Below are 144,179 nucleotides of genomic sequence, written 5' to 3'. Positions count from 1 at the left end.
TACACGGTTCGAGGCCGCATCTCTCCATCCTCGAATACGCCCCACGCTCGCCAAGTCGTTCTGCACCTGGTCTGCCCATCTCGCTCGCTGCGCTCCACGTCGTCTCGTACCTGCCGGATTGGAAGCGAACACCATCTTTGCAGGGTTGCTGTCCGGCATTCTTGCAACATGCCCTGCCCATCGTACCCTTCCGGCTTTAGCTACCTTCTGGATACTGGGTTCGCTGTGTTGGAAGTAGGTGCTGCGAATGGCCATATTCTTGGAGGCGGCGAAATCAATTAGTCGTAGGCCGTTTTCGTTCGTCAGCCGGTGAGCGCTGAACTTTCCAATAGTCGGTCTAAACTCCTCCTCTTGGCCAACCTGAGCGTTCAAATCTCCTATGATGATTTTGACGCCGTGGCTTGGGCAGCTGTCGTACTCACGTTCCAGCTGCGCGTAGAATGCGTCCTGTCAATGGACTGTCAATATTCGGTTGAATATCACTCATTGAATATTTATGCACATTCTACAAATTGATAAATTATCTGAAATCTGAACACGTTTCAAATGAGTAAATTAATTTATCACATAGAACTGAAACCGATTTTCATTCGCAAGGCACTTTCAACGGTAAAGATCAATATAAACAATGCTAATTATCAATGTCATAAGACGAGTTTAGCACAATTCCATTTAATTTCACCACTTCGTATTACTTTTACAAATACGTATTTCGACCTCAACTGTAAGGTCGTCTTCAGTGCCTCGTACTTGACTCGACTACGAGACAATATTTATTTATTTATTATCAGACTAAGGCCGGAGTGGTCTGTGCTGCACATAGAAGTCTTCTCCATTCAGCTCGGTCCATGGCTGCACTTCGCCAACCACGCAGTCTGCGGAGGGTCCGCAAATCGTCCTCCACCTGACCGAACCACCTTGCTCGCTGTGCACCTCGCCTTCTTGTTCCCGTCGGATCGTTGTCGAGACCCATTTTCACCGGATTACTGTCCGGCATTCTGGCTACGTGCCCGGCCCACCGCAGTCTTCCGATTTTCGCGGTGTGAACGATGGATGGTTCTCCCAACAGCTGATGCAACTCGTGGTTCATTCGCCTCCTCCACGTACCGTCCGCCATCTGCACCCCACCATAGATGGTACGCAACACTTTCCTTTCAAAAACTCCCAGTGCGCGTTGGTCCTCCACGAGCATCGTTCAGTTCTCGTGTCCGTAGAGAACTACCGGTCTTATAAGCGTTTTGTAGATAGTCAGTTTGGTACGGCGGCGAACTCTATTCGATCGGAGCGTCTTACGGAGTCCAAAGTACGTACGATTTCCAGCCACTATGCCCCTCCGAATTTCTCTGCTGGTATCGTTATCGGCGGTCACCAGTGAGCCCAAGTAGACGAATTCTTCAACCACCAAACTCGTGGTGGGTGGCTTACATTGACCTCTCTTGAGCCTCTACGACTACGAGACACTGAAGACGACATTACAGTTGAGGTCGAAATACGTATTTGTAAAAGTAATACGAAGTGGTGGAATTAAATGGAATTGTGATAAACTCGTCTTATGACAATGAAAACATTCCACTAAAAAAGCGCTAGGTAAATAATTTTCTTGAATGCTAATTCTGTTTTTTCTGCACATAGTAAGTAAGCACATTCAGTGACAGTTGAATAAACGAGTTGGTGGAGTAGTCGTCTGATATTCATGCGATGTTTGTCAAAATTCGAACCGAAGTTGCTTCATGAAGATGAATATTTTAAGCTCTGATCAAGATCAAAGAACTAATTCAAACAATGTGAACCCAGAGCGCTATAAAGGGACGATTCACCAATCAATAATAACCTTCATTTACCTGCGACAAGAAAAAAAAATACTCACATAATGCACACCTGCATCTGCATATACAATGGCTGTGCTGTGAGCCTCAAATAACCTGAGCCTCAAGTAATCAAGTAGGAAAAAAACTTAATCATTATTCTAGCAAACTGTTCAGTTTATTCGATGCGTGAAATTGGATTGGATAAATTGTAAATGTTTTGGCTTAGCTTAGCTTAGCTTAGACTGACTGTACATATCAATGGTTGCTACTCCGTGATTGATCAGAACTGGTGCAAATTGCACTACGATCCAAGTGAATAGTGGTTGGGATTTACCATCTATTCTCGAAGTGCACGTTTCAGCAGCTCGCAAATGTTGATCAATAACGGCGCCGGCCAAGTCCTTACAGTCAGTTGGGAAAGGGAGGGAATGTTAATGTGTGGTTATTGTTGCTACTAGAGACCGAGAATACCTCTGCATCTCCACAATAACCACGGGAAGGAAGTTTTGTTAGTTGGGTGGGGTAATCAGTAACATATATCGGGATTCACCATGGAAAGTGATGTGACCTATGCCACTTCTACACTACAGTATTAGCATTTCCTTAATTTGTTAAATTGTTCATCCTTCGCGAGAATAAACAATCTATCGCCCAAAGTGAGCGATTGTTCATTTGAATTCTGGATTAGGCGCTCGCGTCATCATTTCTTTAACGTAAGGAAAGTAAAAAAAAATGTATTTAAATTGAAAATTAAGTAATATTCACGGCTTTTCAACCAGATTGATAGTAATATGAAAGCTAATGTGAATCAGCAACCCTTATTTTATCTCTATTTGAGGTTAAATAAGAATGTTCAGCCAGACATATTTTGTTAATTTACGTTTATTTACATGTAGTTTATTTTGTATTACTTTCGCGCACGTGTATGTGTCGCTTGCCGTGACCAGTATACCGTAATCAGGATCTCACTGGTATTAATCCCGATGTGCCGGTTGGCACTCGTGTTGGGCTTGTGCGCTTTAAGCGGCACACGGTCACTTCCCAGTTTATATAAAATCGTACATGGTGCAATACAAGATGCCAAAGACGATATACATGCTAAGACGATATACATACGTATTGTAAGGAGAAGTACCTCTATCGCCTCCATTTCAGCATCCTATACGACACCATAAACGTTCATGTGTTGACTGGGTTTGATAGGACCTGCTTATAGACAAATGCAGCTTTTCGTAGAGGTTTAACAGAGCCCACTGTCAAACCCCACCACATCCTAGGCAGGCTCTCTAACTCACAGTGGCCATGGGGAGGGGTCGTCAAGCCCTTGGACATAGTCCCTGCTGCCCCTTAAAAGGTAAATTGTTCATCCATCAAGAGGACAAACCATCAATCGCCCAAAGTGAGTGATTGTTCATTTGAATTTGGACCAACGCTATCATTATTTCTTCAATTAACTAAAAATTCATTATTTCTTTGAGAAAAATAAAAATGGAAATGTGAAATATGTATAGGTTATTTTGAAATCAATAAACTTATTTTTAAATGCTTTAAGTGGAATGTATTTCACTTGTCATAAGACGAGCTTGTACTAATACTGTTGAGTCAAGTATGAGACACTAAAGATGGCCTTACTGTTTAGGTCGAAATACGTATCTGTCTAAGGTACAATAATATAGTGGAATTAATTGAAATAGTACAAACTCGTCATGTGACAAGTAATTTTAATGATCTTTTTAGCTCCCTCAATATCGATGCACTGCAGTAATTCTATTGTTACACAGCAATGTACAAAAAAGCATAGGACACCATACATATGTGGAAAATGAATAATTATTGGTCCAGAATCATATGACAACTCGTTTCTAGGAAAATATTGATTTAGTGTATACAATTTGAAGGAAACACTCAAGCACACTTCTCTCAATTCGAGCAAAAAAGCATGTGATCAACATTTAATTTCCTGACTTATAAATTTAAACACTATTAATTGAAATAATAAATTATATTATCTCGATTGCCAATGATGGTTTAGTTGTCCTCAGAACAGTCTGTTGAATCATCAGTTATGTGTTAGGACGACGATAGTATGTGTGAAAACTAATCTCGTCAGAGGTCTATATTCAGTTTATCATTCATTACGCTCTTCTAATTTTCTCATCACGGAAATGATGGATTTCACGAGATGTTACAAAGTGCAGATTTGTTTAAACACTAACGCAGATGTTGTCAATTTCGTTATTAGATGAAATACAAATTTACAAATTTATCTCATTTCCTTGCCGAACTAACCAAGGAAAGAACAATTGCTATAAATGTTGATCACTGGTACTTCAAGAAATAAAATAAACACAGACAAATTATTCTGAACTCACTCGTTATAAACTGAAGAAAGGAACTAACTCACCAGACAAATACTGCAAACCGGAGTTCTTCAAGAACATCCCTCAAACCTTGCCATCATTTGAAAAGAAATGGGAATGTTGATCTGTGGTTATTCTTGACAGAAGATTCGAGTTTTCAGTATCTTGACAATCTCAGCGTGAGGGATGTTGAACAGTAGCTTGATACGTTTGAAAACGTGTTACCACCTGATCACCATCGCACAATATTTCACCATCATCACTCATAAAATTCACTAAATATCAAACTACCACCCGAATCATATTATTATTCAACTATTATATGGAAACGCAGAATTTTGACATGAGAGAAATTATTGTTCGAAATTGGATTGGATAAATTGTAAATGTTTTGTGGACTAAACTACGAGATCGGGGATGTCATCGATGCCTTGCCCAGCAAAACAAAAATGTATGCAAACACAAACTTATAATCATAGTGAGAAATGAGGTGAGGGGAGGCCCACTGCATCGTCAATGACAATTCTCTAAACGAGAATGAAGTAAAAGATGAGTTCCCAAAAGAAAATCCAGATCCGCACACGGCGTAGAAATTAATCATCTTCTTGAATTCCATATATGCAGGTCTACAATGAATGAATGTTTAAACGTTCACCTTAACCATAAGCTTGAATTCAGAGAAGGTGACTCCACTCGACAATGGTACAGGCTTGAACAATATACGAAATTGTGCGAAACGACTAATTCTAATTTTAATGTTAAAAGTTATTTTGTATGCCGCAGAATGAAGGGAAAGCCTAAACATAACGGTGATGAAGTGAGTTACAAATATGTTAAAACAATATGTTTAGAAATTTTAGCTTATATTTGTATCTGACTAGTTTAACATTTAATACAAGTGATGTGTCGAAACATCCGGCTCATCCTATTTTTGGAATCATCAATTGACGTCAATTTAAGTCAATCCAAAAAACCATAAAGACTCGTCTGTTGAGGCACACATCGCCTTCGCAAGCTAAAATTTCAGACGTTGTAAATAAATCAACGCTCTGAATGCCATTTTCCATTTCTATCCCAATTTATCAGAAAATATGCATTATCATCTGGATTGACGGGTTCTAACGAATTTAAAATCAGTGCGTCTGTATCCACATGGTCATTTAAGTGAAACGTCACTTTCAGTATAAGTTTAAATATATATTCATTGAGTATGGTGAATGAAAACTCAGCTTGAAAAAACTTGCCAACCTATGATCAGTGAATGAATTCAAAGCACTCCCGATGCAATCAATTTATACACTAGGTACGTGGGATCTTCAACGTTTATAAAACAAGATCTCAAACAAAAAGCGGTAGCCATAGGTGTGAACAGTAGATAGCCCTTGATAATGTGAAACTTTGGTCCATGCTCGTTTTGTTTCAGAGGAAAAAAATAGTAGTAAAATAGATTTAAATGTTCCGTGAAAAATATGTCATTTATATTTCCTGTATTGTCAATCCGGTTGGCGGGCTTATAAAAGCTTTTAATTAATAATTGTAGAAATGCTAATAGAATACAAGTTGAAAAGCGGGCAACATTCTGAAGAAGAAGAAGAGTAAGATTTGAAAATTGGACAAAACCTTCAAAATATGTAGCAATGTAAAATTTGATCTATGGAATCCAATTATTTTACTCCAATTAAGCTAGATAAGATTATACGAATCTCGACGTTACATCAAGATTAAACAAAACCCTTTTCCGAAATTCCCACTAACCATACTGACAGGATGCCGCATGTTCCGCTGACGACAATTGTGCGGGTGTTTTGAATTTCCGTCTACTCGAATTGTGAACACGATCGGAGTGGAAAGAAAATATTGCAGTAACTCAAATCAACCTACAGCTTTGCTAAGGCGGATGACGTCGTCGAAAACGACAACGCATGCAGGGGAAAGCTGATCATTGGTTTACATCCACCCGTCGCCAATCACGTAATAAACAGGTGTAAAACATTATACTGTGTTAACCGCGGTCAGCCTTCAACGTTTCTGGTTTAACAAAACATCGTAAAATTCAATGTAAAGTAAATGCATTTCATCCACCAGACATGATACGCTCTGCACCGAACAGCAGGTTAATTACAGTATTGGGAAAATATATCGAGTGCTTTGGCACTGCATGATGCTATCACCGGATCAGTTTGAAGTGGAATACGACGTTCAAGTACCACCCATCACCGGAAGATTGCATTTCAGACCATGGTTATTGGGATCCCCATGCCTGTGAAGAGTGAAAAAGCGATTCAAACATTCCTTTCTCGACACGAGAATTTCCCTTTGTGTTATTTCGCAGACATGCTGCAATGTAATTTGGCTATTTATTTTCGCGCATCTTCGGGAAGCATCATTCTTGGCGGACGATCTGCGTAAATATTGAGAAAAGGTGATCAAGATGAAACCGTTGAAAATGAATCGCACCAGTGCGAAGATCAGTCAAGATTAACAGCCATTGTAGACGTGCGACGAGACAACCAACGGACGAGCTGTTGGATTGTTACGTATACCTACGCAAGCAGAACGTGCCAAGGAATGAGAACAGAATTATTTTTAAGCGCTCTTCAATATGCGTCGAAGTATTTTTAAGTGTGAGAATATATTTATGTTAGCGGTCTTTATCTGCGAAGCAGCAGTTGAATCTATGAATGAGTCTTTTGTAAAGGAATTTTACTGACTACTGATTTAGTTGCAAAATGCGTGCAATACATTATTTTATCGTTGCAAGAAAAAGAGAATGCAGAGGTGTCGTAAAAATCCGATTAATCGATTAGTAACTTATCGATTACTCCGATTCTTCTCTCTTATTGAATCAATTAATCGTGGGGTAGTAATCGATTCAAAATTAATCGATTATCACAGTGATAAATAACCAAGCATTCAGACTTAAAAGATTTGTTTACACTTTGTCACGAACTGCAATCATTTTTAGGATTATTTAAAGTCTATTTTTTTTCTTAATTATTACGTCTTGCGTTTTCTTTCATCCTGCCTTAAATTCAACCGGACTTTAAGTACTATGGTTCAAAATAGGAATCCTTACGATTCTACTTCTGTTCTGAAGATTGTGGTGGAGTCCCCATGCACTTTGACCCATATTATCCCAGCCTGCGTCCTAAAAATCGAGCAGAAGCTCCTGCAGTCCTGCGGGCATAAGAATAGGACAGTATTTGTATTCGAGACAAGTTTCAGTAAGTGTGGTTCCATAAACCTTCGACACGGTGAACAGATTACTTCACTCACGTACGAAAACGGAAACGCTCGTACAGAAACAAAGTCATTAGAATAGAATTTATGTATTTAGAAGCGCAAGTTAATCAGTTTAGGGCATCCAAGAGCTCATTGACTACAGACCTACGGATCAATTACGCTAATAATGAACTTTTCATGGGGTTAGGGACAAAAGGTCGGAAGGACAAAAGGTCAAAGGGACAAATGGTCGAAAAGGACAAAAAGTCGAAAGGGACATAAGGTCGAAAGAACAGAACGTCGAACGGGACAAAAGGTCGAAAGGACAAAACATAGAACGGAAAAGAAGGTCGAAAAAGACAAAAGATCGAAAGGGGCACGACCTTCTGTCTCTTTTGTCATAGATTTCTTCTCATGCACAACTACGGACAAAATTACTTCACATAGGCCTTAATTTTTTAAATTATAGCCTCGTGCTGGTGTGTGGAAGTACATTATTTTCAAGGATTGTAAGTTATCCAAAAACTCTAGAAACATGATTTCATTTCAGGAAACTTTAGATTTTGTTTTCATAGACTGAGAAAATGTTTTCACTATTTTAGGACACCCTTAACATGCGGAACTGTGGGAATGTGTAATGTAATGGTGGCACTTGGCCAAGGGTGTGAGTAAGTACATCAGAGTCAGATTATTATCAGGATATATTTATTTCTGGATCAAAGTTTAGGCACCCTTCGCTTCGCACATCCCGAAACTGTATTACGGTTCTATTTCCTGTGGGATGCAGAAATCGCCTTTTACTGCAGCGTTCTCTTTGCTAAAGCTATCTTGCTGTTTAGAGATTTTTCAAGGCAGATTCTGATAAAAATATTTATTCCACAAGTAGCTAGTTGGGGTACTGGCTCCCATTTTATTCAGTTATTCGGCACCTGCCTTACTAAATGTAACACTTCTTAATTATCTCACGACCCTTAGTATGAGTTTTTATTTTGCCGATACATTATGCAATTTTCATATCCTTACGTATTTGCATATCCTTATTGGAAAAAATCGCAAATTGATCAACTTCCGGAAAGAGGAATTCACCGCGATTTCCATTCAAACGGGACCTCGCAAAAGCTGTGTAAGTAATTTCGCCCGTGATTTGAGAATTGGCAATTAACTTCTCGCACCATTTGATTTTGTCGACGTCAGCTATCAGTTGTGTCGGCGACAGGAATTCCTAAAACATCAGTTCCAGAGCTTCCGATTGGTGACTGCTGTTGCTTTAACTGATCCCCGGTGTTTGGCCCTGAATGGCCGGAACGAAGTTATGACAGCGACTATCCGTAGATGGGTGTGCACGCCTCGGAGGTCTAACTAGAAGAGGCAAAGTCATGGCTTGCTGCTCGCCGATTGACACGCCGATGTGTGAATCGATTAACACACGCTGAAGGCATTTTACTCAAACCCCAAATTTCCCTTCTTTTCTGATTAAAAACGCAAAAAAAAATCTTCTAGCATAAGATACAATGCTTGTTTTTCTCCTGGGCTATTTGAATGAGACGAAGGTTAACACCGGTTGCATTTGAGCAACCGGTTAACTCCATTGAAAACTGCACACCAAAATAAACTTGTCTTCAACATCATGGTTTTAATACCAGAACAATGATTCAGAGTGTGGGTTCCCAAACTGTGGGTCGCGAAAGATAAAACGTGATTCATACTTTCGTTGGATGATTAGAGAACAACAAATTAACGAAGCCAATGGTCTTCTTTTGTACATACAAAGACACTTTTTTTTCCAAAAAGCAATCCAAATCTTACCCAAATGCAAAATTAAGCGGTGTTGAACTTCATTACTAATAAGATTTAAGAATAACCTAATAAAGATAAGAAAATCCATGCTAATCCAAATCAAATTCAATCCAATCCAAATCCAACCCAAATCCAATCCATATACAATACAAATCCAATCCAATCCAAATCAAATCCAATCCAAATCCAATCCAAATCCAATCCAAATCCAATCCAAATCCAATCCAAATCCAATCCAAATCCAATCCAAATCCAATCCAAATCCAATCCAAATCCAATCCAAATCCAATCCAAATCAATCCAAATCAATCCAAACCAATCCAAACCAATCCAAACCAATCCAAACCAATCCAAACCAATCCAAACCAATCCAAACCAATCCAAATCCAATCCAATCCCAATCCAAATCCAATCCAATCCAATCCCAATCCAATCCCAATCCAATCCAATCCAAATCCAATCCAAATCCAATCCAAATCCAATCCAAATCCAATCCAAATCCAATCCAAATCCAATCCAAATCCAATCCAAATCCAATCCAAATCCAAATCCAATCCAAATCCAATGATCTTGCAAACCACAAATCAACTTCGAGACGCGTCTAGCAAACCACAAACCATTTTCCGACGGTTTACGAGACGCGTCTTGTGATTTAGCAAACCACAAACCATTTTCCGACGGTCTTCGAGACGCGTCTTGTGATTTTGAAAGCCACAAACCATTTTCCGACGGACTTCGAGACGGGTCTTGTGATTTAGCCAACCACAAATTATTTTCCGACGGTCTTCGAGACGCGTCTTATGATTTTGCAAACCACAAACCATTTTGCGACGGTCTTCGAGACGCGTCTTGTGATTTTGCAAACCACAAACCATTTTTCGACGGTCTTCGAGACGCGTCTTGTGATTTTGCAAATCACAAACCATTTTTCGTCGGTCTTCGAGGCGCGTCTTGTGATTTGGCAAACCACAAATCATTTTCCGACGGTCTTCTAGACGCGTCTTGTGATTTTGCAAACCACAAATCATTTTCCGACGGTCTTCGAGAAGCGTCTTGTGATTTAGCAAACCACGAACCATTTTCTGTCAGTCTTCAAGACGCGTCTTGTGATTTAGTAAACCACAAACCATATTCCGACAGTCTTCAAGATGCGTCTTGTGATTTAACAAACCACAAATCATTTTCCGACGGTCTTCGAGAAGCGTCTTGTGATTTGGCAAACCACGAACCATTTTCTGACAGTCTTCAAGACGCGTCTTGTGATTTAGTAAACCACAAACCATTTTCCGACGGTCTTCAAGATGCGTCTTGTGATTTAGCAAACCACAAACCATTTTTCGACGGTCTTCGAGACGCGTATTGTGATTTAGCAAACTAAAATATATCACTCGTCACAATTTAACCACTTGAATTCAACTCACCTCATGACATCAGCGAAAAGATCCAAAAAATAGGCCAAAATGTGTGGCCCTAAATGGCCGGAACGAAGTTATGACAGCGACTCTCCATGGATGCGTGTGCACGCCGCGGAGGTCTAACTAGAAGAGGCAAAGTCATAGCTTGCTGCTCGCCGATAGATCTACCAACACACGCTGAAGGCATTTTACTCAAACCCCACACCCGTAAAATGCTGCTCTACCACACCCAGAGTGTTATCACGCGACAAAAAAGGCGATGACATAAAACGTAAAACATAAAGCATAAAACGATTTCAATTTTTACTTCTTCACATTTTCAACAGAGCTCATTCCGCGAGCTCCCATAGGAACTTAACTGGAAATTTCCTCAAAAACAATTCCGAAATTCCACCCGAAACCCATTCCGGAATGTACCCATAAACTTCTACGGCAACACTTCCAGGAACTACTCCGAAAATTTCAACATAAATTCTTTGGAAAAATCTCTTAGGAACCCCCCTGAAAATTTCTCCTAGGATTCCTTCGGGAACTCTTCAGAATCTCATCCAGGAATTCTTCAGAACAGTCCTTCAGGAATTTCTGGAAACCTCTCCAGGAAGTTTCATGGAAAGTCTCAGGAAATTGTTCCAGAAATTCTCAATGAAATCCTTCGCAACTTTTCCCAGGATTTCCTCCGAAAACTTCACCAGAAATTCCTCCGGAAGCTTCCTCGGGAATATCTAAGGAAATTATCGCAAGGATCACTTCCAATCCCTCTCTAAACTTCCTCCCGAAATTCCTTTCAAAAACTCCTTCGGATTTTTTTAATTTCTTCATTGCTTGTGTTTTTCTTTTCATAGCTGAGAACTGAGTATCCACTATCAGGGTGCCTCATATGATGCTTCTTGGTTACATTGATGGATAAAGTTCCATGAAAAAAAAATTAAATCAACCTAAATATTTAAAAATGACTATAATAGAAAAAAATTATAACGAATTTGAAATTCAATCGTAGTAGGCATTTAGGACAGCGTCAATGCTTTAGAGCTACAAATAATAAATTCACAACTGTTATTGATATATAAACAACTGCGCGGGTATGAAATAAAGAATACAATTAAATTCGTGTCTTCGTATCAACAGCTCCAAATAATTTGCTAACCGAAAAAAAAGAAAGAGTAGAGACAGTGAATATTGTGGGGAATAAAGTGAGTCTGGAAAAAGCATTTGCATTTGTTGGTTACATTGATGGATAAAGTGAAACGTATTTTTTATTTTATGATAAAAATAATGAAATAAACTTAAATATTTAAAAATGACAATAATAGAAAAAATGATAACGAATTTGAAATTCAATCGTAGTAGGCATTAGAAATGCCAGCATACTAAGAAGCTAATCAGAAGTAATTTGAAATTCAATCTAAGTAGGCTGACAGAGAATTCTAGATTATCCGAACGGTGAAAATCGGTGAAAAAACGATCATTCAGTGTTCTGTTTTTGAGGCGTGAACATGCGAATTATCCTTCGGTGTTCTGCGCTTATTTCGTTAGTAAAAGGCAAATCGGAAGACGGATTTGCTTGGCTACGACAGTAAGTAACCCAGAAATGTTCTGCAAATTATTCCAAGAACTCTGCGCGAGACTTCTCCATGCGCTTCTTCGGAAATTCTCTCAGGAGCCGCTCTGAAAATTCTTCCAAGAAGTCCCTCAGGAATTCCTCCGAGAATCCTCCGATGAATCTCTCTGGAATTTTTTCCAGTGATTTATCTGGAATCTCTGGGGAAACACCACAAGAATATTTTCAGAAAAGCCTCAGGAGTTTCTTGGAACATTCTCCCAGAAACTTCTCTAGGAATTCTTCCAGGGTACTTTCGATGAATTTCTCCAGGAAATTTCCTCAAAAAATACTGCTGGAAATTGTTTCTTGAATCCCTCTAGTCCAGAAACACTCTCATGTGTTCCTCCGAAAATTCCCCTCGGATTCCCTCCTACGATTTCGCTAGAAACTCTACCGAAAATTCTTTCAAGCCTCGCTTCATAATCCCTCTCTGAAACCCCTGCAGATATTCTGTCAAAAATTCAAGAAATTCGCCCGGAAATCTTTTCTTGGGAATTTCTCCGGAAACTTCCCCGAAACTTCTCCGTCAACCACCTGGATTCTCTAAAAAAACGAATCCCGCAATATTGGGAAATCACCCAGGGTTGAGTTTCAAAATATGTTGTGTGGTGGACTTCTCGAGCGAAAATTTGTTCTTTCAATTCCACTAACAACGAAGTTAAATCGCTAGTTGCAGTCAGGGTTGAAATATGTCAAAGTCAATGGAGTGAAATACATGGATCTCAGTATATTCTACGGTCAATCTCATCGCCGCCGTCGTGAGTGCGACTGTAGGGCAGCCAAAAAATTATTCCAGCACCAACCAGCACGCATTCAACCCAATAGTAGTAGCCCTGACAGGCTGCTCAGTTCGTGCGTTACTGCATGAATGTGAGTAGCCCATATAAACGCGTGGTGATTTTTTGTCATTTGCTGGGTAAATGTGTACATTTGACTGTGGTGAATTTCATATTCGTGGCGCACTGGGTGATGGGAGTTCTATTGTTTACTTCTCACCCTCTTCGTGATTGTGAGATCGATTTCAAGGAAGGGAGAAAATAAAAAAAAATGAAATTAAAAAACATCACCTTCATCCAGACCTGCCGAATATTTACAAGCCTGGTTGCAGTTATAGATAGTAGAATCTATAGATAGTAGAATCTATAGATGAGCGAAAGCATGGCTGAGTCGATTTTTTTGCCCGTGCACACGCGCATATGACGTCACAGCCCTTAACGTTTCCATTGAAATCGTGACGTCATGCTCGTTTGGAGACACGTTTGACAGTTCGTTTGGAGACAGGGGATTTATCTTCGCTCATCTCACACTTAACAGCGGTTTGCTTGTTCGGTAATTTCTTTTACTGATTTCAAACCGTAAATCATAAAAAATACCGGAAACTCAGTAACTTCTCAAAATATTACCGATGACCAGTAATAGATTTGTTTGATTACTGACGTCTATAATGATTCTTACTGACTTCCCCGTAATAAAAGCATATTTACTGAATAGAATGATTTCTCAGTAAATGTCAATACCGAGATTCCGGTGTTTTTTTTTTAATTTACCGAAAAAATCTTCAGAGCTTAAACGTCAACTAAGCTTTCCTTTGTGTCAAACATTTTCATTTAATCCGCCATGTTTTTCTATTCCAAGCTTCTGGCAAATTGTTGCCACGAGACCTCGACGAACTGAACGCTCTCTGGAAGGCCATAGCGTGGATCCTTAAATTGACAAAACCGCTGGTAGTAGAACTGGAGCCTGCTGAAACTAAAAAAAATCACTTACGCAAGCAGAACAGAAACAAGGCGAACAAGCGGTATGATCCTTGTATATTCCGACTACAGGTGCTGCATCTAATGATCGTGAACAATTCCGGCGAGAACACTTCATACGGCAGCAGGCGGAAGAGCGGTTTTCATGTCAGCTGACCGATATAGTCCCAATCGGACATAATAACACCGCATGATCTTCCAGGGAGTGCAGAGTTCCACGATGCAATCATCAAAACCTGATCAAAACAACTATAGTATATGAGTCTCAAAGCAAACTTTTGTAACAATTCAGATAGATATAGGGTTATTTGATAACACGATGATTTTTACCGTCGTGTGTTTTTTTTAAGAAAGCAATAATTTTGTGGGGAACATTTGTTGAAGAAAAAAAAAATACTGTAATCTTCGGTAAACCAAAGTAAACAATAAAAGTACCGAAAAGTCAGCAATAAGACTTACTGACCTAGTCGGTATTTTTTAACATTTCATGGGCTGAAAATTTTACTGAGTTATCAGTAACATTTAAAATTACCGAGTAAAGTCAGCTGTTCAAAAACTCAGTAAAATTTTACCGATTTCGGTAATAGAAACTAACTGTGTATATATTCCACTATCTATAGTTGCAGTTACTTACACTAAATGATAACACAACTTCGATAATTTAGTTTAAGTTACTATAAATAGCGCTAATGCTCCGTTATAAGTGGGAATCTAACAACGAAGCGTATGGCAGAGTTGTAGGAACCATTTCGCACTAGAAGTTCACCATACAACGCGGTTTTGTGGTTCGGCTTTGTGAGGTCAGTAAATAAATTAATTGATGAGTGATCGAACGTGTTTCAGACAGAACGAAACAATTTACGAAGTCCAAGTTTGTAGAATCATTGCTGATTCGTAGTTGCTACTCCTTAATTGACCAGAACTAGCAGAACAGTATAGTAAATGTTTGCGAATGATCCTTGGAACCCCAAGGGGCACGAACACAACAGAATCCACCCTCTTGCCGAGACGCAAATGCTAAATATTCGCTACAGCGAGGTGGAAAAACCCTTGGAGATTCAAAATAATTTCCTTTCGAAATTCAGATAAAAAATCTGCTACGTTCTAGAAATCGAAAAAAAAGATAAAAATAGGCTTTGGGGTGAAATTAGTCAGTCTCTAGAAAATCACTTTAAAGGCAGGAAAATGTCCCATAATCTATATTTGGGGTAGTAAACTTACGTATCACACGATACGAATAAGGAAATATGTTAAATGATGATGAAGTTTGATGAATGTGTAAACAATATCTGAAAATAAAACAGTTTCCTCATTTTGTTGGATCGATTTTTAATTAAATTTTATGATTGAATATTTTATTCGATATTTTTATGATGCTTTGAACAGAAATCGCAACATGCTCAAAAGTAGGGTTTACCCTGATTATTAATATAAGGTGTTTTTACGTGCTTCTCGGTGTAATTGTTGGGTTAGTAGCATGTAATGCGCTTGTCGGTGTGATGTAATAACCCGATGGAATTAGCAATGCCATGAAGACGAACATATTTTCTCTTGGCATCGATATGTATTAAAACATATTTTCAAAATTGTTTGAGGCTTAGGTTTTATGTCGTAGGAAAATTAATTAAAGTACAAATAAATTCATCGAACTAATAATACACAACGATGTTATTGTAATTAGTTGAAAATTTAATGACTTTTGTTATTGGTATGAAAACCTATAAAATCTTTAATTTCGGATATAAACATTAGTGCCTTCAATAACTCACGCCCAAACTAGCATGACGCATATATTCACAACTACAGTTTAATTGACTGCAGAGCACAAACAAACTACCGGATTGGTCTCACCACGATCAATTAAAGACACAGAAAACAAACAAACAGATCGTAAATCAAAACTTACCAGTAGTGAAAAAAGTTGTTCAACGCATGATTCTGCACGCTCAGCGGATCGGTAATTTTCAGATCCGGGAAGTGCGCAATCCGCGGATCGAGGGAGTCCATCGACGTCGGCTGCGACGACGGGTCCGTCTCGGTTTCGGTTTCGGTTTCATCTGCGATGCCGCTGTCGTCCTCGGTGTCGCTCGTATCGTCCGTGTCCTCTGGCAGATGTGCCAAGAAACTCGGAATTTGGTGGTTGAAAAAACTCATTTTCTAGTTCTGACTATTTTCAACTCGAGACGGGACGGATCCTTTAGTGCAGTGCCTAACACTGTAGCGCACTATTCTCGTTTGACACTCCTTTCCACTTGTTTGTTTCCGCGGGCGAATTCACTTTACCGAGCTACAATCACAGCCAGAATATTTCGTTACGATGAACATTAGTTTTCAATGATCTTCTGCACACAAAATTGTATTCCTTTTCTTGCGATATCTTCAGAACAATGGAGGCGCATGGTACCGGATCAATCGCACGAATTGCCAATTAGCCGAATAATTAGTTATTCCCGGTAAACACCTGCAATTTTTCGAAATGCTCGTTCAAGACTGAACTCTTTTTCCGTTACTTCTCATCCGGTCGGTTCGAACGCTGAGGCCAACCGCACAATAAGTGGATGAAATTTTGCCAAATTTTGCGCGCTTTCTTCACTCATCACTTCTGATAAACCAAGTTTGGGTCCGGGAAGAGGTGGGACCACGAAACGGCGGGATCAGTGTCATTGACGTCGGTAAATCTCTTCCTACTTAAGCCAGGGATGCCAGTTGCCAAGCATGCCACCTTTTTGAGTGCTAAGACATACTTAAAATATTTTTGTTTTAAAATGAACATTATGTGAGTAGGGTCCCAAATAAAATAAAACACCGATAGAATCAGATATCATGTTCCTTGACAAATTGGGAAAGAAATGTGTATAACAATTTCAACATAGCGCCTAAAAACGAAACAAAAAAGAAGATTCTAAAACATGAACATCTAAGAAAAAATAATCAAATAAGGATTTGTAAAAAAAAATCATTTGAAAACTAGCACTCCTGATTCGAACCAACAACAGTCAAACGCCTAACGCAAACCAAATAAACATCCAAAACAGTCAGCTGACTCATTTCGGTGATCAAACATCCCCTACTTACTGTGGTCTGCGTTGCCCATTAGCCGGTTGGATGAATTGACCAAGATTAAAACAAACAAATCCGTATGCTGCCATACGTCAGCCGAGAGGCGACGGAACATTGGAAAAGCGAAATTCGCAAAATACGATGTTCTCGAGGAAAACTCAGAGCAGCGTGTGGGCAGTGATGATGACGGTGACCTTGTGGAAACTGTCAACCAGCCGCGGTGAAATTTAGATTTGCGAGACACGACCGCTCGTGTTCTCCATCTTTCGCTTGAAACTGTCCTCGACTTGAGTTGAGAGATATGAAGCGACGTGCACCCCCTCATTGGAAGTCATTTTCGCTGAAAACAATATTCATGCATTACAGAAGTCAGGTGTAAAATTGAAGGTTTTTTTAATAGAACTTATCAAATATTATTATAGCTTCTTCATAATTTAAAGATGTTTCAGGAATTTTCATCAATTTCCGCCGTTTCCGCCGGCCGGAAACATAACTCAAACAAATCCCTACCGATCGATTTCAAATCTTTGTGGTACATTTGAAATCGTTATGTTCAGTGACGTACGTAGGAGTTTTTCTTTTTGATATCGTGAATAGTTTTTATTATTTATAAACGATTTTGTAATAATTGTGTGGGTCAAATTTCAAACTTTTTCTTCAAAGTGTCGCTATTTTATTAAAACTTCTACATACATCGTCGCTGAAGAAAATGATTTCAAAATGTTTAAGAATCGATCAGTATGGATTTATTTGTTTGCGTTGTTTCCGGTAGGCGAAAAATACGAATACGCATACTATTTTGTTTATTCATGGTTCATAAAAAAAACTTTTTTTTAATTTCAATTTATCAAAAAAAAAAAAATGGAGGGTTGTGTACAAGACACGACCGCTCGACGTAAACTGCATAAAACCTCTTAGTGCAATTAGAATCGTAATATCATGACACATGACACATAAACAAATGACACAATTGCACAATTTTACCAACAAATTTGTGAAGTGTAAAATATTTATGTTACAAACAGATCGTAATCTGTTTTCAGCATAAAGAATTTCTGCAACCACCGCTGACAGTCATCACAGATGTCACTGCTACCAGCGAAGATATCGTCTCAAGTCAATTCAGAAATCTGCTTTCCCACCCGGAAATTATCGTGCGGTCGTCATCACCATCGGAAGCGTTCAATAGAATTTGTTTAAAAATCTGAGTAAAGCGAGTTTGTCGGCAGCGAGTGAAAAACGAGAGAGAAAATTGCTGTTGCACAATTCTGCTACCACCGACTAGACCTGTGCGCCGCCGCGCCGCGCCGCCGCCGCCGGTAGTTTTACTCACGCCGCCGCCACCGGCGATTTTGGGTCGGCGCGCCGCCGATCATAATTTTGCCACGCCGATGACTGATCGTAATAAAAAAAAATCAATTAACTTAAGTCGAGTCGAGTAAAATAAGAGACACTGAAGATGGCCTTACAGAGACGAAATACGTATTTGTAAGACAATACAACGTGGTGGAATTGATTGGAATAGTACTAAACTCGTGTTATGATTGTTGTTGTTAGTTAGTTGTTAGAATGTTGTTGAGGTGGAACTCGTCAGAATTCAATTTCAAATCTACCTCAAGTGATGGTGCCTCTAAGACAGTGTGGTGGCAAACATTGGATAATGAATTGGTTGGTTGATTAGTTGTGAATTTGAATTAGGCTGTATCTAATAGATTTAATCTACTAAGTAGAATAATACAAAAAATGTTGAAGTGGGCTTTGGAATTCGTTTAAGCCAAAGCCTCATTCAGTCGGGCACCTAAATCTGTAGGCAGTCTACACCCTGTACAAAAAATTCTGCCCTTTGATTTTACTTCATCCAAACGATTTTACAATCTTTACTAAGTAAGTGCAACTTATAGAAGGCTATTTGAATTTACTAAATATCCATCGTTTAGATGGAGTAAAATCAAAGAGCAGAATTTGGTAGGTGACTCACAAATTATGTTTGTTGTGCCACATAAGCTTTTGTGAAGGTTTGAATACATCCCCAAAGCGCCAAAACCACTTGGTATATTTCCTAGTAAATTCCTCCAGATATTCCTCCGAAAAGCTTCAATAAAAAACCTTGGAAAATTACTTTATGTATTCTTCCGGAAATGTCTTACAAAATTTCTCCGAAAATTCTTTCCATTGCGGATTTCTTCAGAAAATCCTTCACGAATTTCTTCAGGAAATTCCTTATGGAATGCATACAAAAAATTGTCTCAGTAATTTCTACGAAAATGTTGTTAAGAATTCCTTAGGAAAATCGTTAAGGAATTCCTTCGGAAGTTTCTTTAGCGATTCCTCCGGATATTTCTTAATAAATTTCTCAAGAAATTCCATTTGGAGTTTCTTCAAAAACTGTTTAGCAACTCTTCAATTTTTTAAAAGAATACCTCCTCATGAATTTCTTCGGCAATTATTCTATGAATTCTTCAAATAAATTCTTCCAGAGATTGCATAAGGAATTTCTTCAGAACTTCTTCCAGCAATTCCTTTAAAACATTCTCCGACAATTCTCCCAGAACTTCCTGCAGGAATTCCATCGAAAATGCCTTCATGGGTTCTTTACGAAATTCTTCCAGTAATACCTTCGGATTTATTTTTTCAGTGTTAGTTGTTTAATTTATTTGTTTTTTTTTTTTCAAAAACTCAATTAGCAACTCCACCGAAAACATTATCTAATTAATTTTCAATGGATTTCCTGGAAGAAATCTAAGAAGGAATCCCGGAGGCTTTTCGAAGAAACTTTTAAAGAAATCCCTGGTGAAATATCCAAAGGAATTCTTGGTGGAGTTTTTAAGATTATTCAAGGAAATTTTTTTGAGGAGCTCTTAAATGAATTTTTGGAGAAGTTTTTGAAGAAATTTCTGGAGGGTTTTGTGCAGGAATTTCTAAATGTTTTTTTTGTTAAATATCTTGGCTGTGCATATGCACAGCATATGTTTCGAAATGGACAAATTGATATGAAATTTGCGAAAAAGAATCCACGTGTCTTGGAGGGACTCGAACCCTCAACCTCCTACTCTCTAGATAGGCGTGATAACCCCTACACAACAAGACCACTTAAAGGTCACGTTTGCGGAAAAGCCATCAGAATCCGAGTACCAACCTTCACCGCAATTAGCTCTCTTTTTTGCAAATTGAATATCTTTCGGATGCTTGATTTGCCCAATCTCCACATTTGCTTTACTGTTGTATATCCACAGCCAAGCGAGTGCACATTGTTTATTAAACGAGAGGATCGCACTCCATGCCCCCCAGCAACGGACTGGGCGGGACGGTATAGAATGCGAATTCAATCGCACTCTGCTGTGCCAAAGGCTTGCTTGTAGGGGTTATCACGCCTATCTAGAGAGTAGGAGGTTGAGGGTTCGAGTCCCTCCAAGACACGTGGATTCTTTTTCGCAAATTTCATATCAATTTGTCCATTTCGAAACATATGCTGTGCATATGCACAGCCAAGATATTTAACAAAAAAAGGTTTTCGTACGGCCGAGTTGCCGAATAATATGCAATTAATTGTAATCAAGTGTCGGTCTTTCACCGTCATTAGTCGTCTGAGTACACGCGACCGTTTACGTAAAGGCAATCAAACTCATCAAATGCTTTAGCCAAGCAAGCCTTTGGCACAGCAGAGTGCGATTGAATTCGCATTCTATACCGTCCCGCCCAGTCCGTTGCTGGGGGCATGGAGTGCGATCCTCTCGTTTAATAAACAATGTGCACTCGCTTGGCTGTGGATATACAACAGTAAAGCAAATGTGAGATTGGGCAAATCAAGCATCCGAAAGATATTCAATTTGCAAAAAGAGAGCTAACCGCGGTGGAGGTTGGTACTCGGATTCTGATGGCTTTTCCGCAAACGTGACCTTTAAGTGGTCTTGTTGTGTAGGGGTTATCACGCCTATCTAGAGAGTAGGAGGTTGAGGGTCCGAGTCCCTCCAAGACACGTGGATTCTTTTTCGCAAATTTCATATCAATTTGTCCATTTCGAAACATATGCTGTGCATATGCACAGCCAAGATATTTAACAAAAAAAAAATGGTTTTCGTACGGCCGAGTTGCCGAATAATATGCAATTAATTGTTATTTCTAAATGTATTTTCGAAAATAATTCCCGTTTGAACTACTTTAAGAGATTTTGAAAGTATTTCTAAACAACTTCCCACAAACCACGTAGGCCGAATTTTCACATTTTCAAAGCCACCCCCCCCCCCTTCCCCCTAATAGACTTTTCCAAAACCCCTCCCTCACCCCCTTGAAGCCTACGTAGACTTTTTCAAATTTAACAAAATGTCATATGTGATTGGAAAAAATTGGAAATCAACCACGTTTTCAGTAATTCAGTTATACAAATCCATTTTCAAATCCATTGTAAACACTACAGTAAAATTCAAATTTCAAACCTAACAAAATCGAACTGAACAAAATCCAACTCAATATCAATATCAACAACAATATCAAAACAAAAGCAAATCCAATCCTCTGTCCATAGCTCCTGAAACCAAATCTCGAAGCAAATTAATTTAATTTCTGTTGGATTTGACACCTCCTAGAGGTGTGCGCCACCGGCACCGGCACTTGCATAGGCGCGCCACTGCTTAAAATCTGTCACGCATCTGAATTATAGTTCTTCGTGCCGGTTCAAATTTGTAGAAAACCCAAGAATTTTCAGAATTTCGAAAAATTTCGAGTTGAAATTCCGAGAACGTCAAGTCTACATTCCAAAAAGTTTGTCGTAGAAATTCCGTAGAATTTCCCGACTAATAACCTTCAAAGTTTCCAGGTAATACGCTGAAGATGTCTCCGTGATAATTCCGATATTTTTCTTGAAAATTCCATTCCGTTGAAATCGCAATTCCAAAAGTTTTCCCGTTAAAATTTCGAGTAATTTTCCGTGAAAATTTTGAATTATTTCCCGTTGAAACCATGCTAAAGGTTTCCTACGATATTTTGACATTTCTCTTGCAACGTAGGAGCAATTTCCTGAAGAAAATAAAAAAAATCCTATGGACATTCCAAATAGCTTTCCAGATAATTTTCGGTGGAAATTATGGAGGATTTCAGTTAAATTTGTGTTGAATTTATCGTAAAAAAATATAATAAATTTTCATGAAAATTACAAATACTTTTTGTGAAAACTCAAAGAGTTTTTGGTGGGAAATTCAAATAATTTCTCCTTAAAGTTTTCAACCATTTCTTTTTCCATCGATAATTCCAAAGAATTTTCATTAGAACTGCCGAAGAATTTGCCGTTAAATTTCGAAGAATTTCGCTTAAATGTACTGCCCATGATCGCATATTTGTAACATTTGCATTTTTTCGATTTTGAGTTTATCTTATAAATCGTTCCAAAATTGTTGGATCTTTAAGCAGGTCAGATAAAATCAGGAGGTTTGTTCTGAAAAACTTGAAAAAACTACCAAGTTGTTTTGTAACATTGAGCAAAATGACCGCATAACTGTAACACTGGAGAATTCTGTCGCCTGTATGCCTTGTGTATCGAACAAAAATTAACGCAATAAATTCGTACTCAAATATCAAGTAATGTCAATGTTGCTACCGAAAAATTCGAATGGAAAAAGTTTTTATATAATTTTTGGAAATTTTTAGAAATTTATTGAGATTTGTAGAGATGGAGATGCGTATCACAAACATTATCCATCCATTTCTCCCATGCCTACTTTTGTCGATTGTTACAATTATGCGATCATGGGCAGTGTATGTCCAAAGAATTTCTCGCGAAAATTCCAAGAATTTCAGAAATTAAGAAAAATTTCCCGGGGACTTCCCAGAAAATCTTCAGTGGAAATTCTGAAGAATTTCTCACGGAAATTTCGGAGAATTCCCCTTACAAGTTCCAAAGAATGCCTTTTGGAAATTCCTAAGACTTCTTCTTGGATATTCCAAAATGCTTCCTTTGTAAATTCTAAATAATTTTTCTTCGAAGTGCGACATAATTACCCGTGGAAATTCTAAAGAATCACTTGTAGTTTCTAAAAAAGTTCCTGCCGAAAATCAAAAGATATTTTAGTAAAAAAATAAAAATAAATAAAAAGAGTCTACGTAGACTTTTCGTATACCCCTACCCCCCTTCGTAGACTGACGTAGAATTTTTTGAACCCCCTCCTCCTCAAGAGTCTAAGTGGTTTATGGACAACCCCTAAAGGAATTTCTGAAGGAATATTTGAAGGAATATTTGAAGGAATTTCCGGAGGAATTCACAAAGGAATTTATGAAATAAATTCTAATAGAATTTCAGAGGAAATGCCTACTGGTATTTCTGAAGTAATTCCTAGATTTCTCCAGGATTTTTTTTTGTAATTCTCCAAAAAATCCTATGGAGATTCGTCCAGGAATTCCCTCGGACATTACCTCAAGAAGTTCTACAAAAACTCCTCCGGAAACGAATTCCAGAAAGTCTTTCGAAAATTCTTTCAGCTATATTCTGAAATTTCTCTCAGGAACTAGTTCGGAAAAAGTTCCTTCAGAAATTTGTTTAAGAAAACGTCGGGAAAATCGTTAAGGTGTTTCCCCGAAAATTCATCAAGAAATTCTTCTAAGAACTCTTTTGGAATTCCTTGAAAAGTTCTAGGACGAAATTTTCTTAAGAATTCCTGAACAAGTTCCTGAAGGAATATCCGTAGAAGTCCCTGCAGGTTTTTTTTTTCAAAGTAACTCCTGAAGAAACTTCGGACAGTCTTAGATATCTCCGAAAATTCCTTTGGACATTCCGTCAAGACTTCGTTCAAAAATTCGGATATACCTTCTGAAAATCCTTCTTTTTGAAATATCTACAGAGAATGTTTTAGGAGTTCCTTACACACTCAGTTTTTATTCTGCAGCTCGGCAAAAATCCGCACAGCACGGCCAGCAAAATAAATAACTGATATTCTGTCAAAAATAGCGTTTGTTAGCTGATTTTCGGCAAATTATTTGCTGATTATCAGTAATTTTGACAGAAATCTCGACAAAAAACATGTTTGCTGAGGCACGGCTGTGCGATTCTCGGTAAAAGTTCAACATTTTGCTGAGATCCCGGTAAAAAAAAATAAGTATGTAGGAAATTGTTTCAAAATTCAAAATAAAATCTCTAAAAACTTCTTCAGAAATTTATTAACGGATTACTTCGGAAATTTCTGTCAGCTTCGGAGTTTTGCTTTGGATTTTTTTTGTAAATCAATTTGATATTCCTTCGGAATTTTTTTTTAGTAATTCCTCTAGGAGTTCCTTAGCAAGTTCCTTGACAATGATTGTTCCTGAAATTCCCATAGTAACTCTTCCAAAACTACTTTAAGCAATTTAAAAGAGAATTCCTCAGGGTAATCCTTTGAAAATTCCTCCAGAAAATTCTTTTGTAACTTCATGAAGCTACCTACAGACACTGACAAAACTATCCATCCCTGTACACAGCGTTGATTCGTTCAGTCGTCCTGTATGGCCATGAATCATAGACGTTAAAAGATGTAGATAATCAAATTCTCAAAGTGTTTGAGTTGAAAATACTGTGCTCAATACTTGGCAGCGTGGTGGAAAATGGTAAATGGAGCAGACGAATGAATGAACCACGAGTTAAGCCAAGTATACAAAAATGCAGACATAGGCAGGTTGATAAAATAAGGCAGATTACAGTGGGTTGGACATGTAGTGCGTATGCAGGAAGAGAGACTAGCAAAAGAACTTGAAGACCAGCAAAAGAACCTGGAACAGGACGTTGGCTCTGGGGTGTGCAATCGAGGAAGATGCGGAAGCAGCCGCTGTTGCATTTTGGAAATACTGTTAGGAATTCCTTCGAAATGTCTGGGGATTTGCTCAAAATTTTGTTAAAAGGTTCCTACTACACTTTCCAACACTACTTCAGGAATTTTCTCGGAAAGTCCTTTAGAAAATTCTCTTAGGAATTCCGTCAGAAAATAGCTCATTCTTTAATAAATTTCCGAATGAATTCCTGCAGGAATATTTTATGTTTTACTAAAGGAATTTCCCAAAAAAATCTGAATGGATTATTCTTTCTAAAATAGAAAAATTCTGCAGACATTGTCATAGGATTTTACGAAGGTATTCCTAATGAAATTTACTGAAAAATGCCTGTAGGAATTAAAAAAAATCATAGTTTCCTCCAGAAATTCTTTCAGAAACTCCACCAAGAGCTTTGTTGACATATTTAGGCAAATTTCAGGAACATATTAGATTTTTTCTGAAACTTAGTTATTTTGTGATCAAAGCGACTGGAGTGTATCTAAATCCTAAATTGGAAATAACTTTTGAAAAAAGTTAGACTTTTGAAAAAAGTTATTACCTATTTGTTCTATGACTCCGAAATCTAATTCTTAGCACTTAGGGGTCACGAAAAAGTGTAGCAGGATTTATTGTTAAAATTTGATTAATCAAAATCAAAGAGTAACAAAATAGTGGTAATTCAAATAACATTTTGAAATCAGGTATTGATTAGTATCGGCTGCAATTGACTATTTTGAATGTGCTGTTTGATGATCGGCAAACGCAGAATATTGAAATTTTAATCCACTGAAGTCGGTTTTTATACGGGCTATTCCTACCGTGTGAATCAAACCGCGTTAATCCAAAAATCCACGGTAAAATTGATTTTTTCAGCCATTGATTTTTTCATCCACGCCGGTTCACGCCGCCGCCGCCGCCGCCGATAAAAGTCAACGGCGCGCCGCCGTGACGCCGCCGCCGCCGGGGCAAAAGTGACCACCACGCCGCCGCCGCCGATGATATGACCGGCGCACAGGTCTACCACCGACGACAGTCACTCAATGATTTACCGCTCATTTGCTACAGACGTCATCTTTGTGAATAATTTTCTGCAGCAACTACCCGTCGACGGTTACTACTGGCTAAAATTCCCAGTGACTAACACTAGCAAAACGAAAGTAATAATTTTGCGAGAAAATTTCACTTGTGCGACAATTTCCAATAGGCAAATAGAACCTTATCCTTCTATTTTTCTTTTTCTGGGCTCAGTTATTTAAAAAAACGGAAGGCAGCCATCTTGAATTCCAAAATGATGACAAACATCGATTAGCCTTTAGAAATGTTCGGCCGACAATGTCCATCTCATCTGCGAAACAAATAAATTGACTGGATCTGATGAAAATCGTACCCCGGCTATTACACTCGGCTCTCCGCATGACACCTTCTAGCGCAATGTTGAACCAGGCACGAAAGTCCATCACCTTGTCTTAGTTCCCGGCACGATTCGAACGAACTGGAGTGTTCGCTCGTAATCTTCACACAGTTTTGCACACCATCCACCGTTGCTTTGATCAGTCGGGTGAGCTTCCCAAGGAAGCTTTTCTCGTCCATAATTTTCCGTAGTCTATACCATCGTATGTCACCTTGAAATTAACGAACAGATGGTGCGTTGGGTATTTTTGAAGGATCTGCCGTTCAGTAAAGATCTGGTCCGGTGTCGAGCGGCCGTAAATGAAGGCTTGATAACTTCCCACGAACTCATTCACTATTGGTAACAGACGACGGAAGATAATCTGGGATATCACTTTGTAGGCGGAATTAAGGATGGTGATCGCTTGAAAGTTCCCACTCTCCAGCTTGTAGCCTTTCTTGTAAATGGGACATAAGACCCGTTCCTTCCACTCCTCCGGTAGCTGTTCAGTTTCCCAGATTCTGACTATCAGTTTGTGCAAGCATGGGGCCTGGGCCCATCTTGATGAGCTCAGCTCCGATACCATCCTTACCAGCTGCTTTATTGGTCTTTAGTTGTAGGATGGCACCCTTAACTGCGAGACGAGCCAGCCTCGACCTGAAAGTCTCGATAATAAAGACAAAAAAAAACCTTGACTTCTCTTAAAGTGAGGGTTGGATGGCTTTCATCATTTCATGGAAATGACGTAGTCATCTCCTGCGCTGCCTTGACTTTCATTGCCTGTACTCTCAGCGCCATTTAAATGTTCCTCGTAGTGCTGCTTCCACCTTTCGATCACCGCACGTTCGTCCGTCAAAATGCTCACATCTTTATCCCTACACATCACAGCTCATGGCACGAAGTCTTTGCGGAATGCGTTGAGCTTCTGATAGAACTTGCGTGTTTCCTGAGAACGGCACCGCGGTTTCATCTTCTCGCACTCCGCTTCTTCCAGGCGGCGTTTCATCTCCTGAAAAAGACGGGTCTGCAGCTGTTTCCGCTTCAATCTATAACATTCCACGTTCTGTCGCGTACCTTGCTGCAGCGCGACCGCCCTCGCTGCGTCCTTCTTCTCCAGAACCTGTCTGCACTCTTCGTCGAACCAATCGTTCCGTCGACTTCGTCCCACATACCCGACGTATTAACTGTGTTCCAGCAATCCTCAAGAGGGGCCCCATCAAGCTCACCCTCTTCTGGCAACGTTGCCTCGAGATGCTGCGCGTATGCACGTATGGTTTTGTTGCTTTCCCACGGAATATCTGATCATCGACGAATGGACCATTGTGCCCACCGCGTGGTCCCCTGAAAGATCAGGAACATCGAAAAAGGAGATATTTCTTGACGTATCTAAAACGGAAGAGATTGTTGGCCAGTTCACTGCTCTGTATACTCCGCAGCAAAACGAAGTGGCCGAGCGCAAAAATCGATACTTGGTGGAAATGGCCCGTTGTATGCTGATTGACGCCAACATGGATAATTGATTCTGCGGAGAGGCGGTGATTACATACAACTACCTTCATAATCGACTGCTTTCTCGGTAAATCTCCGGTACACCGCATGAACGATGGTTTGGTAAGAAACCCAAGCAGGAGTATGCACACCCCAAAATCGCCCAAACCTGGACAGCAAAGCAGTAAAGCACAAGTTTAATTAATACAGTGATGTTTCGAAAGCGTATCGTTTGCTGGATTCAAGAAGCGGGAAAATGGTCGTGAGTCGCGATGGTAGGTTCCTGGATACCTGCCAACTATTAGACGAAGCTAAAATAGAAGAGTTGGTGATTCCTTCAAGCATTTCTCCAGCGAATATTGAAATGCATGATAAATCCATCGAACCAGACGAAGTCCAACCCGATGACGACGATGAATGGAAGGTGGATGAAGAGCTACCGAATAAAGATCAACCAGATGACCTGCCCATCCGAATGCCTGAAAGGATCAATCGATGTAATCCACCGGACAGATATGCGTGTATTGCTGGTTCAGGAGGAGCCGAAGAATTTCAAAGAAGTATAGTCCATTTTCCAAAGCAACCAGTGGAAAAAGGCGATGTTGGAGGAGATAGACTCAATCAATTCCAACGACACTTGGGACCTGGTATACCTTCCCGAAAGAAAGCGTGCTATTGGCTGTAAATGGGTTTTTAAGATAAAACGGGACCAGAACGGTGAAGTAATTCGGCTCAAGGCACGGTTGGTAGCTCAAGATTTTAGTCAAAGGTATGGAACCACCAGTGCAGGTCAGCCAAACTACGTTCCGAACCCTGATACCTGCGGCGAAACGAAAAATGATTTTCATGCAGTACGATGTGAATACGGCCTTCCCTCCATGGCAACTTTGAGGAGATTTTTATGAGACAGTCCAACAATGATCCGAGTGTGTGAGTCACAACATCAATTCTACACTCAGGATTCAACAAGATATGGTCGTTCCACGATAAAATTTACGAATCGTTCATTATTTGTTTCGGATCTTCCATAGGACCACCCGTATGCCAAAATGGTCCGTGTGTGGGTCACAACATCATCTTCTTCTTCTTCTTCTTCAATGGCTCTGCATTTCAACTGGAACTTGCCCAGCTTTTCAACTTAGTATTCTATTAGCATTTCCTCAGTTATTAATTGAAAGCTTTCTATGCCCGCCATTGCATGAGTATGTATATTGTGTGGCAAGTACAATAAATACACAATGCCCAGGGTGTTGAGAAAGTTTCCAAATCAAAAACATTCTAGACCGGACCGAGAATCGAACTCGCCGTCTCCGGATTGGCAATTCTACGTTTTTGCTCGCAAGGCTATTGGATCACAAGGGTCACAACATCAATTCCATACGATAACAATAGGTTTTAGAATACGATGAAATTAAATTTAAAAATAATTTTAGATTATTTTTACGGATGTGGGTCACAACATCTACTCCGTACTCAAGGCTCAACAATAAATTATTCTAAAAAAAAATCCGCCGCTCTTAGATGAAATTTTTGAATTGACCTTTTTACGGATGTTTCAGATCTTTCAGGGAACCTCCCGGTGGCCACAATAGTCCATGTGTGGGTCACAACATCAATTCCATAGTCAAGCTTCGACAATAAATGATTCTTGAAATTTTCGAATTGATAGTTTTACGGATGTTTCGGATGTTTCGCTTTCCAAGGGTTAGTGTGTAGTCAAAACAACAATTGGATACTCAAGGTTCAACGCCACCCACCAGAAGTCTGAATAAAATCAAACGGTTTTGAGTTCATCCGACGAACTTTACAACTTTGAAATCGTCTGTCCAATAGTCGTACAACTTGACCACAGACGGTGCGACTTTACTCCGAACGAACCAAATTTGCTGGAGGCGGAGTCAAAGTTGTACAACACGCCGGAGCGTGTGTGGGCCCCTAAGGGCAGGGTGGAAATCCAAGATACAACCCGCTACTCCTACCCGTTCATCGTCCAACTACTCATCCTACTACGGGGGCTTGTGCCACCATTCAGTTGCCAAAAGTAAATCTGCCTAAATTCAATGGGGAATTCGATAAGTGGTTGCCATTTTATGATATATTTAAGTCCCTGATTCATAGCAATCCGAATCTGAGCGCTATTCAACGTTTTCACTATGTGTAAACGTCGCTAAAGGGTGAGGCGCTCAAAGTGATTGATTCATTTCCGATGAGCGAAGCGAGCTGGTCTGGTCCGCTTTGACCAAACGTTATTCGAACGAGAAACGCCATGTTAATGCGCTTCTGCAATTTCCCAAACTGAAAAGGATGACGGCAAATGGAATAAATGACGTCATCGATTGTCATCGCACCCAAAGATTCTGGATCAATTAGGGGAAGAGACTACTGGTTGGGGGCGATGCTAACACACAGCTGTTAGTTTCGAAGTTTGACGATTCGACGCAACAAGATCCTGTGTTGAGACACTGAAGACGGCCTTACTTTTGAGGTCGAAATACGTGTCTGTCAAAGTTCATGGAGTTCTTAGAGGGGAAATCTCGAGCTCTGGATGCGATAGCGGTCGATCAACGTTCTGAAGATCACTGTGGCTCCACTCCTCCGATGCCATTTATGAAGTATGCGCCGAAGTAATAGTAAATGCAGCGTCCGAGAGTTCGTCGTCATCGTCGTCGAAATCAGTATGCTGCAGTGGACCACACTACATCACCAATTACACGGCTTTCACGACACTAACGCTGGAAAAGCGGTTCCAGATTGTAAATTTAAAGAAGCTGTGCAGTAACTGCCTTCGTTGTGACCACTACTGTCGAGATTGCACTTCGCCATTCCGAACGTGTAGAAAGAAGCACCACACTTTACTCCATCCTGGGTTGTCAGCATTTGGATCTAGTTAATCGGCCGGCTTTCAGGACACGAAACTATCGCAAACGGGCGGTTCTGGTGTTTCTAAAACTGCGGTGGCATCCAATGAAGCTCCTCATCAGACACTTCAATCTTTAGTAGCAACCATCTATGCGACAAACATATCAGCTGAGTCGCGAAAAGTCCACATTTTTCTGGCAACGGTGTACGTTTCGGTGAAGGATTGCAACGGACGGTTGCATAAAGCAAGGGCTCTGCTCGATATAGGGTCGCAGGCAAATTTGATTTCGGAGAGCTTATGCCAAACGCTGAAGCTGCCACTGAAAGGTAGCAATGTACCGGTTTCTGGTGTGGGTAGTGCGTGGATTTAAATACACGGTTCGGCTTCTGCAACAATCGGTTCACTCGTCGCGGAATATGCTATTCCCGTGGATTTCCTTGTATTGAGGAATGTAACTGATGATCAACCATCAGCGACCATTCCAATTGGCGGCTGGAATCTGCCTCCGAACATGGTATTAGCGGATCCAGGTTTCTACAAGAGGTCCCATCGATCTTCTGCTAGGACTGGAGTATTTCTATGAGTTCCTTCTTCTGAATGGTGACCGGGTACACATACAACACGTAAGAGAAGGGCTTCCACTTTTCGTAAATACCGTTTTTCATTGGATTGTAGCTGGAAAGACGGAATTGGGTACCATCAACTCAGTACCGTGCCACCACGTATTGGTGGGATCAACGTTAGCTGAGAAAGTTGAACGATTCTGGGCGATAGAAGAGTTACCTGATATACCACGGCGGACTCAAGGAGAACAAAACGATGTTGATCATCGTCTACGAGCGAAGTCTGTTGGAATGGAATGTCTTTCGGTGGACGAGTTAGGGACTCTGTCTACGCTCAATGTCGATCAAAAACTGGTGAAGGCGCTAGGAATTCATTGGAAGCCAAGAACGGATTTGTTGGCCATTGATGTTTCCAATCTCGCTGCAAACGGGCAGTGGGCAGCACTCAACTGTGGCACCCTAGCGGTATTACGCCTCCAGTCATCTCTTGGGCCAAGATACGTATGCAGCTGTTGAGGATGGCAGTGGAAGGTTGGGATGATCCTCTATCCCACGATTTAGCGCTTAAGTGGACCGAGCTCTACCAACAATTACATGCTCTCTCAGACAACCAGGTGGGACCGACAGGCTTTCACTAACCATCCCTTGCTAGTCCAGTTTAATGGCTTTTCGAATGCTTCGAAGGTTGCTTACGGAGCATGCATATATGCCTGTTCGATTGGCCTGGTTGGACACATCAAAGTAAAGCTTTCAACCGCCAAATCCTGACCAGCCAGCGTAAAGAAGACGACTCTAGCGAGATTAGAACTTTGCGGTGCTCATGAGGCCGCAAAACGTATCGATGGAGGATACCAAAACTTGGTTTTGGTCGGATTCTACAACAACAACAACGCGTGGCATAGGATCTCGTCGACTAGCAGCACTGGTTTCATGGTCCTTACTGGTTGTTTTTACTTGATCAGCACTGCAATTCTGCTAAACATTTGGAGCACTAGCCGCCATCAGAAGAACTGTTGGAGAAGAAGAAAAACGTTCTGGTTGTGGTAGAGCCCCAACATCCCCATCCGCTGCTGGATCGATACTCCTGCTACTGGAAACTTCTGCGGGTCGCCGGCTATTGTTTGAGATTCATCCGAAGTTGTCAAGCACTAGCATCTCCCCCCATAACACTGAAACTCACCGTTGCGGAACTACAAGAGGCAAAATGCGCATTACAATGCTATGTTCAACGGGAACCTTTTGCTGTGGAGGTCAAGGCTCTCGCCAACCATCGACTTGTTCCTGCTCACTTGCCGCTTAAACTCCTGGTCTGTCATATTCCGTTCGGCATCCCGTGATTCTCCCCAGCAACCATTCGTTTACCCGACAAGTAGCAATCGCATACCACAAAATGGCACTTCATTCTGGCCCCCGCATGACGCTTGATCAAATTCGGCAAGAATACTGGCCGTGAATAGGCATTGGTAATTCACACATTCCGGAATTGCATTCCTTGCTTCCAAAGCAACCCTGTCCCGATATCCCAACCTCCTGGTCAACTTCCAAACCCCCGTACAACACCCTCTCGCCCCTTCGCTGTCACTGGCATGGACTACTGTGGGCCAGTCAACCTCAAGCCTGTGCATCACCGAGCAGCAGCAAAGAAGGCGTATGTCGCAGTTTTCGTGTGCTTCTGCATGAAAACGATCTACCTCAAGCTGGTTGAGGACCTCATAACTTCGGCCTTCTTCACTGCACTGCGGCGACTTATTACACGTCGGAGTCTCCCTTCCGAAAAACCAGCGTTAGGACAGTAGTTACATGGCTACAATTTGCTGAATTTGCTTAGGTGAGTTTCAAATAATGTATTCTCTGAAACTCGTAATAAATGAAATTGTTTGATGGACATGGTATCAAAATTTTCCAAAGGAAAGTTCATCTATCGCTTCAATGCTTGTAGAGCTACGCAATGTGGCACGATACCCGAGCAAAATCTGAAAACATAAAGAGAGCATATAGAAAACATATTTTGATATAGATATCAAATTGAAATCATAATTTGTTTTCAAATATGAATCATCATGACTGATTACATATTTTAATCTCATGTTGCTGTTGATTTCTAAATTGTATGATCTGACATCAAACTGTGTACTTATTTTGTTATCGGAACCAATATCAAAATTAGTTTTCGATTTGCTCTCATCGATAGCAGGAATAGTTTTCGATTTGATGTCACAGTAAGATTTTTCTGCTGTAGATTTTGATCTTTTAACCGTTAAAACGACCAAAAGGATATCAACCTGAGTTATCAAAATTAGACGATTTCACAACAACAAAATTAGTTATCGATTTGCTCTCAAGCTTTGCTCGGGTAACGTGGAATCTGATTGTTCTCTGCAGCAAAATAACTTATTGGTATGAATAACCATGTGGAATAAATTCGACTGTACAATTTTGGTATAGATTTATCATATTTCGCCATATCGAAACATAGCGTTCGTAACTCGCTGCAAAACTCGATTTTTTCAGCACTCGTAGTATTTATCCAACGAGACTTGCCGACGTACTCGTGTTGAAAAAATAAGCTTTGTGCAACTAGTTGCACAAACTACTATTCTCCTACTCGGGATCATCTGCGGAAGTCGGGCTCCAGAAGAAACTGCAGTCAAAAAGATTTACGCCCACACCACATGTATCATGTACAGGACGCTTATAAGACCGGTGATCCTATACAGACATGAGACTTGGATCATGCATGAGGAGGACTTGCAAATATTCGAGGCGAAGCTAACACCAAGAGCTCGTTCAGCGCCACAGCGAAGGTAACACAAGGTAACTGAGGCTGGAAGGGTACGATGGGCAAGGCATGTTGCAAAAATGCCATACACCAACCTTCCCAACAGGTATAAAAAGGCGTGGAGCGCAGCGAGTGTTTAAATGTAAACCCTTTAAATGGGGCCCTCCTTAGCCGTGCTGTAAGACGCGCGGCTACAAAGCAAGACCATGCTGAGGGTGGCTGGGTTCGATTCCCGGTGCCGGTAAAGGCAATTTTCGGATTGGAAATTGTCTCGACTTCCCTGGGCATAAAAGTATCATCGTGTTAGCCTGATGATATACGAATGAAAAAATGGTAACTTGGCTTAGAAACCTTGCAGTTAATAACTGTGGAAGTGCTTAATGAACACTAAGCTGCGAGGCGGCTCTGTCCCAGTGTGGGGATGTAATGCCAATAAGAAGAAGAAGAAGAAGATGTAAACTAAATCAATGAAATAACCCGAGTAGCACACATGTTGCACAAAAGTTACTGTAACCCTTATGCAACCGAATATAGTTACATATAAGTTGCTGGAACCAAAATGATCTGGATTGTGCTGCTAGGGAATCACGATTTATTCGTATAAAGTATGCCCAAATTTATTTGTTGACGGAAAAATAACAACTCAATTCATAATCCACACTTACTTCGACAAAAATTACAGTTCAGTGCCATAGAAGGCTTATTACAATATTGATTAATTAGTAGCACTCATAAAATCAATGCACCCCTTGTGATTACTAATCATACTGGATTAAAAATAAAGTTTCATCAATGGAATCCGTGGGCATTGTGACTAATTATGCCAATGGTTTTAAGCCAGTGGGTTGGAAAGATAGTTTAAGTAAACTTTAAACAGGTTGATTACTTTATTGTTAGAAGCAGTTTAGTTCTCATTTAAAGTAAAGGGGAAATGTACAGATTTTTCTTCATTAACATTTGCACTGTTACGAGATGAGTCAACCTAGGGCTTAAAACCTCTCAAACAAAAACAAAAACGTAATTTGCGCTTTTAGAACATGCCCATGTTCAATATCGACAGCGGGGAGTGCTTCCCACAGTCTACGTGCATCACAGCAATCAGATGCACATCACAGTAAGGCTACGTGCAACATGGTTGATGGTGACGACAGTTCGTCCTCTTTACCATACGAACAATATCGACGCATAGACGTGTTGGCGGTTATCTCCTACGCTGCCCATGATCGCATATTTGTAACACTCGCATTTTTGTGCATTGTGTAAAAAGCCTGTGAATTGTTCAGAAAGCTCAAGTTACTGCATCTAATCCCACAACAGTAAAATACCTTTTACTATCTTGCTTATCTGTGATAAGCTGGAGATGATGAGGTTTGTGGGGAGGATTGACACACGATTTACAAAATCAACCAAAAGGCAAATATTACAAATATGGGATCATGGGCAATACAGGCCAATATAAATTCCCCACAGTTATGTTAACACATCACTGTTAGTAGGTATTTGTTCACTAGTATTGCATTAACAATCTTGCACTTTAGTGTTCACAGTACTTCTTCACTTATTGTAAGGTTTCTGACCTATGACTGTTATCAGAACACTCTGATTTTTGAGACAATCAATCAAACAAATATTTTGATGATCGATTCTAGATTCAAGGCCTAGGCACCTTCAACATGGTCTGCTTTATGACCGCCCCTCACCGAAATAAAGAAAGATCTTAATATGTATATCACACCAACGTTAATGGTTGTTGTAAAACATCTAATCAAAACGTTGCGTCTCGATTCTATTAATACCACATATTCTCCTAAGGGACACTTGACAATGACCTAAAACCAGCAAAGCCAAACAGTATCAATGTTACATCACACACTGTCAACATGTGTCTACCATCTACATTTTATTCACATTTTAAGCCTTTTCACGATTAACCACTTCAACAACTGTCCTTCCATCACATCCACTTGTCATTTGTAAGCGTGTTCCATTCAGATCATGGATTTTTTTTACCAACGGTTGTATATCGCGCACACTATCAACAATAGGATTGAGTAACAACACCGAAAATCACCACAAAACTTATTTTCACTGTCGCGTTTTCTCAATAACAGGAAGCTAGAATACGTGCAGTGTACAAGTACCGAAATTAAAACAATCCCGCGAAACACGTCCGCGGTGATTGGAATTCCGCTTATTTTTTTTTTCTTCTCCGCCTATCGACTGTATCGAATTTAATTTGAACCGATGCAAATGATTGAAGCTAAACCGAGCTGCGTTGTCTCACTCAATCAACGAGTTGCTTAAAATAAACAAGATCCAAGCAGTCGGTGTAGATGCACTGTGTTTGGTCCGTTGCGTCCGAAACCAAGACGACAACAACCACGGTCTAGAAGGCGATGTGCGTTCCTCTAATTCGCAATCAAATAAGCGCAAAAAAAAACATAGAAATAGTAGCGGTCAATTAGGTATATGGATGACAGTTTTTTTACGTTGTTTAACCAAAGATGGGTACGGAAAAACAATTACGTACTTTAATACCTTTTATTTGAAAGGTGCGTTTAAAAATGACATAGTTTCCCACTAAGTCATTTATTTAGCTCCTCTCCCAAATATGTCCTTACGGAATTAGTGCATGACCCCTTAGTAGACAACATGGCTGTTAGCATTGCGGTACGTTTCAAAATGGCTTTACACTTGAAAGTTACAACAGCTGAGTAAATCCATTCCCGAGCAGAATCGTAAACCAATTTGTTGCCAACATCACATTTTGTTTTAATCAAGAATACTATTTTTATTTTTTTTATTTCAATATGTCTAATATTTGTTCGATATTCATAGCTCTGAAATTTTGAATTCTACTTATCACTACTACTATTACCAATGTGTTTACCATTATTTAGTTATTCAATGTAAATTTACCATGTCTGATTTTGCTAGAGGTAAAAATATTTAAATTTTGAAAATGATTGCACTATGTTATCAATATTAATTAGGGTTACCGGCGTGCACTCGAGTAGGTTTTGTCGGAATGCAAACATGCCGGTCGAAAAATTGCCAACGCTAGTAAGCGACTATGCATTCGAATTAAATGTGTATGTGTTGGATTGCGAAACGAAACGAAAGTCGAAGACCAAAGGTTTATAACGAGCATGACGTACAGTCAATTTGGCAGAAACAAAACTTATAGGCAAAACAAATGGTCTAAATGAACCGAAACTGCTTCTAACTTTTCAGACGAAACTAAATTGAGCGGCAACATCGTGTCCAACTTAGATATTATATGTGACTTTAAGCATTTTAGTGTGTACAGTTCAGTCCTTACAAAACGGTTTCCAACCGCCGAACCAATTTAGCGTATCATTGGTAAGCAAATACATCTGTCATACTAAAATCGTATTATCATCATTCATCATCCACCATTTTCAGGAGCTCGCCTGTACAACGTTTACTACTGAAGTGTGGACTGAATAATTTATTCGACATTTGTGACATATGAGACTAATAAAGAAAAGGCAAGCTATAGCTTTCATAGAAAGCTTTGAATTTATTGATTTTGCAGTTAGCGGCGATACGATTAAATCAGCAGATTGGGAATGTTCAAGTGCGACAGATGGCCGATGTTCTTCAAGAAGGGATTAACTTCACACGCGTAGGAATATCCTTCTGCAAGATTCTTTCTATCCCAGTTGACCCAGCTGACTTTATCTCCAATATCCTCGCAGAAGATGTATTCATCTTGAATGCGTTGCATGGAGCCAACATGTATGTCGTTCACGCCAATCAGCACAATACCGGCATTGTTCCGCTCGTCATGCAAAATCTTATAGTAGATCTTTGGAGCCGGAAGACGTCGCGTTCCAGCTGCAGTCCAGTCGAGGAAAATCGGTTGTGGGACACCATTGGCATCGATCTGAGTTTGTACTCCGTATGTTCCTCCATATACAGTGACTTGAAGGTTGCGAGCAGCAACAAAGCTGCGCGAGCTGTCCTCAATGCGCAGCCAGTTTCCGTCATTGAAGTTCTGCCATTGAGGAGCAGCAACCAAGAACCAGAAGGAAGCGTTCTGTTGAGTCCCGTAGATGAAATCGGCTCTGGCCGCAATGTGTCCCCGTGCCATGAAAATTCCCGTAGAAGCATCCAGCACCAAATTATCCGCAATTGGTTGAGAACCCAAAATTGTGGCCAAAGTTTGACGTTGGCGGTTAACAGTGTACAAAGTGTTTACGTTGATGCCGGGATAGAAGTCGCCTTGATGCCACGATGGACGTGGTACTCCTTGCTGGAATCCATCATTGGTTCGTGTGAATTCATGTCTAATCCAATGATTCTCGAATGTCTGCTCATTGTGGCATACATCCATAATTTTCGGGAAACGTGACCCGACGGTGAATCCGATCTCCACAATAACTGCGTTTTGTTCACAAGATTGTGGTGTTCGACGAGCCGAACTGAACCAGTTCTCCGTACAGGAGAAGTCACTGAAACGGTACATCGTACTATCATAGTTGAATGACTGATCAAACACACAAGAAACCAAGATAGTTGTCTTCGATGGAGCTACATTGAAACCACTTTCGCACGCCAGTTCAATGTATTCACCCGCCTCCAACTGTAAAAGCCGATTGTTCGATGCTGGATAACGGAACTGATCAGTTCCTGGAATGAGGAATAGAGGCTGTGGCCTTGGGAGTTGTGTGTTGATGTTCAGTGAACACGCGGTTGCTATATGGGTTGAAAACCTGATTAATCAAATTATAAGAAGTCACCATTATTCTATTAATCTCACAAAGAGTATTCCATTCAGTCTCCTTCAGAGGGATATCCCTTGCTGCTACCATTGACCCGAAGGCCAACACAACAATCAATGTCCACCGACAGGCCTTCATTGTTGCAGAGGTCTGCGAATGAAACTGAAGGTTATCGGGCAGAAGACTTTTTATACTAAGTCTAGTGCTTATCGGCAATGGTAGTCAAGTAATCGTACAACTTGAATACCGCCACTTTCAGCCGTCATGATAACGTCAACGATAAAGATATGAGGCTTTCAGTATCATTCAGCAACCACTGTTGTGTTCAGCATGTTCTGTTCTTATTGAACAAGCAATCAATTAAATGTAGCCTTATTTTAGTTTTTATTAGATTTAGCAATGGGATAGGTATTCTAGTGCGCGAGTTTTCAGTGAGAATTGTTTCGGTCATAGGCAGAGATTTTCTACCGGGATTTGACGGGTAGAATGATCTCAGCTTCGATGTTTTCAAATTATGACACTTCACTCTTCATTTTTGGGATCTCGCATTTGTTCTTTTTTTAATCATTATTTCTTCTTCTTCTTCTTATTGGCATTACATCCCCACATAGTCGCCTCGCAGCTTAGTGTTCATTAAGCACTTCCACAGTTATTAACTGCGAGGTTTCTAAGCCAGGGCCCAGGGGCCTAACTGCGCATCTCCTTTCGACAGCTCTTTCGTATGACAGTTTGCATGGTTTGCTCGTTTCGAGGCGAGGTGCGCAATGCCACCCCTGGTTACCATTTTTGCATTTGTATATCATGAGACTAGCAAGATGATACTTTTATGCCCAGGGAAGTCGAGACAATTTCCAATCCGAAAATTGCCTAGACGGGCAACGGGAATCGAACCCAGCCACCCTCAGCATGATCTTGCTTTGTAGCCGCACGTCTTACCGCATGGCTAAGTAGGATTGTTATTATTTTTTTTATTTATTATCCAACTCAAAGAAGATGACTTATTCTATTTTAAATCAAAACGGTATGTCCAGCATTACGGAAATCTTCTAGTAGTCGTTGGCGAATCACGTCAGCAGAAACATTGTAGCCAAAGTATGAAAAGAATTGATTCAACTGATGGCAAATGGCACGGACGGGCTCATTCAAAGCATAATTGCTGCTCCTTGGCTCCAGGAATTGAAAGTTACGATGACGAAGCGGTATTTCTGGCGCTTATATTTGAATTTGGGCAAGCAATGCAGAACAATAGATGTCAACTGTAAGCAGTTTTGCTGCTTGTGTGTATCTTCTTCTCACATCAAGTTGTTCGACTCTCAGAAGACGACAACGCTCCTCGTACGGTGGCAAATTCCATTGGTCACGCCAACCAACAAGGCGTAGTGCATACCGCACAATTGTTTGTTTTTTTTTTAACGGCTTCTATTCGAGCAATTCAACTAGCCTGAAAAGGACACCAAACAACAGCATTCGATCCGTGTTCGATGCTTATGAAGATTTCACCAGGGAGCAATAGAAAGACCTGAGGCACATCGGAATACTGAACTCTTCAGCGGTTTTGAACATAAACGATTAGCTCTGGTCACGATATCGTGATCTTTTTCTTCTTCATTGGCATTACATCCCCCACTGGGACATTGCCACCTCGCAGCTTAGTGTTCATTAAGGACTTCCACAGCTATTACCTGCAAGGTTTCTAAGCCAAGTTACAATTTCTGCATTTGTATATCATGAGGCTAACACGATGATACTTTTATGCCCGGATAAGTCGAGACAATTTCCAATCCGAAAATTGCCTAGACCGGCACCGGGAATCGAACCCAGCCACCCTCAGCATGGTCTTGTTTTGTAGCCGCGCGTCTTACCGCACGGCTAAGGAGGGCCCCGATGTCGTTATAGTGGACACGGAATGTGAGAGCACTGTCTAGGATAACACTAAGGTCCTTAACTTGCTGAACCCGAAAAAGAGTCTGCCCTTTGAGGACGTAGTCGAATGTGAAAGGCTAATTTTCCCGATTAAACAAGATAATGTTGCATTTTTCAATACTTAGTCTTAGCAAGTTTTTTGAGCACCACTCGGCAAAGATGTTCACCATGTTTTGCAAATAATATCAGTACAAAAGACATTTCACTATTTTTACTATTTGCCAATTATGAAAACGGAAAATAGAAGTAGATTAAGATTACTGCCTTGCGGAAATCCAGAGTTATTGGAAAACAGTTGGGATTCCGAACATATTTTCACGCTGACTGAACGGTTTCGCAGGTAGATTCCTAACCAGACCTCCAAGTATCTCCAGTTAAGTAACAGTTCTGTGGTCAAATGTCGAACGCCGCCTTCAAACCTATGTATGCAGCATCAACCTGCCATACTCTGCAAGCATGAGGAAGTGAACTGCATCAAATTCGTGGATACAGAGCGCTTCGGGTAGAATCCGTGTTAATCTGTGTCGATGTAATTTTTGCAACACGCAAACATAAGGGATGGGGGTATTCCATCGGAACCTGGAGCGAACGAAAGCTTTAATTTCTGCGTTGCTGCTATCACCATGTCCGCTGTTATGCAAGGTAGTTCGAAGTTGAAGGCATCGCCTGGTATATCAACGGTCGCATCGTCGCACTTACGCTTCAGATGCAAAAAATTCATCGAAAACTTATTGGTAATGCAATGCAAAAAGATTGCATTTCTCGCGATCATTGTTGGCTGTCGTGTCTCCCCAACAAACAATTTTAGCTGAATAAGCTAGTTAGTTATCACAAAGCATTCGATCTGATCAGACGTGAATCGACGTGATCGCTATTGATTATCGGAAAGTTCAAAAAGTCTTTTATTGTGGAAGGGGCTTAAAGCTGGTTCTCAGAACCAAGCCCCCATCTAAAACCATGGATTCGCTGAGGAAACGAAACTTCTTCATCGACATCAGTGGCATTCGCAAGTTGAGGGACGAAAGTATCTTCAACTTCATCGCAAAAAACCTGAATTTGACACCAATGGAAGTTGCTGTTATCCAGATTGATCGAATCGAAGGCAAAGTATTTGTTGAGCTACGGACGCAGGAAGCTGTAAAGAAGGAGTGGAACAATACGACAACAAATACGTGCTCAACAGCAATGGAGCTACTCACCGTATCAGGCTGTACGTCGAGGATGAAGGTACGGACGTAAAACTGCATCATTTGCCGCCTAAGATGCCCGAAAAGTGGATTGTAGAATATCTCTCACACTACGGAGAGATCATCAGCATCAAGCACGGAATGTGTCGTTCGCAATTCTTCTCCCAAACACCTAGCGGGGTGCGTATCGTACGCATCCGTATGACAACACCGATTCCATCGTTCGTCAGCATCAAGGGATATCAAGTAGCCACTGCACTTACACTAATCAAATTCAAACGTGTAGGCACTGTAACCAGGAAGTCCATTTCGGTACCAGCTGTGCAGAAAACCGATCGAAACTATCCAAGCAAAAGAAAAGCTCATCACTCTATTCCAGAGTACTTGCTGGTTCATCGCCAGGTATAAGCGAAACCAGAGGCAAAAAGTGTGACAAAACGAAAAACGCGCCACTAGAACAACACTCACTGACACAATAAAAAGAACAAAATCACTTCAAACGTCCAGCTTCACCACTCGATACAGAAACCCGGGAGAAAGCAGTGAAAACCACAATCACGGAGACCGAATGTACAACTGAACCTGCAAAGCAAATCGCCAAGTCGACAAGGAGCAGCGTAGTGAGTGACCGACCGCTTATTACACCAACGAACAGCAGATCCAGTTCACTTACCAGAGGATCGGAGAAGCCTTCGATGGAGATCTCGGACGACGAGTTACTGGACAACATGAGAGCACGACGATCATCAAGGCAAGTAACTCAACGGACTATGGGTGACTTAAATACTATGCCGAATTATACTTATATATACCGCCGGAAATAAGTATAAAGACAAGCATGATTTTCATACATTTTCATCATGATTGAGGATCGATATCTCGATTCGTAGCGATTCGATTTGGCTGAAATTTTACTAGGCACTTGTTTTTAACTTGAACTTTCGATCTTTGAGTAAATTGTATACATCTCTGTTGATTTTGACCTCAAAATCTGGAAATAATTATAAAGACACCACTTTTTTATATGGAGCTCCATACAACGGAACTGTCTTTATAATTATTTCCAACAGAAACGCGTATAACCAGAATATATGCATAAATGTAGCTATCATTGAATAAAACTTCAAGTCATTTTAGGCTTGTTGGCAAAAAATCAGCCCAATCGAATCGCTAAGAATCGAGATATTGACTTCCAAATATGGCCTTTTTATATGGAAACCGAGCTTGTCTTTATACTTATTTCCACCAGTGTATAAATAGCATCTTTTTATCGCTGGAAAAACTCTAACGCATTGCAAACATTAAACAACACCATGGCCTTCTACTATATGTGTTTGAATCGTGCTTTTGAGCGGCATAGGGAACAAGAGTGCACAACCGAAATAAAATAAAAATAGATTATAAATATATATAAATAAAAATAAATAAACAGGATCAAAGCTATTATGCTGCAGCAACAAAAACGTTTTACTGATTCGAGGAGAAAACAAAGTGTTGCGTTCCTGGGAGGCGAAGATGTATTTATTTTTCAAATTACGGAGCAAGAAAACAGGAGACGGGCACGAGTATCACAACATTGGAGGTGAATCAACAGCGAGTTACGGAGCCAGTAGAAATACATCAACAGATTCCAGAGCATTACCGAAACCTTTTCGACGAAGAAGAGGTTGTAGAAGACGAACTTTTTCACCCTAGGAGAGTACTGGCTGAAAATCATGATGGGAATAGTCGGATCATGTTGTATCTCCAACCACTTCTAGATGCCTTGGCGGAAATATGTAATGAACCAGGAGAATGTGTAATTGCATATACAGATGACGTTACGATCATTGTGCGCTGTTCATCAAAAATTCAACGGATTTTGGACTGCTTCGAACGTTTTGGTGCAGCAGCAGGGGCAAAACTGAACATGCGAAAGACGGAGCCAATGAACATCGGGGCACCACTTCCAAACTGGGATGGTATAATCAAGAAAGAAGCAATCCAAGTTCTTGGCGTGATTTTCAAAAACAATTTGAAGGATACTGTAGCCTTGAACTGGGAAAAAGTGTATCGACACGTGAACGGTCTGCTATGAATGCATCGTCCGCTTTTGGTGTACAAGATGATAGACGTTTCCAGGTTGAAATTAAAAAGAAGCTTGAGACTACATTCTCCGGATCTAAAAACAAAAGTGCTTTTAGTCAACCGATATCTGAAAACACTGGACGTGACACCGGCATTAGCACAGTATATGCAAATGCCCCAGATTCCCGCGGATCTTCTGCATCTTAAAATAATTAAACCGATTTTGGACGATCTACCGGGACATCTTGTTTTAAATCCAGTATCCAACACCATCTATAACCATCTCCTAAACCAACTGCCCCCCGTTGCAGTTACAACGCGATACACGCGAAACTGGAAAGCTGTGTGTCATCTGATGAAAAGTCTATATATTTTCTTCTGGTCCATGGAAAACTAAACCATAATGAGCTGTTCTTTCGGCAGGAGAGAAGGGACAATCCAAATTGTCAGCTATGTGGGCAAGTAGAAACACTGAAGCATAAGTTTGCCGAATGTCCGTAATAACTAACTTATGGCAGACAACAATAATGAACATCAGTATGATTATCCAGCATAATAATATTAGTTTCGAAGACCTCCACTATACTACAATAAATTGTAATAGAACAGTAAAAGGTAGAACCTTGAAAATTTTCGTTAGGTACATAATATACAATTTAGAAGTTACACATAATAATAAAAGCAATGAATCCCTGAGAAGTTACTTGACCATGTACACCTGAATCTGTAAATAAAGCATTTCAAGAACAAAAAAAAAGCTGAAGAAGACTATTTTTGCTTGAACAAGCGCACTATTAGTCTCCAATGTTGGTTCTAGAAACATTGTCCTATTTGTTTCCTCTTGTCGTTCACGAATGGCCAGAATCTCTTGGAATTAACACGGAGGCTAGCTTCCATTCGTTTCACGTGTCGATTGTACAAGAAACGGTTATAGTTAGTTGCGCAATCGCTGGCTAGCAACATTGAATAGTCGTTTATAATAATAAGAGAGCAGCTTATCGTTCTCGCTTCAGCATTCGTAAACGAGAGTGACGGTTTTTGAGGAGGTCTGCGAGCTTGGGTCATATAAAAAATAGCCTTTTCTACCTTGTTACAGAAGTACTCCACCGCGTCGTTGTTATGATTGGATGTATCAATAATTTGCCAATCAATTTCAGAAAGTGCGTTGCTCAGTGCAATGTAGTAGGTCCGGCGAAAATCCAATGAATAGTTCTCAGGAGACTGTTCAAACACTATAGGCGAAGTCGATCGTCGCGATTCAAGTGGGTTTTAATTTGGATGGGTCGATGAAAGGCGCACCATTTTTGGGAAAGCACCAAAGAAGACCTGCCTAATTATAGGTCCCCAACAGAAAATCAGGGGACTGGGCTGGAAGCCTATTCGGGATGAGATCGATCTCAGCGATTCGATGTGCGAGTTGATAATCGTGCAATTGTTCTTTCGGTCGAAAGGCAGGTAAACTACACCGATACTCAGTGTTTTTAAGGAATTTCAACAACAACCCACAGCCACATCTGCTCTAGCGTTTGGGAGATGGGCGCCTGGATGAAATAGCTGGCCATCTTATTTGAGACAGCTATCAATACTCCTCAACCGCGTGACTTGGATCGCTCGGTCCTGAAGACGGTGTAGAGTGAACAGAAAAGTTGTGTAGAGTAAATACGGTCGTCAATCCAGATTTCTGTCAAAACAATCAGATCGTACGCTGCCTCCGGCATAGACAAAAAGAAGGTGTCAATTTTGGTCCTTAGTCCACGCACATTCTGGTAGTAGACTCGAAGAATCTTAGATGAGCTTTCAAGATGAGCTTTCAAGTGACTCAGAATTTTCAGAAATATTAAGGGTTTTATGCAGGACAAATAGAGCCAACATTGATTTGCAGGTTTGGCGCTGACGGGTACAAGGATCACATTTTGGTTGAGCTGCTTTGAAGCACATTGGTACTCTGCGACGCGTGTTGAAGATTCCAAATTGCGTGGTCGTTCAGCAGCACGTGTTCATTCACAGCGGCCATCGATTACATTTTGAGGATTGCATCGACGTCACTGGTTTTTCCGAAATATTTTTCACTTCCGTCTGCTATCTATTAATAGCATCAGTAAGCGATGCTAGAGGAGATTTTCTGTTGGCGTAGTTTGTAATGGAGCGGATATGTCAATTCCCAAAGAGATCTGGACATTTATTGCACATCCAATAAAGGTTCTTTCGGTGAGTCGTGAAGTATTGAATCTCCAGAACAATTAATATGAAACACGTTTCCACAGCATCCACGACAAGAAAGACTGTCAATGCCGGTTATGGATACATTTGGCACAATTATTCTCCATTCTGATGAAATGTGAGAACACTATATTTCAATGGGCCGGTTTGAAGGATTATACATAAACAACGCACAAATACAAAAATGACGGATTAAAAGCAAATTGAACACACAAAAAACAATAAAAATTGCAATCGAAGTGAAACGCAGCTAGCCAGCAGTGATGCCAGACGCTTCAAGCTTAAGGGACAAAAGGTCGAAAGACAAAAGGTAGAAGGGACAAAAAATCTAGTGACAAAAGGTCGAAAGACAAATGTTCGAAGAGAAAAATAGTCGAAAAGAACAAAAGGTCGATAGGGACAAAATATCGGAAGGACGAAACGTCGAAAGAGGAAATAAAGTTGAAGGGGACCTCCTATTTCTTCCTTTTCCCTTCTTCTTCTTTTTCTCTTTTTCTTCTACCTTCATATTTTTTCTTGTTTTCTTCTTCCGTCTTCCCCCTTCCTAGGAAGTAAGGAGGAATCCTTACTTCCCTTTCTCCCTTCTTGCTTCTTGCTTTTTCCTTCTTTATCTTCCATTTCCCTTTTTCCTTCTTCCTTTTTTCGTCTTCCTCCTCTCTCATCCCTTCATTATTCTTCCTTCTCTCTTCTCCCATCCTCTTTCTTCATTCTTCCTTCTTCCTTCTTCCTGCTTCCTTCCTCCTTCATCTTTCTTGCTCCTTCCCTCTTCCTTCTTCTTATTCCTTTTTTCTTATTCCTTCTGTCTCCTCCCCTCCTCTTTCCTCCTTATTCTTTCTTCCTTTTTTACTTCTTTTTTCTTCCCTTTCCCTCTTATCCCTCGCTATTTCTTCTTCTTCGTTCTTTATTCTCCCTTCTTTTTCCTCATTTTTCAATCTATCTTCTTCCTTCTTCGTTCTTCCTTGTCTCTTCTTCCTTTTCTTTTTTTTCTTTTTGCTTTTTTCATTTTCCTTATTCCTTCAACCTTTTACCTTCTCCATTCTCCCTTCTTGCTTCGTCCTTCTTACTTCTTCCATCTTTCTTCTTCCTCCCTCCTTCTGCCTTATTCCTTTTGTCTTCTCCCTTCCTGCTCCTTCTTTTTTACTCCTTCTTTCTTTCTTGGTCCTTCTTTCTTCTCCCTTCCTCTTCCTTTTTCCTTCTTTCTTTTCTACCTTTTGTCCCCTTCGGACTTTTGCTCTTTTCGACCTTTTGTCCCCTTCGGACTTTTCCTCTTTTCGATCTTTTGTTCCTTCCAAACAAAGATGAATATCCTCCAAATAAGTATGATTCCTTGCGATACATTCTGGACACGATTGCCATCATGGCAGTCCGGAGGGACTTTGACAGTTCGAGTTTGTATGTGCATGTCTCACAAAAAAAAACAATGTGAAATTCGACCAAGGCGTCATCGTGATGTGTGTAAATTATCCATGCGAAGTGTGGATGGGACTCCAGTTAGTGTGATGGATTGGGACGGTTCGCTCTCTTTAGTGAAATTAAGCTGTATTTTTCACGCTGTTATTAAGAAATTTGAATATTCACCATTGGCAAAGGAATCCGACTCTCGAATAGACTAATCAGTGGTCACAGCTCAACTACTGTAAGCACAAAATGAAGATTGTCGAAGACCGCAGTTATGACATGTGTGATGAAGCAGGAAGTGCTGAACACTTAGTACTGCATTGCCCAAAGTTTGGAACGCTAAGAAGTGAAAATGGCTTTGATGGGGACGTTTTCGAAATTTGACGGAAATTCTCCGAAACGCCAGAACAACAAACAAATTCAAACTACTTGAACAAATTATGGACTTCTGTAACGAAGCGCAGTTTAAAGTGAAAAGTTCAAAGAACAATCAAGAGAAAGCCGGGTATATAATTTGCGATACAGGCCTTTTCGAACTTGATGCTCAATCAAAAGAAAAATAAGACGATATTTCAAAAAGTATATCGCTAGTGTATCATAATAGCCTTGAGATTGCATGGATTGATTGGACATTGATTTATAGGCATGTGCAGTACATCACGCCAATAATGCTTGCTTTCTTATTATTATGTGTTTTATTCCAGTTATCAATTTATATCAATCAGCATGTAATATCAGACTTCTCATATCACGCTTGCAATACTTAATTTAGCATTAAAATGTTCAGTTTGGTTCACGTAATTGATAACTATATGTAACCAGATTCCGGTAAATAATATTTAAAGTCAAGTTGAATCAAATTTATGTTTGATAATTTTATCCACCCATCATAAAACTTAAAAGTCACCACTGGTGGTCATGCTCCAGACAAACCATGGTAAACTTGTTCAGGGTTTTCCGCGAAAAGATGCCGTCACGTTATCGCATCATAATCAGTAGCAGACATTGCCAATTTGTTGGAAATTGATTTCTAATCTGCTCGGAAGTTGATATAAAAGCAATCACCGCACCGGTGGGTCTGGTTTTTGCTATTTCTGTGGTCAATCATCTCTGTTGGGGGAGTGTCAAAGAGATGGATAGTTTCTTGTCGATTGTGTCATTTTTATTATTCTTCGGAATTTTTTGTGAATCTAGAGAAATACCTTTGACGATAAATGATAATGAGAGATTTGGTACGAATTTCTTCAACTGAATTTGGTTAAAAATTGAAGAAAAGAAAATCATCTCTAATTTATAGCTCCCGTGTGTTCGCTCAACATCAACAACCAGCTGCCAAGCCCGCAGCCTTTGATCCTCATTCCTGGAACAGAAGAGTTCCGTTACCCAGCGTCAGGTAATAGGCTGTTGGAGTTCAATCCCGGCGAAACTGTAGAACTCGCCTGCAGCAATGGGTTCAACTTGGCACCAGACACAAACACGATCACCGTATCCTGTGTCATAGATACGATTTTCAACTTCAAAAGCACTATGTACCAATTCAGTGACTTCTCGTGCAGACAACTTTTCTATAGCAGTGGTCGACGGACGTATGAACCATGCGAGGAAAATGCGTCGATCATCGAAATCGGATTTTACGTCGGATCCCGTTTCCCCAAAATCATGAGCATCTGCCACAATGAAGAGACCTTCGAGAACCACTGGATCAAACATGAAATGGGTCCTGCCAATGCTGGGCATCAGTCTGGCAATCCACGACCTAATTGGTACCAAGGTGATTTCCATCCAGGAATTCAGGCCAACTACCTCTACACTGCCAACAAACAACGAGAAACTATCGCTGAAATCCTACAGTCCCAAGAACTTGCTGATAACCTTGTTCGTGATACCAATTCGGGAGTTTACATGGCTCGAGGTCACATCGCTGCCCGCGCAGACTTCATATATGGCACCCACCAGAACGCCACGTTCTGGTTTTTAGTAGCTGCTCCGCAATGGCAAAATTTCAACGATGGAAACTGGCTGCGCATTGAAGAGCAGGTTCGCGTCTTACTTGGTGTCCGGAACCTTCACCTCACCGTCTACGGAGGCACGTACGGAGCCCATACTCAGACCGATGTGAATGGCGATCAGCAACCAATCTATTTAGACTATGAACCGAATGGAGTCCAACGTTTGCCAGCGCCAAGGATCTTCTACAAAGTATTGCATGACGAAAGGAACAACGCTGGTATCGCACTAGTGGGAGTGAACGATATCCACATAACCTCAATGGAGCAGATCGAAGAGAATTATCTGTTCTGCGAGGATATCGGTGACAAGGTTAGCTGGATCGACTGGGATAGGAGAAATTTCGCGAAAGGATTTGCTTACGCATGTGAAGTCAATCCATTCCTGAAGAGAATCGGTCACCTCGCACATCTGGATATACCGAACTTGTTGCTGTAAACTTTGTAATCAATAAAATGTATTACTAAAACAATGCAGAGAAGTTTTAAAAATAGGACAGATATTTTTTAATTCCTTTCTTTATTTGTATACATAACCGCTACTGTGCCGAGTTCTACTGTAGTATTCTGCTGTACAAAATCCACATTATTCTGGGTCCAGCTTAGTATGGGGAGAAAAAATGATGTCGAATTCCACGAGGCACCCCCCAGGATTGTGTCTTTTGATGAGAAAATCAATCTCTAAAAATTTCAGCTCAATCGCTTGTTGCATAAGCTGGCACATTTGATTTGAAGTTTGTATGGGGATTTCAACCAAAATATATAGGAAAATACACCTACGACACTCATTCGATCTGGAAATTGGTTCTGATTGCTCGATTGGGCTCAGAATTGCAAAAAAGGCTGTTGGTATGCTACAGAACAATTCCACAGAACATTGCACGATGATTAACACGATATACATTTTATATATATTTTAGCTGACTCGATCAATAAATCCAGAAATACACTTTAAAATGAAGACAATAATAATAATAACAAAACAGCCCGTAACAAATCAGCCGAAAGCTAAATAAAAGTTTATTTTATTAAAATCTTTACACGGAATAGGGTGTATTAATTTGTATGATTGATATAAAATCCCAGCAACAGTGCATAAAGTACTCGCTCACGCTGGAAGCATAATAATCCATTTGCCGGCTCTTTTTGGTAGGTTAGCTGAAGAAGCAGCAGAGTGAAAATTTATCAATGGAAATTATGATTTCATTAATTTGTTTTGAATTCATCTAAACAAATAACACTAAATCAACAATTTGACGCCACAATACTCGGATCGAGGCCACATCTCTTCACCAACGGTTGCGCCTCACGCTCACCAAGTTTTATTTTGTACTAGTCGACCCGGCAGACGTTGTCCTGCATAGTAGGCGAAAATGCGCCTTGTGAACTTCCCATGCGAAATTTCCACACGATTCTTAATTTTAGTTTTTTACGATTTACTCAACTTTGCTTATGATTTTCACATTGGGAAATATCATATAAACCCGTCGGAAACTATAACGAACTAACTGCTGAAGGAATGAAGAAGATCCGTCCAGCCGTTTTTGAGTTATGCGGATACGAACACAGACCATTTCATTTTTATTATATAGACTAGTCGACCCGGCAGACGTTGTCCTGCATAGTAGGCGAAAATACACCTTCTTAACTGCCCATGCAAAATTGCATACGAATCTTGGTTTTAGTTTTCCATGATTTACTCAACTTTTCTCTCGATTTTCGCATGAGGAACTATCATATAAACCCGTCGGAAACGATAATGAACATATTTGCTGAAGAAATGAAGAAAATCCATCCAACCGTTTTCGAGTTATGCGGATACGAACACAGACCATTTCATTTTTATATATAAGAAGAAGACTAGTTGACCCGGCAGACGTTGTCCTGCATAGTAAGCGGAAATGCGCGCTGTGAACTGCCCATGGGAAATTTCCATACAAATCTTCATTTTAGTATTTCATGATTTACTCAACTTAACTAATGATTTTCCACAGAGGAAATATCATATAAACCCGTCGGAAACTATTACGAATGTAACTGCTGAAGGAATAAAGACAATCCATCCAGTCGTTTTTGAGTTATGCGGATACGAACACAGACCATTTCATTTTTATTATATAGATAGATAGGGGGCTGTACACATATTACGTAAGCACTTATGGGGGGAGGGGGGGTCGGTCAATATCTTACGCTCCATATAAATAAAAAATCATTTGTATGAAAAAAATCTTACAAGGGGGGAGGGGGGGTCGAAAAACCCAGAAAAATTGCTTACGTAATAAGTGTACGACCCCTAGAAGATTATATTCATCCTTGCAGTATAAACAATAGAGACAAATCATCAACTTATTTAAGTTATTGTAATGTGTCCAGTAAAAATAATGGAAACATATTAAAGAATAATCGTTTCAACTAGTATGAATGATTTATAATGTACGGAATAAAATATTTCCAGAAAGGAGGGGGAGGGATGTAGATAAGTGTGTGGGGGGAGGGGGAGGTTTGGTAATTCTTCACCAAAATATCTGATTGATAAAACAATTTTATTATACAACATATTTTAAAAAATGAAGGGGGGGTCAGATCTTGGCTAGGAGGGAGAGGGCTTGCATCTCTCATATTTAATCTTAGACACAGCAAACATATTCTAGTTTTGATTTGCATTTGAACTGTTCCTAAAATTAAAAACAAACGTTCAAGTTTATTGTTCAGGAATACGTAGCTCATTACTGGGTTAAATACTAGTTACACTTTCCGGATGCGATGACAATACATAGATATGACTAATTTTATGCAGAACTTACTAGAATACTATCAGAATATGCGGAAAAACCAAAAAAATATTATTGGCCACCACTTTGTAGGGAGCCGCCCCATAGTGCGTGCTCGACTGTTGTGTTATGCTGTTTATGTTGATGTCGCTTTTTAGCCTACGGAAGGAGCTCTGGCGCTAACTTTATTTTAAAATCTAACTTCGGGCACTATAATTTATAAGCAACAAAACAAAAAGCTAAACAACAAAATCTAAACAAACTTTAATTGAAAAACAAACTAAATAAAATATTTACAAATCTACAGTGGTGGTGCATGTTGCCATTGAAACAAAAACAAAAGCATAGTGGATAGCCAGTCAAGACTAAACAAAACGAATTAATTGTAACTCGCAGGTTACACAACACCAACAATCAAGAAAGCCAACATTTTCAATTATTCAATCATTCATCTGTTATATCTGATCTATCAATATAAGATTTCATATTGTAGATCCAGTTGAAAACCGAACTGAGCTCTCGCGACGATCGCATTTTCTCCCATTTCCTGATGTCGCAACTGCATCGCGAGTGGTGCACATAATGGCGCACGGCTATGGCATAGATGTGCTCTACTCGCGATGCAGTCGCGACATCCGGAAATGGGAGAAAATGCGATCGCCGTGAGAGCTCAGTTCGGATTTCAACTGGATCTACAATATCATGGCAAAACAAGTTTATCTATGTATCAATGTAAAAATAAAATTTAACAATTTCTGATTATTTGCCCGAAATCAGAAAAGCTAATAAACATTGTTTTGTTTAAATTTTAACATAATTTGATGATAAAAAACTATTTCATTTATCTAAGTGAATGTTATATAAGGCGAGGTAGTGCTGTTTTGGATTCTAATCGGATTTGTCGAGTCAAGTACGAGAAACTGAAGACGAGCGGATTGCTGCTTGACGTTTTTTTCTGCTGCTGATAATTTTTATTCTTGATCCGCCAAATTTCAAAATTTTGCAAGCCTTTTTCGAAGCAGTTGATCCTTATCAAACTTACAAAACTTCAAGAATCAAATCATTTTTAATTGCTTTACTCGAATAAAAAGAAGAAGATTAAATTCATTTTACCTCTGTCTCTGGAACCAACGAAATTCGAGGGATTTGGCAGAACCCGTCCAGCGGAAATACTGCCTAGAATAAACTAAACAATCTTATGGAATATCTAGCAACGGGTATGCCATTCGTGCCATTTTATTTTATTGGCCTTGAAAACATCATCCCAGCATCGTCGGTTGTCCGTTGGGAACGAGCGTTTCTCCAATAAGGCTGGCATCGTGGTGCACTGGAGTCCGAATGAATGAACCTGTGAGTTGGGAATCATTGCCATTGGACGAAAAGTTACGGATAGAGGTTTGGTATGAAAAGGATTTATGAGCATCGGTAAGTGTTTTTAAATTCATATTAGATCAAGTATATACAAAATTATTTCGATTGGTCGGATAATTTATGATTGACTTAATGACTTACACGCTAACCTTATTTCAAGTTATGTGCATATTATTTCTTGTATTGTATATGTATTGCTTTTTTCTTTTCCGTATTGGAACCATATAGAAGTGACATAGTTTTACTATCACCCGATACAATTTAAAAATTCCCAACAGTCTGATCTGATCAGAATACAATCATTATATAATTGAATAATTGCTTATTTGAACCGGTCAGATAATCAACATATCTATTTCAAATCCAACATATAATCATACATCCCGCATCCAGCGATTCTCTATTTTGTTTAAATTTTCTTTTTTAAATCAAATCTTTTTCTGATAAACGCTTTTTTAGAGGGTTAAAATTTACATTTCAATCTATTACAAATACTAAACGGATAAAGCTCAATCTTAGATATGAACATCCAAAATCACACTGACGTCATATATAGTAGAATACATAAGGTACAGTGGGGAAAGTGGGTAAATGGGGTAAGTGAAAAAAACGCAAGTATGTCACTGATGAAGCACAGAATTTTTCAATTCCACTTCACAATCATACAAAGCCATTCAAATCAATGCGTTGAATAAGTGAAACATGAAATAATGAACCATTTCAACATGCGAGAGTAAAAGTTTATTAACCTTTCAAGTTTATCTTTTGGACAAGTTGTTTTGCGTGTCAATAAACACAAATATTTTTTTATGTTGGTTTCCATAACACATTCAATTAGTGCATTGATAAGTTGGTTTTCTTTATAGTTTTGAATTCCAGCCACAAAAATATTGATATGAACATCAAAAATTTAAAAAAAAAATATTTTATTGATTTGCCTGTTTTTTACCATGGATGGGGCAAGTGAAAATTTTCCGACACTGAATGCATTTCTCTATTTTTCCAAACACAAATAATTTCTATTAAGCGTATATAAACAAATGATACCAATTCGAACTCATTCGAAGGCTTTCGGTTATTAAGTGATACGTGATAATACTAAATCAGGAACCCAAAGTGCCAAGCGTGTCAGTGTTTTAAATAATCCATGTTTGATAAATAATTCGTGAAAAAATGTTATTTATATAGCTTAAATACAAGAATCACTACTATATCAACAATTATGATTTATTTAGTTGAAATTTATAAAATTTATTAATTTGTTAATGTAGACTCTTCTACTGAAATCATAAGTGGATTGTTAATGAATCACAACATGATTCCAGGTTTGATGAATATTTCAAAGATAATTTCTCTGCATTATCGCCAAGGTTCATTATCTTACTATAAACCTGAAATAGAAAGTAGTGTTAAACAAAAATGGAGGTGAGATATTAGATCTCAAAAAATTCAAGTAAAGAAAACATAAAAACATAAAAATTATTTAATGGAGGCATTCTAGTGCCCATTAACTTTCATGGAGTGTCAAAAAGCATCACAACAGATCACAGTTATGTTCTATTCAGTACAGTGGCGTAGCCAGGGGGGTGGTTTTGGGCATAAAACCCCCCCCAGAGACAAAATTTTCAGTAGAAATTTTTTTTTTTCGAAAAAAAAATGTTCGGAAAACCCCCCCCAGACCAATTTTCTGGCTACGCCACTGATTCAGTATAATTATCATTTGCATGAAATAAATGAACAGAAAATGTGAGGTAAGTGAAAAATTGAAACCGATTTTTTTGTATTCCAAATATTTTGTGTCCTAAAAGTATTTTTAAAAGATCTTGTTCGCAGGCATATAAAGATTGGATAGATGACTCGTTATGTCATAAATATGATCAATTTCAATATTATATTCAACTTTTATGACTTGATGAACATGAAATATACGATTTCCTTTACCCACTTGCCCCACTGTACCTTACAGGAGGATCCTTCTGTTGTTGATAATCATCTTCGTACGGTATAATGTTCTACACTAGTGTTCATATATAAAACACTCATTAAAAGGTGAACGCACTTCATGTCTACTTTATACCTTATTATCACAAACATCTAAAATCATAAATATCTCATTAAGAAACACACAAAAAAAATCGTAAAACAGTAATTTAAGGCGACCAAAAAGCAAACAGGACCCGTTGTCTGGCTATCAATGCTATACTTTAAATCCTGGCCGACTTTAAACAGCAATCAGCAATGTTTTATTCATATTCAAGATTTTCTACAAAATATCACCATGTTGTTATCAATAGCTGGCTGGATTCGCTAAAATGTACAGAACATTTGGCACACAACATATCGCGCCAACCGCGCCATTCTTCATTGTAGTTTCCATAATTATTCAATAGGAAGTAAATAAATTCTAACGAAATGTAGAATGATACACAGTTCAACACATCATTTGATCGTGACTCTGTTGAAAAGTATTTGGTATGGGTAGCATTTTATGCAAATAAAATGCTTAAAAAGCAACAAACCGCCAATAAATAGTAGGTAAAAAATAACTAATATATTCCTTCTGATATTTACAAATATAAACCCAATGCTCTCTCATCTCCCTAGATAACTCTGAGTACCCATCTTGTGTTTTTCGCTATTTTTCCGAATTGTTGATTTTTTTCCGATAATCAAAAATCATTACTGCAAATTATTACTTTTTAGTGCATGTTATTTGACCAGTCATTCTACCTTATACACCGAAAAAGTTTAAAATATAAGTTAATCAAAGAATTGTTAACCCAACAGGTTTCGTTGTTATGAATACGTTTCTGGACAATTAAAGGTCGATTATTTTCCTGATTTGTGGTCGTTGTAGGATTATACAAAAAAAAGTATGTTTTAAAAATGAGTTAAGTGTGTATAAATATTCTGTCTAGAAGTGGTGTGAGTAACGTTGTTATGTAAAGTTTTTTTTTTAGGTTTAAACAAGTTTTGTATGAGTTTTCACGGGGTTATTGAGATAATGCAATATATCACGAAGCTATTATAAGTAATTATGATAGATTTTAATTATCTCATGAAATAGTGCTTGAAAGATCGTGTTAAAGTGCGCGTCGGTTCGGTTCAAGTTACGTGTATCTCGGTATGCAAAAGTTACCAAGCTTACATTGTGCGAGATTTTCTCGGGACAATCCAGGTAAAAATGAAAGTTGATACAGTTCTTGAGAGTGTGTCGGTTCGGTCGTAGAAGCGCGATCCTCAGTATGCAGAAGCCACCGGGCTCGCATTGTATTAGTTTTTCTTTGTCGCGATACCATGAAGATAAAATAGTTTTTAAAATAGTGTTCTCTTAAAAAGTAGAACGGTCTCGAGGCCACAGATTTTTATGTTTGTTTAAAACAGAACGGTCTCGAGAGCACGGAATTTTTGTTCTACTTAGTGCGGTTAGTAATTGAACTAATTAGTGCGCGATAGTCAAACTACACGTTATACACAGCATGCCGTTTACCAAGACGAACCCCGCTACATGCCCTACCCCATATCTTCCAACATCCCAGTGATTTCTCGTGGAAGTGCAGATGACTCGTCGGCTTCCATCAAAGCGAGTATCACGTCAACATTTTCCTACCCATTCCTTAATTGACCTGCATTCGGACACGGCCGGCGCTGGTATTGCTTTATATTGGGTCACCAGTTTTTACACATTGAGGATGATGTTAGCCCCAAACATCATCTGTTGGTTCTCTGTGTAATTGCAGCTGGCCTGGCAATAACGGAGTAGCAACCGTGGGCGGTCAATCATGCTCATGCTCATGCTCATGCTCATGCTCAAGTACGAGAAACTGAAGACGAGCCTATTTTTGGATGAAAACAGCCATTTGTAATACAGTGAAGTCTTTCTTACTCGATATTGAAGGGACCATCGAGATAGGGAGGTATCGAGATAGGGAAAATATTTATATTTGGAAGAATGCCGTTTAGCCGAACAGTTAAAATGTGTTTTTTATTAAGTGAAGTGAGAAGAGAGATGTTCGAAGTGAATGTTGAACAGCGAGAACTGAGAAGTGAGAAATGATTTTTTTTAAATGAGTACAGAGTAGTGAGAAGTGAAAACTGAGAAACGGAAGTGAGTATTGAGTAGTGAGATGTGTGCAGTAACATGTGAGTAGTGGAAAGTGAGAAATGAGAAGTGAGAAGAAAGTGGTGAGAAGTGAGTTGGGATAGTTGCAAAGTGACAAGAAGATTGTGAGTAGTGAGAAAAACAGAAGCAATGGGTGAGAAGGAGAGAGGATGATTATGAGGTGAGAAACGAGATGCTAAGTAGTGGGAAGTGAGTGGAGAGATATAAGACAGAAGAAGGAAGAAAAAAAACAGATTAATCCACCTAGCGGTGATGGTGCCTTTCTCTTGCATTATAAAAATAGTATTTTGGCCATTACTCGTGAACCCATAGTCCGATCTGGCCAATTTTCAATAGGAAACAATGGGAGAGTATTCTGCGTCTGCAACTTGTTGCGAGTAAATCGGTAAAGGATAAGTGCCTGAAAATTGAGTGACATTTTTTTTCTAATTTTTTCTATAAAAAAGTTATTCATCATACAATGTTCCATGGATATGACAATGGCTTACCTTATTTTTTGCCATCTTGTCATGCATCTTCCCTCCATCTTGCTTTTATGGTTTACCATATTTTTTGCCATACTGTCATTGCGTCTCTGGCTTATCATTAGTTTTTGCCCGACTTGTATAATGGCTTACCTTATTTTTTTGCCGCATCAATGTATTTCTTTCCGAATAAGCAGTAATTCGTTCAACATTTGTTCAGTTGGCGTATTATCTTACCTAAAGGGAGCAACTAGAGATGTCGTAAAATCACGATTAATCGATTAGTTACTCTTGATTCTTGTCGATTATTGAATCGATTAATAATTGTATTGTAATCGATTCAAAATTTATCGATTATCACAACGATGAATCGATTAATCGAAATAATCAATTAATTTTCGACATCCTTATGATTAGAGTGTAAAATAATCGAAAAATTTTGGTGAAGTCCTCCTTCCTTCACTTGTCAGTTCACTTCCAAACACATTCATAGTCGGCTCTGGACTGTCAATATTCGGTTGAATATTAGTCATTGAATATTTATGCACATTTTACAAATTGATAAATTATCTGAAATCTGAACACGTTTCAAATGAGTAAAGCAATTTATCACATAGAACTGAATCTGATTTTCATCCGCGAGGCACTTTCAACGGAAAAACAACAACATAAACAAAGCTAATTATGTTTTTTTCTCCACATAGTAAGCACAATCAAGGACAGTCGAATGAATGAGTTGGTGGAGCAGTCGTCTGATTATGTCATTCTATGTTTTGAATATACATGCGACGTTTATCAAAATTCGGACTGAATTTGCTTCATGAAGATGAATATTTTAAGCTCTGCTTATGATGTCGTAAAATTCTGATTAATCGATTAGTAATTAATCGATTACTCACGATTCCTCTCGATTATTGAATCGATTAATCGTTGGGTAATAATCGATTCAAAATTAATCGATTATCACAACGATGAATCGATTAATCGAAGTAATCGATTAATTTGCAACATCTCTAGGAGCAACGGCCACGCCAATTGTCGTATACGATTTGGCCAATTTTCAATAGCAAACAATGGGGTAGGATTCCCCGTCGAATGGAACTGTTGCGAGTAATTCGGACAATGCGAAGCTCAAAAAGTGTGTCTACAAAATGTGCACACATACACACACATACATACACACAGACACACATCACCTCAGTTCGTCGAGCTGAGTCGATTGGTATATAACACTGTTGGTCTCCGGGCCTCCTATCAAAAAAGTTTTTTCTTTGTTTCAAAAATTGTTTGTTACATCTTTGTTGTACGAGAAAGGCAAAAACAACATCACATTCACTTGTCATAAGACGAGTTAATGCAATCCCATTGAATTCCACCACTTAATTGTATCTTGACAGATACGTATTTCGACCTCAAAAGTAAGTCGAGTCAAGTACGAGACACTGAAGACGGCCTTACTGTTGAGGTCGAAATACGTATCTGTCAAGATACAATTAAGTGGTGGAATTCAATGAGATTGTATTAACTCGTCTTATGACAAGTGAAGACATTCCACTAAAAAGCTCAAAATAATTTTCTTATCAACATCACATTATTTATCAAATTATTTTACTATATATTAATTCTATTCTTATATACATTATGAATGATTGAGGTATCGTCATTTGCAGCTTAGCTGCAATTCTAATTGGAATTGGAAATTGGAACAAATGAGTGGTACTTTTGAGTATCAGTAATCATCTTTGTCTATTGAAATATATTACTCCACTCTGTTACTCCTTGTTCATAATCTTCTTGTGGTGCATAAAAAACCGCATCACTTCTTGATGGCTCCATGATTTCGGTAACACTGACAAGACCCTTAATTTGTCGTTTCTCGAACATCCTGCTTCGGTGAACTTTTCTTGAAGCTGCGATATCATCTCATCGAAATTTGCAGCCTTGCGCTTCATTTGGTCAAGATCTTTATCTGCTTTAAAATCGAAGATATGCTTTCGTAGCCCGTTTTGTATGTCCAAATATTTCCGTTTGGGGTAACCTGTATTTTTTAGGTTCCTTATAGATCCTATTCCAGTGTTCAACATCTCAATACGCAATGGAGTACTCCGGTGTAACGCTTTCCTGAGATGAAGCCAATGCTACTGATGTTGCTGGCCGTACTTCTTCAATACAGTTATTTGATGCAGATGGCTGTGCTTCAGCTACTGGTGGGTGTGATATTTTAAATTTGCGATACTTGTCCGTAAAATATTCGAAATACATGCGAAAGTGCAAAATTGTTACGTCAACTATGAAATCATGGGCAGTACTGCTCCTATTCCTTTTCGCTATTCATGGATGCATCTTTCAGGCACTCAGGTAGAGCCAGTGTTGAATATTATTTTTACCCTCTATATATATACCCAATGCTGATGCTTTTACCTCTAACATGATTGTATTTCAGGTATACGTCATGATAATAAACATTTTAATATGTACCTTTTTTTGGGCCTCCTTAGCTGTGTGGTAAGACGCGCGGCTACTAAGCAAGACCATTCTGAGGGTGGCTGGGTTCGATTCTCGGTGCCGGTCTAGGCAATTTTCGGATTGGGAATTGTCTCGACTTCCCTGAGCATAAAAGTATCATCGTGTTAGCCTCATGATATACGAATGCAAAAATGGTAACATGGCTTAGAAACCTCGCAGTTAATAACTGTGGAAGTGCTTAATGAACACTAAGCCCAGAGTGAGGATGTAATGCCAATAAGAAGCAAAATATATACATTTTGACTCTTATAAACAACAAGATATGTGACAAGATATAAAAGTTTGCAATATCTGCTTTAGTATTGTGTTTATTACCGCGTTCAACTTGTTGGATTCAAGAAATATGATTAATTTATCGTCCAGTTATTGTTCTCTGCATATATCTATTTAAATAATTTAGAAATTTTAATTTTAAAACAAAGCGCAACATTCTTTCATAACTGCTTTTTATGCAAAATTGATCAAAAAGAACCCACGATTCTTTCATTTGGTCGCCAGATCTAGAAAAAAGCACTTTGCTCTCTGTCTTATGACGAACACGATCTTTTGCAGTACTAATTAAGAGTAAGTGAGTCAGTAGGAGTGATCGAGAGATTGAGAGTGAGTGAGTAAGAGTAGGTGAGTGAGTATTATAGTTAGTGAGGAAGAGGTAGTGAGTAAGTAATATATTGTGTGTATGTGAGAGAGAGAGCTCTGTTTATTTTCGAAAAGAAGTGTTATTTTGAAGAAGGCATCCTCTCTTCGGCTCGCCCCATACAACGCAAACGCGTAAAAAAGTCATTATCTCCTCTGTGTACCTTGTACAGGAAAAAAAGGATTGATTTAAAGAAGGCATTATCTCTTCTGATCGTTTTATACCGGGCAAGCGCATAAAGAAGGCATTAAATCCTCTGTGTGCCTGGTGCCGAGCAAACGTGTACCTTCAATGAAGGCATCATCTTCTCTGTTCGCCTTATACCGGGCAAACGCATTTATTTGAAGAAGGCATTATCTCCTTTATCCGCCTTATACCGGGCAGACGCGTTCATTCAAAGAAGGCATCATCTCCTCTGTTCGCCTTATACCGGGAAAACGCGTTCATTTGAAGATAGCATTATCTTCTCTGCAAACACGTCTTATTGAAAGAGACATTATCACCTTACTATATTTCGTAGAATAGTAGTTTTCCTGGTATTAGTAATGAGGTGGAATGAATGACAATTTAAGTTAATTAGATGAAAAATCAACATTGTTCAACCAGTTGGCTAAATCTTCAACGCGTTTTTCCAAGTAAAACTAACTTTTTTTTATTTGCAAAGATTGTCGTTTTGAATTTATTGATATCTGTGAGTGTGAAAAATGATACTGGAAAGCTACAGATTCGAAATGTTTTAGGGGTGGATGGATTTCGGGGTACTGTCCCATTCGGGGTAATGGCATTCGGGGTACTAGGGTGGAGCCATACCTTTTATCACCTTTTATGGCTTAATAACAATAATTCATTCAATTGTAACTCCCAACCAGATTGTTTTGATGTTGATGTACAAATTTTGGCAATTTCATGTAGGGACACGGCAGGTATTTTCGTCTGTTCGTCATAGTCTCGAAAACCAATAAAAGAGACGCTTTTTTGTAAAACTCATACGTACCAAATCGTAATCTCAGGAGAAACGTTATGTTATAGTGGAGTTCTAGCAAATGTACGTTGCTTTCGTTGGTTTTAGCCCCTATGACGATGGACGGAAATACCTGCCGTGTCTCTATGTACTAGTGTTGGTGATGAAGAATAGCGAGTTAGTTTTGAAAACGCGGAATACATTTTTTCTTCTTTTAAAAAAAATAAATTTGAAATATCTCGAAAACGGTTATACTCAGGAATAAAATAAATACCTGACAGCATTTTTGTTCAAAATTGACCAAGGAATCATAATTCAGCGTCAAATATATATGTTGTCTTGGAAATAGTCAATGTTTCAAAAATGGCTTGCATCCACTGAAACTTTTTATTTTAACTTCTCTATCATACTGATGTCGTTAAAATGTGTGTTTTGAAGTCAAGTTTTTGTGGTAAAAATTTGCTAATAAAATTAAGATGGGGTTTTAAGATATTTCCATTTTTACAATAATTACGGATTTATTGCAGTGTAAAATAATTTTTTGGACCAGTATAATATTTTCTCCAAAAAGCCCTTTTAGTCTCCTACAATTCGTTCTCAGAAAGTTTTTTCGTACAATAATCGATTTCCAAATTTCCTTTTTTTTATAATAATTTGCTCAAAACCACATTATACCTTTTTTAAATTACTGCTGTGCCGAAGATATGTGCAAAATTTCATCCCATTTAAAGATGATCATGTTAAAATTTCTTTATTTATGTGTCATTCTGCGTGGAATGCGTCCTCATAATGCCTCATTTTTTGCCACGTGATTAAAGGGGATAGAACAAAATTTAATTACTTAGAATTTAAACTCTCTACGTTAAAAAATTAAATAATTAACATAGACAGCTTTGAGATAAAAAGTGAAAATCTTCTGAAACTAATATGAGACAATTTTGCGTGGAATGGCAGTTGAGCGGTTAGGTGTTTTCGGATTCATCTTCTTGATCAAAACATGTCAGCATGAACTTTTCTTCCTAGTCAACCTGAGCGTTTAAATCTCCTATGATCGTTCGAGCATAACGTAGAACAGCGGTCCAAAACCTTATTCTTGAGAGGTATCCCTTCGAACTTGTGGTTTCATTGGGGTACTCCCTTTTTTTTCTTTGGAGATTTTTGGATGCCTCCGATCCTCTTGAAAGGAAGCTTCCAAGCCTTTTGAAAAAAAAAAAAAAATCCGAGCGTCTTTAGAGAAGGCTTCTGAGTATCTTCACAGGAAACTTCACAGCATCTTGAAAGAAAGCCTCATGAAAAAAATCCAAGGATCTTGAAGGCAGGCTACCGAGCCTCTTGAAATGAGCCTTCCGAGCCTTTTGAAAGGAGGTGCTTCAGAGCCTTTTGAAAAGAGGGGCTTCCGAGCCTCTTGATAGGAGGGGCTTCCAAGCCTCTTGTAAGAAGGTTTTGAGCCTCTTGAATGGAGGGGCTTCCAAGCCTCTTGTAAGAAGGTTTTTGAGCCTCTTGAATGGAGGGGCTTCCGAGCCTCTTGAAGGGAGGCTACCGAGCCTTGAAAGGAGGCTTCCAAGCATCTTGAAAGGTGACTTCCAAACCTCTTGAAAGGAGGCTTCCAAGCCTCTTGAAAGGAGGCTTCCAAAGCTCTTGAAAGGAGGCTTCCAAGGCTCTTGGAAGGAGGCTTCCGAGCCTCTTGAAAGGCGGCTTCCAAGCCTCATGAAAGGAGGCTTCCAAGCCTCTTGAAAGGAGGCTTCCAAGCCTCTTGAAAGGAGGCTTCCAAGCCTCTTGAAAGGAGGCTTCCAAGCCTCTTGAAAGGAGGCTTCCAAGCCTCTTGAAAGGAGGCTTCCAAGCCTCTTGAAAGGAGGCTTCCAAGCCTCTTGAAAGGAGGCTTCCTAGCCTCTTGAAAGGAGGCTTCCAAGCCTCTTGAAAGGAGGCTTCCAAGCCTCTTGAAAGGAGGCTTCCAAGCCTCTTGAAAGGAGGCTTCCAAGCCTCTTGAAAGGAGGCTTCCAAGCCTCTTGAAAGGAGGCTTCCAAGCCTCTTGAAAGGAGGCTTCCAAGCCTCTTGAAAGGAGGCTTCCAAGCCTCTTGAAAGGAGGCTTCCAAGCCTCTTGAAAGGAGGCTTCCAAGCCTCTTGAAAGGAGGCTTCCTAGCTTCTTGCAACGAAGCTCATAAGTTTTTCGGAAAAAAGCCTTCATGTCGCTCAACTGGAGGCTTCCGAACCTTTAGATTCTAGATTTTAGTTCGGAAGCATATTATTCAATATTTTGCCTAGATCCGACAGATTACATTAAAGATTTTGAAAATGTGTTCAGTCGACGTTTTGTCCTTTTGATCTTTTGTCTCACAGCCCTTCATACACTGTACTGCTTGGGGTAACAAGGTTTTTTTTTTATTTACTGATCGCCATGCATATTATGTACAAAACAATGTTCTAAGATCAAAAAAATATTGAAATTTTATAAGTTTTTATTGAAATTGTAATATATCTGCCATTACGCATTTTTGTTTGAGGTACCCCTGGGACCAGTGAAGGTACTCCAAGGGGTACATGTACCCCAGGTTGAGAACCGCTGACGTAGAATGTTCCTACCATCATCATTGCTTCCAAAATGTGGGCTATGGACGGAAATTGATTCATTGGATATCACGGTGATAAGCTCAAACTAGTTCATTGGATATTGTTCCGCAAGCATTAATCAATATCTGTTCTACATTTTGAGACAATAATATCAACAATTATCTGTGAATAATATTTGTTGTAATATCAAATCTTAAATAACGAAAGATGCACTTTGATGAGGCCCTCTTTAGCATAGCAGTAAGATGCGCGGCTCCAGTAGCCTTGCGAGCAAAGGCGTAGGATTGCCAATCCGAGTTCGATTCTCAGTCGGGTCTATGTAGGATGTGTTCGGATTGGAAACATCCTCGACACCCTGGGCATAGTGTATCCATTGTATTTGCCACACAAGATAAATACTCATGCAATGGCGGGCATAAAAAAAGCTTTCAATTAATAACTGAGGATATGCTAATAGAATACTAAATTGAACAGCAGGCCAAGTTCCAGTTGGAATGTAGAGCCATTGAAGAAGAAAAAGAAGAAGGTTTGCTTTATGCAAAACTATGCTGAGGGTGGCTGGGATCGATATCCGGTGCTGGTCTAGGTGATTTTCGGTTTGGAAATTGTCCCAACTTCCCCGGGCATAAAAGTATCATCGTGTTAGCATCATTCAACGGAAAATTTTCTTTTTAGCCCTCACAGAGGAGATTGTGAGTCATCAATTTTAGTAGGGGAAATGACGGCTTTGGCAGGTTTTGTTCTATTATTGTCAGGGGGTTTTTTATGACTGATTATGCTCAAATTTGGCATAAATATTCTTTGCATATCAAAGAATATTGTGGCCAAATTTCATAAAATTTGGTCGACAAAAACCCCCTGCCAATAATAGAACAAAACCTGCCAAAGCCGTGTTTTCCCCTATAAAAATTATTCGTCAATGAGCTCTTGAGCTTGTTCGAACCAAAAGTCCCCCATAAATCGTTTTTAAATAAAATACCATCATAATCAAAATTTTCATGGTATCATTGCAAACTCTCAATTCAAAAAATATTACTCCATCTTTTCCTAGCTCAAAAATATTGAGTAATATTATTTCATTGTGAAATGTCATCTGCATGGCATGCGACTAATTTATACATAATTTCAACTTGTTTTTTAATCCATAAACATTCCATATTTGAATAGGCGCTATATTTTTGACCAAAAGTACAGTGCACTGAATATAAAATCTTAGACTATCGAAGAAAATCTCTCCAAAATGTCTTACGTCATTTGACATAACATAATGTTATTTGATTGACATTTTGCATCTTGTGTCTCAGATTACATATTTAGTCCATTGTCCTGTGTGACAAAGTTATGGGAACATTTTAGTGCTACAAGTTTATCATACCACATGATGTGATACCGAATTAAAAAAAAAATCTCGGAAATCATTACCTACAAAATATGCCAACGACAAGTTCCAGCTAAGTTGAAATGCGCTTTTGCCGAAAACGCTACCGCCGTCAATCAAAATTACGACAAACGCCACCGCCGATTTTTACATTTTCTCGCGCCTTCAAATAGGCGCGAACGAACGAGCGAAATGGAACAGTCGACAAAAGCGATACTTATTCTCGCTCGAATTCATCTAGCTACAGGCACCAGCATCTAATGCGCAGGTCTGCTCTCAATATGGTGTATTTTATATAGAAACGGCGGGGTTTCCCGCATGTATGCTATTGCGTTTTGATCTTCGACACCCCTCTGAAACGGTCGACTTTACCAATGCATGTTATGTTTCAACAGATTCTCGAGCTTCAACGGCAAATACAATGTGCTTTTATAGGTTTTTCCGTCTCTGTAGGAAGTATTTGTCGTTACCCTATCGAATTATGGACCGTTTTGAATCTGATTAATTATCTCATTAATCTGCCTTTAGTTTTTATCAAAGATGATTCAAATGACGATTCAGCACGTGAAATGGCGACACCGATTCAGGTTACAGAGTTAACAAGCAAAAATAGCATCCATGAATTTTTTTTGGTGTGATTGTAGTTACGTTCAGTACTACCGATCCTACTTTTAAAGGTCCACAATATTATTTTCTTGTGTCAGGCATCAGCCAAACATTTTAGTAATCTTGAATTACTGTTTAAGCATAAGTAAATAAGCAAAACATTTAAAATTTGATTTGCTTCAAAGTAATTCTGAGTTTTCTTTATTGGGTTATAATAGCTCGAATATGGAGCATGTTTTGCCGAAAAAAGTATCAAAATAATAGATAGGAAGGTGGAAAAACTGATATTATCCAAATTGCATGAAATATCTATCGTTTTGGCGAAGCAGAACGCCCTACTTTCTAACTTTTATCTACTAAGCGACTGAGTAAAATTATATTGCAATCTTTTTTTTCAATGAAATTTACACAACAACTCAACTTCTAACAAAAACAACTCGCTTGTAACAAAAATTGAGTAAAATTTCCTTAAGAATATAGCGGCAACCTACAATGTAGTTACCACGCGGCTCCACGCACTGTTGATACAAATATATTGATTACCCGAACTGCCAGCTATAAGGCGTTTTTCCTCCATGACTTTTCCTTTAACAGAATATGATCACGTCCTTAAAATCCAAATATTTATCCACATTCATTCAGATTTTTTTTTTTATATATTTTTGATATGGCATCAGATAACTGTTGAGGTACAAGTATCCATGAGAATCGTCACAACCATAACATTGTTACCTTTACAATATTACCTTTGCTAGGACATATCTCCCTATTTTCGCCACTCAATTAGTTTATTATTTAAAAAGGATATCCTGTTGAGCTTCATTATATCAAATAAGCGAATCTAATTATAAAATGAATAGTCGCATAAAAACACGTTATCCTTCCTTTTTATTCCACTATCACTACCGTTTTTTGTTGATAACAATTGAAAGTTGATAACAAAACAGTGAAGAAATGCTCAAGCAGAAGATGAAATCCGAACCTAAATTATGTGGAGGTGAATTTAGCAAAATTGTGAGCATATCATGTTTTAAAACGAATGTTGTTTTTTTTTCTAAAGGAACACATCAGTTTTAATTCAATGATATAGCAACTAGTAGTGAGGTTATGTTAATGTTGTTTAAAATAACAATTTATTTCTTCACGTGAGGGAATAGAACCAGAATTATATGACATTCATAGACTCTACGGAGGATATGGAACCTCGATCTCCACGTTTCGGCTGAATACTGCATAAACATCTATACTGCAGAATCTGTTCGCCTCTGGCAAGCGCACGTGTTACTTACGTATTTATTACGCCTTGTTCTCTCATTCACAACAAAAATATTGCGTTCATTTGTTCGCTATGCTACCCACTTGGCGTTGCATTTGTAATGGTAGGGTTTCTTACCCCATTCCCGGCCTAACATGCGTACGACTGCATTATTTAATTGATATTTATGACAGGAAGCAACTTTTTCTGAAATTTGTAGGCTGTATAATACTGCATTGAAGTTCACTTCTGCTTAAAAAATAGCTATTCGTGCTAAATATCGTTCAAAGAAGCTTTTATTTGATTTAAATGAACGAGGTGCAGCACTCATTTCAGTCATAGCGATTCCCAATCCGGCATACAAAAAAACCAGTTCCCGGCCTAAGCAAAATTTCACTCAATCTCTCAACATTTTACTCTCATTCTCTCTCGGGACGGTAGAAAATGCGTTGTAAACAAAAATATGCACGTTCCACGACAACAAGATGCCAGATGGTATTATTCATAATCATTTTTATTTGGTTGAGAAGATATATAAACTCATCCAAATTTCTTCCAAATACTTTAAAACAATATTTATTTCACCTTTTAAAATCGAGAGAACTATAAATAACATGATAACGTCAACATATTAGACAATTTTGCTATTAACGATGAAGGATAATTTTTATAATCCTGGCCTTTTGGCAGCACGGAGCGGCTAGAAGTTCTTGGGCCTAGGTGAATTTTTGTTCGGTTTGTGAATACATTTTAAAATGTAATCTAGTATGTTTAAATAAGTTCTGGTGAAACGAACAAAAAAGAATAATTGAAGTGCGGGTGTTTAGAATTATGGTGTGGTGATTAACAGCTTCATGCAATGTTTGTATCGAGCACTGTGACGATTTTCAGGTAGGTGTTTATTCGATAATACCGTTTTGTAAAAGTGGAAAGAATCACTTCGGCTTAGTGGTGTGGCATCGGAGAGTGAAATTTTGAATTCTTCATTTTTATTTTCTACAATTGAATCAATTAGGAGTAGAACAAGTGATAGAAAAATATTGAGTATTGTGAAAAATAAATGGGAGACTTTTTAAAAATTATTAACCATAAACCTACGACTTCCAAAACAGTTTAAATTAGTAGTTTTCTGTGCAGTGAGCCGGGAACCGGGTCCATAGGCCCAAGTAGTGATTTACCCTATAAGAATATGCCGCAGCATCATTTGAAAGAAAAACTATGCATGTATGCGCTGTATTCAGATTTATAATAGGTACCTATCCATAAGTGATTCCCAAGGTGTATGTATTTTATGAAAAGAATAATCATGGAACTAGTTGAATTCATCTTATGTACTTATATCAAGGTATATTTGCAAACCGTTTCTTTCCATAAGGACAATTTTTTCGCTTAAATAATAATGATAGTGCTAATATCTGGATAACTACCCATTAAAAAGTCCCAAGTAATGTCAATGTTGTTATTTGTGTTTTTTATTATCTTTACAATAGAGTGCGGAAAAGTGGTTTTGCTTCTGCTTATTTTCCTCACAGAGGGCCAATCAGTTGTTTTCTGATTTCCGAAAAATTATGAGATTATGCTAAGCACAAAGATTTCTAAACGAGTTGGGCGGGCAATGTTGGGCGAAACATACATAATGGATAATGATAAGTTGAACGCCTACTCAACTCACTCGATTTATATCTATTAATTTTGCCACATCTAGCCTGGAATTGCAATAAAGCTATCTGCTTATCGGGGGTGGAATACCCACGTTTCTAATCAAATTTAAAAACCAACGAACAATGAGTTTTATTAAAAATGCGTTCTGTATGAGATGATTAACTGTGCTGATGGGTCTTCAGTTAGCCCTGCGAGCGAAGGCGTAGAACTGCCAATCTTCAGATGACGAGTTCGATTCTCGGTCTAGTGTAGGATGTTTTTGGGAGGGAATAGTGTATTCATTGTGCTTGCCACATAAGATACATCTAGGTACTCATGCAATGGGCATAGAAAAGCTTTCAATTAATAACTGAGGAAATACTAAATTAATGATTTCGTGTGTGTTACTTCTACGTGAAGTTAAACGATTTACAATGATATGGAAATGCTAATATCATCTTCCAAACTTGGACGTACATGTTCATGATAGCATTAGAGGCGAAAGTATAGAATTGATTGCCCTCCGCTCGCTTTCAAATCGACTTCTATAAAAAACATTCTTCATGCCTGCCGTATCCTAACGGAACTATCAATTCTATACTTTCGCCTCTAATGCTATCATGAACATGTACGTCCAAGTTTGGAAGATGATATTAGCATTTCCATAACTGAGGAAATGCTAATAGCAAACTAAGTCGAAAAGTAGGCCAAGTTCCAGTTGGAATGTAGAGGCATAGAAGAAGAAGATGGTGAGCTGATTTTGGGTTATATACGATAAGCATCGTAATCACACAGCTATGTTATGAGTCCATAAAGAAATGGAGCTACAGAAAACGCTGGAATGGAAAGGCAGCTCATGATTGTGATTCGTCGAAATTTTACTGTTTGAAATTGATATTTGCATAAAAGAAAACTTAGTCAAAGGATTATAATATACACATGTGACGTGGCTTATCGAAATGTGTTGAATATTTTCTATTCATTTTATTCATCAATTTGGACATAAGAGAGATAAAAATTGTAAGGTACATATTTTCGGTTTAGGGTCATTTGGCCGAATGCCGTTTGGCCGAATGTCGTTTGGCCGAATGCCATTTGGCCGAAAGGGTCATTTGGCCGAACGCCATCTGGCCGAATGCCGTTTGGCCGAATAGTTGAAATTCTCTGAGTGGAAAATAAACGAAGAAAAAGAAAAAGAGAAAGAAGAAGAAAGAATCAAGGAAAAAGAAACGATCAAGAAAAACAGAAAAACAAGGGAAGTAGGCAGAATAAAGAAGAAAAAAGGAAGAAGAAAGAAAGAAGATGGAAGAAGGAAGAAGAATGAAGAAAAAAGGAAGAGGAAAGAAGGAAGAAGGAAGTAGAAAGAAGGAAGTAGAGGGAAGGAAGAAAAAGTAGGCAGAAGGAAGGAGGAAGGAGGAAGAAGAAAGAAGGAAAAAGAAAGAAGGAAGAGGAAGAAGGAAGAAGGAAGAAGGAGGATGGAGGAAGGAGGAAGGAAGAAGAAAGATGAAAGAAGGAAGAAGGAAGAAGGAAGAAGGAAGGAGGAAACAGGAAGAAGGAAGAAGGAAGAAGGAATAAGGAAGAAAGAGGAAGGAAGAAGGAAGAAGGAAGAAGGAAAAAGGAAGAAGGAAGAAGGAAGAAGGAAGAAGGAAGAAGGAAGAAGGAAGAAGGAAGAAGGAAGAAAGAAGAAGTAAGAAGTAGGAAGGAAGAAGGAAGAAGGAAGAAGGAAGAAGGAAGAAGGAAGAAAAAAGAAGGAAGAATGAAGAAGAAAAAAGAAAAAAGGAAGAAGGAAGAAGGAAGAAAGAAGAAGGAAGAAGGAAGAAGAAAGAAGGAAGAAGGAAGAAGGAAGAAGGAAGAAGGAAGAAGGAAGAAGGAAGAAGGAAGAAGGAAGAAGGAAGAAAGAAGAAGGAAGAAGGAAGAAAGAAGAAGTAAGAAGTAGGAAGGAAGAAGGAAGAAGGAGGAAGGAAGAAGGAAGAAGGAAGAAGGAAGAAAAAAGAAGGAAGAATGAAGAAGAAAAAAGAAAGAAGGAAGAAGGAAGAAGGAAGAAAGAAGAAGGAAGATGGAAGAAGGAAGAAGGAAGAAGGAAGAAAGAAGAAGTAAGAAGGAAGAAGTAGGAAGGAAGAAGGAAGAAGGAAGAAGGAAGAAGGAAGAAGGAAGAAAGAAGAAGTAAGAAGGAAGAAGTAGGAAGGAAGAAGGAAGAAGGAAGAAAGAAGAAGTAAGAAGGAAGAAGTAGGAAGGAAGAAGGAAGAAGGAAGAAGGAAGAAGGAAGAAAGAAGAAGTAAGAAGGAAGAAGTAGGAAGGAAGAAGGAAGAAGGAAAAAGGAAGAAGGAAAAAGGAACAAGGAAGGAGGAAGAAGGAAGAAGGAAGAAGGAAAAAGGAAATGGGTGAAGAAAGAAGGAAGAAGGAAGATGGAAGAAGGAAGATGCAAAAAGGAAGAAGGAAGAAAGAAGAAAAAGAAGGAAGAAGAAAAAAATGAAGAAGGAAGAAGGGGGTGAAAGAAGGAATTAGAAAGAAGGAAGAAAGAGGAATGAAGAAGGAAGAAAGAAAAAGGAAGGAAAAAGAAAGACGGAAAAAAGAAGAAGGAGAAGGGAGAAGGAGAAAGAAAAAGGAAGAAGGAAAAGAATGAAGAAGGAGAAGAAGGAAGAAGTAGAAGAATGAAGAAGGAGAAGAAGGAAGAAGGAGTAGAAAGAAGAAGGAAGAAGTTCTCTGTTCACTTTTCCCTTCCCACTTTTCACATGTCACTTCTCACTTCTTACTTCTCATTACTCACGTTTCATTTCTCACTCTTCGCTACTCGTAGTTTGAGGTCAATTTTTTTAACTATTCGGCCAAACGGCATTCGGCCAAACGACCCGTTCGGCCAAACGGCATTCGGCCAAATGGCGTTCGGCCAAATGGCATTCGGCCAAACGGCATTCGGCCAAATGGCCTGACACCCATATTTTCACTAATAGCAGGCAGAATTCCATTACGAACGTAAGCTAATAAACGGCAACAAATTATTACAATTTCTATAAACATTATCTTTTCAGAACTTATGCATATTTGTCATTGAAGGATGAAACGTATGATTGTGGGATGTTACCAATATTAGTTTGATAACTCCTACAGTAATGAAATTTTAATTTTCACGCACATAATTTAATATGCAAAATTGAAATTTGATGATTACACATTATAGAAAATAAAACAGGAATTGCGATATCCGCTGTAAAATTACTGGATGCCAATATTTGTTCCTGGTAAACCCTAATTATTTCTGGTACAGCTCCACAGATGTCTCTTAGTCGTACTCATATCTATTACTAGACCAACATTTGAAAAGGGCGTAACAGCCAACATTTATTCCTTCTGATTCTTCGTCCACATATAGCTATATATGTAGATAAAGAATCAGAAGGAATAAATTTTGGCTGTTTCGCCCATTTCAAATGATGGTGATAGTGATATAAAAGCTTTAGGATTAAAGTCAACAAATTTTGTAACTTCAATGAATGTAGATTCAGGAAGTACGTAACGACTTTTGAATGATCGCTCGGACTACAAAACACAAGGATGTCCTGTCAGGAAGGTTCATATAGACAGAGCTTGAAATATTCATCTTCATGAAGCAACTTCAGTCCGAATTTTGACAAACATCGCATGACATGAACAAAACATAGAATTACATAGTTAGACGACTACTCCACCAACTCATTCATTCAACTGTCACTGTCAGTCGATGTTCTATGACTCGATATCGACTCAAGGAAGCAAATTATGCCATATTAAAAAATATTTTCTGGGTCCCTTCAAACGGCTTTCCAAAGATTTGCTATTCCTCATCTTGATATTTCCATAAGTCGATGGTCCCTTCAATATCGACTCATTTACCGTTGAAAGTGCCTCGCGGATGAAAATCGGGTTTAGTTCTATGTGATAAATTATTTTACTCATTTAAAACGTGTTCAGATTTCAGATAATTTATCAATTTGTAGAATGTGCATAAATATTCAATGACTAACATTCAATCGAATATTGACAGTCCAGAGCCGACTATGAATGTGTTTGGAAGTGAGCTGACAAGTGAAGAAAGGTAGACTTCACCAAAAAATTCAATTATTTTACACTCTGCGGTATAGATATCAGAAAAAAAATAAAATCAGCTTTGAAAATGTAAAGTAATTTCTTTTTAGCCTGTAACTACCCGTACCTGTAACAAAGCCCGTGAAGATTTTTAAAACTTTTAAGGAATTTCAGAAGGCCATAAAAGTCTTATTGCACAGTTTTAAAAAGTTTGTTTTTGGACCAAACCTATAGCCTCTAAGTATACTTAGTATACGAGAACGGTGGAATACTGTGGGGGTACCAAAATGTTTTGTTCGTCAAATGTTACGTAAAATATGTTTTTACAATGCTAATAAAAACAAAAATCTGGACTGAGCTATTATCACGTTACTATACCTATTGCGAAAGTCTGTTCAACAGCTTTGTATCGATTTATAAATATGATGCATCGAGAAGCGGCCATAAGTAGATGCTGTGTACATTGATTTTTCGAAGGTATTTGATAAAGTTACGCACGATCTTGTTATTTTGAAACTGGTCTACCATAGTGGATCGTCAGTTGGATTCATTCGTACTTGTCTTCAAGAAAAGCCTTCGTTAAGATTCGTGACGCCACTTCCGATGAATTCGAGATTCCGTCTGGCGTTGCACAAGGGAGTCACCTAGGACCTTTAATTTTTCCGCAATTCATCAACGACGTTTGCAATCAGCTACACTCGTCCAAGATGCTTTTTGCGGATGATCCGAAAATTTACCGAGGCGTGAAGTCGGCTTTACATTGCTGGGCACTTCAAGCCGACATTGTGCGATTATCTTCGTGGTGTCAGATAAACGGAATGCAAGCTAATGCCACCAGATGCAGAATCATTACTTTTCCCCGTGTTCACTCACCAATCAGATTTGACTATTCAATGGACCAGTTACCGCTTATGAGAGCTAACTCCATGAAGGATTTTGGCCTTATATTGGACAGTAAGCTTCGGTTCAAGGAGCACGTCTCAATGACAATCTCTATGCTTGGCTTCCTGCACTGCAACTCTTCACGATTCGATAATGTTTTTGCTTTGAAAACACTATACTGCTCATTGGTACGAAGCATTGTTGAGTACGGAGCTCAAATATGGGCTCTTTACCGTACGCATAGAAAGCGTCCAGAAACGTTTTGTTAGATTCGCACTACGACGACTGCCATGGACCAATTCCGATAACCTGCCTCCGTATGAGATGAGCACAGATGTACACAGAAAAAAATAATGAAAACTAATCAGCGCGTAAAAAATACAGAAGCGAAAAATGACACTATTCTGAGCATACATGAATCTTTTCCATCAATTTCACCCTAAATGTATGCAATTTGAATAGCATTATATCACTTAATCGAATAAATAGTGGCATAATGCAATACAAATTGCATACATCGAAGCGAAAATATCGTTTTAAATACGCTCTTTTTGGCATTCCCTTTATGTGCATTACTTTCGTGTAAATTTCAACATCTTTTTCTATCTGTGTACGCTCAATGGTTTGCAAACACTCTTCAATCGCCGAACGTATTTATAACGACCTTTTATTTTTGACATGATCCGTGACAACATTGACTGCAGTAGCGTACTCCAGGAAATCAACTTCCTCGCACCTAGCCGCCGATTACGCAATCCCTAATTGCTTTTTACCCCGATACACCGCACTGCTAACGGCTACAACAAACCACTTGACAGAAGTTGTAGATTGTTTAACGATGTATGTGATATGTTTGATTTTGATGTTAGTAAACGTGTCTTCATAAAACCCATATTAATACACCTAGTGGTGATGGAGCCTTTCTCGTGTGTCATAAAAATAATATGTTAGTCATAACTTTTGAGCCCATAGTCCGTTATGGCCGATGGGTTAAGGATAAGTGCCTAAAAAATGAGTGAGTTTTTTATACGTGTTTTGCGCACAGACATACACATACACACACAGACATCACCTCAATTCGTCGAGCTGAGTCGACCGGTATGTAACACTATGGGTTTCCAGGCCTTCTATAACAAGTTCATTTTTTTTAGTGAACATATAGCCTTTACGTATACTTTGTATACGAGGAAGGCAAAAATAGGATTAAGATACTTTAGTCTGTGTGGTTTTGAACCAAAGATGAAATAAACAAATGTATAAGAAAACAATCTGAAGAAAAATGTCTTTAAACATGACTTATATTGCAGAAAAAAATCTGCAAAACTCTACACTATGAGAACGTAGAGAAAGTAATAAAGTACATATACGTAACCAAAAATAGTAAATAACTTGAAAAAAAGTTGTATGTATCGAAATATAAAAAGAACTAAGTTTGCTTATAAGCGATTATTGGAACTATCCACAGAAAAAAATAATGAAAACTAATCAGCGCGTAAAAAATACAGAAGCGAAAAATTACACTATTCTGAGCATACATGAATCTTTTCCATCAATTTCACCCTAAATGTATGCAATTTGAATAGCAACATCTTTTTCTATCTGTGTCTATAAGTAGTTCAGCATAAATATGGTTAAGGTTTGGGCCAAACGATTTATCTTTAAGATAATCTAATTTCATTGGTTCAAAACAAGTGTGTTCGATCCAGTGTATGTAGAAATAACTATCGTGGAGCATCCAAATCCGTATACTCAAGCATACCAGTACATAAGAAAGTATTTAAAAAATAGGAATCGAATGCAAATGAAGCGTTGGTTGTTGATACAAAAGCACGAGGGCCTCTACTTTTGAAGTGTTCAACATTTACGTATTAAACTCTACGAAAAACACGATAAAATAATTAATTAAATCAACATCTCCTGAATCAAAATCCGTCCACCCCGCACGGATTTCGAATGAAAGTATCAAAATTCGTATGGCATTTTTTTAGCTAAATATTTAAATTAAAACAGACTATCACTGAAAATAGTCCAATGCGCATCTTGAGGAGCGAGTCCTTCGATTTGTATTCCGCTTATCTTACTTTATGAGTCGCAAGTTGCAACTAGGTAAAACAAAGTTACATTTAATGCAATTATGTTTTACTCAAACACAACTGGCGCCAGAAACTCTGCGTTTGGTGGGTGGCGATTTGTTTTTGATTTATGTTGGTTTAATTTCATAGCCTACTTTCATCTCATTGGCTTGAAAGCTTACTATCTAGCAGAGTGTAAAATAATCGAACATTTTTGGTGAAGTCCACCTCTCTTCACTTGTCAGCTCACTTCCAGACACATTCATAGTCGGCTTTGGACTGTCAATATTCGGTTGAATAATAGTCATTGAATATTTATGCACATTTAAAAATTGATATTATCAATTTCCCACCTTATCGGCCGCGACGATTTGAAATCGTCGCAAAACAAATTGACGCCAAAATCGTCGCCAGCAGAAATGGCCATAAGATCTGTCAAATCAACTGTGAACAAAATTTTATATACGCAATAATCGCTTTATTTCCCAAAATTGAGCCCTGTTTTTAATGCATATTGACATTATTTTCTAATAAAACTAACAACATTTTAGAATAAAGATGTTGGCGACGATTTTGATAGTGCCTAAAAAATGGTCGGCGCGTTTTGTTACCAAGGAAACAAACAATACATTATCTGAAATCTGAAAACGTTTCAAATGAGTAAAGTCATTTATCACATAGAACTGAATCCGATTTTTAACCGCGAGGCATTTTCAACGGTAAACATCAACATAAACAACGCTAATTTGGTTTTTTTCTGCACATACAGTCACTCTCAAAATTGAGCGTACAGCATGGATTAGATGAATATATTCGAAAATTCCAAACGAAATTTAATTGTTGGCTTGGTTGTTTTTAATGCATTCCAATATTCATCCCTTCCTTCAATGTATGCGTACATAAAATTGTTGAATTTTTTTCTCTAAAGTTCATTTATTTGAAAATAATCTCAAAATACGCCTATTAGATGTGACAAAATTGAGCGTACAGCAAATTTTTGTCTATAAAATTTCTTGTTATAAACACGATTAATGTTTTTTAATATTGTTTTTTCATGATTATATTTATAATAATAAACATCCGCTATTTAAACATTCAATGTTTTGAAATTAAACCATGTTTTGGTCAAAATGGCGAACAAGTGAGAGGTAAGTACATTGCTATTTAACAATTCAATGCCTGTGGGCAAAATAAATGCTTTAATTTTGTATGTTTCACCGGCATCGTATCTTATATATGATAGATAATCGAAATCGAGCGAGACATACGATTAATTTGTCAAAATTCAGTCGGTGAATGATGAAAACAGATGTAAACATACAGAGAAAACGACAAATGTTAGGATTGACATAATTCAAATTTAGTATGTTTTTAACTTAAATTTGTTTTATAGCTCGATTATTGTCTCAGGTCTATCATTAAGAGTAATATTATTGAATCCAATCATTCACAGTCAAATTCTAAAAGTACAAGGTGCATGTTAAGGTACCGAACATAAAAACAGCTTTTCAAGAGCACTTCTGATTGAATATTGAAAAGATAGCTTAAAATCGTAATTTTATGATTAAATTTGGATTGAACTCCACGGTCTGTTACCATAAGGGATACAATTGGATGATTTCCATGTGGCGAGTAAAAATAAACTTTTTTCAGAGTTCGGCAGCTTATTCAATGATATCTTAGTGAATTTAAATGATTCAACCAAATTTGTTCCTACGGTGACTTCAAGGAGTCTTCAAATATAAAATGACATCTTATAATGTATCCGTGTGCTGCTCTTTTATTAATATTATTATTAATGAGTGTCCTGAGCTTATAAGCTACCTATACATCGACTTTTAAATAAAGTTATACTTAATTTGAAATATGCCGTTCCCAACATTTGTCGTTTTCTTTGTATGTTTATATCTGGTTTCATCATTTACCGACTGAATTTTTCCAAATTTATCGTATGTCTCGCTCGATTTCGATTATCTATCATATATAAGACACGATGCCGGTGAAATCCATATCTTAAAGCATCTATTTTTCCCAGCAGCACTGAATGGTTAAATAGCATTGTTTATACATCTTACTTGTTCGCCATTTTGATTGAAACATGGTTTAATTTCAAAACATTGAATGTTTAAGTAGCGGATGTTTATTATTATAAATATAATCATGAAAAAACAATATTAAAATACATTAATCGTGTTTATAATAAGAAATGTTATAGAAAAACATTAGCTGTACGCTCAATTTTGTCACATCCAATAGGCGTATTTTGAGATTATTTTCAAATAAATGAACTTTAGAGAAAAAATTTCAACCATTTTATGTACGCATACATTGAAAGAAGGGATGAATATTGAAATGCATTAAAAACAACCGAGCCAACAATTAAATTTCCTTTAGAATTTTCGAATATATTCATCTAATCCATGCTGTACGCTCAATTTTGAGAGTGACTGTAAGCACACTCAGTAATAGTCGAATGAATGAGTTGCTAGAGTAGTCGTCTGCCATGTTTGTCAAAATTCGGACCGACGTTGCTTCATGAAGATGAATATTTTAAGCTCTGCTGTCAGGTATATGAACGGGATAGCGGGATAGGATAAATTATTTATAAATTAATTACCTCAAGCCCCCTTCAATTGATTAATATCTCATAAGGTGGACGGATTTCGATCCCCCACGGTATAGCCGTTTTTGATGTCAATTTTTATTTTTCTTGCAGACAACACAATTTATTCGTAATGAAAAAACGAAGATAAGCATTTCAGCATATGAATTGCTTTGTGTATGTATTATGTTCTAATAGCATTACTGAATAAGGTTTTCTTCCTTCATCTATCCCACAATATTAGAATAACATAGCCTAATATAAAACATACAAGCGCATGCAAATATACGTAAGAATAGCCACCAACCCTCTCGCGTGTCATACACCGTGCATAAACTTCACGAATAGATGAAATTGAATGTTTACGCCACAGATGCGGTGTTTGTGTCAACTATCACAAAGCAAGAAAAAAAACTATTAGGGTGGTCTTCTGTTCGAGTTACCTTATTTTTTTTAAATTATAAATAAATACATAGTAGTGGTCGAAATGTCCGTATTTGCCAAGAGATTTGTACGATCTTATGAAATAATATAATCCCGTCTACTCTGAAGTTCCGTAGCACTATTAGGGATCACTAATACTGAGCTCAGTTTCTTCGCACTAATTTCAATATATACTCTTTATCAATGGTACCGTCAATATTGAGTAGAGATTAGCTTACTGCGAAATAACTTTTGAAATCTTGAAATCTTAAGTTGTATAGAGTGTGAATCCCCTCAGCCCGTTATTGAGGGCATATAGTGTGATGTTTTCGATAATAAACAATGTGGGCTCGCTTGGCTGGATATACAACAGTAAAGCACATGTGACGATTGGGCAAACCAAGCATCCGGAAAATATTCAATTTGCAAAAAAAGAGCTAACCGCGGTTGAGGTTGGTACTCGGATTCTGATGGCTTTTCCGCAAACGTGACCTTCAAGTGGTCTTCTTGTGTATTATCACACCTATCTAGCTAGAGAGTAGGAGGTTGATGGTTCGAGTCCCTCCAAGACACGTGGATTCTGTTTCGCAAATTTCATATCAATTTGTCTATTTCAAAACATGTGCTGTGTCAAGATATTTAACAGAAGAAAAAAATATTTTCGTACGGCCGAGTTGCTGAACAATATGCAATTAGTAATTTTACGTTATAATCGGAACAACTGCTAGTTTGAGATTTATTCTCAAAACCCAACTGGTTCACTAACTGTTTAGTTTCATATACGGAATAAGTAAAATAAATATTTGTTTTTTTGTCTATATTCAAATTTGCTTCTTCATAAATATACAATCATATTTAGATTTTATTTAATCAAAAAAATATTTAGAGTTTTTTATAGGAATGTCTTCACTTGTTAAAAGACTTGTAATTTCCAAGATAAGCATTTCAACATGAACAGTAAGACAGTCTGCAGCAAAGTTGAGTCAAATACAAGTCACTTAAGACGGTAGAGGTTGAAATCCGCATCTGTAAAGTTACAATCAAGTGGTGGAATTAAACGGGATAATTGTAGTGGAATGTGTTCACTTGACAAGCGATGCTTCCTCCTTATAACTTTATAACTTATTATTGCGATGTGATATTATTATTATTAGGTAGAAAATAGCGCGACATAATACAAAGACGAGTGGCACCCTATTTCCAACTTCAATTCCTCTCATAGCGACCATAGCAACGGCCTGCTGAGAGTACGTATGTATAACACCGTGATGCGACATTACAGTCGCATCTACGGACGCGCTCGCCAACTTAGATGTCCATTCTAATCTGCTACCGAATCCGCCGTTTTTTTATTGTGTGAATGTGTGAATGCTCAAACTGTCCCGCTGCGGTTCGCGACTCAGTTCAGCATACTGTGTCGGCTCGCTTAGACGCGTCAACGCTGGCTGCGCTGGTCGTTCGTTGGTCCCATCCCGCATCGGTTCCGTGCGCGCTTTCCGTAGTCTCGGCTCATTCAAAGTAGTGATTCGTATCGGGTAGTGCGGCGGTGAAAGGTCAACAGCGACTTCTAGCTGTTCAATGTTGTATTGCAACATAATCCATTCGAATCAGTAAAATTATGCTATATGTTTCGTGATTTATTTACGCAGTAACGAATGCTGATAGTTGCACGTGTTGGTTCCCCCTCGTGTAAATGCGCCAGTTGTCGCTTTTGGGCACTTCATACGTATAATTGTTGGCGTGAAAAAGCGTGCAAATTGGCAGTGAAGCAAGTTGAAGAAGAATAGCACATGTTTTGGTTTGATGAGGTAATGACCCCTCCCTGTCCTAGGTTTTCAACATTTTCGTTGTTTGAGTATCGTGGTCAGTTCCTTCGAGCAAGATAAATTGACTGAGACATTAGTGGACAACAGAGGCTACCCTGAGACACCGAAGTGAACGGCTTACAGGCGGTAGGCTAGATAGAAGCTATTTTTAGTAGGTCTCTCAGTGAACGACGACGTTGAAAAACGGGTTATTTGTATGTGTAATATTTGTAAACAGATATGCGATCCAACGCCAACGCTTGTTAAAGGATTGCTGAAATTTTATACGAAGCCTTCGTTCTAATACCTAAGGGGACCGTACGGATGGTTGGTGTTAATCCAAACCGAACCAACTTACATTTTTTAATTTCAAGAATACAGGTTTGTTGATTCCATGTGATATGCTTATGAAAAATTGATTTATCGCAGTCTTACCGAATAGTTGAAAATTGTTGGCTTTAATTTTCTCTATCGTTATTTAAATATAACATGTTTATAAAAAACAGCCTAGCCCCTTTGTGACATAATGTCGACCAGATATGAATTTTACATTGTGTTAGAGATACGCTGCGTATGTTCTTTATGAGTAAAATAGATGTGGAAGTAAATATGTGGACGCAGCACAACAAAGCTCGCTCGCTTACGCTGTACTGTAACCGTGCCGTGCCGCAGTCGGTCAGCAACACGATCTTAATGCATGTATAACGTGAGAGACCGATGACTCCTCTCGAACTAGAAGAGAAAGCAACAATGACTTAGTTTCTGTATAGTGTGAAAATATTGGTTTACTTAATTCGTGATCCAAATAATATTGTGCAAATAATGGGAATAGAAAATTACCTGTTATCGGGACGAAATATTACCTAGGCTTAGTATAAATAGTATAAGCCACAAGCATTTTCTTCAAGCAGAGTCAAGTAAAAGACACTGAAGCCGGCCTTAAGGTTGAGGTCGACACTTAATAGGATAATGCAAACTCGTCTTATAACAAGTAAGAACTGTATCGAAAATAAGTTATCAACTTTCAAAATTTTACTACTCAAAAGATCATGAAAGTATTGGTTTGTTTTATTCTGTATTCGATGTATTCATATGTTAAGTTTCAAATCAGTAGCTTTTTGTTTGTTGAAAATTTGTTGTTTTCGATGAATCGAAAATTGAAAGTGATATTGAAATTTGAGTTTTGGGCACATGGCTTCGTAAGAAGGTCATCGAGATGAATAATTTGACCAAGCGTCTCGCTATCCATCCCACAAAGGTAAAAAATAATAATCTACATGCTTGAGGAATACTACACGTTCGCTAACCTGTAGAAAAAAGAAAGAAAATCAAGATCAAGTGACGGAATTTGGACCAGAAAGTAATCGATATTATAAAACGAAGCAATTTTATGCCTTTTTGTGACAAAGAGGAAAAGACTTTCAAAATTTTTGGAATAGTGCAATATTTATTCAGTATTATATTCTTTTATAAAACTAACCATACAGAATTAACATATATTGCTAGAATATTTTTTAAAGTTTTTAAAATCCATCCAATTTTATTCGAAAAAAAAAATGTAGATAACTTATTTCCGATACAGTCCTTACAACTATTACTTCAATACATTTTTATGAAATAATTAAATCGGGATTCTGAACAAACGAAGATCTACAGATCTGGAAGAGATATACCGCCACCGAAGAGCTGAACTACTCATCACATATTCCAAGTATTTTGTAAGAAAAAAACATTTCCATAAAAATGTTCGAACTATTAACCCATATTTATTTATTTATTTATTTATTTAGTGCTGATCCATCTGACTACAATGTCTTAATGAATAAAATACTCTACATAACTAGTCATAACACACGATAATTACACCTACAGCAATGACGAACGATAAATCTTCTTTTTAAAGCGTGTGCTTGTTTGGTTAAAATCGAAAAGATCCTCAACTACCGTGAACGTCCGGATCATCGACGATAGTGGCTCATTGTAGCCGAACGCCGTTCGATGGAACCTGTCCTGTAGCAGTGATCGTTGCCGGAGAGGACGTTGAATTGCGCGGAAGTCCAGAAGCGCAAGCAGCTGCGGAGAATCAATTTCGTTGTTCAGCACCTTGGCAACGAATGTTGCCTGCTGAATTTTTCTTCTTCTTTCAAGGGTGTCCATACCAAGCAGTTTACAGCGGTCAGGGTAAGCTGGAAGATTCAATGGGTCACGCCAGGGCAAACTACGTAATGCCAACCGAATGAACCTCCGCTGAACACGTTCAATCCTTAGGGACCATGATACATCATTTGGCGTCCAGATAACAGAAGCGGTCTCAAGGATAGGTCGTACATGCGCACAATACAGAGACTTCAAGCAATATGGATCGGTAAAGTCTTTGGCAATTTTAGCAATAAAGCCCAGCTGACGATTTGCTTTGGAGATTATCGCTGTATAATGAGAATTGAATGTCAGCTTTGGATCCAACATGACTCCTAGATCGGAAATCATCTCAACTCTTTCAAGTATCGTGTCGTCTATCCGATAATCGAACAATATTGGCTCCTTCAATCGATGGAACGTCATCACGGAACATTTCGGAACACTGATAATAAGTCGGTTCCGATGGCACCAGGCTACGAACAGATCCAGCAAACTCTGTAATCGGTGACAATCATCAGCCGATCGTATCACCAAAAAAATTTTCAGATCGTCTGCATAGATGATTTTGCAATCAAGTCCTAGTTTTGCAGCGACATCGTTGAAGTACAACGTGAACAACAAAGGGCCCAAGGTGCTTCCCTGGGGCACACCAGAACCACTGCAGAAGGACGATGAAACGCAGGAATCAATTTTCACTCGTAGTTTTCTTCCAGTTAGGTAAGAGCTCAACCATGATGCAAATTTAGTGGAGATACCGAGACGAAAAAGTTTGATCAGCAGCATACTATGGTCGATCTTATCAAAGGCTGCTTTCAAGTCAGTGTAGATAACATCTACTTGAGCCTTGCTTTCCATGGCATTCACGCACGTGTTAGTAAAAACTAACAAGTTCGTAGTGACCGATCTTCCTGGCATAAAACCGTGCTGATCGGTTGAGATGTAGTTCTTCGATTTACTAAGAATCACCTCACTGACGATTATTTCGAATAGCTTGCCGGGGTGACCACGAATGTTGTTAGGCTAATCAAGTCCAATGGAACGTCTAACGAGGCGGATGCAGCTTCGGCGTCGGTGGCAGAGCTTTGATTGAATACGGATTCAAAAAATCTTGCAAAGAGTTCACAACATTCCGCAGATGTTTTCGCTTCAGCGTTGTTATATACCACATTCTTTGGAATAGATGAGTTTTTCCTTTTTTTTTTATTCCTTTATTTATTTGGTAGGCACTCTGTGTTACTTAACCGCTACTGTGCCGAGATCTACTGTGGTATTCTGCAGCCAGAATCCACAAAGAATCTATTTTTAGATTATTCATTGTTGTTAGATTCATTGTTGTTGTCGTTGCTGGTCCATCTCGTCCTGAGTCCATTGTGTTCGTTTTGTCCATGTCGTGTATCCAATGATCGTTGCATTGTCCGGTTGCCATTTATCCGGGTAACGTTTGGAGGAATGCCTCCGAGAAGAACAAGTTGTCAGTCGTCATCAGGCAGCCGTGACGGTGAGGCGTGCACCCCAATACGCCACCGCATAGGCTGCGCATGCGGCGACTGACGAAGGTTTTGGTGGAGGGGCTGGGAATCGAACCCATGACCATTCGCTTGAAAGGCGAACGTGTAGCCAACTACGCTACGGGACCCCCACTAGTTTTTCCTTTTACTGTTGACGAACTTCCAAAAGCTTTTGGGATTACGCTTGAGATTGGTTTGCACTCTCATTACGTGGGCCTTATACAAATCCGAATTCAAGCTGCGGTAAGCATTACTAGCACATTGGAAACGAAGTTTGCTCTCCAGAGACCGTTGGGCACGATGCTTTCGTTGACTGGTATTTCTTTCGCGTTTCAGCTTTCTAAGTAACGAGGTACTCCAAGCAGGTGACTTTGGGGGCCGCTGAGCAGAAACATTGGCTTGCAACCATTGTTGAACGATATTCCTGTTTATAGACAAACAATACTTTCGAAAGTTCCGCCAAGAATTCTCTGTAAATTCCAAAGTAATTCCTCCAGGAGGATCTTCAACAAATTATTTCAGAAATTGTAATGTAACAATGTAATTTCCAAAGGAGTTCCCAACGATATTTCTGAAGGAATGACTAAAGTAATTTTCGAAGGAGTTCGTAAGCTGATTTTTGAAAACAAATCCTGATGTGGAATTTCCGGAAGAGTTCCTAAAGATATTTACGAAGGAGTTCCTATAGTAATTTCCGAAAAAAATTCTAAAGGATTCGCCGAAGAAATTCGCAAAGGAATTCTTGAAGGAACTTCCTACGGAAAGAATTTTCAGAATAAATTTCCGTTCGAATTTCCGAAGGAATTTCTTTTTAAAATTTGGAAAGAAATCTAAAGGAATTTATGGATCAATTTTCTAAGGAATACAATTTCCGAAGAAATTTCTTGAGGAAATTCCGAAATAATTTCCGGAGGAATTCTTGAATTTTGGAAGATTTGCTGAAGAAATTTCCGAAGGAATTTGAAAAGAAATTTCAGAAGAAATTTTTCAAAGTTTTCCCTTGGGAATTTCCGAATTTGAAAAGAAATTACAAATTTTTCAAAGTTTTCGCTTGGGAATTTCTGAAGGAATTCCTGAAGGAAATTCCGAAGGGTCTTCCTGAAATTCATTTCTTGCACTATTGAATGGAGTTTTTGGATTTATTTCCAGAGGATTTTTCATCGAAATCCTTGAAGAATATCCAAAGGAAACCCCGGAAGAATAACTAAAATAATTACTGGATGAATTTTCGAATAAATTTCTGGAAGGGTTTTTGAAAGAATTCCTAATGGTATTTACGAATGAATTGCTAAAATAACACATGGATGCATTTTGCAAGAAATTTGGGGAAGAATTCTCAATGAAACTCGTCACGGAAATTCCCAAGAAATTCCTTCAATTCTCGAGAATATCCAAAGAGACTATTCGGAAAAGTTTCTGGAGAAACATTTCTAAGAATTGCTAGAGGATTTCTCAATAAATTTCTGAAAAAAATCAAAACGTTCAATGTCTTTGAATCAAAACTTTTTAAAGCATTTCACGAATTATTTCATGAAAAAAAAATCCATTTGAATTTCTGAAGGAAGTTCGGAAGGAATTCCTGGGGGAAATTCGGAAAGAATTCTGAAGAAATTACTGGAGCAATTTTCTAATACATATCTGGAGGAAATTCCGAAATAATTTTCGAATGAATTCCTGAACGAGTTTCTGAAAGATTGTCCACAGAAATTTCCGAAGGATTTTTTTAAAAAATACCTAGTGTTGGTGGTGCTTTTCTCGCGCATGTGCAATAAAAATCTTTTTCTTCTAAATGCTGATTAGAAATTTGGAGACAGTACTCGTCGATAGAAAATGCTTCCGCACGCGATGGCATATGAGCAAGTCAAACCACCTTCCTTTTGCCAGTGGAGATATATCAGCTTCCACACTGATATTCTTCCCTCCCCCTTCAAACGGGAGCTTGGTAGAAGGAAGGTCGTGTGATATGTGCCATCACAAATATTGCCCTCCTCTCGCTTTCAAATCGACTTCTATAAAAGCATTCTTCATGCCTGCCGTATCCTAACGGAACTATCAATTCTGTACTTTCGCCTCTAATTCTACCATGAATATGTACGTCTGAGTTTGGAAGATGATATTAGCATTTCCATATCATTGTAAATCGTTTAACTTCACGTAGAAGTAATATACTCAAATCATTAATTAATGAAGAATTTGCCAAGGACATTAAGATGAATTTCCAGGAAACTTCGATGAAAATTTCTAAGAACCTACAGGCAATATCGAAGAATTTGTCGAGTAAGTTATATTCTGCCGAGTAAATGCTAAATTGTTTCCCGATAGGGATAGGAACCAGGGCCCAACAACATACTGTTCCCGAAACATCATTTGTTCGAGAATCCGACAATGAAAAAATACAGGAAGGTGGGTAGACTAGATCCCTCCCTTCTTTACCGAGAACCAAAGAAGATTTGTCGCCTCTGACCCCGAGCTTCTTGAAAGGAGGCTTCCGAGCTTCTTGGAAGGAGACTTCCGAGACTCTTGAAAGGAGGCTTCCGAGCCTCTTGATCGGAGGCTTCCGAGCCTCTTGATCGGAGGCTTCCGAGCCTCTTGAAAGAAGGCTTCCGAGCCTCTTGAAAGGAGGCTTCCGGAAATTGTCATTGTCAACTATTTCAATCTTCAGTAATAATGAAGCTTCATAATTGTTTCAAACTGTAGCGTCTCTAAATTTAAAAAGTGAGAGAAAAAAACGCCGCAGTTTTAAACTAGAGAAAATCGACATTTGATCAACCCAAATTAGAAATAAATTTATCAGAGTCGATAAAGCTAACCAAAATCTACTTATAATTAATATCAATTCGTTAACTAAGTAGATTGCAGTTAAGAAATCGTTTCTGGTTTCAAGGCTGTCTGTCAAGTAATGCATGGTCTTTAAGAAAGCTACACTTTAAATGTCAACAAGACTCAATTCGATTCCTTTCTCCAGAAATCGCTGTACTTTACTAACATCAAGTCGTATTGAAATCCAAAGTTTATGATAATAAAGTTGCGCAAAAAGGATCTGCTAACACTGATTCTGAACGATACTCATGCTATTATTTTTACTACTTTCATTTTTGATCAACCCTTCAAGTGACTTCGTGTAAGTGTTCACTTCTAAAGCTTCTTAATACATTCCCCAAGATATATAAAAACTGCAAACAAATGAGTTTCTTGCTGCTACTTTAATGAGAGGTGTATGGAAGTGTTTTAATTAGTTGCTTTCTCAATCTCATACATTTAATTTCTTGCAATTTAGTTCGCCACGTTATGTACACACCCAGCGCCGTAGCGTGGGGTTGGCCGGGTTGGCCCCCGCCAAGGGCGCCAGCCACTAGGGGGCGCCGAAATCAAGAATTACGCTATTAGAAATTTCGTTAAGGTGCCAATTGATAACAAACCGAATACAGATTTGAGTAAACTGAAGAAAACAAAGATATTGGGTCGTATGAATAAAAAGTAGTAAGTTCAACTTTACTACATTTTCAGTAGTAAACGTCACTTGTGGAACATGTTCGTATGAATAAAAGAGACTTTACTACACTATACATTTCGAACATACTACAAACAACTGATTCGGTATGAATAAAACAAGAGTTTACTACTGATTTCTTGTAGTCTGCTCAAGACGTTGCTTCTCATGTTTCTGTTATAATATTACCGATTATCACCTTGCATTACATATTCTTGGATTCAACTATGTCAATCTGGCAACACGGAATATAATAAAAACGCGCAGTCTAATTCTATACTCTTATAGTAAAGACGTACTTTTCTCTGTATCCGAAACACCAACAAAACATGGTGTCAGAGACGCTCATAAGAAAAAACCAACAGTAGCACTGAAAACTTGAATTCGTAAAAAAAAAAAAAAAAAAACAAGTCGCAGTAGCTGAAACGTGAATGGAAAAAAATGCCATCCGATGACGAGTTCGAAGACTCCGTGGAGAGTGATCTCGGTGGACCCAGTGTGCGGAAAAATACGGCGATGAAACTAACCTCAACCTCTGCAAACGTAGCCGCTGCAGCAAGTTCCGTCGTTACGAGAGTGATAAACAATAATGTACCGTTTCCCGAACCACTTTCTTTGTCGGGAAATGTTCGTCAGAATGTGAATGATTTCATAGAAGGTTTCGAAATATATCTAATCGCGTCGGGACTGGAAAATCAGGAAGAGAGAGTGAAAGTGGCCACATTCAAAGCGGCTCTTGGGCTAGAAGCGAGGAAAATTTTTAACAACTGGCCGCTCTTGCCAGCAGAAACAAATAGTGTAAGTGCTTGTATGGAATCGGTGAAGAAATACATGGTGCCCAAAAGAAACGTCAAACTCGCCCGGTATGAGTTTTGCAGTGCAAACAACAAGTAGCCGACGGTGCTGGTGATGGTGAAACGATGTCACAATTCATCAATAGAGCCAGGGCGCTTGTTAAAGATTGCAACTGGGGTAACATGGAAGAAGAAATGCTTCGTGATATCATAGTGGCTGGTTTGAGGACACTCGGCTGAAGAAAGCGTTTATTGATAAACCAGAGCTTACTGCTAAACAAGTGATCGACCAGTGTATGTCCGAAGAGGCTACAAGGAAGGAGCTAGAGAAGAATAAATGGATGGAAGAGAAACACGTTGTAAACAAAATATATAGAAAGCATATGAAATCGAAGCTGTGCTCTTACTGTGGGAACGAGTATCATAAGAGTTTGGCTGATTGTCCTGCTCAGGGCAGTGAATGTCGCTATTGTAAACAGCGGAATCACTTCGAAGTCATGTGTTGGAAAAAGCGAGAAGATATGGAAAGAAGAAGAAAAATGAGAAGCAGAGTAGGAAGAATAAGAGTGGACGATTCAACAAAAAAGTGCATACGATTGGGGAAGAAAATTCCAACGAAAGCAGCACAGAAGAAGAGTTGGAAGAAGAAGTCATAGACTCAATCGAATTTCTGTACAGTGTGGAACAAGGACATTCTGGACTCCTGAAGGCCGACTTGACCTTTCTGGACAGTGGAAATCATTCAAAACAGGTCCACTGCATTTTGGATACAGGAGCTTCGTGCAACGTCGTGGGCCTACCGTCGCTTTTGGAAATTCTGAATACGAAATCAATTTCCCTCGATAGAAATCGAGTTATCCTGAAGGGATTTGGCGGCTCTTCGATTAGCACTGTAGGAAGAACAACCGTCGATGTTCGACATAAAGGGAAACTATATAAGGCCGTGTTCAACGTAGTACAGTTTCCTCAGATGCCAATCCTATCCAAGCACACATGTCTTAAGCTGGAGCTAGTTAAACTTTGTATGACCGTGATGGAGCAACAAGAAACAGAGGCCAGAAATATTGTGTCTCGATTTTCGACTGTATTTCAAGGCTTAGGTAGACTCGAAGGCGACGTGCATCTCGAGGTAGATTCATCCATCAAACCAATTATACAGACTGCTCGCCGTATCCCAGTCACAATGCGGGAAGAGCTCAAACAACAGCTAGACGAAATGGAAAAAATGGAGATTGTCGTTAGGTGGAAGAGCCCACGGATTGGGTGAGTAATCTTGTCCTTGTGAAACGAAGTGGTAAAATTCGAATATGCATAGACCCAATTTTATTGAACACCGCTCTCAAAAGACCGCATTACCCAATTCCCACCATAAATGAACTATTACCAGAACTCTCAAATGCTAAGATTTTCACTACAGTTGACGCTAAATCTGGTTTTTGGCAGGTAAAACTGGATGACGAGAGCTCAAAGCTGACCACTTTCTGGACTCCATTTGGGCGTTATCGTTGGTTGCGAATGCCGTTTGGAATCTCGCCCGCGCCAGAAATCTTTCAACGAAAGTTGCACGAAGCAGTTCATGGCCTTAAGGGCGTGCGTGCATTGGCCGATGATATTCTTATCTTTGGATGCGGACAAAGTACAGAAGAAGCTATGGTAGACCACAACCGAAATCTGCAAGCGTTTCTAGAGAGGATGGCGAAAAAGAATGTAAAGCTGAATAATGAGAAGATTCGTTTGTGCCAGCCCATGGTCAAATTTTTCGGACACGTGCTCACTCCCGATGGTGTTAAACCAGATCACGACAAGATTCACACTATCAAGGGTATGGAAGAACCTCAAGACGAAGCTGTTCTTCTTCGACTCTTAGGAATGGTAAAATACCTAACAAGTTATCTTCCTAAATTAGCCACGGTAGCCGAACCACTGAGACGCCTGACTAAGAAAGATAAACCATAGATGTGGGCTTTGGTGACGAAGGCACCGGTACTGACATATTTTGATATTCGAAAAGACGTGACCATTCAATGCGACAGCAGCAGTGTTGGGCTTGGAGCTTTCCTTCTCCAAGGCGGACAGCCAGTGTGCTATGCTTCAAAATCGCTTACACCAACGGAGAGGCGGTACGCACAGATAGAAAAAGAGACGTTGGCAATACTGTACGCATGTCGTAAACTTGAATTTTACATAATTCGAAAAAAAAAGTAACTGTACAAACGGATCACCAACCGCTATTAGGAATTTTCAAAAGACCTCTGACCGAAGCTCCCATGAGACTGCAGCGGATGCTTCTCGCCCTCCAACGATACAAAATCACATTGCAGTTCAAGCCAGGGAAGGAAATTGTGATTGCGGATATGCTATCGAGGGCAGCTTTCGCTGCAGGAGATGGTACGAACCAGGATATTTACGACATCTACACGATAGATATGGATTTTTCTTTCGAAGAGTTTGAGCAAATAAACGTGATGGATTATGCCCCGATTTCGGACTACCGGCTGGATCAAATACGCAAAGAATCTCATCAGGACGAGGATATCCAATGGATAATCCGGGCAATCGTGGAAGGATGGCCCAGCAGACCACAAGAAGCACCGGACCGTGTTCAAGTTTTTTGGAAATACAAAGACGATTTGAGTGTTCAGGGTGGCATTGTCTACAGAAACGATCGGATTTTAGTTCCTTCGAATCTGAGGTCAGAAATTCTAAAGCGTTTACATGCTTCTCACTCTGGAATTGAGGCCACAATGAAGCTAGCTCGGGACACAGTATTCTGGCCGGGAATCAACCGCGACATAAAAGAACGTATTCAGAATTGTAACATTTGCATCAAGTACTCCTCCAGTCAACAACATCAACCAATGCAAACTCATCAAATTCCAAATTATCCGTTCCAAAAGGTTAGTATGGACCTATGTGAAGTGCATTCTGGGGACAAGAAACACGTATACTTAATCACAGTGGACCATTTTTCGGATTTCATTGAAGTTGACGAGCTGAAACGGGGGGCAACTGCAGGTATCGTCATTGAAAAATGTCGACAGAACTTTGCGCGGTATGGTACACCAATGTACGTAACGACGGATGGTGGTCCGCAGTTTGATTGTGAGGAATTTCACAGATTCGCTGAAAGATGGGAATTCAACCACACCATGTCGGCCCCTTATCACCCACAAGGGAATGGTAAAGCGGAGTCCGCCGTGAAGATTGTGAAAAGACTGTTAAAGAAATCTTTGGAGACAAAAAGTGATTTTTGGCAGTCACTTCTACAATGGCGGAACATACCAAATAGCTGCGGAAGCTCTCCAGCTCAGCGAATGTTTAGCCGGCGTACGCGGTTCAATGTCCCTATGGCAGATGGTAAATTCAACCCAAAAATACAGGAAGGAGTGAAGGAGCAGATCAAACAAAATCGACGACATGCAAAATACTACTACGATCGTACAGCCAGGAACCTGCCGACTTTGGAAGTCGGGCAGCCAGTATTCGTGAAGAAGAAAACATCGGATAGCACCTGGAGTGAAGGCACCGTTCATAGTACTTTCAATGATCGTTCCACTGTTGTTGATGTGCAAGGACAAAAATATCGAAGAGACAACGTCATGATTAAGCCGGCGGGTATTAGGAGCGTTGCCGGACGATCACAGGAATTTATGGAACGCTCGGCTACACCGGAACCAGAGGTAAAGCAGCAAGCCGAGGAGTCTGATACTAGCGCGGCTACCAGTAACGATATTGTCAAACCTACACCAGAGACGGCAACAACATCGACGAAGCACGACCGTCCGAGACGTAATATTCGGCAACCAGACTGGTTTAAAGATTATCAAATGTGTTGACTTTTTATTTAGTTTTTATTTGAAGGGAGATGTTATAATATTACCGATTATCACCTTGCATTACATATTCTTGGATTCAACTATGTCAATCTGGCAACACGGAATATAATAAAAACGCGCAGTCTAATTCTATACTCTTATAGTAAAGACGTACTTTTCTCTGTATCCGAAACACCAACAAAACAGTTTCAAATGCAGATTATTCATCAGAATCGAAGCGAATCGGCTTTGTTCTTGAAAATAGAATTCCAATTTAGGGAAAACAAACAAAACAGACATGTTTTTTGTTGATTAGCCGCAAAAAATGATGAAATCATCATCGTCATCATGGGGTCTATTTTGTTTTGACGTTTCTCCGTGTAGTAAATGGTAGTAAACTGTAGTAAAGGCTAAGTTCGAATGTAGCATATTCTATAAGTTCGAAAATATTTTTATTCATATCAAACATGTAGTTTTCTCTGTGGACTTTATTTTTGAGTAGATACTACAAGCGCTGAGTTTTGCTACTTTTTATTCATACGACCCATTATTTATGTCTATACCAATATGTTATCTAGATGGTTCAAATCAAATAAGAGAGATTCTAAAAGTATCTTATTCGTGAAAATTATTAGGTTTGAAACCCACATTGTGAAATCGGTTATTTATTTATTTATTGATTTAAATCAGTAGAACTGTGATTAAAGAACACAGTTTTGCTGTCCAAAATATGCTGAGTACAGAATTGTCAAACCGTGTGAATTTTGCAATGACATTTTGCTCCCGTGCAACCCATCCAGCAAAAGATGTTCCGGACAGCGACAACAACGACAATCCTTCACAATATTTCTCTGTACTGCCCATAAATTCATACACCCAACCGGCGGATGTTAGATTTTCTTACAATTCTGTATAAGAATCTACCAAAACCTGTATAAGCACAGGACATATGCAAAATTGTTAGATTCTTATACAAGTATTGTATAAGAATCTAACAATTTTGTAAGCCCTTCTAACAATATTTGTTTGAGAGCTTACATTTTTTGTATAAGAATCTAACAATTTCGCTTATGTCTAGTTCTGATACAGGTTTTGTAAGATTCTTATACAGAATTGTTAGAAAGCCTAACAACCGCCGGTTGGGTGTAACAGTCCCATGTAGATAGGAAATCAAGCAACCATGGGACTGTTATGAATTTATTGGCAGTGTAGTTTATAATCTCTTTTGTAGCTTTCTGACGATTTTGATAGACAGGAGGAGCTGCATTGTGGGATTTTGGCAACTTAAAATTCAGTATCAGCCCAGAGTTTTATTTTCTTAGTTCTCTTACTTTCTATGACAATTCAGAGGTAAGATGGCGTTTCCTGCCTTCAACCAATCTACTTAAAAATATAGGTGTTCTTGATTCCATTAAGTTCGATGGCGACCATCTTATTGGAGTTAGATTTTATTGTCCAAATTGATCCAGTAGTATGGTACAAACCCGTCGACACATCCTCATCAGAGTTAGATTTTCTTGAAACGTCCCGAATACGTCCGATAGCGATTCCGACTTTCACCCGTCGCACTTCAGAGCTAGATTTTCACGCTTTTTTTATAATTTAGCAATCTGCTTCAATCATATTCGAGCATAAGTTTCAGAGGCTAAAAGGACCCGTGGAGGAAATAGTTATTCAGGGCATCGCGTTAAAATTGATGATTGTGAACATCTGAAAATTTTGTTTGATGTATACTGCCGTTCTACTCATAATTGTCCCATGTACATAGGAAATCTCAGCAAACATGGGACAAATATGCGTATAACGGCAGTATATGTTTCTTAAGCCCCGCCTTTCCGTGTTTTATTTTGTGAATATCCGTAAAAAAATTGAACTTCTATTTTGGGAATTTAGTATAATCCATGTAGACTTCCATGTATAAGTGCCGCTGAATATTGAATGTTTTCCAAGTATCTGATCATTACTTCTTTTAGGTAGGTAATATTCGATTTGTTCTTTTAATGTTAATTATTGCACATTCTTTTTGGTAAGAAAGGGGCGCCTAATGAACTTTCGCCAAGGGCGCTGGGAGTCCACGCTACGGCTCTGTACACACCAATTTAGTACACACGTTATGTGACGAATGAGGCAGCATGCTCTCCCTGTTCATGCCAATTCGTCAAAAATAAAAACGCGCTAGAGTTACAGTCCCAGTTCCTGAGAAGCTATAGTCAACAGAAGCTATAGTCAACGCCCATCATTGGATGACTACCTAGATGGCGTAGATTCTGTAAAAGAAGCAGTCCAGCTTGTAAATGAGATGAAGCATGTCCATGCACTGGGTGGATTCGAAATCCGAAACTTTGTCTCGAATTCATTGGACGTTCTTCGTCAACTATGAAAAGGGGCCTGTTCGAAGATGAGTCGCTCAACTTGGACGGATTAACAGAGCGTAAAGAATGTTTGCAATCTTTTAGGTAAGGAAAGTTTGATATTTAACTAACTCTTTAGTCTTTTAGTCTAAGGAGGGCCCCATGACCTAATGACCCTTTCGGCCAAATGACCCTTCCCCTTTATGATCAGTTGCTTAGTGCTACAAAACGAAGTGAAACGATAGAAAAGGTTAATTTATTACTAATTTACAAAGTAAAGTTTTCAGATTCAATATCGAATGTCACCGTAGCGTATGCAATTAAACTTTTATTTTCACTTTTCAAAATGGTTGCTGAATTCGGTTGTCGGCATCCAAACATGGTCGTTTGTTAGCATCCCATTTTCAAATGTATCAAGGCCTTATTCCAGGTTATTAGCCACGCTGTGAGCGAAAATACAATTTTTAAAAACTTGGTTAAGTTGTGAAGTGAGCCGTCGTCCTCTGGGAATATGATATCTGGGAGAGTTACCAAAGGCTTTTGGTTCTACCTTAACTCTAATTTTATTATCTACTTACATACTATATATATACATGATCAGGTAACTATCGAGAGGTAAATATTCATAATTATTTACATATCGATGAGCTGCCTGGTTTTCATTGTCCTGATCTACCTTGACGGGTAGATGCTTTGAGACAATGTAGTGTTGATCACCACAGTTGATTATACAATCAAGCCATGTGAGGAATTTTAAATTCCCCACACGGTTTTCAAATTCTCCACAAATTCTCCAAAAAATTCTCTCAAATTCTCCACATAAAAGTTCAAATCTATCGTTATAATTTTCGTACAATGCTAAAATTAAAGTTGATTGTTTAGCATAAGTAAGCAAACGATCTACGGATGTTTCATCCCCATGGGTCTTGTGGATCTCTCAATTCGTGCTCTTGAAAAATCACTAGAGAAAGTAGATGGCCGATTTGTGGCTTTGTTGTATAACCACTTAAAAAATGTATAATAGAATTAAAATTTAAATAATTACATTACCATTTACATAATAAGCCTTGATATTTTCAGACATTACGCCGTCAGCTCATATTTTTCAGTTTTCAATGATTTTTTTTGGTTGCCGACAATCGGTTTTCTAAACGGCATAAAATCAACAATTAACGAAATTATTAAAAAAAACCCAGATTAATCCACCTAGCGGTGATGGTGCCTTTCTCGTTCGTTCAAAAGGTTTGGAAAAATCTAAAATAACACCAATATGTGGATTGGTCTTATTTTTCATATTTGTTTATATGCATAAAAAAAATTCTCGCCAAAGGCAATTTGTTGCAAACAAATCGGATGAGCATAAGAGCAAAAATGGCATTTTATTTTGTAGTTCTAAAATAAGTATTTTCGCCATAACTTTTGACCCAATTGTACGATCCGTCCAAGTTTCTATAGGAAACAATGGGACAAGATTCTGCGTCGAATGCAATCTGTTGCGAGCGACCTGAGAAGCACACACATTGCACATCAATCACAGTAACTTATATATGACCGGATTCAGTCACAATATGGTTACTGCAACCAGATTTGTTGAACTTGTGTTGCTTGGGAATAGATGAAGTATAAGTGCTAAAAAAGTGAGCTAGACTTTTTTGAACTTTTTCAACAATAAATAGTAATTTTACCATAATTTCTAAGCCCATAGTCCGATCTGGCCAATTTTCAATAAGAATCAATGAGACATTCTGCGAGCAAATCGGTTGAGAAAAAGTACCCGAAAAATGAGTGACATTTTTTACGCGATTTTTTCGTAGGATTTTGTATTTTGGCCATAACTTTCGATCCCATAGTTCGATCTGGCCAATTTCAAATAGGAAACAATGGGACAGGATTCTGCGTCGAATGCAACTTGTTGCGAGCAAATCGGTTGAGGATAAGTTTCCGAAAAATGAGTGACATTTTTTAGCGATTTTTCCATAAAAAATAAATGGTAAAATGTTCGGTTCCATAGTCCGATATGGCCAATTTTCAATAGGAAACAACGGGACAGGATTCTACGTCGAATGCAGCTTGTTGTGAGCAAATCGGTTAAGGATAAGTGACCGAAAAATGAGTGACATTTTTCACGCGATTTTTCCGTATGAATTTGTATTTTGGCCATAAACTTCGATCCCATAGTCCGATCTGGCCAATTTCAAATAGGAAACAATGGGACAGGATTCTACGTCGAATGCAACTTGTTGCGAGCAAATCGGTTGAGAATAAGTACCCGAAAAATGAGTGACATTTTTTACGCGATTTTTTCGTAGGATTTTGTATTTTGGCCATAACTTTCGATCCCATAGTTCGATCTGGCCAATTTCAAATAGGAAACAATGGGACAGGATTTTGCGTCGAATGCAACTTGTTGCGAGCAAATCGGTTGAGGATAAGTGTCCGAAAAATGAGTGACATTTTTTACGCGATTTTTTCGTAGGATTTTGTATTTTGGCCATAACTCTCGATCCCATAGTTCGATCTGGCCAATTTCAAATAGAAAACAATAGGACAGGATTCTGCGTCGAATGCAACTTGTTGTGAGCAAATCGGTTGAGGATAAGTGTCCGAAAAATGAGTGACATTTTTTACGCGATTTTTTCGTATGAATTTGTATTTTGTCCATAACTCTCGATCCCATAGTTCGATCTGGCCAATTTCAAATAGGAAACAATGGGACAGGATTCTGCGTCGAATGCAATTTGTTGCGAGCAAATCGGTTGAGGATAAGTGTCCGAAAAATGAGTGACATTTTTTACGCGATTTTTTCGTAGGATTTTGTATTTTGGCCATAACTCTCGATCCCATAGTCCGATCTGGCCAATTTCAAATAGGAAACAATGGGACAGGATTCTGCGTCGAATGCAACTTGTTGCGAGCAAATCGGTTGAGAATAAGTGCCCGAAAAATGAGTGACATTTTTCACGCGATTTTTTCGTATGATTTTGTATTTTGGCCATAACTCTCGATCCCATAGTTCGATCTGGCCAATTTCAAATAGGAATCAATGGGACAGGATTCTGCGTCGAATGCAACTTGTTGCGAGCAAATCGGTTGAGGATAAGTGTTCGAAAAATGAGTGACATTTTTTACGCGATTTTTTCGTATGAATTTGTATTTTGGCCATAACTCTCGATCCCATAGTTCGATCTGGCCAATTTCAAATAGGAAACAATGGGACAGGATTCTGCGTCGAATGCAACTTGTTGCGAGCAAATCGGTTGAGGATAAGTGCCCGAAAAATGAGTGACATTTTGTTGAATAGTTTTGCGCACACACACACACACATACACACACACACACACAGACATCACCTCAAATCGTCGAACTGAGTCGATTGGTATATAACACTATGGGTCTCCGGGCCTTCTATAAAAAGTTTGTTTTTGGAGCGATCATATAGCCTTTACCGTATACTTAGTATACGAGAAAGGCAAAACTCTATTAGGTAGAATAAATCCAATTTCTTCACCCCTTATTTACGCCAATGGATTTTAACCCGGAGCGTTGCAGAAGCACATCAAAATTATAGAAAAACTTTTTTCAAGAAAATGGCCAAAACGTATTTCTTTCAAATCGCGTTTTCCAAAAACGGGGCAATTTCGTTCAAGATCTCCAACTAAATAGATCTGCTGGAAAATGCGTAAAAAAGGCTGGCTTTCCAAATTTAAATCACTACGATTTATGAAGGGTTTCTCCTCGTTTCGATTTTGTTTTTTTTTTTTGTTGGTACAATCTGAAAGCTCTTTTAATAACCTCCACAACGCTATAAAGCTTGATGTTGTCTCAGAAAAAAACACATCTACAATTGGCTTGAAGTGAAGAAATTTTTGAAGAAAAACGAAGATTTTCGAATAGCAAGAATTGTGCTGAGCTCCAACCTGTTCCACAAAACGGTGATGAAATCATATTTTTCCCTGCTTATCTGTTGGACGACGATCGAATGATTTTTTACAATGATAATAATTGAAGCACGAAAAAAAAATCAAATGATTCAGTGTTAATCATAAGTCCCTCTCCAGATCACGTATTCGTTCCCCATTGTTTGCAATTTTTTCTGACTAATTATCAAGCACACGCAAAAAAAGCGGATTGGATGGAAACCAAAACCTGTTTAGAAAAGAGAACGACAATGTTCAAAGGAAATCATTAGACCACCCGTCAAATGTTACGCAAGTCGTTCCTGCGCACCGGTTTCATGCACGCTCAACTCGATATTTATAACTAGGTACGCTTTTTAAAACAAGTCGCTTGCCTTAAGCTAGGTTCCGGTGGTGTCGTATCTAATCCCTATCGAGCAGATAAAGACCTGTAATTATGGGGAAAACGTCGTCGATCTTTTTTTATTTATGTACACCTTTAGGAAAAGAAAAATGAAACAGTGTAGGATGAGATCAGGGGAGTCAAATTGTGTTAGGTACTTACAGTACAGTGGAAATTTGCTCGATGAAGTTTCGTTAGTTATATCATGTGAAATTTTATTCATGAACTACTGCATAATATTTAGGTCAAAACATTATTTAATAATGTGCTGATCGCTTTAGACCTAGGCTAACTAAGCATCCATGCCACATTCCCTTCTACTGATAACTAATGAAATGCTGATAATGACTAATCGTAATTGATAACGTTGGACAAGATTCTGAAGAAAGATAGACAAAAGTACGTTGGGCTAAGTCAAATCAAAGAGATAACTTTTTTTCCAATACATATTCGACAATCAAATAAAGAGATTTAACAAGCTTATCGTCCAGTGTCCAATCATACCATATTTCTACATCAAACTAACACATGGAACTATGCTTATAGAGTATACTTTAAACCATATGGATTTTTTTTTTTTCAAAAATGCTTATGATAATGGCAACCCATTATCCATTTTTCATAGTTTATTAGCTTTTTAAAATATGAAGTTCTATTATGCAAAAATCATCTGATTGACTTTACCTGACGCAGATTCTCATTCTTTATTTACGCGAAGCAGCTCAATTTACATAACCGGTACCGGTGCTCCAATCACAAGTGGCAGAAGATCCATCTGGATTCTGCACCTAACCGCGGAAGGATTGCGCTCTTTATTATTCACCTTCTGATCGTTAGAAAGAAGATTTCGATTATTTCATGAAAATGCCAAAGCAGGCACGCTTCTTTACACATGATGGAATCCCTTATCATGACGCACATAACCCTTATCAGTTTAAGAAAAAGAATGCGCTTGTATTCATGTGGTGCTCGTCTTTTCCATAATATGATAAGAAACAGCTGTGTGTGGTTGTCTCAGTGACCTGCTCAGAGCTCAGTGGCTGTGGGGTGGTTCTAAACCCGTTTAATGTTGAATGAATCTACGAAAACAGGTGCGCGGAAAGTACCCACATACCCCCTCAGCTCAGTTAGCCACACTTCGTCTTCTACTCGAAAGAAGGATCAGGGCTGACTGAGAAAGCGGCTATCTAGTTTCGAGGTACGAGCGCCCGAGGCTCTCCTCCTGCGCCTCGGAGCAACAGTCGATAGTAGCAAGCGAGCTATTGAACGACGTGGCAGCAGCGCGGCGAAGGCGGTCTTGTGGCACTTTGCTAGTGGGCAATTATTCATAGCGCGGACGACGAGTGTCCAATACAACAAAACGTGCTCGCGATTTGTGAATAGCTAACCGGTGAAGCAAAGAAGACAAACGGTGTGGTATAAATAACCAGTGAGTTGAGGGACCGCCGATTTCGAATCACGTAGGGCCAGTGTCAGAATCGTGTTAGTTTCACTCGGGAATAATCATCGACTTAGTCGGTTGTTGTCAAGCGGTGTTTGTTTTTCTCGAAAACGCTGTAACTATCTAAGGTACATATATTTTTCAACTAAAAATTACAAAAACTAGTACACATATATCATTACCTTTCGGATGTGTTATTAGCAAATTACAACGTCAGCTAAATTGGTGCCTTCAATGGGAAGTGAAGTAATCTAGATGAAAAAAGGCAATGAATCGGCTTTTTTCTATTATGATCTACCAATTAGCTACGTACATGTACACTCATTTGATTCTACATATATGTACCTACCACTGCCAGGTGGTGAAACAAGAACGTAGTTGATGGCTTGCATTTTCGCAGCCTGGACTCCGTAGAGTCGTATACAAACACTGTTTTTCGCAAATACGAAGAAATGAACCTAATTTGATTATTTATCAAAGTGCAAAACGCAAGGCAAAAACGTATCAAAAAAATCTTCGCTAACGTGATAAGTAACAAAGTTTGATGACGCCGTTTTACTCAGTGGCAAGATCATAATGAGCTGGGCTGGGATAAAATTTCAACTTCATTCCTTTGTTCTTTCAAACGGTGTACGTACAATCGTTCAAATTATACCCTTCCAAGTGCTCGTGATACACTAATCTGATAAGTCGGGTCTGTCCCAGTTGGGATGTAAAATGTAATGCACATAAGCACAACAGTTAGGCATACACAAAGACTGCAGGATTTAATATTTACATAAACAAGTTGTAAATTGTCTGCAGTTTTACCTTCCGTGATTCAAATGTAAATATGTGGAATGGTATTGACCGAAAGAAGCCTCAATAATGTGACGTTTTTTTGTTATTGACGATGACGAAGTGTGCTTGTTTCACTCCTTCTTTGTTTTACTTGTGTAATAATCGTTGCTATATCGTTTTTCGCATGTCAGGCAATCGCGCTTTGTGAGGATTGCGAGATTTATTAGCGCAGTGATCTTGATCTTCTGAGTTTGCGAGCTCTTTTGCATTATCAACTCAACTCGAAGTTCAATGCTTTTTTAGTTTGATTTCTAAATTCTTAAATGTTCTTCTTATTTGTTGGCATTGCTTCCCCCACTGGTACTTTACCGCCTCACTCCTTGGTGGTAAAATCACTTTTTTAATTGGGTCAAAGATCGAGACGAGCCAGCCTCGGGCTGAAAGTCTTGTTAATAAAGAATAAAAAAAATGGGTCAAAGATCAACACCTCAATCATGAACCCGAAAGTTAACCCGATTTTTGAACGATTTTCGTCAGACAACTTCTATAGTTTTTTGTATTAAAAGAGATTTTTTTTCTTGGTTAAACCAATAGAAGGCAGAATGATGCCAAACGTCCATTAGGGAAAGGAGGGGCAATATGCCCTAGCTAAGCACAGACTGCTTTCATGCTTTAGCTTTAACGATTTTCATGGATGTTTTTACCTCATGCAACAGTTAAACAATATAGCTAGCTGATGCCATCTTAAAATTGGAGAAATTCTCAATCATATTGATAATATTTACATTTCAAAAAAGTGATGTTATTTCGTTGCCGGAAAACTCATGAGGCAAAACGCCTTTACGGATACTCCTCACGGAATCCAATTTTTAAAGTACTCGCGTTTTCAAGGGCACACCATTTGATACGGAAGCAATGCACAACTGTATTTTTTATTGTTCCAGCTTTGCTGCGTCGCAGCATGCGTGAAATTATAAAAATGACAGTTGTGCGTTACTTCCGCATCGAGTTGTGTGCCCTTGTACTTTGAAATTTGGATTCCGTGAGGAGTGCATTTAAGCCGGCAGCTCTTAGGGAACAACGCACCACGCGTCGGCGAATCAGCATACTGGTATGGACAGTGCGTGGAGACGTGTAGTACACTGTAGGTTAGTTCCACTATGGTGTTTTGCCTCGCCGAAATGTTAGATGTTTCATCTAAATGAGCATGAGCATTATGACCGCACAATTCGTAGTTGCTACTCGAACTCGAAATTGTACAGAATAAATGGGGCTTGGGACTAGCTACCCATTCTCAATGTACACGTTTCGGAAACTCAAATATCTAAAGTCAATAACGGCGCCGGCCACGTCCTTACGGTTATATAGGAAGGGAAGGATTGTTAGTTCGACTCTCGTTGCTACTAGTGACCGAGTACACCTCTGCATCTCCACGATTGTCTTGGGATAGGATATCGTTTTAGTTACAAAGGACAATTTATCTGGATTCACTTCGGTAAGTGATGCGATCTATGGGATGGGAAATAACACTCTCGCTGTCTGAAACTTCCACATTCTGAATTATTCACTCACCCGCGCAAAGCAGAACACAATTACGGCAACCGACCGATCGTTTTGCTTTCCGCACAAAGCAAAACTAAATTTTGACGACCGTCCGATTCGCTTACTGGAGAAACGCGACTGGACAAGGAACAAACTTTTACTTTCTGATTCATTTACTCACCCGCGCAAAGCATAACAAAACCACGGCGACCGGCCGATCGTTTTGCCTTCCGCACAAAGCAAAACCAAATTTTGACGACCGGCCGATCTGCTTACTGGAAAAACGCGACTGGACAAGGAACAAACTTTCACTTATTCAAAATGTTGGATGTTTCATCAAAATGTGGAAAATTTCGGTTTTTCCAACCTTCCTATCTTTTATTTTGACACTTTTTTCGCCTAACCTACATAATTTTAGGTCTAGTTTTGTTAAGGTCATGTCAAATACGGTAAATATGAGGGAATACCCGAAAGTCGTTTTGCATCGTGGGGGCGTTTTGGGGCCTCTTCCCCTATGCCTAACATCCATTCCCAACTAGTTTAACTTACATCAGTGTGATGATTTAATTCAGCGCTGTGTTGAATTATTTCTTTACTATTTCTTATCGCAACTTCTATTCAAGCTTTATTCATACAATTTTGGCGAAGTTATACAGCTTTAATAAACATGTTACTAAACCTTAATTTAGCTACATGTGAGTTCTTCGAAAATAACGCATTGAGGGTAACATTCTCAAGATCTCCGTTGAAAGTATGTTGAAGCAAGTATATTTCCATATAACCATTTTAAAATTATCCTAAATCGGGTCTCGAACTGCTGACCTTTGATCATCCGCCGGCTACGTTGTAATCCGCGCCATCCTTGATTTATTCTGTCTAAGACGAGATACGTATTTCGACTTCAACTGTGAGGCCGTCTTCAGTGTCTAGTACTTGACTCGACTTGCCGGACTTAAGTCTCAAACTCAATTCGACCACCCTTTTAAAGTATCACACAATAGTCGAACAGAGAACTTTAAAAATCATTAGTTCTGCACATTGTTAAACTTCCCCAATGTGCTGAAATGTGATAAAACGAAAACGTTAGTTTGACTTCAAATAAGGGTAGCAAACAAATATATATGCCATATAGAATATTAGTTGGATCAAATGCTGAAATGAAATCTGTCTACCGTTTTATTCAGCTATGAAATCACAAATAAACAATAATTCATCTTAGATGCTTAATTGCAGCTTGTTGGGTTATGCCTAAGGGGCCCCACACACGCTCCGACATGTTGTACAACTTTAACTCCGCCCCAAAGTTTGTGCGACCAATTCAGTTTGTACAACCGTCTGACGAACAGTTGGTACAACCAAAACTCCAACAAACGAAATGCGTTTGCAACCATGGTGCTTTTTCACGAATACTGAATTGGATGAATTGAATTGGATTGGAGTGCAAATAGATTTGATTTAAATTGAAATGGGATTAGAATTAGATTGGTGGTGGATTGAATTGAATTTTATTAGAACGTGATTGGCATGTTATTGGAATTTTAGTGATGATGGATTGGAATGCGTTGAAATTTGTTTAGAGTTGGAATTGAATTTGATTGTGATTGGATTGGATTTGTTTTGGAGTCGGATTTTCATAGTCCATACAGGAATTCCTACAGATGCTCCTCCCGGAATTTATCAGGAAGTTCCTGCTGAAAGTTCTTCCGGGAGTTCTTCCAGAAATTTATCTCAGAATTGCTCCCGAAATTCCTCGGGAAGTTTCTCCCGGGATTTCCTCCGGAAGTTTATTCTGGAAAGTTCTTTCCGGAATTCCTCCAGAAGCTCCTCCCTGAATTCCTCCCGAAGTTCCTCCGGAAAATAGAATTGGATTGTTCCAAGCTCAAGTTCCTCCCGGAATTCCTCCGCGCATTCCTCCGGAAGTTCCTCTATTTATGCCTCCACCTTTGCGACTGCACCAGAAGTTTTCCCCGGAATTCCTCTGGAAGTTCCTTCTGGAATTCTTCCGGAAGTTCCATTCAGAATTCCTCCATGAGTTCTTCCCTCCAGAAATTCTTGCCAGAATTCTTCAGGAAGTTCTTCCCGGAATTCCACCGGAAGTTCCTCCAAGAATTGATGCGGAAGCTCTACCCGAATTCAACTGAAAGTTCCACCTGGAATTCCTGCTGAAGTTAATCCCGGAATTTCTCCGGATGTTCCTCCACGAATTCCTCGGGTTCCTCACGGAATTCCTCCAAAAGTTCTTCCCGGAATTTCTCGGGAAGTTCCTCCCAGAATTCCTCTGAAAATTCCTCTGAAAATTCCTCCGGAAGCTCCTCCCGGATTTTTTCTGGAAGTTCTTGCCAGAATTCCTCAGGAAGTTCTTCCCGGATTTCCACCGGAAGTTCCTCCAAGAATTGCTCCGGAAGTTCCTCCCGGAGTTTTTCCAGAAGTTCCTTCACGATTTCCTCGAGAAATTCCTCCTGGAATTCCTCGGGAAATTTGTCTCGAAATTCCACGGGAAGTTCCTCCTCGTATTCCTCCGTATGATACTCCAGGAGTTCTTCCTAAATTCCTCCCAGTGTTTCTCTGGAAATTCCTCCAGAATATCCTCTGGAAAATCCCTTACGAGTAAGATTGTCTTCCCGGTGTTCCGTAGTTCCTCCAGGAATTCCGAAGTTTTTCCCGGAACTTCTCCGGAAGTTCCTATATGTATTCTTCATGAAGTTTCGCCTGGAATTCCTCAGGAGGTTCCTCTAAGAATTCCTCAGCAAGTTCCTCCAGTAATTTCTCCAAAAGTTCGTCCAGGAATTCTTCCGGAAGTTCTTCAAAGAATCCCTCCGGAAATTTTTCCCGGTATTCCTCTGGAAACTCCTTCGGAAGTTCCTCCCGTAATTTCTCAGGAAGTTCATGCCGGAAGTGCTTCCCGGAATTCCACTGGAAGTTCCTCCTGGAATTCCTGCTGAAGATCTTCCCAGAATTTCTCCTGAAGTTCCTCCAGGAATTTCTCTGAAGTTTCTCCCAAAATTCCTCCTGAAGTTCCAATTCCACCGGAAGTTCATCCAAGAATTGCTCCGGAAGTTCCACCCGGAATTCAACCGGAATTTATGCGGAAGTTCCTCCCGAAATTCCTGCGGAAGTTCCTTCCGGAATTTTTGCGGAAGCTCCTCCATATATTACTTCGGAAGTTTTTCCAGGAATTCCTCCGGAAATTCTTCCAGGAATTCCTCCGGAACTTCCTCCAGCAATTCCTCCGGAAGTTCCTCCAGCAATTCCTCCGGAAGTTCCTCCACCAATTCTTCCGGAAGTTCCTCCAGCAATTCCTCCGGAAGTTCCTCCAGGAATTTCTCAAGAAGTGCCTGTAGGAATTTCTCTGGAAGTTCCCTCAGGAATTTCTCTGAAAGTTCCTCCAGGAATTTATTCGGATATACCTTCAGGAATTTCTCCGGAAGTTCCTCCAGGAATTCCTCCGGAAATTCCTTCCAGAGTAACTCCCGAAATTCTGCCAAGAAATCCTCGGGAAGTTTCTCCCAGAATTCTCACGGAGATTCCTCCAAAAAATCCACAGAAATTTCCTTCAGGAATTCCTCCGGAAGTTATCCAAGGATTTCCTCAGGAAGTGCCTAGGAGAGTTTCTCTGGAAGTTCCTCCGGAAGTACCTCCAGGAATTCCACAAAAATTTCCTACAGGAATTCCTCCGGATGTTCTTTCAAGAATTCCTCCAAAATTTCCTCAAGGAAATCCTCCGGAAGTTCCTCAAAAGATTGTTCCGGAAGCTCATCTAGAAGTTCCTCCATGTATTCCTTTTTGGGTTTCTTCCGGAAGGTATTGTTGGGAAGGAATGTATTCCTCCAGAAATTTCTTCGAAAGGTTTTTCACTGTCAATCTGCGGATTTTTCTTAGAAATTTTTCTGGGAATCTGTCAATGAATTCCACTAAAAATTGCTTCAAAAGTTCAAGCTTAAACTCTTCCGAAAACTTCCCCGGATTTATTTTTTTGGTATGCTTCCTCGGAAATTCAATCAGTAATTCCGCAATCAATTCCTCTGATATATTTTATAAAAATTCTCCCTGGAGTTCGACCAGAAAATCCCTTAAAACTCTTTTTAAATTACTTCTCCAACTCAACAAACACTCAACCCAAACTCATTTGACCGGTAGTTCTCTACGGACACGAGACCTGGACGATGCTCGTGGAGGACCAACGCGCACTTGGAGTTTTCGAAAGGAAAGTGCTGCGTACCATCTATGGCGGGGTGCAGATGGCGGACGGTACGTGGAGGAGGCGAATGAACCACGAGTTGCACCAGCTGTTGGGAGAACCATCCATCGTTCACACCGCGAAAATCGGACGACTGCGGTGGGCCGGGCACGTAGCCAGAATGTCGAACAGCAACCCGGTGAAAATGGTTCTCGACAACGATCCAACGTTTTAACGTTTTTCATAGAATCTACTTTTAGTTCAAAGAGCTAAGTTCCGTGTATAGTACTAAACGAGCAGCTATATACTTTTCACTTATGCAAATCGCATCCCTACCTCATGACCGTTTTTCCATCTTCACTGGTTCTCTGGAGGGTGTTCGATCAATTAAAGCGGTTAAGCACTCAGCGTATCTTCTGAATGGGATACGGAAAGCTTTGAGTGCTTTTTTAAAACGGTCATGCCTCATGCACAATCACCATGACTTGGGTTTCTTCTCATTGGTCCATTCCGAGAAATAAGAAAGCGGACTTTTTGGCTAAGGTGGGCGCTATGGAAGATAATATTTACGATCGACAATTGACCTTCGATGAATATTTCTGAATATAGTTCGTCAGAAATCCTTGATCAGCTGTAAACAGAAATGGACAAATGGAGATATGGGTAGATTGCTGTATTCAATTTGTCAACATGTGTCGAAGCGGCAATGGTTCAATAAACTATATATGAGACGAAGCCTCATTCGAATCATGTGTCGTTTAATGTTCAATCACAAGGATTTCAACTAGGTGAACATCAGCATTGCAATTAATTAGGCCCCCTAAATGTCTTTGGTTTCCTACTGTATTACTGTATTCCCCAACCTCGACTAAGCCGCGAGTCATTCGGTTTCCCAAAACTTATAATATCGTATATAAATCGTGAAAAACTTCATTTAAAACATGATTCCGGCTCCGAAACACTTCACGGCAAATGAGCCATCCAAATAAACGAGAGTGTAAATAAGAGTAAGCAAAAGTGGCTTCAAAATTCATTCTTATCATTTTTGGAGAACTACACGAGTTTTTTTTTATTTTTGCCTGATCTTACCTCATACCACCATGCTAGAAATGTGTTGGATTGGTACAAAGCCAATAATGTGCTTTTTGTGTCCATAAATACCCAGAATGCACCGATTGTTATCATGCAAACAGCACTTCGTGACAAGCTGAAAATAATCAAAAATTAGCTGAAAGTCTCTCTGGGTGAGTATAGAGGGAGAGTGTCGACAGTAATTACAAAATGGATGGAAAATGCTATGTGGTACAACATTCAATGAACGTAGTCAATTGAAAAGATAGAGCATTAGGGATGTGAAAATAAATTTAAAAAAAAAACAACTTTATGCACCGAGTAGTGATATTGCCTTTCTCACAGTTAGCCAAGACACCAACCTTATATGGTGCTAATATGATTAAATGTACCATTTTCTTCATAACTTTTTAACGCAACGGTCGATCGTTGTAAAATTCAATAGTAATCAACTAGGCTTTGTCCCCTGTCGAATGCAACTTGTTACGAGAACATCGGTTAAGAATTCCTATATAGTAAGTTGTCTAATGTTTTTCGTAGCTTTTGTGCACATACATACACACACATACACATTACACACATACAGTGGCGTAGCCAGAAAATTGGTCTGGGGGGGGGGGGTTTTCTGAACATTTTTTTTCTACCAAAAAAAAATTTCTTCTGAAAATTTCGTCTCTTGGAGGGGGGGTTTATACCCAACCCCCCCCCCCCCCCCCCCGTGGCTACGCCACTGCACACATACATACACACGGATAAACAGAAATTTGCTCAGCTCGGAGTAAAATGATAGCCTTTCGGTACAACTTTGTTGTACGTGAAAGGCAAAAACGAATTGCGCAAATCATGGCTTATAAGTTAATCTTTCATTCCTTCAATCAAAAAATTCCAATAAAAAACAAAAAAAATCGAAAAAAGAAATCAAAATGTTAATTTTGAACACTTGAACTGAGAGACTTGTTAAACTTGGTTAGTCTCTTGAATTAGAATTGTTTATAGGATATTGCTATCTCACCACCTAATGTTCGTTAAGCACATCGAAAGTTGATAACTATATACGATGTTACTAAGTCAAGGTATCATCTAATGTGCACTCTATGCCTAGTGTTGTCAAGATTTTTTTTAGACTGAACCAGGAATCGATCCCAACCACCTTCAGCATGGTTTTGCTTTGTGGGCACGCATGTTATCGCTAGGCTATGGGAGGCCACCTTAGATTAGAATTATGCGTAGTACTAATACACAATGCTGTGTATAACGCTAAAAATAATATTCATTTGTCACCGGAATCGCGAGCGATTTCAGCTCTTGTTGACCTCAATTTGGAGACACGGGTTAGCCGGGATAGCACATTACTCAATGTCATTACGTTTTTTGCCTTTCTTTTACACTACCTTAGTATACAAAAGCACAAACCGGAAAGCTATTGAACTCATAATAAAGTTATGCTTTCATAAAAAGTATCGGATTTTTTAAAATCGAATTCACTCATTTTACATTAACATGAATGGAAATTGTGAAATATAATTCTCAAGACGTTCCAGGAGCTTATCGTTATCTGATTAAATCAAATGTGTCAGTTCTCAGCTAAAAAGCTGGAATATTTATTAATTGACTTGCCCTTTCGGGCAATAAATAAACAATAAGTTCTGTTGGCGCCTTTTAAATTATATATCTGATTGATGGCAAATCGATCAAATATTATGCAAAAGTTGCGGAATGTAAAAAATATGTAATATAAGTAATTGGACGCGAAAAGATAAAAAAATACTGGTGGAAAATTGGATTAAAAGCTACATAATTTAATATGATCATATGCCGGTTCCATTGATGTCAGATAGACAGAGGGTCGTTCAAAAATGATGTCACAGGTTTTAAAGAGGGATAGGGTCTAATATTTTGTAACAGTACATATACAAGGTATACAAAAAAGCGGGAGGGAGGGAGGGTCTAGAAATTTCAAAAAGTAATGGACGTCATATTTGAATCACCCCTAGATTAATTTAGTTTTTTGATTATATTTTATAATATATGAGAAAAGCAGCATTGCCTCTAAGGAAGAATAATCTTTCTTAAGCTTCCTATTCAGTATTTAAAAATAGCTATTTACCGGCATCTTGCTGGTTTAAGTCTCTAAGTAACCAGATGATACATGTCACAGTTCTCGAGGTACGATAACCTCAGGCGTACATCTATTTAGTGAGTTAATCTTTGTAAAACTAAATCAAACAAACTGATAAGTCGTAGCGGAGCGTATGAGAATTTACGGAAGACACTTCAAAAGAGAAATAACAATAAGAGCATTTTTTTTTACTTTCATAGGTTGTCTAACCTAGATTACATAGTTTTATTTGATTAATAGGTCGTTTTGAAACCTGTGATTGCTTTATGGACTTGTTTAGTACTGTCAATACGCCAATATGTGTTCTAGTACATACACGTATTTGTTAATTGAGTACGTATGGTTCGAAGGTTATCACCAATGCTGAACACTTCGTATGTGGCATAGAAGCCAAGTAAATTATTAAAAAGCTATCCGACTTCCATGGGAATAAATGAAACGAAAATAAATCAACCCATTGCAATCAACGCCAATTGCTTTCAATCAAAGGAATCTCCCACTCTATCTGCAAATTTTCTTCCAGAGAACAAAACACAGCACGCCGTGCTATCAAGTGGCATCAAGTGCCCATCATCAATAAAAAACAATGAGGTCAGAAAGGCAACACCACCGCCTCCTACGACTGTGTAGGGGGACTCTAGAAATTCAAGCTCTTTCTCTGCTACGGCTCCAGCTGCTGCGTTAATTGCCGGTAGGACGCTTTATGCAATCTAATGCCATTCAACGTGACAATGGCACGTGAATGGCACGTACAGAATGCGACAATCAAAAATGTGAAAATATTTGTGTTGATTTGTTTTTCAATTAAATGTTTAGTTCTATCACTTTTGGGAAAGGAGTGTAATTGTTGCGGAAAAGTGTAAAAAACAAGCAACAAAAAATAATAGCGATAATCTGTCCTCATCTGCAGAGGATAAAGAAAGACAATATTGCGTTCTATCTTATCTGCAACAAATGTGGTGAGGTAATTGTTGGAAACTTTTTGAGCTGCAATAGTTCGTATATTTCAGAAGTAAAACACAAATCGTGGCTATGGTTATGTCTAAATATTGTTAACTGATACATACTTTTTAACAAAAAAACATCATTGAAAACCAACTATTTTTTTTTCTAAATACACGACAGGCGATCACTGTTACAGTTTGGACAAACGCTTGTTGCGAATTGAGTTACTGAAGAAGTTCTCACAGTAATTCCTAAAATAATTGCTGAAAACATTCCTAATATAATTCTCGAATAATTCTGATCTAATTCTAAATCTAAATCTAGTTCTTAAATCAATTTCTCTTTTTTCAAGTCTTGAAAATTTCTTATCTCTATTTAAGTGATAAATTCCCATGAAGGAATTATTAAAAGATTTCTAAAACAATTTCCGTAAATATTCCTAAAGAAATTTCCAAAGTATTTATTTAAAAAAATCCGAAGGAAAGATTTCTCTTTGGTTTTCCTAAAGGAATATCTGAAGGAATTCTGCAGGAAGTTCTGAACAAATTTCTAAGAGAGATTCCGAAAGAATTCTTAGAATTCCTTCTTTGGATCTTCGGAAGCATATCTTGAGGAAATTCCAAAGGAATTACGGAGGATCGTCCGAAGGAATTTTTGGAGGAAATTCCAAAAAATTTCTTGGAGAAACATCAAAATAATATCTAAGAGAAATTTGAGAATGTCGGGGATTCCTTCGGAAGTTTTTAGAAAAACTAATTCATGGAGGAATTTCCGAATAAATTACTGGAGAAAAGCTCAAAGGAATGAAATTTCCGATGGAATACCAAGAGGAATTTGTGGAGAAAGTGCTGACATAATTCTAATTTAAAAAACGAAGCAATTTCTGTAGAAACTTATTAAAGTATGTAATGCTAGACGAATTTCCTGAGGAGTTTCTAAAATAATTCTCAAACAAATTTTTGAAGGAAAATCCAAGAAAATTCTCTAAGGAGTATCCTCAAGCTTTTCTAAGAAAAACTCAAAGGTGCAGCCCAATCGGGTTGTACGCAAAGGTGACGTTGAACTACGTAGCACTATGTAATGTACAGGTTTTCGACTTTTCTGTTCGATGAGACCAAAGCAAGTGTTTTTCAAGCCCAGGTTGAATCTGTTTTCGTTGTTTATCCAGTGCCCCTGAGATTGAATAGGCATTGCGAATCCTGGTGATGTATATAATTTTTAAACCAACATTTAAAAAGGATGATAAAAATAAAATTCTTAAATATTCGAAATACTCGAGGATGAACAACTATCTCAAGCGATCACATATCCAAATTATCAATTGATAAAAACTCGATAGAGAGTAAGAATCGTTCGATAATTGTATCTTGATTCGAAGCATTGGTAAACGCTTCTTTTGAACTTATTTTCCTACATAACACCAAAACACAAACATCCGATTGAACTTCATTGTTGACATCAAATTAGTATAATTTAGTTTTACATTCAAATGATAATTTTGTGTTTATTATCACTCGATTCCAAAATTTGACGCCGACGCCGACGCAAACTGGAACAGAGACTATAAGAACCCGCCACTAAGCCAGACTAAACTCCCGGTGGCTCATTACAGAAAAGCCCATCGCGAAAGCTGGGCTGTCAACGGCGTTTGGTGGTCATCCTGTTGAGGAAGTCAGAGTAGACGCGATAAAGAAGCTTGACAGTTTATTGATACAAATTATTATTTCTTCACGTGAGTTGCGTCGGACTTTACGTTTACTCCGGCCGACACCTATAAATCAGAACAGAAGCTGCCGCCAAACGCCCCCAAGTTACGAGAGAAAACGTGCGTGTAAGTTAGCAAAAACGAACTGCACCAGCTAAAAGTCCTGTAAGTTGACGTCTACGCTGGCTTGAGGTTTCCATTTAGCCTTGCGAACGAAGGCGCAGAGTTCGGAGATGGCGAGATCGATTCATGATCCGATTTAATTGTTTTTGGGTGGGAAACATTCTCGACACCTTGGGCATAGTGTATCCATTGACTTTCCACACAAAATACATACTAATGCAATGGCGGGCGGGCATAGAAAGGTTTCAGTTTGAATCTAGTGCCATTGAAGAAGAAGTTTGCGATGTACTTACGAGATTGACTGATTCACCGAAACCGATTGCTAAACTGCAAGTTTTCAATAGTAAATATTATCACACACAAATAATAAATATTGTAACACACTGGAGTCAGCTTTTACGCGGAGGATATGGGTCGCGTAAATTGAAATAATGCAAAAAACCGCGTAAATCCCAATTTTTGGAGGGAGTTTCGAAGAAATTACTGAGAGAAGGTATGTTACCTCACCTCAAAAAAACAGTATTTTTGATTTATTTTTTTTGTTTATAAAGTTATAAAGTTATAAATTTTCTCGAAAAAGTCGTCTTCGGGTTAATTTTAGAGCTATAAAAAATGCAGCTTTTGATGGGCGAATATGCAAGATATCTTTTTCCGATTAAAAGTTATAATCGTTTTTCTGTCAAAATCAATTTTTTTTTCAAAAGTTGATATCTCCGGTTAGAGCAAACCAAAAAAATATGTTTATACGGCATTTGAAAGAGCTATTCATATTCTTTATTATATCAAAAAATTGGAGATATGTTTTTTTTATCTCAAGTTTCACCAATTTGACTAAAATCGTGTTTTTAAAATAAATTGATATAACTCGACAATGGAAGAAGATACAGATGATATTCCTATAGAAAAACACACGTTTTAAAAAGCGTCAAAAGTCTTCGGAAGGTGACATTCATAAAAAATAAAAATTAAAAAAATTACAGCTTTAAAACTTGTTCTACAAAGTAGTTCTGAATACTTTGGCCCTATATTATAGAGTTATCGAAAAATAGGGTGGGCCATTTTATAAAAATATGAAATTTTTATTATTTTTTTATTTTGCGGAATATTGACATAGAATGTTCTACAGAATTGTAGCGCAGCTTTTTCTTATCAACTTTGCTGTATATACTTTTTTTTATGTAGCTATTAAGCTCGCTTGTTTAGAGCAATTTTACCTACAAGGATCCGTCAAAAAAAATATTTATGATCTGCTGATTTCATTTTTTATTTTTCACGAATGTTACCTTCCGAAGACTTTTGGGGTTTTCAAAACGCGTGTTTTTCTATAAGAATATCATCTGTATCTTCTTCTTGTTATTTTAAAAAAACACGACAGTGGTGAAACTTGAGATAAAAAAAATAACATATCTCCAATTTTTTTACATAATAAAGAATATGAATTGAAGAATACAGTGTAAACATATTTTTTTTCGGACATATTCCCATCAAAAGTTGCATTTTTTATAGCTCTAAAATGTACCCGAAGACGACTTTTTTTTAGAAACTCCTTAACAAAAAAGTAGATCAAAAATACTGTTTTTTTGATACACTCTAATCCAATTAGGTAAAATTGCTCTGAATTAGCCAACTTAACCCTTAAATGCGCAATGTTGTTTTAAAACAACAAACCGAAAATACGTTTAACGTTAATGATTTCAATGGTTATTTACGTTAAAAATATTTCCCACGATTTCAAAAAAAATCGCCTTGCGCCTTTAAGGGTTAAGACCTACAGAAAAAGCTTTTTTAGTCAAAAAAAATATATAAAGCTCTTTTAGTGGAATGTATTCAACCGTCTAAGATGAATTAAGTACTCTCCATTTAATTCCACCAATTATTTTCGATATCTTTGCAGATACGTATTTCGACCACAACTGTGTGGTCGTCTTCAGTGTCTCGTACTTGACTCGACTTGTCGTTTTAAGTTGAGTCAAGTACCAGACACAGAAGATGACCCCACAGTTGTGGTCGAAATACGTATCTGCAAAGATATCGAAATTAATTGGTGGAATTAAATGGAGAGTACTTAAGGTCTGAGGGAAGGGTTTTCCGTTAAAAAAGCACGTGGTAGCACACTCTGAGAGAGAAAATTGCCCAATTCAGCCCGCCAGAATGATGCTGTCGGTGTCGCCAAAATTATTTCATCATTATGCAGTTTACAATTGCTTGAGAATTTCCCGTAAACGGAGAACAAAAGGAATTGGCAACAATGGGGAAGAATTTTATCACTCATGCAGTGGTTCGGCGAGAGAACAGCAGCAGCGCCGACCAATCACGCAATGAGGAAATCAAAATAAACAAACTCCAGATGGTTTTGGAAAATGAAAACATGAGCCGTTTCAACAACATTAGAAAATATCGTGGGAGGATTTCTGTACAAGGTTTCCACACAAGCTTTGAAAAGTATTTGGGTGATAACAGTGATGCTGGTGTAAGTAAGACAAACAAGACAAATAAGGCAAATAAGAAAAATAAGACAAATAAGACAAATAAGACAAATAAGACAAATAAGACAAATAAGACAAATATGACAAATAAGACAAATAAGACAAATGAGGCAAATAAGACAAATAGGACAAATAAGACAAATTAGACAAATTAGACAAATAAGACAAATAAGGCAAATAAGACAAATAAAACAAATTAAACAAATAAGACAAATAAGACAAATAAGATAGATAAGACTAAGGAGAAAAATAAAGTAAGTTCCTCCAGGAATACCTTCGGAAGTTACTCCAGGGATTCGTTCGGAAGTTCCTCCAGTGATTCCTTCGGAAGTTCCTCCAGGAATTGTCTTCGAAAGTTCCTCCAGGAATTCTTTCAGAAGTTCCTCCAGGAATTCTTTCAGAAGCTCCTCCAGGAATTCTTTCAGAAGTTCCTCCAGGAATTCCTTCCGAAGTTCCTCCAGGAATTCTTTCAGAAGTTCCTCCAGGAATTCTTTCAGAAGTTCCTCCAGGAATTCCTTCGGAAGTTATTCCAGGAACTCCTTCGGAAGTTCCTCCAGGAATTCCTTCGGAAGTTCCTCCAGGAATTACTTCGGAAGTTACTCCAGGGATTCGTTTGGAAGTTCCTCCAGCGATTCCTTCGGAAGTTCCTCCAGGAATTCTTTCCGAAGTTCCTCCAAGAATTCTTTCAGAAGTTCCTCCAGAAATTCTTACAGAAGTTCCTCCAGGAATTCCTTCGAAAGTTAGTCCAGGAACTCCTTCGGAAGTTCCTCCAGGAATTCCTTCAGAAGTTCCTCCAGGAATTCCTTCAGAAGTTCCTCCAGGAATTCCTTGGGAAGTTCCTCCAGGAATTCCTTCGAAAGTTCCTCCAGGAATTCCTTCCTGGAGGAACTTCCGAAGAAATTGCTGGAGGAACTTCCGAAGGAAATCTTGGAGGAACTTCCGAAGGAATTCCTGGCGGAACTTCCGAATTTCTGGAGGAACTTCCGAAGGAATTCCAGGAGTAACTTCCGGAGGAATTACTGGAGGAACTTCCGGAGGAATTCCAGGAGGAACTTCCGGAGTAATTCCTGAAGGAACTTTAGGAGGAATTCCTGAAGAAACTTCTGAAGGATTTCTCGGAGGAATTCCTGGAGGAATTTCCGGAGGAACTTCCGGAGGAACTTCCGGAGGAATTCCTGGAGTAACTTCCGGAGGAACTTCTGGAGGAATACCTGGAGGATCTTCCGTAGGAATTTGTCTTGTTTATCTTATTTGTCCTATTTGTTTTATTTGCTTCATTTGTCTTAATTGTCTTTTTTATTTTATTTTGCTTATTTGTTCTATTTGTCTTATTTGTTTTATTTATTTTCGATTGTTTATCTCATCAAATTCCTATATTTGATTTCAATTTATATATTTGGTATTCTCGTGTTCACAAATAAGATTATGCTTTTTTCTAGTGTCACGCTAGATACAAAGTTGACGGACTTTCTACCGCTCTCATCGCTCCTTTCCTGCCGTGCGCCACAAGAAAATATGCTGTTGGCTGCTCTCCCGAAATGGTAACTTTTGTATGGAATTTCAAAAACTTGGTTGAAGTAAAAAGAGCTTCAAAGTAAAAAATAAAAAGAGCAATTGCGCCATAAATACTGGTGTCCAACCATTATCAAACTTTTTAATAGATCAAAATTCTATCAAAATGTCTTGATTTTGACCCCACAAGGCCCTTGTCTTACTGCTCCTGGCTTGTACCAAGTCTCAAAGGCGCGCCCCTCAATCAGTTTTGGCATCATCAATAAGCGAGATAATACTGATTTTGACCCTGCATCGGTACCACATCTCGATATTGAAGGGATCATCGAGATAGGGAGAGATCGAGGAATGGAAGTAAAATTGAAATAGGTACTAGATCCTAAAAAGCTCGTTGCTATGAAAAACGACAACAAAACAAATGTCGTTTCCTGTTGTTGATGTATTTGTTATTGTCCAAAGATGGTCTAGTAGCCTAAAAATTTGAACATATATACATAAAGGAGAGTGAATACTGAATAAAATATGATCAGAACCCATCGAGATAGAGAGATATCGAGATAGGGAGGTTATCGAGATGTAAAACACCCAAATGTATGTAGATTGAAGAGACTGAAGAAACCATCGACATAGGGAGAGATATCGAGATATAGAACATCGAGATGTAGAGAATCGACTGTATTTTTACTTCTTTTTATAAGTTCCGAATTCGTTTTTGTACAGAGATCAGATTTCATTGCGTTTGGCATTTCAGAATCTCACCTTTACACAGAGCTCTAATCAGTCAGAGGGTTCAGCAGATCCACCAAATTCGTATCCGCTTCTTTCCTAATTAATCAGCTCTCTGGAGCTTGGAGATTCGTGACCAGCCTTCGGCTTCGAAACCAGCCTAAGATTGAGTTACGTTTTTATAATTTACTCCATTGACTCCATCCAAATAGTGCAAAAGATGGGACATCTAAAAGCAAATTATAGTCCTTCCATATTCTTAAGACCATCACTCATTAATATTAACAAGAATAGTAAGAACTAGAACTAGAGCACAGTGTGGTAGAGCTTACTCCGTATTGCACCACCAGCATTACAGGCTCCGTTAACTACCTGGCTAATTGTTTCACCTCCCAGGCCATTCATCGCCTGACACCTTGGGATTCGGGGTTAGGGAGGTGATATTGTCAGCTTCAGTGTTGTACCAAGCCTGGCGATGTGACCGGATTTACACCGTTACGCACTACTTCAGAGTATCCATATTCCAGCGTAACGGATAGTGAGCGAAGTTAGTCATGTAATAATAGTAATTTATAGTGATTCTTGTATTTATAGTAATCAGCACGTACTGATTAATGGTTGCTTCGAACGCTGCTGGGAGAGCCCTTTGTATCGCTCGGCATATCGTTAAACTTTTGTAGAAGTTGGTATGATGTATGTCTCCCTATACGCAAAAAAAAGCGTTCCCGAATTTGTGAACCAGCCAAAATACACCGTGATTCAATTCATGGATTCGCGAACACCAGTCACGTTTTCCAGTACGTTCCAGAAAACGTGACTGTGTTCCCGAATTCGTGACTGTTGTTCACGAAAAGATACACCGTGAACTTGTTAGTTCACGAATTCATTAACCTTTTTTTTGCGTGTGCTTCATTACTATTGAGGAAGAAATGAAACTGTCGTCCACCCGATGAGTGGTCACTATACATTAAGGTACCTCTTTTTTTAAGATAGAAACACCGTCTTCGACCAGAGGTCGTACAGACTGAACACTTAACACCTAGCATGAGACAACGGACAGGTCACATAACACCCAGTGGACCAGTGGAGAATTTTTCAAACACGAAATATTTTCTACTTACTATGCCGGGAATCGAACCCGCACTCCCTAGCACATGCGTATAGACAATTGACGTCGCTATCCGCACGGCCACGAAGCCCACAATCTTGTTATGCTCTTTGAGAAATTACTTTCCCACTCCAAAAGGCTTTACTAACATAACACCAAAGACTAATTAATCTATGATAACACATTCTTACTACGTCTTATGGGGATCAAAATTCTTTCAATCTAGTAATCTAATTTTTGGCGTTTGACATTTCGGAATCTCACCTTTACACAGAATTCAATCAATCATGAGAAACATTATTTATATGACAGTTAAATCAATCAAGGTATTCAACAAATCTACCAAATTCGAATCTGCTTTTAAGTCCTGTCGATGGTAGATTGAGATGCGTTTTTATAATTTACTGTATCGACATGCTCCACAAAATAAAAACCCTGAAGCAGTATTTTAAAAAATCCTCAAAGTGACTACCGAAATGACGATTTTGGAACGAGATTTCTATTTCTGGCACGGTTTTGTAATATCTCTTGAGGTCGACTTTGGCAAAGATATTTATGGCGCCTTGAACTCTAATCACTCTAATGAAATAGATCAGATAATTTATAGCAACATATTTATTCTATTTCGAATCTAAAGCACATGTACTCAACTCTCAACCATTACTATCAAAATTCAAGTTAATGGCTTTGGCATTGCATGAGCATGAGCATGAGCATGATTGACAGCCCACGGATGCTACTCCATTATTGCCAGGTCAGCTGTAATTACACAAAGAACCAACAGGGACTAACATCATCTTCAATGTGTAAGAACTGGTGACCCAAAAATAAGCAATACCAGCGCCGGCCGTGTCCGAATGCAGGTCAATTAAGGAATGGGTAGGAAAATGTTGACATGATACTCTCTTTGATAGAAGCCGACGAGTCATCTGCACTTCCACGAGAAATCACTGGGATGTTGGATATATGGAGTAGGTATTGTGGCAGGGTTCGTTTTGGTAAACGGTATGCTGTGTATAGCGTGTAGTTTGATCAATTCAATAAATAATCGAACGAACACTAATTATTTTAATTACCGACCGCACTAAGCAGAACAAAATTGTCGATGACCAGCCGATCTCTCTGCTAACCGCACAAAGCAGAGCAATATCTTCGATGACCGGCCGATCGTTCTGCTTACTGACGCGAACTGCATCTTCACTTTCTAATTAATTTACTCACCAGCACAAAGCAGAACAACATTTCGATGATCGGGCGATCGTTCTGCTAACCGCACAAAGCAGAACAAATTATGTCATGACCGGCCGATCGTTCTGCCTTCAAGTTAATGGCTTTGGCATTTTTTATTAACGCATCCTGTATATGCCTCGCTATATCAGCCCTCAACATGCACGCTCGCATCAATTGATGTAAAATGCGGCAGTTCAGCTGCACAGAACCCCAAGATATGAATGAATTTGTTTCATACGCGAGCGAACCGGCCTGATTTCCTATACCTACGACACTTGAGCATTGATTGGTTCAAGAATAAATAAAAGTTAATCAATCAGTGTGACGTGAGGAGTCTTTTCATTGGCATTTGTTCGTTTCCATAGAAACGAATATAAAAGCGTTGTGTAGCTGGAAAGAAAAATATGAGAATGATTTTTTTCTACAGTATGATTATTGACGAATAATGTTTTTTTTTTAATTCTTTTTTTGCAAAAAAGTTCGTATGATAGGGACACGGCAGGTATTTCCGTCCATCGTCGTAGGGGCTAAAACCAACGAAAGCAACGTACATTTGCTAGAACTCCACTATAGCAGAACGTTTCTCCTGAGCTTACGATTTGGTACGTATGAGTTTTACAATCATCGTGCTAGCCTCATGATATACGAATGCAAAAATGGTAACCTGGCTTAGAAACCTCGCGGTTAATAACTGTGGAAGTGCTCAATGAACACTAAGCTGCGAGGCGGCTCTGTCCCATTGTGGGGATGTAATGCCAAGAAGAAGAAGAAGAAGAGTTTTACAAAAAAGCGTCTCTTTTATTGGTTTTCGAGACTATGACGAACAGACGAAAATACCTGCCGTGTCCCTATCATTTCTCGCTTAACTTTTCAAAAAGACCTAAGTAACATTTTTTCATGAATTAATTTGAGTACTGCAATCAAAAGCTTTCATGTTGTTCTGTTGATTGCGCTATTCAAATTAATTCATAAAAAAAATTTACTTGGGTCCTTTTGAAAAGTTAAGCGAGATTTCTTGCTTTTTAAAAAACCGTGAAAACATTCGTTTTCATAATAGGCGGTACAATAAACAACATAATTTTTTTCCTGGTTTTTCAATTCCATTTTCAAGGGATCAAGGAATCAAGCTCTTAATTTGTTTTAGCTACCTAGTTACATATTGGTATTCTTAGTATACTATGTAAATTAATGAACTGTTAATAGTAATATAAATAAGGGATTCAATCATTCTATTCATACAGTAAGGTTTTGTCACAAAATGAAAAAATCTTTCTAGTCCAGCCAAATACAATATCAGCAAACACTTAACTATAATTTCAATACACCTATTATTAGGCCAACAGTTGATGGCATCGCCCTGTAACGATTTGTTATTCCCGTGTTTCTAATTGAACACTTTAAATGAGAAATAATAGTCACGCTATTCCCAGTGCATTTGTTAACCGATCCCATAATTTTTCCTCAATTACAGATCAATCAAGCTTGTTTAACATCTTCAATAACTGCAGCAGCAACAACTCAACTGTATAGAGGCTACACGATTGACCGTCAACAGCAATAATGGCGCCTGTCCTACGTCGCAAGTGGAGTACAAACCGAGAGAGGCGAAGTTTCTTAAATCAGTGAACCAATCGTCGCAAGTGGTTCGCAAACAAGAACAGTTACTGTGATCAGAAAGAATTGCGTCAAAGTTCCTACATTCGAATTGTGAAGGCAGGAGTGTGATAAGCTACATGAGCAATGTGATGAAGTTAATGGACGCAATATCGTGGGTGAGGTGTCAGTAAATTTCTGTGATATAAATTCAGGAAAAATAAGCGGGGGTGTTATTTCAAATGAGAAAAAATCAGTGAGATGGAAGAGTGTCAATTAGAAAATGACCAATCGTCAAGTGGTTTCCATGCGAGTATCTCCTATCGGGGTAGAAAGCAACAAACAACGCGGGCGGACGCAGTGACCAGGGGAATGCAAAAATTGTTCTGTTCTGGCGAATTGCAGTGTCAAGAAGGCGACGCTGACGATTGCGGTCGAAACCAAAATGCCATTCAGTTTTCCATAACGGCCAGCAGCACGATGCAGCAAAACGAAACGGTGTTCAGCCACTGTATCGGGACGGCGGCAACAGCGGCGAGAACTTCCGCGGCAAGCGGCACCGGGGAGGACCAGCTCATCATGAGGACCGCTGATTGCGAGATGGAAATGACCGCCAAAGCAGATGGATTCGCCGTCATGGTGCAGTGAGTATGATATTTTATGGATAATTAACTTGTTGATGCTGGATTTGACAGAATGTGATATTTTCCGGTCTTTTTTAATCGGACATTAAGCTTGCGTCACATGTGAACAAACACCCAACCGGCGGTTGTTAGATTTTCTAACAATTCTGTATAAGAATCTACCAAAACTTGTATAAGAACTGGGCATATGCGAAATTGCTAGATTCTTATACAACAAATGTTAGCTTACAAAATTGTTAGATTCTTATACAATAATTGTATAAGAATCTAGCAATTTCGCATATGCCCAGTTCTTATACAGGTTTTGGTAGATTCTTATACAGAATTGTTAGAAAATCTAACAACCGCCGGTTGGGTGTACATTTTAAATTATATGAATGTGTCAAATCAAATGTAGAGTTCAAAGGGTTTTTGGACTTTTCTTTTCTTAGTCAGCTCAATTTTACACACATGCATGTGCGTTGTCAACTTCCGATATTCACAGAACATTTTAAATTGATTTAGCAGTAAAACACATTTTCAGAGAAAAACGTTAATATAAACAAGGGCACTAAATGAATAGGGTCGACAAAGAAGAAAACTGATTCAGCAATTCTATGTTTTTATCAATTAAAGATGATTCGTTAAAAATCGAGTCAAAGTTGCTTCTTTATATGTTCATGACTCAATCGCTTCTACAATATCGACTTATGAAGGGCTGAATCCATGATTAAATTAAGTTTAAAACAATGCAAATCTGCGAAATCTTAAGTGCTTTTTAACTGCATGTCGACATTTTCAAGTCGGCCCTTTGCACCACTGGAGGTGTACAGGATTCATAAGTAAAAGTAAGTCGACACTGAGTTATTTGTTTCACAAGTCTTCTATCGTTTTCATTGATAAAGGCATGAGTAAATCAAATTTTTCATTGATTAAAGCATCAGTAAATCATTTGTGCTTGCCTGAGCAATACAGAAAATGGCTTGGGGAAAAATTATTTGCTAATTATCTAATACATGCATTCATCTCTTAGACTAGGTGCTCCGAGTTTCACTATCATTCTTATTTGCTATGTTACATTTTTAGTTATCATTAATGTATTTCAATTACCTGGCAGTTACGATTTTTCATCTTGTTGAATCGAACTATGTAGGAATTACTATGTTTTAAACTTAAACCATTGGCGTAACTACAGGGTGGCTAGGGGGGGCTATAGCCCCACCTAGAACTAAATTAGCCCCCCTAGAATTTTTACCACTTTGCATGAATATTGTACTTATCTAGCTCTCTGATCATATATAGGCCAGGAATGAGTTCTTTTCATTCACATCTCTCTCTACGAAACAATGAATCTATTTTAACAAATTTCCGAACTTCAAACAATTCTTATATCTTACGATAAGAATGTTAAACACGAAAAAAGTACGCTCCCTTGATTCTCCAGCGCCAGTGGAACAGTGGATCCATGCTGATGCAATGCTGATTGAATAAATAATAGAAGTACATAACAGACTAAGAAAACAAATACAATTTCTAAACTTTTTATTAGATAAAGAAAATTCTACATTGTGGTATACTGAACTGTCAATATGGTCTCGATATTGACAAAGCATAAAATTTTGAAAAAAAACCCAGATTAATCCACCTAGCGGTGATGGTGCCTTTCTCGTTTAATTCGAGTTAGTAATTTCTACGCACTTTTGGTATGAAAAAAAGTGTTTTGTCCATAACTTTTGAGCCCATAGTCCGATCCGGCAAATTTTCAATAGGAAACAATGGGACAGGATTCTTCGTCGAACGCAACTTGTTGTGAGTAAATCGGTTAAGGATAAGTGCTCAAAAAATAAGCTATACTTTTTAATGTATGTACTTTTATGTGAAAAAAAGTATTTTGGCCATAACTTCTAAGCCCATAGTCCGATCGGGTCAATTTTCAATAGGAAACAATGGGACAGGATTCTGCGTCGAATGAAACTTGTTGCAAGCAAATCCGTCAAGGGTAAGTGCCTGAAAAGTGGGCTAGACTTTTTGCAAACTTTTGCGCACATACACACACATACACACACACACACACATACACACACACAGACATCACCTCGATTCGTCGAGCTGAGTCGATCGGTATATAACACTATGGGTCTCCGAGCCTCCTATAAAAAGTTTGTTTTTGGAGCGAACATATAGCCTTTACGTATACTTTGTATACGAGAAAGGCAAAAAATGTTTAAGGAACACAGGATACTTAGCTTATCGGCATATTTCTAAAAAATCCTGATTTAAAATTGGTTTTCTCAGCAAGTATTTTATGTATTTTAAAGTTTACTACAGAGTTTTGCGAGAATATTTAATTAAACCTACTACGAGACGAGCCAGCCTTGGGCTGAAAGTCTCTTTAATAAAGAAATAAAAAAAAATTAAACCTATCGTGTTCATAGTTCTTAAAGATGCATGACCTTTCTGAAAGAATTATCAAAAGAATCCTTCCGAAAAAGTGAGAGCCAAATAGGGGAACGGTTCGCCAATTCATTTCATAGCTCCTATCTCCATCCCACCAAAAACAAAGCAATGGAAATAAATTTGGTTTGTTTATTATTTTTGTGATTTTTTTCAGCAGTGAGCACGCATGTTGACAAAAAGAAGCGACGAATTTGGTGCCGTATTTCTTTGTTTAGCGATGAGATTGATATATGTACAGTGAGATGGAAATCGGAACAGTTCCCCTACTACGTATCATATCGATCCAGATATTTTGAAAGCATTTCTTTTTGTAGCTTTGAATGGTAATTTGGGGGATTTTCTGCTTTTTCCAGAAAAACAATTAAGAGATTCCAGAAAGGCAAAATCATGAGTTTTCAAGAAGAGGTAACAACAATTTCAATGACAAAGACATTGGAATTCTATCGGATGGATAAAACTCCACAGGCGTCTTACTACCCAACAAATAATTTAAGTTGAATAAGCTAGTTTTTTAGCTGAACAAGCCAAATTGTGGCGAAATAAGCTCTTTATCAGCCTCCAATACTTGTTGGGTAAGCTCATATGTCTTTCTAATCGCATAAAGTTTTTCTGGAATCTGACGACAGAAAATTCGTCACTCACACTCAACCTCCTGTGAAATGATGGTTCTGAGACGAACCGACAATGCGCCTTTCCAATCACAGGCAAAATCAGAATTTTGAAAGATATTTTTTTTTGTCTACTCTGACATCAACGTCAGATGATTTGCCATCCATGGAAAAAAACTTCTGCAGCGTCGCCAAGTGATTATGATTTGCACTTGGATGTATGTTCGTCTCGGCTCTACCTCCTATAGTGTATCTGAGAAAAACCGATTCAATAATTTTCCTTTCCAATTACAAACAAATACAATCTGAATTTTGAAAGAGAATACCACTTCACTGCTTCTGACGCCAACGTGTCTACAGCATTGCTCTCCGACGAGCGTTCGTGATTCTGATACTGACGAAAACTTCCTTCAGTACCGCGGGGATGCAACCGGGAATGCAACCATCCCACTGGGGTCGTGGGATCAAAGCCCACCGAAGGGGCGGCTACCCTCCAATACCTTTTCCGAACTAAATCTATCACATGTTGTACATATGCATAATCGAGTTTCAGACAACATTTTTTCCCAAGAGGGGAAATCGACGATTTACTCTCACGGTCTCTTATGGAACGTACACACGGTCAAGCAGTTTGACCAACATTGACTCCACCTCTCGTTTATTCAAACATTCGTCAAGTTTCACCAACAGCGACACGAACAACCAATTTATTCGACCAACAGTATCACACACGAACGACCGAAGCACCAACCATCAAAAAATATATGGGGTTTGTGCAACTTCACTACAAATGCTCAAACATGTTCGGCGAACCTTGACTCCACCCCCGACAACTCAAACCAAAATCAAACCGTTTTAATTTTTTCCAACCGAGCCGCCAACTGTCAAATAATTGTTCGAACAACTTCACACACGTTCCAACAAAGCAGCAACCGAAGCGTTTTCTTGGGGGTGGAGTCAATGTTCGTCGAACTGCTTGACTGGTGTGTACGTAGCATTACATATGGGTCATTCCATACCAAGTGACCGAACCACTTGTAATCGACTTTCACCGATTTTAATCAAATTTCGTGGATTTGTTTATCTATCGATTATATATAAAAATCCAAATTTATTTGATGATTGGACAACCCCTCGGCAAATGGGAGCACCCCCCGTTTTTGACGATTTGTAAAAATCATATTTTGAACAACTCATATCTCGGACAGTTTTTAAGCTACAAATAACTTTTTTTTTTATGCATTTTGAAGAGAATTCTTCAAACTTTTTGAGAAAAATATCGATTTTGAGTAGAAGTGTTGCCAACTCTATTGTTTTTGCGTTTTAAGTATAAAATCGTATTTTTCTGCCAATGAGTATATTTTTATTTGGAAAATAACACCAGCATCGTGTTCTCCAGAAAATTTTGTATAAGAAACACTCGAAACCCCAAGGTACTATGAGCCGTTCTCGAGTTATGGAGTTCTGAATATTATATGATTCATATGGAACTTATCAGTCACATAAGATTGTGTTATGCATACCGAACCTTTACCTTTTATCGAATTGCCAGGAATTCGAAGATATTGTTTTCTTCAAATAAATTGTAAAACATGTAACTTGAGCCTTTGAATAGAAAATAATGTACTTGGCAACGTAGTCACTTTGGAAGGAATAGCTTTTCTGTATTGTTGTAGAGCGTACTATTAACTATTACTCACATAGATACTATATTATTTCACCTGCTATGGAAAGATTTTTTTTAATTTTATAAAACATTTATTAATTTCGAAAGCTCTCGGCTCATATGCCGTTGAGCGTTACGGAGCCGAAATCTTTATACTATTTTATTCTTACAAAATAACGTTAGATTAAGTGAACCGAAAGACTCGTGTTTCAATCTGGATTAGGGAATACAGTATCACAGTAGGGAGGAAACGAATAATATTAAATTTATGACGATAAGGAAAAATTGATGAAGTTCTTGTTTCATTACTGTTACGGGACATAGAAATGAAACAAGAATTTCATCACCGTGAAACAAACATTTTCTAAAAAACAACAAAGGAAATACATACGAGAGGCAATTACGACAAAAGAAACGATATGGTCATCTAAAAAACCCTGATTAATTTACCTAGCGGTAATGGTGCCTATAGTATAATAATAGTATTTTGACCATAATTTTCGAGCCCATAATCCCAACCAGTAAAATTTTAATAGGAAACAATGGGACAAGATTTCCCGTAAAATGCAACATGGTGCGAACAAATCGGTTAAGGACAAGCCCCTAAATAGTGGATGAGACCTTTTCACGCACACACACATACATACACGCACAGACATCACCTCAATTCGTTGTGCTGAGTCGATTGGTATACAACACTATGGGTCTCCCGTCTTCTATAAAAATATTGTTTTTGGAGCGAACATAAAGACTTTCGGTACACTTAGTGTACGAGAGAGGTAAAAATAAATTAGCTCATAAGGAAGTAGACTTTCACTATGTTATTATGGAAAAATAATGTATGAAAAGGCAAATCATTATGTAAATGGTACTTGTACGTACAGAAGGAGAGGGTTAGTGATTTGTGACTATTTGTGAGGGTAAGGGTAAGAGGGTTGAAAATGGCGAAAAACGTTGGATGCAATTTTTAAACGTATTTTGTAGCTATATAAAAGGGAGAAGAAGACCTCAATGTCAATACTAGTCCACTAGAGCAGAATCCACGAGAAGTTTTTATCTTACTACTACTTTATCAAACCCACACTTCACAGCACGCAAATGTGATTTGACGATAGCCATGAGCACTCTCTCACTCACCAGGTAATCAAAATTGTCAACTGTGTATTGTGTATATTATCAAAGTATGCAAATAGTAGACCAATAACAAACATCATAAAAATGGTCTTCTTTGAGATAATGATTTTATTTGCTGTATTTTGAAAATAAATGGATAATATTTGCTGTTTGACGGCCAATATTCGCTATATTTTTTGCATTTTTTACTCCTAGAGAATTCAGATTTTCGTAAACCATGTGACATATTGTTTTAATTTTTAATAGTTAACCCTAAGGATGCCGAAAATCTTTGAAGAAGAAGGAGCCTTGCAGGAACGACGAAGCAAAATTGTTTATTCTACCAGAACTGCCAAACTACGTGTACCAATAATTCAACTGAGTGTTACTTTTAGTGCTGAGGAACAAATTGTAGTTATTCAGATTAATTTTTAATGGAAAATTCCGGAAAGAGAAATGGTTTTTCCGTCTAACCAGGACAGCGGGATCAAAGCCCACAGAAGGGGCGATTACCTCCAATACCTTTTCCGAACTAAATCTATCACATGTTGTACATATGCATAATCGAGTTTCAGACATAGTAAGGACAGTTGATCAGATAGTGCTGGCAGAAACATTGATTTCTTGCATATGATTCCAATAATCAATCTTCAAAGTGTTGTAATATTTCCAGCAATGCTTATTCTTCAGAAAACTCTTTTAGCGTCTCTCAGTATTGAGTCAGATGTTTGAATTAACGATAAAATAAAGCCGCTAGGAGCAAAAATGCAAAAAAATACATTTTTCCATACTAATCTCCATATAAATTTCTAACGCAATGCTGTAAGTGGGGAAGCAGCCAATCGAGCTGTGTATGTGTGTTATGTATGTGTCAATGCGTATATGTGTGTATGTTCGGAAATCAGTAAAAAAATCTACAATGTTCACAGTGAAAAAAGGACTTTTCATTTTTAAAATCCTGTATCTCAAAATCGGAACATAGTACCTCGGGGTTTTAAGCGTTCCCAATGTAAAAATGGTCAAGGAACACGCTGGTGAGGTTATTTTCTGAATAAAAATATACTCATTGGGTAAAAAATGCATTTTTCACACAAAAACTTAAAAATTGTTCATTTGGCAACACTGCACATCAACAAATTATTTTTTTATAAATTCCTTGAAAAATCTTCTTTCGAATGGTTACCTTAGATTCATTATAGACCTCACAGTTCCAGAGATATGTACAAAACAATATGATGAGTTTCATACATTTGTCCGAAAAGGGGGATGGTCTTATTAATCGTGGGGAGGTCCAATCACCACGAAATTTTGGTTTTTGGGGTATAACTTATACATAAACAATTGGTCAAAATTTCATTCAATTCTAAGAAAGTCGATTGCACGTTTGCATTTTTTCTCGGTCACTTCATATGGAATGACCCATATGTATATATAAAAGAGCGTGAGAGTAAATCGTCGATTTCCCCTCTGGGGAAAAAAAGTTGCAAAAGGCAGTTTTTTTAAAAACTAAAGCGATATACAACCAAATGAAGCATCCACCGGATATAGTGATGTCTTCGCTATTGGATGATGTAGTTTTGAAACAAAAATACTGCCCCAATCCAGCTGGAGACTGCGCATTCTAATCGGTGGGTAGTTTTATTACTGGGGGGTGGTACGAGCACGTGGCTGTCTTTCTCGTCAACGACTGGATGACGGTAATTTGAGCCTTAAAAGGAAATTTCGTATGAAATCCTGGAGGAAATTTCGGACGAAATCCTGAAAAAACTTTTGGACGAAATTTTGGAGGAGCTTCCAGACGAAATTGTGGAGGAACTTCTAGAGGAACTTTTGGACGTCATCCAGGAGGAACTTCCGGACGACATTCTGGAGAAGCTTCAGGACGAGATCCTGAATGGAGGAACTTTCGGACGACACCCAGGAGAAACTTCTACACGAAATCCTAGAGGAACTTCCAGTGTAATTCCTAGAGAAACTTCCGGACGAAATCCTGAAGGAACTTTCGGACGAAATCTTGGAAGAACTTCCGAACGAAATCCTGGATGAACTTCTGTAAAAAATCCTGGAGGAACATCCGGTCGAAATCCTGGAGAAACTTTCGCGCGAAATCCTGGACAAAATCTGGATGAAACCTCCGTTCAAAATCCTTGAGGAACCTCCGGTCGAAATCCTGGAGCAACGTTCGGACTATATCCAGGAGGAACTTTCCGGCAAAATCCTAGAAGAACTTTAGGACGAAATCCTGGAGGAACTTCCGTACGAAATCCTGGCGGAATTCCCGGACGACATACTGGAGGAACATCCGAACGAAATTCTGGAGGAACCTCCGGTCAAAATTGAAGAAATTCCGTCGAAATTCTGGAGGAACTTCCGAACGAAATCCTGAAGAAACCTCGTCGAAATCCTGGAGGAACGTTCGGACGAAATCCAGCATGAACTTCCGAACGAAATCTTGAAGAAACTCCTGAACGAAATCCTGGATGACCTCCTGTAAAAAATCCTGAATCCGGTCGAAATCCTGGAGGAACTTTCGCGCGAAATCTTGGAAAAAATCTGGACGGATGGAGGAAATTCCGACGAAATCCTGAAGGAACCTCCGGTCGGAATCCTGGAGGAACATCCGAATGAAATCCTGGAAGAACCTCCGTTCAAAATCCTTGACGAATCTCCGGTCGATATCCAGGAGGAACTTTCGGGCGAAATCCTAGAAGAACTTCAGGACGAAATCCTGGAGGAACTTCCGGACAAAATTTTGAAGAAACTTTCGGACGAAATCCTGGAGGAACTCACGGAAGACATCCCAGAGAAACTTTAATACGAAATCCTGGAGGAACTTTCGGGCGAAACCTTGGAGGAACTTTCGAGCGAAACCTTGGAGGAACTTTCGGGCGAAACCTTGGAGGAACTTCCGGACGAAATCCTGGAGGGAATTCCGAACGAAATCCTGGAGGAACTTCTGGAAGAATTCCTGGAGGTACTTCCGAAGAAATATCTGGAGGAACTTCTTGATGAACTTCCCGTCGAACTCGTGGAAAATAATCCTGAGGAATTTGTTGAGGTACTTTTGAAGAAATTCCAGAGAATTCGTTACGCTTGAAATTAGTGTATGCCGATCCACGCCGCCGATGGCTGAAAATTATCTATCACACCGCCGCCGGTAAAATTTCAATCGACGCACAGGTCTACAATGTGCCAATTTAAAAAAAAACTGAATCTATTGGAATCTTCTCTCACAGGGCAAGCGTCCTTGACGTGGGAGGTTCCACCACAAATCATGCATTCAGCATCCATGTGGCTATGTTTAGTTCCATGACCCCACTTTTGGCACTTATGACACTGAGTGGGGTTTCGTAAATTTCACCCAGACCTGAGGACATGCTTCCATGTAATACGGACATTGGGCATAATGCAGGGCTTTTCTAAACTTTTCATATTATTTAGTTCACTTCTGTTAATGTGAACGAAATAAAATTCTTGAGAAGTATCCCTCTGAAAAGTATTAGAGTGAGATTTCTTTTTCATTTTAATTCCTTGAACTGATGTAAATCCAAGTAATTGAGAAATTGTAATTTCAATCTCATCCAAAGGAAGGAAGGAAAAGGAATGATGAGAAGGAATAAAGAATAATTTAAATTCCATTTTTCAGCACACTTTTCACTTCTCACTACTTACTTCCGGTCCGTTTACTTCTCTGTTCTCACTTCACTCTTCACTTTTCACTACTTTCACTACTACTTTTTTACCTTTCACTTCTCACTTCTCGAGCTCTTCACTTCCAACTTCTTACCTCTCACTTTTCGTTTCTAACTTCTCACCTCACACCTCTTTCTTCTCACTCCTCACTTTTAACAATTTACTTTTCACTTTTCTTTTCTCACTTCTCACTCCACACTTCTTACTTCAAATTTGTTACTTATCACATCTTACTTTTCGATTCTCACTTCTCCCTTCTCACTTCTTACTTCTCCCCTGTCATTTTTCACTTCTCACTTTCCACTTCTAAAATTTCTCACTTCTCAAATTTTTTACTTCTTACTACTCACTTCTCAATTCTTACTTCCCATTTGACACTTCTCACATTTTACTTTTCACTTATTACTATTCACTATTCACTACACTATTCATACTTCATGTAATTCCTACAACATACTCAATACTTTTTTAAGTGTACATAAGTGTTTTAACTTTTCGGTCAAATGGCCCGACATCGTATATATTGTGCATGTGAACTGATTCTGACAACATCGAGTTAGCGAGGTGAAAATGCTTTGGGAAATTACTTCGACTTAGAGAATATCAGGTAATGGAGATATCGACATACGGAGGTAACGAAGTGTCCAAAATTCAAGGGACTTCGAATTTCATCGAGTAAGAGAAAATATCAAGTTACAGAACATCGATTTAGACAGAGTTCACGTAAAATCAATTTCGAGAAAACAACAAAAAACTCACTTGTCATAAGACGAGCTTGTACAATACCGTTTAATTCCACCACTTGATTGTACCTTGACAGATACGTATTTCGACCTCAACAGTAAGGTCGACTTCAGTGTCTCGTACTTGACTAGACTTAAATGGGATGGTACAAACTCGTTTTATGAGTTATGACAAGTGATGACATTCCACTAAAAAGCTCAAAATAATTTTCTCAATAAAATCGAATCTTTCGATTTCTTCGATACAGATAAATAGTTTTAGCGAAATCAAATCAAAACTGTAAGCGTGCGTGCAAAATGCGTGCCCATATGAAGTTTCTCAGACAAACGAAAAAAAAATCATACATTCCTGAACAAACTTTTTTCGTGTTTTTTTGCCAGAATACATATTTTTTGGATTCTGAATATATTAAACTCTCATTCTGACCAAAAATGTTACATCTGCAGTTTCTCAAACAAACGGTTCAATTATTTTAAACATTTGTTCACTGTTGATTTAAAATCTCCCATGTAAAAAAAATGGTGCATGAAGTTTATTTCCGGAAAGTGCTTAGTATAGAATATCAAGAGAGTCTGAAATATTCGATCTGGAGATTTAATGTTAAGATAGTAGAAAATAGCAAAGAAGTATTTGACTCGACTTACCAACACTTCTTCCAATAAACTTTAGTGTGCAAAATTCTAATAAATATAATATTCTCAATCATATGAAAAACTTAAAATCGATCGATGTTTTTTTATGTCCTCCTTTTCAACCAAATGTTCTAGTTCTCCTTTTTCGCTACGATTCGGGTGAATTATCCTTCTTTGGAAAAAATTAATATGATCACTAGAGTGATTCAAATTTTGACTTTTGTGCCCCCCGATGCTTAATCGATTGCATTTGCTATTTTAATAATCCTCCTAAATTTTTAGTAAATTTGGATGTAATTTGAGTGAACATGCGCAGTTTGAAGTTTGTATGAAAATTACTATGAAAACAGTAACTTTTCTGCAAAACCGTTTTCCAACTAGAGGTGTGTGCTGCCGCGCCACGCCGCCGCCGCCGTCGGCATTTTTGCATCGGCGCGCCGCTGTTTCAAATTTGTCACGCCGGTGGTCTATAATTTTCCACGCCGATTCAAAATTAAAGAAGTCTGCAGGATGTTCCGTGGAAATTTCGATAATTTATTGAAATTTCCGAAGATTTTTCCGCATTGGCGTAACTAGTTCCGATGCCCATGGGGGGAGGGTGGTGGACTATAGCCCCTTTATCTATTTCTCTAGTTTGAGCTTCTTTTCAAAACTTCTCGAACATTTTACCACCTTATTGGTACCTTAGTGGTAATGTGATAAAGACGATTCAATCACTTACGGCAATTGCGGATCAATCACACTCATCCATATTCTTTTTGGGGCCATCCACAAAGTACGTTACGCTCCTAGGGGGAGGGGGGGTTCCGAGCAGCGTGACGACTCATACAAAAATTTTGGAGTTTTAATACAAAAAGTGTGACGAAGGGGGGAGGGGGTTGGTTTGAAAATCGCCAATTTTTGCGTGACGTACTTTATGGATCTTCCCTTTTGTGCATGTGTACTTTTTGCTTTTTGCTGTAGTCCATAGTATCAAAGAATGATTGTTTACTAGCCGTTGAATGATTGTTACAACGACTCAAATTGATAGCTATGCGTCTAAGTAAAAGATATTTTAGTTACTAGATAAAGATTGTCGCTGTCGTCGCTGTCCGGAACATCTTTTGCTGGCGAGGATAGGGGAGCTAAATGTCAAAGAAGGAAAATCCATACGATTTGACAGGTATGTACCACACATGTTTCGGACAGCAGAACAAAGGGAACAGTAGCGACAATCTTTATCTAGTAACTAAAATATCTTTTGTCTAAGTGTAGTAGCGCTCGACTTTGTCTCGCACACTGAAAGGATTATGTGTGACGGATCGCCGTCAGGTTCCCACTGGTAGTCAGTGAAAATGTTTACAGATTTCATAAATATTCTATCTCAAATGAAAAAAAATGCAATTTTCCTCCAGGGATTTTGACGGGAATGTTCCAAGCATATCGAAGGGAACCTCCAGAGATTCTGAAGGTAATCCACCAGGGATTCCGACAGGAATGTTCCAGGGATTCCAATGAGAATCTTATGAATATCCTCCATCCTTTAGGAATTTCGACTTCCTGGAATATTCCAGGAATTTGAACGGGAATGTTCCAGTGAATCTGACGGAAATGTTTCAGGGATTCCAATGAGAATCTTTTAGAGATTCCGAATGGAATCCTCCAGGAATTCCGTAGAGAATATTCCTGGAGTTCCAACGGGAATGTTCCAGAGATTCCGTGAGAAATCCTCCAGGAATTCCAACGTGAATGTTCAGGGATTTCGTAGGAAATTTTCCAGGGATGTGAAAGCAAATCGTTGAAAGATACCGAAGCAAATCGTCGAGGGACTCCGTGTCAATCCTCCAGAGATTCCGTAAAGAATTCTCCAGCGAAATTCCAAAGGGAATCATTCAGGTATATTTAGGCCAATCGTTGAATAATTTCGAAGCAAATCGTCAAATGATTCTACAGCAATTCATGGAGGGATTCAAAAGTAAATCGTCGAGGGAGCCCGAAATTAAGCTTCTAGGAATTTCGAAGCCAACCGTCGATGTATTCCGAAGCAATTCATCGAGAGATTCCGAAGCAAATCATCCAGGGATTCCGAGGCAAAACGTCGAGATACTTCGAAACAAATATTCAAGAGATTCTTAAGAAAATCATCGAAGTATTCTGAAACAATTTGTCAAGGAATTCCGAAGCGAATCTCCGAACGATTTCGAAACAAGTCTGGATTCCTGTTGGAATATTTCGATTATTCTGAAAGGAACTATTTAGAGATTCCAATGAGAATTCTTGTCAGATACTGATGGGATCTGTGGGGATTATCATGCTGCGAGGCAAGCGGAAGTCTGATGGAAAACTGTCACTCCACTCCGTGATGGTTGACCACATGTCTTTGACTGCTGGCAAAGTATCACGTCTGCTTTGATTGATGTTTTGGTGGCCCTCAGTTGTTGTTCATATCAAGCATACTTTGATGTTTTAAAATCAATTAGATATTGCCTTTTCATAACAGCAGGTGTAATTTCACTACCACACAGGAGTCTTTCTCAGAAATGAAAGAAAAGCTCATTTGCCTTCCACTCATTTTATTACATGATAGGCTGAATATGGGAGATAACTCTTTTGTCTTCAAACTTTTTCAGTAATTCATTATTAGACTGGCCCAGCTAGAATGGGGAGAAAAAAATATTATCGAATTCCACGGGGCACCCCCCAGGATTGTGTTTTTTGGTGAGAAAATCAATCTCTGAAAATTTCAGCTCAATCGCTTGTTGCATAAGCTGGCGCATTTGATTTGAAGTTTGTATGGAGATTTCAGTCAAAATATATAGGAAAATACACCTCTGACACTCATTCGATCTGGAAATTGGTTCTGATTGCTTGATTAAGCTCAGAATTTGCCAACTTTTTGTTTCCTGGGCCAGTCTATTCATTATGCTATATGTTTATAATTTATATCACTGCTAACTAACTTTTCAAATCCTAGGGGGCTAACTTTTTCTTAGGAAGGGCCATTGCCATTTGGCAATTTGTTCATTTGACAAGTGTCGTTCGGTTGAATTGATCATTTTGCTAAAAAAAGTCGTTTAGCTGGTAAGTAGGTAATTTGGACGACCATTTCTACCAAACGGCATTTTCGGCCATGTGATCTACTCCATTAAATGACTTTTTTGATCAAACGACCATTTGGGCCAAATGACATTTTCAGCTAAATAAGCTGTTGAGGCAAACAACTTTTTCAGTTAAATTACTGATTCGGTCTAATGAGCCTTTTGGCTTTTCCGTTTGTCGTTTTCCGCCAAATGTTCTTTTCGGTCAAACCATTTTCACCTAATACTGTTTCGGACAAACGTTTAATTCGGCCTAATGGAATTTGGCTAGAAGACTTTTGGTCTTACCTGCTATTCTTGACTTTCGGTCAAACGACAGGTAGGGCCATTTGGCCGATAGACAAAAGGCCGAGAGGTATTTGGCCGAACAAACTATTAGGCCAAAACCCATCTGATCGACAATTTAATTTAGCTGAAATGGCCATTTGGCCGCAATTATTTGGCCAAACGAGTGGATATTTTTGACCGTATTACCCGTCCAGTAATCAACATTTGGCCGTTGGATCAAATGACATTTTCTACCAAATGGCCCTTTCTGTCATACAACCATTACGGTCGAACGACATTTTCGGCCTTATAACCTATTCGGCCAAACGATCATTTCAAACCACGTGTTAGTGATAAAAGACCAAACCACGCTTTTTAAATAATTTCCCATTGATTTTCCTAAGATTTTTTTATGGAATCAAAGAAAAATCCTTGAAAAAACTGTTTTTTTTTTGTTGAAGGTTTCCCGTATTTTTTTTTAAATCTCTTAAAGTTCTGATTAATTTTGGTTAAAATTTCGCAAAAAATCACCGTGGAAAATTTAAAAAAATTCATGCAAATTTTAATGAATTTCCTATAAAAACTTCGAACAATTTGCAGTTGAAATTTAATTTTTATGTTGATGTCCTCATTTTGAGCAATCTCCTGCGGAAACTTTGAAGAATTTTCTGTTAAAATTTCAAATAATACTCAACAGAAACTTTTCGTGGACTTTCAAAACATTTTCCTGTAGAAACTTGAAACAATTTTCCTTAGAAATTCTTAAGTACTTCTTTGAAATTTCCAAATAGTTCTCATAACTTCATAGTAGTTGTCATGGAAAATACGAAAATAATTTTCCAATGGATATTTTGGAGAAGCTCAGAGAATTTTCGGGAGAAGTTTATCAGATTTTCCGTAGAAATTCAAAAGAATCTTCCGTTGAAGTCTTGAAAACATCCTAAAAGAAAGGAGAAGAAAATCTTCAAGAAATGATCGTAAAAAATCTCCACGCCGATTCACGCCGCCGCCGCCGCCGGCTAAAATGGCTTTCGGCATGACGCCGAAAACGCCGCCGCCGCCGACCAAAATTCTGACAAACGCCGCCGCCGCAAATTTTCGGACCGACGCACACCTCTATTTCCAACGCATCCCATCAAGCTCTTAAAACATAAGAGTACATCGGAAACATAGAAAATTTTATAAGAAAACAGGTCGATTTTGGTGCGAAACGATTTGATGCTTTCAAGAAAAGTTATTAAGGGAATACTGAATCGCCGGAAATTAAATTTAACACGTAAAAACGACAACGTTCGACACGTTCCAAACGACAAATTGCTTCGCAACAACAACTGTCTTCCAGCTTAGGAAGTATTCTATGTAGTCGAAGTGTTGATTGTATATGAATAGTTCATGGGCCAGCTCACGGATCGGTATTTCACATAAAGGTCGATTTTCATAGTAATTTCCATACAAACTTCAAATAACGTGTGCACAATCAAATAACATCCAAATTTGCTAAAAATTTGGGAGGACTATTAAAATGGCAAATGCAATCGTTTAGGCATCGGGGGGCAAAAAAGTCATAATTTGTATCACTCTAATGATCACCCTACCCTTCCTGGCAATCTGAAATGAAATCTGGATCCCCTGGAGGTCTTAGACAGAATACTTTGACTGTTGCGTGCTAATTTAAACTGTTCAGAAATGGAAAAGTTTTTGATATTGGTCAATAATAAAATCCATAATGCATATTTAAGAGAAGATCAAAATAAAATTAAAAAATTCCACTCTTTTTATTAAATAATAATTCAAATGCTTAATTTTCTGTTCTTCGTGTTTAGCCTGCGTCCCTTTGAAGAGTGAAATATATGTAGCTTAGTATTTATCCACGACTGACTATACAATACAATGTTGTGGTGGTGAATGATTGAATCTAAAATATTTCTAATTTCTTACACGCAAAATGAAAATTAAGCTCATAAATTTTTAAATTTCCACAGCTCTTCAATTTTATCACAAGGTTTTTTAATGTCCCGTTTTTTACCGAAATGGTATGATCAGCCAAGAAGAAAGCTTAATCAGTCGGATGCACAGCGCGATTTTCTCATGAATTGTTTTCTTTAGCAAGAATTCGCCTCCAAATGTTTGTTGACAAAATGAATAAATCGCAAATCGGTCCCGATTTATCATAAATACCATTTTGAAAAGGTATTCCGAAGTGAAATAATATGCTGAATAGTGCACTATGCCAATTATATGTGGCGCAAGATTAGATTTATTACTGGCAGACGGGTTTTTACGAGCGAGCACGTAAGTTATCGAATCTATTTGATGACATTGTGGCCTTATTTTATGATTTTGAGATAAGATAAACCAATAGGTGTTCCTATATTTGTGTACATCGGTGATTCTCAGTTGATAATAATTGAAATGCATATCATGCTGAACGGTTGTTCAACCCTTTTTCAAGTTCAATCAACCTCTGACGGATGCACTTTCCTCGACACGATACTAAACCATTCTTCTCATTTTCAGATCTCCCAGCAGCCGAGTCCGCGTTGCTCTGAGTGTGCTGATCAGACTGCTGCTGCCACTGAGGCACGGTCTTGCGCGAGGATGGAATGGGCTGCGCGGGATCCGCCTACTGCAGCTGATGCGAAAGATACGCGAAAGTCGTGGCCTACTGACGACGCTGTTTGCCTTTGCCGCCAACACCGTTTCGATGAGCCTGTCCTCGGTTCAAGGTTAGTGCGATTGATTGGTGGATTCTTTCGCCACAGGTTGAATATCTTTTTGGTACCTTATGTAGGTTCCACCGATGAAGAAAATCGATATCTTTCAGCGGAAAGGAACGAAGTGTGATTACATTATTCCACAATTCGAATATAATGGAAACCAAAACTGCTATGCTCTGACCTACTACCACACGTAACGAGTTAAGCACTTGACTTGTTCATCAATGCGGAAGAGACGGCTTGTAAATAGTGAGTTGAAGGAATCGATAATGCACAATCCAAAATCAAATGCCAACATTTGAATGGAGGCAATATTAATTCTGTAAACAAATATTTTATTAAAAGCAATGCTCAAAATGACGAAAATTCAGTCATTATTTATGTTTCTGTATTTGTCTTCAAGTTTTTTTCGTAGATCTGAGATTGGCCCGTTTCAAATGTAAAGCGATGAAGCAAATATTAACAACTTCATACCTACACTTGTTGCCATGTAAGAAATGGAAGCGCAATTGAGTGGGCAATTTTTTGCCAGTACATAGCTCTTCAATTGGGAATTATTCGCACTTAGCGATAGTCAAGTGGCAAAATAACTTCGAATCATACGCAGTTTCATATGCTTGATCAGTTCACCTTATTAGTTACAATTAGACACGAATGTGCGCTATGTAACTGCCCATGATTTTTTTTATACAAATCGTAATTTTGTACTGTAGAATAACTGTTTAACAACTAGATCGTTAGAATTTTGAGTGAAGGCGTCTGATTTCGAATCCTGAGACGACCAGTTGGTCCAATCTGAGATCTATTTCAGAAAACAGAGACTGGTTCAAGTTAGGCATCAGAAAAATGGCCAGTTATTTTGATAGATTCAATATTTCCAACAAACCGTTGCTCGAACATGTATGATAAAATTTAAAGGTGAAACATTTTGTTTTTGTTCAATTCGATAATAATACTATTCTAAAGATCATGAATTACTCAATCCCCACCAATTTGAAATCCCGACTCCATCTTTCTCATCGGCAGGTGGTTTTCTTCAACTATATGCTAAAAATAAAACAGAAACGGCCATGACGAAGGCCCTTCTATTCAACACGTGCTTTTTTTTAATGAAAAAAATTGCAATCATTGAACTTTACCGAGTCGAAGGTTGTTCAAATGTAAAATCGATATCGCCACCAAAAATAGTCTTCGACACGCTACCTCCGTAACGTCAGCTGTAACAGCTAAAATCTAATTAGTTCACGGTTACGTCCTATCCATTATTTTGCACTGCCTATCTAAACTATTGGCACAAACTGCAAGACAATCCTAACGGTGGGCATTCTTATTCGACTCTTGGAATCGGAATGATTCGGACGTTTTGTGATCCGCAGAAATCGTCCTTGTGCAACATTCCCTCATTAGGACCTATCCGCGAAGACGGAGATGAATCCTTCACTCAACTATCCTATCTCACGTGGTTTCTAATTCTTCTTCTAGTTGCCCACCGGATTGACCCTCTGCTGCGGGTGATCAAGCTTCGAAAGGATTCTCCCCGGAGTGCAATCGAACCTGGAACCGAATCGCTGTCAACTGGTGGAAAGCTCAGACACGCTAGGGCTAGCTCTCGAGAAGTAACGGAAAAATGCGTGGAAATGGTCGTACTGACCGAGCCTCCAGCGGGTGTGCCAATCCGTGCCGATGTCATCTTAATTCACGGTCTGCATGGTTCGCTAGTTAACACCTGGAAGCAGGGTCTTTGGAACAGTGAAGGTAAGCTGGAGCACTTTGAACGTCCCCCGAAGCCTCCAATACGGCCACCGAAACGACAGCGCCACTCTCGCTCGAATCTTTTTGCCCCGCCGCACGTGTCAAAGAAGCCAAAGTTTGAAGAAGATTCCGCAGAATGGAGCGACGAAGATGAATGCTACGATGAGTTCCGTTCAACCTCATACAGATTTGCCAAACGGAAGTTCACCTACGAGTGTGGTGAACCGGACAAGATCCACTTTGCGGACGACATGGAGTACAGCTTCCCTACGTTTAGGTTACGGATGGAGGAGGAAAGTGCCCATAAGATCGCTCAAGGGTACACGGAAAATCGTCACCATGGAAAACGAAAAATGAAGGTCACGAAGGACGATTCGTGGTCACCCTGCTGGCCTGGCGATTGGTTGCCACTGGATTGTCCTGGAGTACGGGTTATCGCAATGAATTATACTACCGATCCGTATCTGTGGCGACCGGTGTGGATCACCAAGCGACATCGGTAAGTGATTGATTACGGTTTGATTAACGTTTGATTTTAATTGATTTGAGTATCATTCCAAATAGCTCCAATCTCGTAGACCGATCACGTGAGATGGCCGACATGCTCATCTCCAAGGGAGTAGGTAAGGGGCATCCAATCGTATGGGTTGGCCATTCCAAGGGCGGTATTTTTATCAAACAGATCATTGTTGATGCTTGGGAGAGTGGCCGACCGGCTGCGGAACCACTTTGGCGATCGTCACGTGGCACGTTCTTCTACTCGGTACCACATCGTGGTTCTCCGCTGGCAGATTTCAACCTACCCCTGCTACGACAGTCAGTTGAGTTAACCGAAATACAGAAAAGTGAGCTATTTAATATATTTGTATGATAAGTGGTTTATCATAAGTGGTTCTTATGTTCACAGACTGCGCCAGCATCTTAGAATTGCATCGTCGCTTCGTAGCCTTATACCAAGGTGGCCACCTCAAGATCGATGTTTTCAGCTTCGTGGAGACGGCATTGACTCTAATGTCGGTTTTGTATCTTCGTATTGTTGGAATCGACTCGGCCGGTAAGTACTTCACAGTTTCCCCGTGCATGTTTCGAATAGTGGGCTTCACGCTTCAGTTGATTCTCCTTCTTTCTCGATGTTTCAATGCACAATTACGGCGCGCTGATTGCGACAGATCCCGGCATAGGCGATGTATGCGGTGTACACCTTGACCATCGGGAAATTTGTAAACCTCGCAGCCGCAACTGCATTCTGTACACCGAGCTGGTTAAAATGATCAATAAGGTGAGCTGAAAACGCCCACCGAAGCCGATCGAACCACAACTGGACGACCGATCGCGCATGATTATATTTGTTCTAGAATATTTTCTACTTGTTGAAATGCGTTTTAATAATAACATGTTTGAATTCTTAACGTCGAAGATTATTTTTATTATGTATCGAGAAATAGCATTATAAGCGGCATACCTATGTAGTTACCTGTTACGGTACGATAAATGGCAAACCAAATGGTTTTAAAATGAAACAGTAATTCTAAACAGTAAAACACAGGACGACCCACACGAAATATGTACGATCGCTACCTGAGATCAGTATCTACAGATTGTTAAAACAAAGCAACAGAAAATGAAAATAGTATACGAGAAAGGCAAACATATTCAAACAATGACGTAAAACGAAGTTAGATTTGCATATATTTGAAATTTGCTGTTTGTAGTAGTAGTCATTAGTTTTAAAATAGGGTTGAACCAATTAAGCCATGTGATGAATAGAGATTATCAAATTCCTAAACAAAGACTCTTTTATATCCAGATATCACAACACACCTGGCTCTATACACCTCTTTCTTTCTTGATGGGTTTCCGTGCCTTAGACGCTGATAAATAAAGCTTACTTGGCCCTAAGAACAAATAGAGTAAACCATTTCAAAGTTATTGCAATTATAAAACTTGAAAAAAAAAATGCAAATTAGTGGACAGAAAACCATATTTTTTAGCTACTAATGAATTTTGTCAAACAGACTATTTTGTATACCGTCGTTGAGGGTGAAATGGGTCAAATGGGGATGAGAATGGGTCACTGTTTGAAGTACTTAGAATGCTTGTAGAATAAATTGAATGTATCTGAGAGCAAGAAGACCAAGAAGAGCGATGACTCATTCTCACCCCCAGACCCATTATACCCCCGATGGCGGTATTCAACAAAGTGTAATTTGATTTTAAAATCTTCCTGCTTTTCTTAACTTTTCCGGGATGTGCTTCCAAATTACCACGCGAAATTCTTCTGAACTACCAGCGGGAATTGTTCTCTCTGAAAATTGCATGA

General features: G+C 38.7%; 4 protein-coding genes across 6 annotated transcripts; 3 read left to right on the top strand and 1 right to left on the bottom strand.

Annotated features, from left to right (window-relative positions):
• Window positions 1–37,300: 37,300 nt before the first annotated feature.
• LOC134227361 (uncharacterized) lies at window positions 37,301–38,780 on the bottom strand. Its single transcript, XM_062708775.1, has 2 exons — window positions 38,650–38,780; window positions 37,301–38,585 (listed from the first exon to the last, which is right to left on the bottom strand). The coding sequence occupies exons 1-2, from the start codon at window positions 38,747–38,749 to the stop codon at window positions 37,438–37,440; spliced, it is 1,248 nt and encodes a 415-aa protein (XP_062564759.1). The 5' UTR covers window positions 38,750–38,780; the 3' UTR covers window positions 37,301–37,437.
• A 9,740-nt stretch (window positions 38,781–48,520) lies between these two features.
• LOC134224356 (uncharacterized) lies at window positions 48,521–49,944 on the top strand. Its single transcript, XM_062703682.1, has 2 exons — window positions 48,521–48,638; window positions 48,704–49,944. Exons 1-2 carry the CDS (start codon window positions 48,539–48,541, stop codon window positions 49,849–49,851), a joined length of 1,248 nt encoding a protein of 415 aa, XP_062559666.1. The 5' UTR covers window positions 48,521–48,538; the 3' UTR covers window positions 49,852–49,944.
• A 31,197-nt stretch (window positions 49,945–81,141) lies between these two features.
• Window positions 81,142–143,649, top strand: LOC134227358 (uncharacterized). 3 transcript variants are annotated; one of them, XM_062708770.1, is made up of 7 exons: window positions 81,142–81,559; window positions 122,389–123,154; window positions 139,908–140,116; window positions 141,590–142,358; window positions 142,424–142,704; window positions 142,767–142,913; window positions 143,029–143,649. In XM_062708770.1, exons 2-7 carry the CDS (start codon window positions 122,772–122,774, stop codon window positions 143,145–143,147), a joined length of 1,908 nt encoding a protein of 635 aa, XP_062564754.1. In that variant the 5' UTR covers window positions 81,142–81,559; window positions 122,389–122,771; the 3' UTR covers window positions 143,148–143,649. The 3 variants fall into 3 exon arrangements, with proteins under 3 accessions (XP_062564754.1, XP_062564755.1, XP_062564753.1); XM_062708771.1 differs by lacking the exon at window positions 81,142–81,559 and adding an exon at window positions 101,198–101,381; XM_062708769.1 differs by lacking the exon at window positions 81,142–81,559 and adding an exon at window positions 101,198–101,521.
• On the top strand, window positions 91,755–93,323 carry LOC134223123 (uncharacterized protein K02A2.6-like). Its single transcript, XM_062702261.1, has one exon. It carries the CDS (start codon window positions 91,755–91,757, stop codon window positions 93,321–93,323), a length of 1,569 nt encoding a protein of 522 aa, XP_062558245.1.
• Window positions 143,650–144,179: the final 530 nt, after the last annotated feature.

This window comes from Armigeres subalbatus, chromosome 3 (assembly GCF_024139115.2).
Source record: "Armigeres subalbatus isolate Guangzhou_Male chromosome 3, GZ_Asu_2, whole genome shotgun sequence".
Lineage (NCBI taxonomy): Eukaryota > Metazoa > Arthropoda > Insecta > Diptera > Culicidae > Armigeres > Armigeres subalbatus.
Note: the sequence above shows the minus strand (reverse complement) of the source record. Positions and strands in the feature narration are given on the sequence as shown.

Bases quoted from the DNA above. Each gene is read 5' to 3' on its own strand.
- LOC134227361 (XM_062708775.1), bottom strand. From the start codon at position 38,749: ATGAAGGCCTGTCGGTGGACATTGATTGTTGTGTTGGCCTTCGGGTCA. The intron at 38,586-38,649 runs GTGAGATTAATA...CAACCCATATAG, and splicing joins GACTGAATGGAATACTCTTT to CAACCGCGTGTTCACTGAAC.
- LOC134224356 (XM_062703682.1), top strand. From the start codon at position 48,539: ATGGATAGTTTCTTGTCGATTGTGTCATTTTTATTATTCTTCGGAATT. The intron at 48,639-48,703 runs GTACGAATTTCT...TCTAATTTATAG, and splicing joins AAATGATAATGAGAGATTTG to CTCCCGTGTGTTCGCTCAAC.
- LOC134223123 (XM_062702261.1), top strand. From the start codon at position 91,755: ATGAGACTGCAGCGGATGCTTCTCGCCCTCCAACGATACAAAATCACA.
- LOC134227358 (XM_062708770.1), top strand. From the start codon at position 122,772: ATGGAAGAGTGTCAATTAGAAAATGACCAATCGTCAAGTGGTTTCCAT. The intron at 140,117-141,589 runs GTTAGTGCGATT...TTCTTCTTCTAG, and splicing joins GAGCCTGTCCTCGGTTCAAG to TTGCCCACCGGATTGACCCT. The intron at 142,705-142,766 runs GTGAGCTATTTA...TTATGTTCACAG, and splicing joins GTTAACCGAAATACAGAAAA to ACTGCGCCAGCATCTTAGAA.